Below are 117583 nucleotides of genomic sequence, written 5' to 3'. Positions count from 1 at the left end.
AAAAAGCATTTCCTGGAGCAGATGGGCAATGCCCCAGGGAGCCAGCTCTGCCAAGAGTGAGCATGCAGTGGGCACCTAGCCATGGAGAAGCAGGCTCAGCCCAAGGTGGAGAGGCCATTAAGGAGGCTGGGGAGCCCCTCCATCTCTGGGCATGATCCTGCCAAGGCACAGGGTGGAGGCTAATCAGGGATTATGCTTGTCTGCCATGAGGCTGGGGTCTGAGAATTGGTGCTAGAATCACCAGCTGGGTTTTGGGGTGACAGATCCAAGGTCTCTCATTGTTTGGAAACATGGTATTGCACCATTTAAAGTTGCCATCATCAATAATTGCAATAAGTTCTTTCAAAAATACTGAAGAAACACAAAATTGACTAATTCCCAGGAGTGCTGAAGCATCTTTGTACCTAAATTGGCAACAAGACTTTGCCTTTTCATCATTATAAAAGAATTAAGAAACATCATAACCCGTGTCTCTTTTTCTGAGTCCAAATTTAAAAAAAGGATGACTGGGAGGTCAGAGGGCCCTGGACCCTCTTAAGTATGTTACAGTGTTGGCAAGAACACAGAGAACCTGGGGGCACTACCAAGAGGCTCAGCTTAAAGAGTGCCCTGAAGGCAGGATGGGTAGGCAACAGGGCAGACGGTTTTCCTGCTGTGCCTGTTGGAACAGCTCAGCCCCAGGGCAGGGATGTGTGCATCTGGACACAGGCAGAGCAGCTCCCCAAGGCCATTTGCAGAGGAGGCTGATGTAGGGGATGAGTCTGCCCCAAAAAACAATGAAGTTTAACTGATCTATTAACGGCATTCATTCATTCATTCATTCATTCATTCATTCATGCCAGAACTGGTAGATGCCATGAGAGACAGAGAAGAGGGGTCTGTCCTTTCCCTCAGGAGCTCACAGGACTATGGGGGAGGGACAGGCGCAGGAATGCACTTCTATGACAGAGCCTCCCTAAGAAGAGGCTAAGCAGCATAAAGCAAGTGAGTGTGAGGGCCCAGAGGAGGAATGACCAGCATCAATCATGAGGGCTCCAGAAGAACTCCAGGAAGATTTGGCCTGGGTACCTGATGGAAGGGTGGGATTTCTACAGGTAGAGCATTCTGTAAAGTAGACAACCAAACAAGTAAAGGCTTGGGAGCATGAACCCAGTGACCAAATACCTGAGCACCAGGGACAACAAAAGTTCCCTCTGGCTTTCTGGCCAGGAATTCTTTTTTTCTTCTCTTTTCTTCTTTTTTTTTTTTTTGTTTTGTTTTACAGACAGGGTCTCCCTCTGTCACCTAGGCTGGTATGCAGTGGTGGTGCAATCACAGCTCACTGCAGCCTTGACCTCCTGGGCTCAAGCAATCCTCCCACCTTGGCCTCCCGAAGTGCTGGAATTACAGGCATAAACCATTGCACCCAGCCATGGCTTGGAACTCTTGTTGGAAGAAGGATTAACAAAATCCTCCTCCTCTATCCTGAGCTCCACATCAGGTGTTCATCTGCCTCTGGAAAGGTACTCTTGCAGGTCCTGAAGGCGCCTAAATTTAATGCATTGAAAATGCAACTCACCTAGTCCCTCCAACCCTGAACCTTCTCTCATATTTCCTACCACTTTCCACCAAACCCACCAAAGAGCCACAGAGGCACCCTCAAATCCTTTGGCCAGTTAGCTCTGTGCATGTTATAGGCACTTGATGATCAATATCGGTTGAAGGAATGAATAAATGAGGAGGAGGAACAGGCTAAGAAAGGGACAAAGGATCCTGTTTGTAATGTGTTGGGTCTAAAGGATAGTGAGGGTCAGGGCTGGCTAAGCCAGGCCATGCCAAAGCCTGTGTACATGGACTCATTAACTTATCCATTCATTCAACACTGGTCTATGGGACATCTCCAAAGTGCCAGGAGTTGGGTCAGATCTCAAAGAGCCTGCAGGGAAGCAGAATGCAGGTTTCTAAATGCTGAGACAGTAACATGAGTTTAAGGAGCACAAAGAAGGTAGCTGCTGTGGAAACTGCCATGCAGTGGCAAGGGCTAGTGTTCAACAGGCAGGTGTGGGAGGCTGACTCCCTTCCCCCTAACCCTGCTCTATTCCCACCCTCAAAACTCCTCCAGGGAGCCTTTTCAGAACTGCAGGCCCAAGCCCCATCAGCAGGCAACAGTCTCTGGTCAACCTAAGTCCTCCCTGCAAGCCAGTAAATCTCACACCCTGCCCTCTATGAGCCTCTAGCTTCAAACCCCAAGAAGAGTGTTGGGAAGGAAGTGTGAGATCTGGGTAGAACTGGCTTCAGGTGGGATAAGGCAGAAAAGGCCTTCCTGAGACATCAATTCATGCTTGGACAATAGCTTGGCAGATGGGAGACCTTGGGCCCTGTTTCTTTTCCCTGCCAGTGGTGAGAGATTGCTGACTTGAGAGCCACTTGTTAAATATTTAGGGATTTGGGGGTGGGTTAACTGATGGCAGCTTGATATCAGACATAGTCAATGTATTTATGCCATGGAATTAGCAAATGCTCTAAATCAGGGTTTCCTCCCTCCACACCCCCAGAGGACCAGTTGACCAGCACACAGCTGCCTACGTTCATCACCGTTTGGTGGCATGCAGTGTCCACGTTAGTGTGGGTGTGTTTGTGTGTGGGTGGCTGTGCCATCCCTAGCAGAGAAATAGGATAATAATCTTTAATATTTGGATGACATTTTAAAATCCAAGTAGTGCTGTCAGTGACTTTGTCTCACATGGCTTTAACAACAACTCTGTGAGTTAAGACAGTCACTCTTTCCATTCTAAAAACAGGTACTCTGAGTGTCGCCTGAGGTCATACAGTGAGTGAGATACAACTGCTATCCCTGAGTCTCCCGTTAGGCCCACAGCCAGGGGCTTTCTCCTCCATGAGCCAAGAACCCTCTGAGAGCTCAGGGTGCAGGGACTGAGGCCCAGGGATCTCAGCACAAAGGGAACCTGGCAAGAATTGAACCTTCCGTGACGCAGGCCCTGCCTGGCCCCTTCCACACATCAGCTGGCTTCTGATGCTCTGGAAATACCATAAGGTGCTTGTTATACCTGTTTCCAGCTGAGTGGACTGGGGCAATGCACCCTGTTCATGGTCTCACAGCCAGTGGACAGTAGAGCTAGAAATCCACCCAGGACCCCATCAAGTGACTTCTTAGGGCCTTGATGCCTTAGTATTGATCATGTATTTGCTGATCACTCTGAAGAGAGGGACAGAGAATGGGCGAGAAGGAGAAAGAGAGGGATGGAGAGCTGCCTGTGTCTCTACCCACCCAAGTCCCCACAAGATCCCAACACAGACAATGACCTTGAGAGAAAGGCCCTCACGTTTGGCCCCACATTGGCCCTTTTGAAGACAGCCAAAGGCCCTGAGAGTCTGGGAACCTTTCTGGGCTCCTGGGAACTTCCATCAGGAGGGAAGATCTGCTGAAGGGCAGCAGGCAGGAAAACAGTGGCTTCATTAGCCAACATGTATTGTTGCCAAATGTTGCCCAATTTACAAAGGCCCCACAGAGACAAGGAGCTTCTGTCTGCTTGGATTAGCCCTCTTCTTCCTCCTCATCTTCCTTCCCCTCACCTAACCCTCCTCCTCTGCAGGACCCTCTGCCCTCTGGCCCTCTCCTCACAGGGACAGCCCTCCTGGGGCTGGCTTCTCCAAAGACCTGCTGAGCTTGCTCCCCAGTGGGCAAGGGGCAGTGGAAAGAGCTCATGCTTCCAGTCCCACCCCACTTCTGAGTTTTCAATTCTCCTGGCCAAGATAGCACCCAAAGTTCCTGGCAGAATCTGAACTGAGCACCTAATCACCACATCCATTGAGAATGTACAGCAGGTCAGGCCCTGGGGGAGAGCCTTCTGGGAAGGTGCTGGCCTGAAGGGAGCATGTGTGTGGCCCAAGGCCAGCCATGCAAATTTCTTCCCAGAAGGAATGAGGCCCTGGCCCAGGGAAAGTTCCAGGCAGAAAGTACCTGAGTTGCTGACCCATGGTGCTGCCCTCCTACAAGGCTGCATTCTGGAAGGGACTGCTCCACAGGCTTCACTGTGCTGGAGGCCTCTGTGTCTGCTGTCTGTGTCCTGCAAGGACAAGATCAGCTGGATCCTTCATGCAGTAGGAGCCTGAGATGGGTGAGCGGAGGAGTGAGGAGGCATGATTTTCCTCCATTTCTCTGGGTGAGGCTGCTCATCCCCAGCTCTTCCAGGCTAGAGATGCCCAGCTCCTCTGACCAGTCCTCAAGCCTCACTACTGCTCTGGTAGCGGACTTCTTCATCCCACCATTCCTTTATTCACCTGACAGCTGGGCAGACGGGAAGGCATGGGGAGAGATGTGGTTAGAAGCTCAGAGATGGGATTGGCTGGCTAAGTTTGAACCAGTTCCACCCTAAACAGCTCCCTGGACCTAGGTCAGTCTCTCAACCTATCTAAGCCTCAGTTTCTCCATATGTAAAAAAGAGACACAAATAATATCCACCATATGAGGTGGGTAGAATTAAAACCCAATGTTGAGATGCTTGTGCAGTGCTCAGTACAGGAAAGCTGTCATTGATATTTGCAGACACTCATGAGCCCCTACTGTGTGCAAAAACCTCAGCTGGGCACAGAGGTTCAAGGTTGAGCAGGAAGGAGCCCAGCCCCCAGCGGTTCCTGGTCAGTGAGAGGGGCTGCATGGACCCAGAGAGTCGCCATCCTACTTGCAGACAGTGTTGACAGAGGCTGCGGGGAGCTTTGAGAGTGGAGGAGAGAGTGGCAGAGTCTGTTCTCCTACATGGCCCTCCTAGGAGAGCACACACTGCCCCCGGCTGCCTGCCTTTTCTAGAGTGTTCACAGTCTGGCTGGCCTACTCTCCATCTGTGTCTCTGTCCTAATCCCTGCCTCCTCTCTTTCTCTGTCTGTTTCTCTGTCTCTCCTTGGCTTACCTTCTCCCTCTCTATCTCCCTGTCTCTATTTCCCTCTCTGTCTTAAACGCCTATGTCTACATGGGTTATGGATGCCTGCCATAGGGAGGGGCTCTGACCCTGACTGAGCTTCCTCTAGCATAGTACTTGTAACTACCGACACCTGTCCCTGCACCCATGCCCTCATTCTGAGTTCCAGGAGGGAAAGGACTATGGTTGACTAGCTCTGCATCACCAGGGCCCACCTCCAGGCTTTGCCCAGTGGAGAGCCTCCCTCAGGGCTGTTGACCAGGTGAGTGTGGGGAGCAGAGGGGGACAAGCCCTGCATAAAGCTACACGGAGAAAGGAGCAGGGAGGGGGCCACCCGATGGCTCCTGCCTCGCCCTGTGTAGCACCCACCTGTGTGTGTCTTGAGGATGGAGAGGCTGAAGAGGAGATTTCTCCATCACCCCCAGCACCCAGCACCTGCCTGCAGAGAAGCTGGGACCTACTTCTCCTACTGAAAGGCCTCCACTCCTACAACCCTATCAGCTTCCAAGGGTAAGCAGCAAGGGCACCAGGAGAGTATCAGGGCAGTGCCAATGATGAGCAAAAAGAAATATAGGGGCCGGGGGCCATGGGGACAATTTCCCCAAATTTTAACACGCACCACTTTAAGGCCGAGATGCTGTCATGTTAGCCAATTTTGTTTGCAGTCAGAGGCTTGTTGGAGCCTCCAGAGGGTCCTTGGCAGCCCAAGGCCTTCCTGTGTCGCTCTTTCTGGGCATGAGTCTTTTCCAGCGACACTCCTCCCTTCTCACCCTTCCCTCCCTTCTCCCTCCCAGCTCTAGATTCTGCCCTCCCCATTTCTTCCTCTACTCTTATTCAGCTGAAACCAGAAGTAAAGCTAGCACAAACTCATATGACTTTAGGAGGTGCCTGCCATGAGCTGTGGTATTTATAGTGTGTGTTTTTACTGAAATTACACCCTCCCAAGGCCATGTGGCAGGCAAGCTACAGAGAGTTCTCATCCAGGGTCCTCTCCGGGGCATCCTGTCCACTCATCCTTAGCCTCCTGTGTACTCCTGTTGAAAGACAGAGAAGGAGCAGAGACAGAGAGCAAGACGCCTCTTTTTCATGATCAACCTAGCAAAACTTCATCCTAAGCAAAATCTTCCTCCTGAGGGTATTAATTTCCAGAAAATCAATTTTGGAAAAGACTCTTGTGTGTGTGTGTGTTTGTGTGTGTGTGTGTGAGACAGAGAGAGAGAGAGAGAGAGAAAAGTTCTTGCTCTGTTGCCTAGGCTGGAGTGCAGTGGCACAGTATAGCTCACTTCAGCCTCGAACTCCCAGGCTCAAGAGATCCTCTTGAAGTTCAGCCACATGGTCAGCCCTTTTGAGTAAAGCTGACCTCTCCAGAACATGTGTCGTTGGAGGAATTAGGGGGAAGCTGTAGGTATGGGGCTGGGGTCCAGGGCAGCAATGCCTCTGAACCAATAATGTTGTTACCAAATGTTGCCCCATTTGTAAAGGAAACTCAGCAATCAAAGAATTTGTCTCTGCTTGAACCAATCCTTCCTGCTTCTTCCCCTTGTCTTCTTCATCCCTCTCTGGAACCCCTCCAGGTGGCCTTCTCCTCACTTCATCTGGCAAGGCGGGGGCCAGACTCTCCATGTCTCTAGGTCAATACATGTGCGTCCTTACTGATTCCCCTTTCTCTTTCAGTCACTACATGTCATCTGGGCCCAGGTGCACTCAATTCTTCCTCCATCCTGCCTCTTGCGCCTGCCTGTTCCTTTCCATTCCATGGTCTGGAGATGACCTTGGACTCCTGCCTCAGCTTCTGACCGCTCTCCTGACCCTCATCTCCCCAAGTGCACCCATCCCTGAGGGAAGCTTTCAGAACCACAGAGCTAACCATGGTTCCAAGGAATATTTTCTTGCCCTTCCTCTCCTCTCCCATAAACTGCTCCTGAAGAACCTCATTCTCCTTCCTCCTTTGGATTAATACTTTCTCTGTGCTGAAAACTACTTTATTCTACTCTACTCTGGCGATATGTACTCAACTGTGAACAGAACAGCTAAGCCTAGAAGTTCCACTAGCACCTCAAAACAGCGTGTCCAACTTCCAGTTCTGGATCAAGATGGAGTGGGCATATCTCTCTCTATTCCTCCCACTAAGTGCAGATTAAAATGCTAAAGATTATAGATGTAGTGGCTTAAAACAGCACAAATGTATTATCTTACAATGCTGAAGATCAGAGTTTCAAAATCAGCAGTGAACTAAAGAATGCAGGCCTGTTTTCCCTCTGAAGGCTCCAGGGGGAATCCATTTCCTTAATTTTTTTTCAGCTTCTAGAGGCTGACTCCATTCCTTGGATCTGGGCTGTACATCGTTCTCACCTCTGTGGCTCTTGTTACATCTCCATCTCACACTCTGACCTTCCTGCCTTCCTCCTGTAAGAACTGTCATGATTACACTGTGGCCATCCAGAGAATGTCCCCATCTCAAGATCTTAATAACATCTGCAAAGTCCCTTTTGCCATTTAAGCTAACATATTTACAGATTCCAGGAATTATGACACGGACATCTTTGGGGTCCATTATTCAGCATACCACTCCAGTAGCCTGTGATAAATCATTTGTGTACTAAGTAATACCTACGGTAACCACTAGGTAACCTACACAAAGATACATACTCAAAGTTACTATAGGTACATCAAAATGGAATTCTAAAAAATGTTTAAGTAACCCACAGGACAGTGAGAAAAAGAAAACAGTAAAATCTAAAAACAGAGAGAAAAAAATAAAATAAAATGGTGGGCTTAACACTAACATATCAATAATTACATAAGTAAATAGTCTAAATACTCCAATTAAAAGAATGGGATTGGAAGAGTGGATTAAAAAACATAACCCAGCTCTAAGCTTCCCACAAGGAACTCATTAGAAAAAATAACGATGTAGGTAGCGTGAAAGTAAAATGATAGAAAAACATAAACCATGCAAACATTAATAAAAAAAGCAGGAAGAGCTACATTAATATTAGATAAAGTTGAATTCAGGGCAAAGAAAATTATTAGGGGCAGAAAGAAACATTATGTAATAATAAAAGAGTCAATGCACCTAAAAGTCATAACAATCCTAAATGTACCCATCAAAAAGCAGAGCTGCAAAATACATGAAGAAAAATCTGATAGAACTAGAAAGAGAAATAGACTCCACAATTATAGTTGAAGACTTCAAAACCCTCTACCAACAACTGACAGAACAGAGAGCAAATTAGCAAGAGTGTAGAAGAATTCAACAACACCATCAACCAGCAGAATTGAATCAACATTTATAGAGCCCTTTACCCAACAATAACAGAATATGCATTCTTTTCAAGTTCCCACAGAATACTTACCAAGATAGACCATTTCCTGGGACATAAAACAAACCTCAACAATTTTTAAAAAATTGAAATCATAAAAACTTATTCTTTGATCACTATAAAATCAAACTAGGAATCACTAGCAAAAAGCAGAGAAATCTCCAAACAGTTAGAAACTAAATATCACACTTCTAAATCATCAGTGGGTCAAAGAGGAAACCTCAAGTAAAAATTTTTTTAAATACACTGAACTTAATGAGAATGAAAATACAGCATATCAAAATGTGTGGGATGCTGCTAAAGCAGTACTTAGAGGGAAATTTGTAGCACCAAATGATTACATTAGAGGAGGAAAAGCCTCATATCAGTAATCTAAACTGCCACCTCAAGGAACCAGAAAAGGGAGAGTAAAATAAACCTAAAAGCAAGCAAAAGAAAGAAAACAGAAGCTATCATGACAGATCCTAAAGACAATGGAAGGATAACTCAAGGACTACTAAAAGGTCTCTACACACATACATTTGACAACTGATATGAAATTGACCAATTTCTCCAAAAAAAACAAACTATTGCAACTCACAATGTGAAACAGATCATCTGAATTAAGAAACAGAGTTCATGATTTTAAAACTCTCAAAAAAGAAATCTTCAGACTCAAATGGTTTCACTGTCGAATTCTACTAAAAGTTTAAATAATTATCACCAATTCCACACAACCTCTTCCAAAACTGAGAAGAGGAAATACTCTCCAATAGATTCCATGAGGCCCGTTTGTTACCAAGAGAGAAAAAGGAGAGGGTCATCTCTGTTATTCTTGGGGGAAACTCCCTATGAGATGTCAGTCACTTTCATCTGCCCTCTCCCTACATACACACACACAAACACACACTCTCTCTTCATCTACTCTCCAACTCTATGGCCCTGCAAGGTATTATCATGGGAACCACGTGGCTCCTTTGATCCAGCTGCAGCCAATTGACCATTAGAGACCACCTAACTCAAGCTGGCCAAGTAATCTTTTTTAACTTAAAAAAACTCTCATATAGAGAAATATAAAACATAAATGTACAATTGAGCAAATTATCCCAAAGAACACTCATGTAACCACCAGCCAGGTCAAAGAAAGCTGCCAACATTCAAAAACCACTTATGCCTCTACTCAACCCCACACCCTCTCCCAACCCCTAAAGCTAGCTAGTATTCTAATTTCTACACTACACCTTAGATCTGCCTACTTCTGAACTTTATATAAATGGAATCATATAATATGTATTCTTTTGTATTTTATTTCCTTCATTCAACATTCTGCTTGTGAGATCATCCTTTAATTCATTTTCTAATTTTTATTTCATTTGGTAATAATTGCTAGTATTAGAAATACAATCTATTTTTGTATTTATCCTTCTGTTTGACAAGCTTGTTAAATTCACTTGTAAAATCTAATTACTTGGGAGTTTCCACTAACATAACAATGAGAGCTTTATCCTTTCTTTCCAGTGATTTTGCACTAGATGGGACTTTCTGTACAACGTTGAACAGATATGGAGATAACAGCATCCGGGTCTTGTTCCTGATCTCAGAAGGCAAGCTTTCAACATTGTCCCCATTAATATGATTCTATTTGCTGTTGGCTTCTTTATAGATATGTAGATTCTATAGAAACTTTTGTAGATTAAGGAAGTCCCTTTAGATAGTTAGTTATAAACATGAATGGATGTTGAATTTCAGCATCAACTGAGATAATCATTTGATTTTTCTCTTTGGTGATGAATCGTACCAATTTATTTTCAAATACCAAGCCAAACTTATATTTCTCATGCAGCCTGTAAATGGCAATATTTGTCTTTTAAAAATACACTTTTTATTAAAGTGTAGCATACATATGCATATATAACAGCAGATGCAAAAATCATATGTAGAGTTTGATGAGTTTTTAAAATTTGAACACCTCGCTATAAAACAGCTCTCAAATAAAGTAAGAGAAGATCACCAGCCCACAAAAACTCTATACATGCCTCTTTCCAATCACTACCCCAGAGGTAATCACTATCCTGACATCTAACACAATGTATTCATTATGACTGTGTGTGAAGTTTTTATAAATGGAATTGTATAGAAGGTACCTGAGGTTTTTTGTTTAAAATTTTGTTTATTAGATTCTCCAATGTTGTTCCATAAAGAAATAGCTCTTACATGCTCACTTCTGTATAATCTTTGTGTATGTGAGTGTACCAAAGTTACCTGTCTATTCTATTGGTGATAGATATTTTGGTCGTTTCTAACTTGGGGTTATTACAATGGTGCTAAAGCGAACATATGTATTCTTTTCTGTTGGTCATGTACTTGGGAATGGAGTTTTACAGCATATGCCTACGTTCTGCTTTAGAAAATTCTGCCAGTTTTCCAAAGTTAATTGTAGCAATTCATATTCCCACCAATGTATATGAGAGTTCTAGCTGCTTCACATCCTTGTCAACACTTGGCATTGTCTGTCTTTTTCATTTCAGCCACTCTGTTTGGGAATGTCTTTTGTCCATTGTTTGATAGTTTGGTAAGGCTTTTTCTTATTGGCGGATAGTTCTTTCAGTATTCTTCAGAGTCACCATTTCCCTCCACTTGCCTCTGTGAGGGAGCCCAGTACTCCTCCTCCCTCAGCTCTTCTAAGCCCAGACGAAGCCTGGCCCTTCTGAGCACATCCCAAGGCCACACCTGCATTCTAGATGACTCCCTTGTCCCTTTGATTCACTGGGTAGTCTGGTGCCTGAAAGGCAGGATCAGTGATGAGAGCGGTTAAACATCGCAGGAAACGGAGTTTGAAACCAGCTCTACCTCTTCCCCACTCCCCAGATCTAGCCACGTCATTCAGCCTGTCTCAGCTTCAGTGTCCCCATGTGAAAATAGGAATACTAAAAGCATCTCCCTCATAAAATTGTTAGAACTTAATGAGGTAACTTATAAAGATGCTTAGAACAGTGCCCAGCACATGGGGGCTGCTCAATCAATATTTTTTGAATGAAGGAATGGGTGTGTGAATTAATAAATGAATGGATGTAAGATTTTCAGTACAAGGCCAAACCATACAGTGAAAACTTAGTCAATATTAACTGTTATTGTTATTGTTTCCAGGCATTTCTGGGCCCCGCTGTGAGCCAGACTCTATGCAGAGTCCTGGAGATCTGCAAAGAGGTCCCTTTCCCCAGGCTCCAGATGAGTCACAATCCAACAGAAGGTGTTAGCAAAGGCAAGTTCACCCTACAGGGAGGACAGAGGGCTGAGGGGGAGCCACTTTCCCCAGTCTTCCTCCTAAAGCTGAACCCAGCAGCGTGCCCCAGCCGTTTTCCAGACATCTGTCTTTGTGATTCCTTGGGCTCCTCTCCACACCCAAACTCCTTATGCCCACATTGTGTCCTGTTATCTGTAACCCTTTGTAGCTCTTTCACTCCTCTCTCTTTTATGACGTCCACCTCTCTCTCCAGTTCTCTGTCTCTCTCACCATCACGCCCTCTTCCCGCCCCACTGCCCTGAGACTTTTCCTAATGGCACCTCTCAGCAGCCTGGGCGGCCTCCTTGAATTTCTGCTCACCAGTCACCCAGCTGCATCCCGACTGTCAGTCCTGGCTTTGCTCCACACATCTTCTCTCTCCCCACCAAGGGTCTCTGGGCTACAAGGGAAGCTTTCCCAGAACCCATGTGGCCACTCAGTCACTTCCCCAGAAGTTGAAGGTCGCTATGTTGGTGACAAAGGGTAGGTGACACACTTTGCACTCCACAGTGCTATCAGTAGGCATGGGCAGGGGCCCTAGAGAGTGCCAGGGACCAAGGGGTGAGGCCAGGTCCACCCCGCTCTTAACCATCACTCCCCATCTTCCTGGACAGTGCAGCTGGATGAGGAAGCAGCCACAGGATGCAACGTGGATGCTGGAGGGCCAAGGAGAGGACGTAGGGCAGAAGATGACTGGCAGAATGAGGAACTAGTGCATGGGCCTGGGGACCTGGTAGATGAAGCAGAACCTGATGGCTATTTGGAAATGGAGGAAAGAGCCATTTCCAGGCTATTTGGAAATATTCTGGCTTGAGGTTACTACCATGAAATAATTTGACCAAGAAAATCAGACACTCTCAGAAAATAATATTTTTTATGTCATTTTACAAATGAGGTCTCTAAGCCCAGAGAGGGCATGTGGCCTGCTCAGACCTGACATGGTGTGGCCAGGTAGAATCCAGCCTCGTGATTCCTTGCACTTAGAGGGGTTCCCTCAACTAAAGCCATCCTCACAGAGCATTTACCCTGGACCAGGTCCTTGTTAGGTACTGGGTCACCAAACTGAGTCAGACTCAGTTCTGCCCTCAAGGGCAACAGACAAGGGAATAGGCAGTTACCACCATAGGAGATGAGAATGTCCATGGACCACGGTAACAGAAGAAGCATGGAGAACCACGCCTGTGCCCAAGGCCCTGTGCGTGGTAGGGAATCTGCCTCCCACCTGTGGCAGCTCTGAAGGAGGGGCAGCCTGACATGTGACAGGCAGGAAAAACCCCATAGCCCCCTCTCTCCCGCCCTGGCATCTTCCAGCAACCTCCACAAAGTGGGTTTGGCCGGAACCAAGTGATTGAGGGGGAAATTACAGGGCCCGGGAATTGTGGGGCCCTATGGGTACCTAGAAGACCATCTGCTTTTACTCTGAGGATGTAGGGGCCAAGGCAGAAGGCTGAGAATGGACTGAGAGGGGGAACAAGAGGGGAGCAGGGAAATGATTGGGGAGGCTCCAGCAGTGACCTGGGGGAGAGATGAAGTGGATTTTCTGTTTGTTTGTTTGTTTGTTTGTATGACAGAGTCTCACTCTGTTACCCAGTCTGAAGTGCAGTGGCACGATCTCAACTCACTCCAACCTCTGCCTCCAGGGTTCAAGCGATTCTCCTGCCTCAGCCTCCCAAGTAGCGGGGATTACAGGCACGTGCCACCACCCCTGGCTAATTTCTGTATTTTTAGTAGAGACGGGGTTTCACCATGGCTGGTTTCTAGGCTGGTCTCGAACTCCTGACTTCAAGTGATCCACCCGCCTCAGCCTCCCAAAATGCTGGGTTTATAGGTGTGAGCCACTGCGCCCAGTTAGAAGTAGCTTTGGTTAGGATGTGGCAGTGGAGAAATAGTGAGATGGCTGGATTCTTGACATATTTTAAAAAGGAGGTCATGGGATTTGCTTACATTACAAGTGGATGTGGGGTGTGAAGGAGAGAGGTGGATGATGGCACCAAGGTGTTTGGCCTGAGAAACTAAAAGAAGGGAGTTTGCATTAACTGAGATGGGGAAGACTGGGAATAAAGCAGATTGAGGAGGAGGTGGCTCAGAAGCTCCATTCTAATCATGGTAAGACTGGCAGACCCCGGACACCCAGGCAGATCGTGGAAGAGCCAGCTCCCTGACTCGCTGCCATTCAGAATGGCATTGTTGCTATAGAAGCCAAAGGTAGAGGCCTTGAACTTTATTTATAACTAATTTTTGGACCATGGGCTCATTTTCTTCCAAGGACAATGCCTATTCACACAAATTGCTGTGTCCAGCTCCTCGGGTTTGTAGAACGCTCTGTATCATGTCCCTGGATTGTTCTCACATTTCCGGAGTTTGGACTCCGCAACCTTCCTAACTACCCTTGAAATCCCACTCTGATGTTTCCGCACCATGCCCATTGTGCCTGTGGCGATGGATTGTCATGCCTTTGGCTGCAGGGACCTGCCACTCTCCTGCCTTACTTCATGCATGTTGGTTCCTTCCTTGCTCGTGTACCCAGAGAGGCACTAAAGCTTTTCTCTGCATGGTCCCTGTCTGGTGCTGGGCCTGGCTCTGGGAATTTCAAATTAAAATCTGTTTGTGGCCGATTGTTGACAGCATCATGGCCTTTCCATGAGAGTAAGAGCAGGAAATGTGTGTCCCAGCTACAAAGAGGACAATGGCACATTCACGGGCCTCAAAAGGGTTTGTGTGCAGCTTTGGACAATGTTGATTTGTTATTTTACGGGTCACTCTGCATTGTCCACCATTGTCAGTACACAAAAGAACGTATTGAGACTAGATCTGAGCAGTGAAATACAAGACGTGAGAATTAAACCTAGGAGAGAAGTCTTGAGAAGGAAGCAAAGCTTCCTCAAACTAGGCATCTGCCCCAGGGACAGCCATGCAGCTTCCCCTCCAGGTGGGCCATGGGGGCCGACACATAAAAGACAGCAGCCCTGGACAGCAGGGACACAACTGCCAGCGGAAGTGCCCCAGCCTCCACCCTCCTCCACTGCTGATAGGCATCACGGCCCAGCCACACTCCTTGCCCACAGCACTCACAGGCTGTCCCTGCCCTGGTGCATGACATCTCTCCTTGGCCACTCTAACTCTCAGGGCCATTTGAGTGCAGCCCCCTTCCAGGAAGCTCAGTACCTGCACCTTTGTGACCTCTTTCTTCCTGCAACTCACCACCCTGCCTGGATCACCCCTGAGCAAGTGGTCCTGTAGAAGTTAGCAATTGTTTATGGAATCCTTTCCTAGGATAATTATCAACTAGGCTGTGCCAGCTTGTTCCCTTAGCTATAGCTTTAATGTCCAGGAACTGCTGGTCCTAAGATAGGAGGATAAAGTACAAATGAACTTTGCTTTAAAACCCACCAACAGGGCCAGGTGTGGTGGTTCACGCTTGTAATCCCAGCACTTTGGGTACCTAGATGTTCCCCAAAGTCTGCCAAACAACTTTGTTCTTTCTTTTCTGCCTAGTTTTTACCCTTTACTCTCCAGAGCCTAGGCCCCAGCTCAAACACCTATGCCACTAAGACTTGGGTAATTGTGACTATTGTCATGATTAGCCAACATGGTGAAACCCCGTCTCTACTAAAGATACAAAAATTAGCTGGGCATGGTGGCAGGCGCCTGTAATCATAGCTTCTCGGGAGGCTGAGGCAGGAGAATCACTTGAACCTGGAAGGCGGAGCTTGCAGTGAGCTGAGATTGCGCCACTGCACTCCAGCCTGGGAGACAGAGCAAGACTCTATCACAACAAAACAAAACAAAAAAACCACCAACAGATGTAGAAATTGGTGCAATCACTTTGGAAAACGATTTCGCAGCATCAGTTAAAGTAGGATGTGCCTAATGACTAATGTGGGCTGGCAAGTGCTTAATAACCACCTCTGAAAATAGAGTTCCAACAAAAATATTGGAAAAATATTGAATTATTAAAAAAATAAAAACTATTGAGGTGTTTGTGTTAAAAAGTAGGAAGAAAGAGAACAACACTGCACATGTCTCAGAATGTCACCCATTCATCGATGACATAAGCATTTTTTTCGTGGATCAGATAATAGTTTTTTGATACTGGAGAAATATTTTCTCAATTTTTATGCGACTCACAATGTCACAGCTATAGAGATGACACACACCTAAGTTTAGTCTGCATTATTAACATTTTCTCAAGCTGGGCACAGTGACTCATAACTGTAATCCCAACACTTTGGGAGGCCGAGGCAGGTGGATCGCCTGAGCCCAGGAGTTGCAGACCAGCCTGGACAACATGGAGAAACCCCGTCTCTACCAAAAATAAATAAATGAATAAATAAAAATTAGCCTGGCTTGGTGGTGAGCACCTGTAGTTCCAGCTTCCTGGGAGGCTGAGGTGGGAGGATCACCTGAGTCTGGGAGGCCGAGGCTGTAGTGAGCTGTGATCACACCATTGCACTCCAGCCTGGACATTAAAGTGAGACCCTGTCAAAAAAGAAAGAAGAAGGAAGGGAAGGGAAGGGAAGGGAAAGAAAGGGAGAGAGAGAGAGAGCAAGAAAGAAAGAAAGAAAGGAAGAAAGAAAGAAAGAAAGAAAGAAAGAAAGAAAGAAAGAAAGAAAGAAAAAGAAAGAAAAGAAAGAGGAGGGAGGAAGGGAGGGAGGGACAAGAGAGAGACAGAAAGAGAGAGAGAAAGAAAACAAAGAAGAAAGAAAAAGAAAGAAAGAGAGAAAAACATTTTCTCTATCACTTTCTTAAGTCTAACTTTGGACAATCAACAAAACAATAAACCTATGAAGCCCTGATTTGTAGCATTTGCCAGTTTCTGTGGTGTAAAAACTCCTCCAATGACTGAGTTCAAGCTCCTGACATGGATGTGTGCCACTGAATTTGGAGTTGGGAGGAGATGAGTGATATTCCACTGTTGTATAACATTCCCACCATACAGATACAATAGGCTGAAATAACCTCAAAAGCCACAGGAATGCAAGGGAAAGGGAGATCAGAATGGGGGAAATTTTTGCAAATCCCTGACAACGTAACAGCCAGGTCCCATGAGCCAGAATGAGCCAACTCCAGCACAGCACTGCCTGGAACCCAGCCTCTCCTCTCCTAGGTGTACGCCCAGCAGAAATGCATACATGTGTGCACCAAAAACACAAACAAGAATGTTGATAAAAGCATCGTCCATACATGTCCCAAATGTCTGTGAGTGGTAGATGGATAAATCAATTGTAATACTGTCAACTAAGCAGTGAGAATGAGCTAACTGCTGCTGCCCACAATACGGTTGAATCTCACACACATAGTATTGAGCATAAGAGGTTGGACACAAAAGAGCACCTACCACCTGCCTGCATTTATGTGAAGCTCACAAACAGTACAAACCAGTGCCCATGAGGCCACAAGATAGGGGAGTGTTAACCTCGGGGAAGAGGGGCAGGAGAGTCATTAATAGGAGCAAGAGTGGGGCCTGGGGGTGGAAATGTTTCTATTCCTTGATTTGGGTGGTAATTACACAAAAGTGTTCATTTTGTGATAACTCATATAGCTGCACAAATATGAATTGTGCATGTTTCTATATGTATGTTAGGTGTCAATATAAAGTTTATTTTATTTAATTTAGTTTAAAAAAAAAATGGAGACAGGGATCTCACTATGTTGTCCTGGGTAGCCTCAAACTCCTGGCCTTAAGCAATCCTCCTGCCTGTGCCTCCCAAAGTGCTGGGATTATAGATGTGAGCTGCTGCACCCTGGCCAAAAGTTTATTTTTAAAAGCCCCCAGCAGGAAGACATACAAACGACTTTGGCCTCATGAATAACCTTGGCATTCCCCAAAGGTGCTGTCCTTGTTGGGATGTATCAGAGATGCCCTTGGAAGGTGGAAGGCCCCCTGGAGGCTGCAGAGCAAAGCTTTCTTGAAATATGGCCTCCTCCCTCAAATGTCAACCCTTGTCAGTGGCTGAAGAGGGAAGGGAGGGGTCGGAGAAGACAAGAGCATGGAAACTTGTAAATGGACAATAGTCATGACTACCCAAGTCATAGTGGCATAGGTGTTTGAGCTGGGGCCTGGGCTCTGGAGAGTAAAGGGTAAAAACTAGGGAGAAAAGAAAACAAAGTTGTTTGGCAGACTTTGGGGAACATCTTCTGAACACTTACCCCCATAGGGTGCTGCTCTGAACACTGCTTGATCCTCCACCATCTCCGTGAGGTAGGTCCTGTGACCATCATCCCCATCTCACAGATCAGGAGACTGAGGCTTGGGGCAAGATGAAACTGAGGTTCCTTCCAGGCAGCCTCAGGCCTTAGGGGCTGTGTTCTCCTCACGATACCTCTACCCTTGCTCCCCTAAAAAACTGCATGTCCCTGCTGGGAAGGCAGTGCCAAGAAGGGCCTGGAATGTTCTGCCAATATCCACCCTCCTCCCATGCTGGAACTGAGCCCTTATGATCTGGGGGCCCCAGCGTATTGTTGTCAATCAAAATTAGCTAAACTTGATGAAGCAAGAACATTAAAAGTGCCCAGAGGAGGAATAAGGAAACAGATGAAAAATGAAGTCAAACATTCCCAGCAGGTGCTGACACCTGAAGGTGTACAGTCTGTCTCACCCCATGCCCCTACCCACCACCTCGGGGCAGAGAGGTCAATTCTTTCAATCCTTGGGGGCTGCTGGGGAAGAAAGGAGGCTGTACGGGCCTGGCCCTGGGATGATGCCTCCTCCCTGGCCAGCCCCACTGCTTCCAGACCCTCTCTGGGACCCAGCTGCTCTCAGAGCACAGCCATCTCCTCTGGCTCTGGGAGCTCCTGCCAGGGCCAGGGGAATGAGCCTTCTTCCGTTCCTTCTGCTCATTAAATTTTGGATCAAGTCAGACCACAGCCCAGGGCCCAGCTGGAGTTCCAGGGATCCGGGAAGCCAATAGCAGAAAGCCCAGGGTGCAGCCTGCCCAGCCTGAGGCAGGTGGCTGGCAGGTGATGATAAGGGCTGTTGGAGGGCCCCCACACTTTGTTCCCCTCAGTGCCTGCTGTGCTCACTCAGGCCAGCTGTGAAGGCCACGTCACTGTCCACTGGGATGTGAGGCGGAGCTCCCTGCCGGAGAGCCAGAATGGGTGGGAATGCAGGTACTGCCGGCACTCCCAGAGGGAGGGAAGGTGGGGAGCTCTGCTGAGGGGAAGTTTTCCAGAACTTCCTGGCCCCTCAGAAGAGCTCCCACCTTCCCTCCCTCTGGGAGTGCTGGCAGCTCCTGCATGGGAAAGAGGAAGCCCTGTATGGCAGGTGTCCACCCACAGTTTGGTGACAGCTGCTGGTGGAATTGAGGACCATCTGCTTGCTTAGTGCAGTCACAGGAATGCTGAACTCACAGGCTAAGGCTGGGGGCAGGGGCAGAGGCCCCAACACGGCTCCTAGGGAGAATTGCAGGCTCTCCTCTGAGGAAGAGACTTCAGGAGGTGCCCCAGCCCCAGGAGGCCCTCAACCCTAACCCTTGCCTGTGCCCAGTCACTTGCTCTTAAAGCACCCATTCACATTGATTAGCTTTATTGCTTCCAGCAAATGTTGACATTCACACCTGTAAAGTCATCTTCAAAGCCTTGGGGTCAGGGTTCACCGCCATATGCAGCAGTTTGTGGCGCATTCATTGTTGCTGCCATTTTCTGGTTTTGGAGACCAAGGCCCAGACAGGTCTGAAGGAAATAATGTATACAGTGGTCCATTTCCAAGACAAAGTGCCTTGAATCGGCTTAGGTCAGCAAACTGCAGAAGAAACAGGATGTGCTAGGCTCCTGCTTGGATAGCCAAGGCCTGCTTGTCGGCCTCCCCTTTCCTCCCGCTTCCCCCACCCTTAGTTGCCCTCACCTGAACCAAAGAAGTTTAGTCTAAGGTGAAAGTTTACTAGTCTGCAAAATAGCTTGCTTTGTCTGTTCTTATCAGCCTGCCCAGCTACTTAGGTCATAAGTCAAATACTTAAAGAGCCCCTAAGCTAACCAGGATTGCAATGCATTGCGGGCTGCAATAAAATGCATCAAGACAACCCTAAAAACAAACAGACAAACAAACAAAACACCTGAAGCCCCTGACTAACAATCAATAGGCAACATCCAGGAAGATTGGGAACCGGGGGAGGCACCTGCGTACTAGGGTATAAATTGCTTGTTGAAACTTTGCTGGGTGTGCCTGCATGCCACACACCCGATCTTGCAAGACCATTATTAAAAGTCTCACTTTCGCTATTCTCAGGGTCTCTGAATCCATTCTTTGGGTTTGAATGGGGGAGTTTGTTTCTCAGAAGCCTGTATTCCATCCATGAAGATGAGGTGGGCTCCAGGCTGCATTAGGGAACTCATATATTCCCAGAAGAGGGAACAAAAGTAGTAGAATGAATTGCAGCTGGGAAGACTTTGGTATGATAGATACTAGAACTGCCACTCTCCAGACAGAGGGGTAAAGAAAGCTGTGGGGCCAAAAGAAGTCCAGCTCAGCCACATAGGTGGACCAAGATACCTTGTAAAGGTGCAAGTTTGGCCTCCTCACTATCCAGCCCCTGTACCTCAACATGCACGGTGCATCTGTTGACCACAAAGACATTTCTTCATCATGGCCTGGCAGGACCCAGAGAAGACTCTTTACCTCATTTTACAAGTAAGAAAACTGGGTCTCACAAAGGAGAACTTACCTGCCCAATACATCCATGTTTTAAAATAAACTTTTTATTTTGGTATAGTTTTACAGTAAAGTTACAAAGACCGTTCAGAGATTTCCCATCCACCTCTCATCCAGTTTCCCCCATTGTTACCATCTTACGTTACTATGGTATATTTGTCAAAACTAAGAAGCTGACATAGATAAGTTACTATTAACTAAACGCCAGACCTTATTTGGATTCCATCAACTTTTCTATTAATGTCCTCTTTTTTGTTCCAGAATCCCATCCAGGACACCACATTGCATTTACTTGTCATTTGTCCCAGCCTCCTCTGATCTGCTGTGACAGTTTTTGAGTTTTTCCTTAATTTTAATGACCTTAACGGTTTTGAGGAGTACTGGTCAGGCATCCTGTAGAATGTCCCCCAGTCTAAGTCTGTCTCATGTTTTTCTCGTGATTAGACTGGGGTTACAAGTTTGGGGGAAGCACACTACAGAGGAGGAGCACCCTTCTTATCACAACCTATTAGAGGGTACATTACATCCACACTGGTGATGCTCACCTTCATCACTGGGTTAAAGGTAGTATCTATCAGGTTTCTCTACTAGTTACTCTTTTTCCCTTTCCATACTCTGTTATTTGGAAGTGAGTCTAGCCTACCCAGAAAGAGGATGGTAGCGGCTGAACTAAGCCTCATCCCCTGGAGGGAGGACTGTCTAACATGCTATTTGAAATTCTCTTAAAAAAAAAAAAAAAAGATTTGTCTTTGTACTCTATTTATTCAATCATTTATATCAGAATAGCCTCACTTACATTTAATACTTTGGGTTATAATACAATACAATACTATGTTAGTTATTTTGTTGTTCACATCGTTCCAGCGTTGGCCATTGGGAGCTCCTTCAGGTTGGTTCCTGTGTCCCTCTGATGTGTTCCCATCCTTTTTGTTTTTGAGTACTTCCTTTCTTTCTGGTGCTACAAGATGCTCCAGGCTCTTGTATTTTATCAGTCATTTCTCCAAGGAACCTTTGCTTCTTTTATTGGAGAAAGGTATTTAGAAACCAAGATGTGAGCACTGGAGTATCATTGCCTCTAGGCCCTCTCAGCAGACTGAGCCAGGTAATATATGCATACATACTAAATTATTAGATATACACATATCCACATTGTTTCTGTATCTATCCATCTGTGTATAGACTGAGCTTCGTACTGATGTCTTCAACTGTAATCCCATCTCCAGGATTCATTCCAGCCTTCCTTTCTTGTTAATCTGTAACTTTCCTCTCCCACAGTGTGAACAACCTGGCCCACCTTCTATCATGCATTTACTTATTTGCTCATCCCCAGTACACCCATGAAGCTGTTTCAGAATCCTTAACCTGGGTACCCTTATGTAAAATAAATTTATTGGCCGGGCACAGTGATTCACGCCTGTAATCCCAGCACTTTGGGAGGCTGAGGCGGGTGGATCATGAGGTCAGGAGATCAAGACCATCCTGGCCAACATGGTGAAACCCCATCTCTACTAAAAGTACAAAAATTAGCTGGTCATGGTGGCATTGCCTGTAATCCAAGCTACTTGGGAGGCTGAGGCAGGAGAATCGGTTAAACCAGGGAGTCGGAGGTTGCGGTGAGCCGAGATCGCGCCATTGCACTCCAGCCTGGGAGACAGAGCAAGACTCTGTCTCAAAAATAAATAAATAAATAAATAACAATTAGAGTACATTGTTCATAGTACCTTTCATCTTTAGCCTAATAATTTCCAGGCAAAACATTATCTTCCAATGTTATTCAGGCCAGTCCCTTCTCTTCCCCAGCCCCCACTGGTGCGGTTATATAATGAATTTGTAATAAAGTTTATATGCTTTGTATGCATTGTCTCCCAGCTCCAAATGCATCCTTCAATATAGTATATGCGCTGACGTGGACTTCTCCAAGCATCTCTCTCCTTCTGTGAGCTCGGCAAGCTTGCTCGGTAGAGGGCGCTGGAGGGACGTTGCAGGAGGAAGGGGCGCTCCTGCCATTTCCAGTGAGGACCGCTGGAGGGCGGTCCGGGTGTGAGGATTGCGGTCTGCTGCACCTGCAGCCTGGGTGTGGCGATGACCTTTTCTGCAGCCCTCTCAACACAGACCTCGGAGTCTCCGAGCAGCCTGTGTGCTCTGCAGGCCTGCTGTCCGTGCTGGCGCCCAGACTTGCTCTCCAAGCTCCCGTCTGCCCTGTGGCCCCGAAGGTTCCATGCTGAGCTGCAGCACTTCCTGCAAGCCTCCAGTGGCTCAGGCGCACAGAAGGCCTCCTGTCCCCACTGTGTGCCCACGTCACTGGTTCCCGATTCCCTGCTCCTTTGTCAGCTTACAGACAGTGGCCTGTTGCCTGCCCAGCAAATTCCTGGCCAGCGCCAGCCTGACCAAACCGGTGAGAGTCCTCTGCTAGCAGGTGTGCTGACTGCACCTCCAAGAAGTCTGAACCCTTCCAAGCTTGTCCTTCCCTGGGTGCACTCCCTCAGCACGGAGATACAATGCAGAGTTTCTTCATTAACTCCTCTCCTGTCCTAGGATCACTCCCTCTGGGAAAGAAGACCAGCCTTGGCCCCAGAGGAATGTGTCCTAATTTTAAAAGAAGCTCAATTACTTCAGCACCTTGGGGACAAAGGCCAGTGGGATGAGAAATGCAGGTTCTGGTTGGTGCCCTGTGCCCCTGGGCTGGTGGCAGGAGCAGCGGGGCTGGTTAGCATCCCACTGTCAAACCCCAGCCTTGAACTTTCACCTGGAGCTTGGCCTGGGAGCCACTGACCATGGGTTACCTGGTCCAGGGACGTGAGACATACTCTCCACTGCCCCACAGGCAGAGCTACTCAGGCAGGGACCTGAGACAGGCTGGTCTCAGGAACAGGTTGGCCACAGCTTCAACAGTAAGAGAGCGGGGATCACAAGAAAACCAGGCTTAAAGGAACCCAAAGTTACAAATTCACTTTCTCTCCTTTGAGTCCAGTGTGTTCTCTGTTCCCTGTGCTGATCATGGCATCCTTTTCTCAGTGATACTCTTTGCAGCATTTAGAAAGGTAGGTAGCACTCACTCTCTCAAGCCTGAACTGGAAATATGCCATAGCCGGGGTAGCTCACAACCCCAGCACAGCCACAGGACCTCTCATCCACCCTCCTTTATGTTTATAAATTTCCTTATGTTCTTAACTACAAGTGCATGATTTCCTAAGTGATGGCATTGCGGTTTTGTTCCTCATATAAGAGATATTTTGTTGTGTAGAAGCTCCAGCAGCTTGAATTCTTTACTCAATGCCATGATTGTGAGATAAGCCCATGTTGATATATGTAGCTCTAGTTTAGGGAATGGCAAACCTCTTTCTGTAAAGAGCCAGATAATGAATATTTTAGGCTTTGTGGACCAAGAGGCAAATCAAAGATATTATGTAGGCCCTTATCTAGGTATAAGAAGGAAGACAAATTTCCACAAAACTTTGTTGATGAAATTCAAAATGTAATATTATAATAAAATAATAATAATCAAATCAAATTTTTTATAATACAGATCTAGAATAATGAAATTCTTTTGGGGAAAATAACATCAAAGTGACTATTTCTTATCTACTGCAAATATCCATCTTTATGAGTCATTCTTAGTTCTCGAGCCACACAGAAACTGGTGATGGGCCAGATTTGGTTGTGGGCCAAAATTCACCAAACCCTACTCTAGTTCATTCATTTTCACTGCCGCATAGAATTCCACTGGATGACTCTAACAAAAGTTTTTATCTGTTCACTGGGAGGAGAGAGGAGTGTTCCAGTTGTTTCTTTTTTAAAATTGTATTTCTATAAGTATTCTAATACATATCAGTATATTATATGTGCAAATGTTTATCTGGATGGTATACATACAAGTAGAATTGCTGAACAGGGCGTGTGTATCTTTAATCCCAAACTGTTTCCCAAAGTGGCTGTACTAATTTCTAAGAGCAGCAGCTATATTTGTCCCTGTTGTTCCACATGCTTATAAACATTTGGTATTTGGTCAGCAGGCTCTTCCAACACCCCTTTGAAGGCGCTTCATGTTTCCTGCCACAGGGTTGGGAGGAGGCTGTGTAGACCAAAACCGCGTAATAAAAATAATAATCATTTATATGTATGCCTTTTTTATGCCATTGACAACAGAATTATGAAAAAAAAACAAATTTGAAACACACAAGTGACAAAAAAGTTCCAGAAGACAGAAGGACCAGGAGCAGCGAGGGCCACTGCCCACTTTGGAGGTTTTCCATTTTCGTGGCAAGAGCAGGCCCCAGGAGCTCTGCGAGTCAGGAAACTCTGCAGCCTGGGAGCACACGTGGGTATCTGGTCTAGGTTCAGTAGGTGCCGCTGCCTGAGCTGCCCCGACTGCTGGGCAAGGAGGGATTTCCTGTGGCCATCCACAGACTTCCAAAGTCACATGGTCTCATATTGATTCTGGATTGTTCATTTACATAAGCCCTGGCGCAGGCTGTGAATTTTATCTCAGGGGAGTGGTGTATTTCAGCCAATGAACAGGTCAGCAGAAATGAGAACTTTTAGAATATGGAGGGCAAGTCATCTCATTGGGTTGCAGTTAAAAATTCTCAGTTGAATCATAAAACCAGTTGTTCAAAGGAAACTTTTAAAAGTCCCAGCCCTGGAAAATTCTGTTCTTAGGAATCACATCTCAGCTTCAAGGAGGAACTGAACTGGCTTATAAAACTTTTGATCTTGCATTCAGCACAGGGACAGTGTAAAAGGAAAGAAAAATAGTGGAAAGCATTTTCATTAAACTTGACCGAGAGAGAAATTTCCTTGGAGAATAAGATCACAGAGGGTAGGCTGGCCACATTTGAAAGGGAAAAGAGGCTTACCTTGACCCAAAGGCTCTTACAGTTGGGAAACTAAAAGAGGGAATTATTTAAGTGTCATTAGGTCTGAGATAATGACACACCAGCAAGCCCCAACAGAAAAAGAGGTAAGTTATCAGAGAGGAAATGGAGGATTCCCCAGAGAATGCATAGATCCAGAAAACTGTGGACAGTTGCCCTCATAAAAACTGTAATAAGAGCAATTGCAAGACCATCCCCGTCCTCCCTTCTCCCACCCCTGGAACTCCAGATTGGGATAGTTCCATACAGTTAACAGAATTTGGGACAGAATTCATTCAACATTCATTCAAATAATTACTGAATATCCAGGCACTGTTCAGATGAACAAAAATTCCCTCCTTTTCTATCTCAAGACTGGCAGTTTCCTAGAAACCAAGGCTATGTCAGGAGGTGATTAAAAAATAAACAAATGTGGAAAAACAGATGTGAGAAGGAAGGAGAGTGTGGAAGGAGAGGGAGAGAGCTGCCACTTTATTGAGGGAATTTAAGGAAGGCCTCTCTAATAATTCGAGAGGAGGCCCAGAGGAACTGACAGAATGAGCCATGCTCCAGCTTATTCTGTGCAAGGAAGAGCAAGGCCAGCTTAGCCGAGGGTGGCATTTGAATTTTTAAAAGAGCTCTTTGGCAGCTCTGTAAAGGATGATTTTTGAAAGACAATACTCGGGGACATAAACCAAAATTGTCCAGTCAAATAGTGAGGACCTGAACCCAAGGAAGTGGTGGCAGGTAGGAAAAGGAAGGTCCACACTAGCACAAGTATGGCTGAAGTTGCTTCCTGTTCTTGTACCTGTTGTAGAGAGCCGGCAGGTGGGTCCAACCTTCAGGACAGCTGGGAAGTCAAGGAGGCTTTAAATGCCAGTGTATCATTTCTTAAGGCTTCCATGCAAAATACCACAAGCTGGACACCTTAAAAACAATACAAATGAATTCTCTCATAATTCTGGAGGCTGGAAGCCCAAAATCAAAGTGTGAGCAGGGCCATGCCTCCTATAAAGGCTGGTCTAGAGAGAATCCTTTCTTGCCTCTTCCAGCTTCTGTGGGCTTCAGGTGTTCTTTGACTTGTACCAGCTTAACTCTAGTCTCTGCTCTATCTCCACGTGGCCTTCTCCTAGGTCTCTGTGTCTCAAATCTCAGTTTGCCTCTCCCTTATAGAGATACCTATCACTGGGTTTAGGGCCTACCCCAAATCCAGGACCGTCTTGTAATATAGCTTAGTTTTGTTTTTTAATGATGTTTGAGGCCCTGGCTAAAGAGGAGTCAGTCCACACTCCAACCACTTTTGTTACCTGGCTGTCACACTCCTGATCACTGTGCACCTGCCCTAATAATCTCAAGGCCAGGAACTGTTCCCCAGTGTAACGTCTCCGTGACATAGCTGAATTTCTGCCCCATTCTACCTCTGCTTATCTTTAAGAAACAGGACACCTGTGATACAAATTTCCCTTTGTAACCAGACCAGCTAAGACTGGTTAGAACCAAGATAGACAATCAAATGACTTCAGAAAGATCTCAGGCTTTATTATAAACTCATTTCCATGCTAAATGACCCTCCTACAAGCACCATGACAGTTGACAATCACCATGACCGTGACCAAAAGAGGCCATAAAAGGACAAAAAGGAAAGCAGCACTCCTGTTCCAAGACGTTCACTACCCATCTCCAGAAAAGACCTGAATATTCCTCCCCTCATTTCTAATGTTCAACCCCTTCATTAGAGAAATCCTTCTTCCCTCACTAGTTGAGAAGTTGATTTGCGAGCCAAGCTCCCGCTTCTCACTTCCACGGCCATTGAATAAAACTTGTGCTGCTTAAGATTCACTTTTGGTTTTGCATATTGGCTTTGCAGCACTAAACAGGAAAAGACCCCATTTGGGGGAAACCAGCTTTGTCCATAATAGTACTAGACAACTAGGGGCAGTCCCTATGCCCTGGAGCACTCAGAATTATTTAAATGAGACAATCCACAGGGAGCTCATGAAACCTAGCTAGCCCCACGCAACTCCCCAACTTCCTACCCATAAACTGTCCCTCACAGCTCCAGATGGCTGTTACCCTGCCCCCAGGCACCCTGTGTGGGCCTGCCTGGCAGCCTTCCCTTGTTTGGAGGTATAACTAACAAACAGTTCTGCCTTTTATCTATCTTCATGTCATCGTGTTGTGTCCTGCCATCAAAAGAAGCTTTAAATTTCATGAAACTGAGCTCATCTCTAGATCCTTCACTTAATTACATCTGCAGAAACCCTTTTTCCAAATATGGTCACATTCAAAGGTGGACATCTCTTTCGGGGTGTAGCAATGACTTAAGCCTTGTATACAGATGAAGTCAGCAAAAGGAATGCTAAAGTCAAGGGAGTCTGCTCTCTGTCATGTGATGCTATACCAGAGTCAGGTTGGAAAGTAGCCCCGTTATACCAGGTTAATGAAACTTCCTTTAGGCCGGGCGCGGTGGCTCACGCCTGTAATCCCAGCACTTTGGGAGGCCGAGGCGGGCAGATCACAAGGTCAGGAGATCGAGACCATCCTGGCTAACACAGTGAAACCCCATCTCTACTGAAAATACAAAAATTAGCTGGGCGCGGTGGCGGGTGCCTGTAGTCTCAGCTACTCGGGAGGCTGAGGCAGGAGAATGGCGTGAACCCAGGAGGCAGAGCTTGCAGTGAGCAGAGATCCGGCCACTGCACTGCAGCCTGGGCAACAGAGCGAGACTCCGTCTCAAAAAAATAAATAAATACATAAATAAATAAAATAAAACTCCCTTTAATGAGATATTATGGTTTGTAGGGCATAACTTTTACCATGCGTGGCCTTAGGTCTTGTTTATAAATTGGTTATCTTATTGCAACAAACAGCCTATTTTGTCAGGCTTATGATCTCTGTTTTAACCTCAATGCTGGTCAGTTGTCCCTAAACTCAAAGGGAGGGAGTATGATAAGGTGTTTCCAACCTCCCCTCCTGTCATAGCTGGGAATTTAGTTTTTCAGGTTTCTCAGGGGTCCCCTTGGCCACAAGCGGGTCCATTCAGTTGGTTTGGGGGCTTAGGAACTTATTTTGAGTTAGCAGTTTAAAATCAACACAGTGTAACAACTATTTACATAGCATTTACATTGTATTAGGTATTATAAGTAATCTAGAGATCAATTAAAGTATATGGAAGGATGTGCATAGATTATATGCAAATACTATGTCATTTTATATAAGGGACCTGAGCATCTGAGGATTTTGGTATCTGCAGGTCCCTTCCACCTGGAACTGAGGGACAGCTCTAATGCTGAGAAACAAAACTGGCTTGGAAAGAGGGGAGACCCAGGACTTAAGCCTGCTGAGGAGCTAAACCCAAGGGCAAGAGCTGCAGGCAGCTGGGCTGGAGAGGACGAAGGAGGTGGATTTGTTTCCAACTGCTCTGGAAGACCTCCTGATCCCCCTGCATCTCCAGCCTCTTTTCCTTTTTCCTCCCTGTTCTGCTCCCTTCCTTCCTCTCCTCCTCTTGGGAGGTGGCCAGGGACATAGGTCAGTGCATGGCTCCGAGGAAGACACAAGCAGTTTGTGGATGGGTCTTGGGATGCGGACACCCAGAGTCTTGTGCACCTTCCTGGAGTGTTGCCCACTCCAGTACCCACTCCCTAATCTCCCCTCTTCCTCCTCCTCAATCCTCTCTTGCAGGAAGCAGAGGATGGAGAACCCCCTCAGGAAGGAGGACAGTGACTCTGGGTTTGCCTAGGGCTACTGGCCTCTCACCGACCTGTGCCCTTGTACCTGTCACCTGGGCAAACAGTGATTGCATCAGCTTTGGTTTCTCATGGGTGGGCAGCCTTGGCTGTCTGCCGGAACGTAAAGAGCATGGAGCAAGGACATGGGAATCTGAATCCCGTTGAGGTGCCAGGACCACTGCATCCTTCTTCCCTGTGCCTCTCCTCCCCAGCATGAGCACAGCAGCCTGATGGGAAAGGATTTTCCAATGTTAGAACTGGAAAGAACACCTGCAGCCTGTCTCCACCATTTACAGTGGTGCTGGAAGTGAAAAGATGTGTTCCAGGTCACAGGCAGGTAGACAGCGGAGCCAGTCTGAAATTCACTCCTCCTGATTTGGAGTTTAGAGCTCTTTGGCAACATTTGATGAATAAAATCACAAGTTCTGTGTCTTTTGAAATTCCTTGTGGAGCCTAGTGCCATCCTCTGAACTTGGAGCCAATTGACCTTTGTCCCTGGGGCAGAGACATGGTCCATGGGCCCAATCCAGGTCCTCAAAGGGAGGGCAGGTCTGAGTCCTCACCCTCTGAAGTGAGAAACCTCATCTCCCACTACAGACCTGCCAGGGCCCAGGAGAGCTTGACCCACCCAGGCACACCATAGCAGCAGAGATGGCTGGGGACACAGAAGTGTGGAAGCAAATGTTTCAGAAGTTAATGCGGGAGGTGAAGCCATGGCACAGGTGGACCCTGAGACCAGACAAGGGCCTTCTTCCCAACGTCCTGAAGTCAGGCTGGATGCAATACCAGCAGTGGACCTTTGCCAGGTGAGGGGGAATGTGATGGTACGCATTCCAGAAAATTCTTGCGCATTTCTTACTAGGTATACCTGTTACTTTTCTTGTTCTATTCTGTGCTTTCAAATTGAAGACTATGGGTAGTAAGATGCCCATCATCCAAGAAGTTGTAACTTCATTAAAGATTGTTTTTTCACATTACAATGAACCCGAAAACAAGAGCAGGCCTGAGCACCCTTGTGAGCTAATGCCTGGATACAGACAAATCAGTCTGTGGGGGTGGGGACAGGGAGCAGCCAGGAAAAGGGAGGGGAGGAAGGGCAGCTGTTGCACCCACAGGCGGTGCATGTGCCCCCTGCCTAGGGAGACTGCTGGACCCATCTTGGAGCCCCTAGGAGGAGAGACTCACCGCACTGAGGAGACACCCTTGGGGGAGGCCGGAGGAGCAGGGGGCCTGGGCAACAGGCAGCAATCCTGCCCCTCTCTACTCTGAGCCGATAGAACCTTTTTAAAATAGGAGACTTAGAAATCATCCTAAGTCTCATCCTCTCTTTCCCAGGTGGAAATGCAGAGCCCCAAGGCTTGGGAGGGTGATGGGGGTGATTGCCCACAGTGCACAGAGGGTGGAGGCCGGGGACTCTGTCCCACCCGCTGTCCCCTCCCAGGGAGAGTCTACATAGAGGGGGCAGAGCTCTCCCACTGGCCTATGGCTATCCCAGGCCAGGAGCTGCCATGGGGAGCATTGCACCGAAGTCTCAGTCCATTTATCCGTGGGAAGTTTGAACTCTGAACAAGCACAGGAACAGAGCACTGAGACCCAGGGGACGGCAGTGCTCAGTGTTCTGACTTCTGCTCAGAACAGGACCCAGGCCCCTCTGCACTGCTGACTCTGGGTGACTCCCAGCAAGGTCCTCTCACAGTGATCACAGCTTCTTGGCCTCTCCCTCTCATTTCAACCTTGCATTCACCCTGTGGGTTGTGGCTAGAGTCAAGATACAGGAGCACACCTGGACTAACTCACTCTTCCCAGCCCCCTCCAATTCACCACCCGCAGCCTAATTTCTCTGTATCCAGGCATCAAGCCAAGGCGAGGCTCAGCCACAGTGACAAATAAACCTGGAAATATCACTGATTTAACCTTACATGTGGCTCCCAAGGTCACTGAAGCAGAGGAGGAGAGAGCTGAATGTCTTACCAGGGCTTCTGTGACCATATCTAGAAGGAACATATATCACTGCTGGCCTCATCTCATTGCCCAGCTGGTCCCATGGCCCCAACCTCATGGCAAAGGGGCTGGGAAGTGGGAGGGAGTGCATGGATAATTTGGTGAGCATTAAATGTCTCCACCACAGTGCATCTCTCTGCCTCTCCCATAATTCCTTTCCCAGGTGCAGCCACGTGCTTCCTGCCTTCTTCTCTCTCTACCTCCTGACATGTATTTGCCCAGATACCTTAGCTCAGAAAATTGCCCTCCTCCCTGCTGAGACAAGGTGTATTCTCTTGTACCCTGTCTGAAGCCAGTGGCATTCAGAATATGAAGTTTTCCAGGCTACCTTGAGCAAAGGAACTGGGTTGGAGGGGAAACAAATGAAGAGAGAGCTGGACACTGTGATCTCCCTGCAATACTGCAGACCAGGGACCCTCGGCAGCCAAGAGAAAGGCAAAGGCTTTCCTCTAGGGGAACCCCGGACACTTCAGGCTCCCACCGCCAACCCATGAGTCTATAACTTAATCAACACCCACCTGTATGCATTTGTGGATTTCAGGGTCCTGAACTGAACTGGCTGCTGTTGCAGTTGTGGCCTCTGACCCATTTGAATCTACATTTGAAAAAGCTTTGCTTTGGAATAGGGAGACCAGAGTCCCAGTCATGCCTTTTTACACCTACTGGGTCTCTGGACATGAGGAGTTTCCAGAGTGTGCCTCATCTCTAAAATGAACGTGTTGGACTTAGAAGATGCCCAAGGTCCCTCCCAGATCTAACAGCTTGCAATTCACTGTTTTCATAGCAGACACTGTGCGGCATGCAGTGTGTCGGTGGCACAATGGAGATGGGAACGAGGTCTTAGCAATTTCTTCCACCATTGAGCCACAGCCCCAGTCAAGTCATGTCTCTGTGCAGTCGGTAGCTCCTTTCTCTCTCTGGCAGTTCCCCATGATTTGGTCACATGGAGCCAGGCTGAGACTCTCTTCTGTCTCCACAGGTTCCAGTGCTCCTCCTGCTCTCGTAATTGGGCCTCTGCCCAAGTTCTGGTCCTTTTCCACATGCACTGGAGTGAGGAGAAGTCCAGGGGCCAGGTGAAGATGCGGGTGTTTACCCAGAGATGTAAGAAGTGCCCCCAACCTCTGTTTGAGGACCCTGAGTTCACGCAAGAGAACATCTCAAGGATCCTGAAAAACCTGGTGTTCCGAATTCTGAAGAAATGCTATAGAGGAAGATTTCAGTTGATAGAGGAGGTTCCTATGATCAAGGACATCTCTCTTGAAGGGCCACACAATAGTGACAACTGTGAGGCCTGTCTGCAGGGCTTCTGTGCTGGGCCCATACAGGTTACAAGCCTCCCCCCATCTCAGACCCCAAGAGTACACTCCATTTACAAGGTGGAGGAGGGAGTTAAGCCCTGGGCCTCAGGAGAGAATGTCTATTCCTACACATGCCAGAACCACATCTGTAGGAACTTAAGCATTTTCTGCTGTTGTGTCATTCTCATTGTTATCGTGGTGATTGTTGTAAAAACTGCTCTATGAGCCTTGGAGACATGATGCTAAGTCAGAAAAAAAATCAGATACAAAAAGTCATATGTTGTATGATTTCATTTATGTGAAAGGTCCAGAATAGGCAAATCTATTAGATGAATTGCTAGCAGGGCCTAGAGATAGTGGGAGATGGGAAGCAACTACTTAATCCTGATGGGGTGTCTTTTGTGGGGGAGAGAGATGTGATGCAAATGTTTTGGACTGAGATAGAGGTGTGGTTGCACAACAGTGTCAATGCACTAAATGTCATTGAACTGTCCACTTTCAATGGTTAGATTTGTTATGTGACTTTCACTTCAGTATTTTTTAAAAAGGCCTTCACAATTGTGTTCACTCTCAAGAGAACTGAGTCTGAAGTGTCTATGATTCATAAACCATTTGGAAATCTTGTGAAGCCTGTGGGCTCCCTCACCAGGGAATTTTGCACAGACCCTCTGAGGACAGACTGTGAAGGCAAAAGCATCGGGATGAAAACCTGGGTTCTCAAAACAGTTGTCTCCATGGAGGGAGTTGTGTATGCTGCTGAGGGGGGGAAGGCAGGATGTGCCACCGGGTCTTTGTTTTTAAAGATAATGTAATTAGTATAAATTGTTGATCAACAGGGAACTCACAGCCAATAGCATCATAACCCAGGCCTGAAGGAAGCTTCTCTAACACACATATTCTCATATTCTCTCCATAAGGCACATCATAGCCTTCTCACTCTTAGGAACACCAGACAGCACTCTGCACTATGCTCAAGGGCCATTTGAAACAGCAAAATCACCAACAGAAGCATAAAAATATGAAACGCATGGCAAAATAGATCAGGAGAAGGACGCTTGTTTATAGTACAAAAGCTGGAACAAACAGGCAGGGAACACATAGGCCCTGCTCTGGCTCAGTTGGGAACACAGGTGCTGGTGACTCCAATTTCCCCTGCTCTGCACATGTCTGTGAATGACCACAAACACACCATGAGTACTGATTTGGGGGTTACTGATAGATTTCAGCAGGTAGGCAAAATCACAAATAGCCTCCACGAATAATGGGGCTAACCTGTGCATTCTCAAATGGCTTTGAACTGTGAATGATTCTGTTTTACTAACACATGCGGTCCACATGTGGAGTTCTCACCCACAAGGCTCATGTGAGGGCTGTCAGCTTGGAGCTCTGGGATTCCTACCAGCTAACCAGAATTTTTCATGCTCAGAGGACAGGGTCTCAGAAACTATTTGCTCCTTAGACCATGTCCTCCCAGTGACTGAACTGAAGCTGAGATTTTTCTTAGTAAAATCGAACAAAGGATTGACTTTATGAAACTTCCTTTGAAAGATGGATGTAAGGGGGCACGGTACCTGGCTAGATAGAAAGTTCTGATTTTAAATATTCCAGATAACAATAAAAATCTATTACTTCTAAGGGGATGCCTAATTTCTAAAGAAGTAATTGAAGTCTGGTGGCTCACGCCTGTAATTCCAGCACTTCGGGAGGCCAAGTTGGGCAGATCACCTGAGCTCAGGAGCTCAAGACCAGCCTGGCCAACATGGTGAAACCCCATCTCTAGTAAAAATACAAACATGTGGTGACATGCACCTATAATTCCAGCTACTGGGAAGCTGAGGCACGAGAATCACTTGAACCCAGGAGGCAGAGGTTGCAGTGAGCCGAGATTTCACCACTGCACTCCAGCCTGGGTGACAGAGTGAGACTCTGTCTCAAAAAAAAAAAAAAAAAGTAGCCTCTGACATACATACACCTGCTCACAAATATATTGTCTAATCAGTGACAGCTGCTGCCTAGTGTCTGCAGGGAAGAGGAAGGGGGTGTCCAAGTGGTGGGCTTGGGGCATGACCTGAACTGGATGAATACTGGTATTGCTCCTGTGCAAATAAAAATTTGACCTAACGCCTCCAGCAGGTCAGCAGGAAAGTGAAAGGAGACCCACACCCCTCCCTGAGCTCCCACTATCTCCCAGTATACAAAGGCCAGAGATGGCCTCCTCCCAGCAACACACGAGGGCCCAGTCCAGTATTCAGAAAGAGTTGACTGTGAGTGTCTAGGCTGGGAATTGACCCTGTTCCAAGGAGAGTGGCCTCTGGGTTGGAAGACTGAGGTGAGTGTATGGAGGGTCATGACAAAGCCACCCCCTAGGGGAAGGGAAGAGAGTACCAAGCCTGTTCTGCCTTTGCCAGATAAGAGATGGTAATGCAAGCTGGTATTTACGTTGATAAATATCTGTTTCCAGAGTGGGTAGGCCTGGGTGACAGTAGAGGGTGTTCCAAATAGATCCTGCAATTACGTTTGTCAAGCTCAAGCAGATGAGAGACCAGCATTGGCTTATGGGCCCTTCTCTGCACAGGCATACTGTCTAAGTCTGTTCCCGTTGCTATAAAGGAATAGCCGAGTCTGGGTAATTTACAAAGAAAAGAGGCTTGTTTCATTCACAGTTCTGCAGAGTGCACAAGTAACATGGCACTAGCATCTGCTTTGGGTGAGGGCCTCAGGCTGTGTCTGCTCATGATAGAAGGTGAAGGAGAGCCAGCACAAGTAGGGATCACATGGGGAAAGAGGAAGCAAGAGAGGTGCGGGGAGGGGCCGGGTTCTAACAACTGACTCTGGCAGGAGCTAAGAGCGAGAACTCACCCATTACAGCAAGGATAGCACCAAGCCATTCATGAGGGATTCGCCCCCCATGATCCGAACATTTCCCATTAGGCCGCACCTCTAACACTGGGGGTCCAATTTCATCATGAAGTTTAAAGGGTCAAATATTCGAACTATAGTAGCTGCCTAGCACCCTTCCACATAAACAGCTGCTCTTCATCCTCGGAATACCCGCAGTGACTGGGGCATTGTCCACAGCTGCTCAGAGCCCAAGGCCAAAAGCTTCCAGGACTTCTAGTCCAGATTCTCTCCCCTGCACCCTCTCCCTTTCCCTGAAGTTGAGAGTCAGTGGGAGAAGCACAGAGAGAGAGGCTGAAAGAAAAGAAATAGTCCAAAGAGAGAATTTAAGAGGGCCCTTAAATCTAGGTAACTTTTGAGCTGAGCAAAGTAATACTGAAAAACAAAACTGGTGGAGAGGAGTGGAGACTGCCACAGTGTGAGTCTGCTGAGGAAGGAGCCAGTTAGGCTGAAAACATGGGGTGGACTCCCTGGGGCCACCTGTGCCTGAGGGATGAGGCAGGATGCACCACTGAGGAGGGAGATAAATCCTGTTTAGTTTTTCTTTAAAGTTTATTATTTCTTATGGTATGTTTTTATAATGTATGCAAATATATTAGAATAATGGTATGCATAAGTATGCAGAGGACACATGAATCACAAATATACACACATTTGGAGTGCATGCTCAATTTTTTTAACCTCGTTATGCAATCAAAAACACTGGGACTGAGGCCAGGCTTGGTGGCTCACGCCTGTAATCCCAGCACTTTGAGAGGCCGAGGTGGGAGGATCACGAGGTCGGGAGATCGAGACCATCCTGGCTAACACAGTGAAACCCCGTCTCTACTAAAAATACAAAAAAAAAAATTAGCTGGGCGTGGTGGCAGGCCCCTGTAGTCCCAGCTACGCGGGAGGCTGAGGCAGGAGAACAGCGTGAACCTGGGAGGCGGAGCTTTTGATGAGCTGAGATGGCGCCAGCCTGGGCGACAGAGAGAGACTCCGTCTCAAAACAAAACAAAACAAACAAACAAAAAAAAAACAAACAAAAACAACAACAACAAAAATTGAGACTGACATTTTGGGCTGGATGATCACAAAAATAATAAAAAAGAAATACTAAGGACTCCCATTCTAAAGGAGCAAATGTGGAAGTCTGTGGACAGATTCTTACCAGGTGTATTAGTCCATTCTCACGCTGCTATGAAGAAATACCCAAGACTGGGTAATTTATAAAGAAAAGAGTTTTAATTGACTCACAGTTCCACATGGCTGGAGAGGCCTCAAGAACACAATCATGGCAGAAGGCACCTCTTCACCGAGTGGCAAAAGAGAGAATGAGTGCCAAGCAAAGGAGGGGAAATTCCCTTATAAAACCATCAGATCTTGTGAGAACCCACTAACTACCACAAGAACAGCATGAGGGTAACCGCCCCCATGATTCAATTACCTCCCACTGGGCCCCTCCCATGACACGTGGAGATTATGAGAACTACAATTCAAGATGAAATTTGGGTGGGGACACATTCAAACCATATCACCAGGACTCTGAAACCAAAGCAGTCTTTTGAACATGCTCTGTCTTGATTAATGACATTAATTTTAAGACTCCTTCTCACACCTTTTTTTTAAAAAACTAGAAATGTGAATCCTCCCATTTATGCAATGGAAATTAGTGTAATAGTCACTTACAGCCAATAACTTCTTTTCCCTCACCCCATCCCCATCCTCTCCCCATCTGCCCCCCTCCATCGACTGGAGTTGTGCCTTGCCTGCATCCTGGTGCTCCCTCTAGGGCACATTGCATCCTCACGTTGTCCTTCTGGAGTGTCATTCTGGCAGTTCACATCTCCCACCTGTCCCCTCAAACCACACCTGCAACCATTCCTTGGCTAATTTATCTTTCCCACTCCTAGGCTTTTGCTCACAAATTCCCTCTGCCTCTTCTTAGCTACTCATGAGACCATGTCCATCTTTTAATTCCCTACTGGAGTGCCAGTATCCCTGCAATGCCTCCTTTCATCCCCCTGATGAGGGTTTCATTCCACTAGTGCTGGTTGTCCATCTACGTAGCCCCTGTTCTATTCCACCCAGTTCTAGTGCTGACTGGCTTCCTAGTGAACCAGGAGTGTCTGAGGCAGGGCCTGGTTCTCCTCACCTTTCCCTGCTTCCTAACCCAGGAAGGAGCCTCTGCACAGCTGTGTGAGCTGAAAGAAGGGCTGCATGGTGAATGAGCCTGCCACATCTGGACTGAGCACTGCTGGACTCTCTGCATGGCATTTGGCCATGAACAGCTTAGAAATGAAAATGGTGTTTTCCACTTTACCCATTTGCCGTTTCTCTCCTCATGTGTATTCATGGGTGATCCTAGCTCACTCTTTGGCAAAGGACACACTGTTTCTGAAACTGAAAAAGATGTGTGTTTAATTCATGTGGAAGAATGAGTGACCGAAACTTGATAAACAAGTCAGGAAAAAATGACCACAGGTGGGCCTTGCCTTAGAAGACATCACCACTGTGGTAATTAGCATATAGAGTGCTGGCTCAGGGACAGGCAGCACTGCAGAGTAAGCCGGGCAAGGGCCAGGGCGAACTGGAGGAGGGTCCCTGTGCTTGGAGAGGGGTGAGAGCAGCAGGCTGGACAATTTGGCTTGGTTTTAGACATCGTTGGGACCTACCTGAAGCTGGGGCATACTTCACCTTTGCGCTTACTCATAGGCTGTGTAGCCCATGCTGGGGAGACCGTCAATCCTAGGCTGAGGTTTTCTGTGGTCTCGCCTGGAAGCCACGGGTGTTTACCAACACCACCCCCACCCCCATACACACTCCCTACTAGGCATTCACTCCCATTTCTGACTTCCCAGCGCTGCATGGCTGCCAAAATTCCCATGAAAGCCTTTAGCCTCCCAGAGCCTGGCTTTGTTTTCCCTTAGAATAGCACGTCTTGGTAATCAGCCAATGGAAAAAAAAAAAAATGGAATGCAGCATTTTGAGACTCTTCTCTTCAATTCCCTTCTTTCTGGGATTTTGCCTTTAAATTTCAGGTGCCTAGGCAGCCTCAAATTCTGACTTCTGTCTCCTCAGTCAACTGAAATAATCACCTTTTGCTTTGCTTTATTTCCTGGGCTGCAATTCAGAAACTGTCTTCGAGTAAACCCAGGGCACCTGGGGCTTGCCCTATGAGCATCCCTCCTCCAGAGGACCAGCTCCTCGCAGCCTATCCATGCTTGTTGCTCTCCAGTGCATCTCATCCTTTGTTTTCTTGTTTTTGCCTAGCTTTTATGCTATTTTTGGTGATAGGAAGGGTCCAAACCTAGCTACTCTGCAGTGGCCAGAATCAGAAAGAATTTTGCAGTTGTTATTACAAAATCTCAATAGAATTGTCAGATTTCTCACATACAGTCAAGGCTACTGTCTTCTAATATGGGAGTAGAGGTGAATGCAAAGCCAGCCAACTTAGAGAATTTCCTTCCTCTTCTATAAACATCACCTTCATTTAGGCAGTGCTATCTAGTAGAGTTAGAGCATGTCAGCCACATAGGTAACTTAAATGTTTTCAGTAGCCACATTAATTTTTTTTTTTTTTTTTTTTTTTGGTAGAGACAAGGTTTCATTCTGTCACCCAGGCTGGTCTTGAACTCCTGGCTGTTTATGTAGGAACACATATTCATTGTAACTTTCCTCCAAAACAACCCTCATTGTTGCAGAAATCATAGACTGAGATGCCCATAGCTGAGGTGGAAAAATCGCCTCAGCCCGAGAGGTGGAGGTTACAGTGAGCCGAGATTATACCACCGCACTCCAGCCTGGGTAACAGAGCGAGACTCTGTCTCAAAAAAAAAAAAAAACATAAATTTACCTGTTTCTTTGGGTCTTCATTTTTGAAGCCTCCCATATTGCATAAAACTTATATTAAATATATTTGTATGCTATTTTCACTTCTTAATCCATCTTTTGTTATAGGAGTCTCAGCCATGAACGTAGCAACAGATGAGGAAAAAAAAGTCTTTTCCCCCCTACACTTCCAACATATAAAAAATAGGTTTAATAAAAAGCTTTTAGAACCAGGACATTTTTCTTCTAAGAATATTTTATTCTTTCATTCAATTACTTTAATATTCATACATGTATTCTGCCATGTAAATAACCTTTCCAACTTATGTATCAGTCTATTTGCATCATGTCAAATTTTCAAATCTCTATATTTTCACAAGATATATATTTTCCTTTGGAATCTTTCTGTGCGTTTATATGAATAAATAGCATCTCTACAAACATATTCGAGTAATATATTTGTTTTGGGTTATTACATAACATGAAATAATTATATATCAATGCAGTATTTTTTTCATATGTGAAACAAGGTTTTTAAACAAAAAACTGGTTTTATTAAAATAAAATTTACATAAATTATGAAGTCTATTTGGGTGAAAGCCCCTCTTCAGATATATTTTCCACTTGGCCATATGTAACACATACCTTAGTGAAGGGGGTGGGTCGCCCCTCCACACCTGTGGGTGTTTCTCGTTAGGTGGAACGAGAGACTTGGAAAAGAAAAAGACACAGAGACAAAGTATAGAGAAAGAAATAAGGGGACCTAGGGGACCAGCGTTCAGCATATGGAGGATCCCCCTGGCTTCTGAGTTCCCTTAGTATTTATTGATTATTTGTCAGTGTTTCTCAGAGAGGGGGATCTGTCATGGTCACAAGACAATAGTGGGGAGAGGGTCAGCAGACAAACACGTGAACAAAGGTCTTTGCATCATAGACAAGGTAAAGAATCAAGTGCTGTGCTTTAGATATGCATACACATAAACATCTCAATGCTTTGCTAAGCAGTATTGCTGCCCGCATGTCTCACCTCCAGCCCTAAGGTGGTTTTTCCTTAATCGGGTTTTATACCGAGACATTCCATTGCCCAGGGACGGGCAGGAGACAGATGCCTTCCTCTTGTCTCAACTGCAAGAGGCGTGCCTTCCTCTTATACTAATCCTCCTCAGCACAGACCCTTTATGGGTGTCGGGCTGGGGGACGGTCAGGTCTTTCCCTTCCCACGAGGCCATATTTCAGACTATCACATGGGGAGAAACCTTGGACAATACCTGGCTTTCCTAGGCAGAGGTCCCTGCGGCCTTCCGCAGTTTTTGTGTCCCTGGGTACTTGAGATTAGGGAGTGGTGATGACTCTTAAGGAGCATGCTGCCTTCAAGCATTTGTTTAACAAAGCACATCTTGCACAAACCTTAATCCATTTAACCCTGAGTTTGACACAGCACATGTTTCAGAGAGCACGGGGTTGGGGGTAAGGTCACAGATTAACAGCATCTCGAGGCAGAAGAATTTTTCTTAGTACAGAACAAAATGGAGTCTCTTATGTCTACTTCTTTCTACACAGACATAATAACAATCTGATCTCTCTTGCTTTTCCCCACACCTTAGCATGACATAAAATTCCAAAACCATCCAAATAGTACAGCTAATAAATTTGAATTGTATTTTTAGTGTTAAAAAGAAAAAAATGTATATTTAAGATTCAGCAAAGGTGATTTCTCATTTTCCTACTCTTTTCATCTCTCTCTTTTTTTTGAGATGGAGTCTCACTCTGTTGCCCAGGCTGGAGTGCAATGGTGGGATCTCAGCTTACTGCAACCTCTGCCTCCTGGGTTCAAGTGATTCTCCTGCCTCAGCCTCCCGAGTAGCTGGGATTACGGGTGCCCGCCACCATGCCTGGCTAATTTTTTGTATTTTTAATAGAGACAGGGTTTCACCATGTTGTTTAGGCTGGTCTCCAACTCCTGACCTCGTGATTCGCCCATCTCAGCCTCCCAAAGTGCTGGGATTACAGGCGTGAGTCACCGCACCCGGCCCTCTTGTCTTCTCTTAGCCTTCTTCTCAGAGTTTGTTTCTAAGTGGAAGCAGTCTTCCACCAAAGCACTACCATGCGGTTTTAGAACGCTCTGCCTGTTTTACACCTGTTGAGAATAAAATGTTTGGACTTATGAGTAAGCCCATCAAGACAAAATATTGGGATGTCAATAATAACCTTTTTAAAAATGGCTGGTTCTTCAGACAGAGAAAATAAAAATCACCATACATTTCTACCCCAGATTAACTTCCAAAAAACAAAAAACTGGCTAGACCTGTTCAGGAGTATGGTAGCCACATGTGTGTGGGGTCCCCTAGTTTTCCTCATTTTTGTCTCTGTCCTGACCAAGAAACACATGGTGCCTTGACCCAGCCAGCTGATGTTTTCCTCTGCAGGTCTGAACCCCAGCCTGGGCCTTGAACATTCCTAGGCACTGATAAAGGTGTTTAGGTTGTTGCTGGAAACACTGAAAGATCAACCGTGTTGCTAAACATGTAGAAGCCAGCCCAGCCCCCACCCAAATTCCTTACATCCTCATGTGAACTCCATTGCCCGACCCCCTCGCTGGGGACATGCCCAGATAGAACATCCCTTGTCTCACTGCCCATCACAAGGACGCTGCAGCCCACGCTGTATGTAAGCTCCCCTCATAAATGCTTTGAACTGATCACCCTGCCATTTAGTGCTTCTTCCTTTAGAATCACAACTGGCCCCACCTTGGAACGGTTTGGAGCACTCTCTCATGGGAATTTTCCATCAGGTCAAACCCAAGGTTGGAGTTAAATGTGGCTATTTAAATTTAATTGAATTGAAAGATGGGTTCTTCAATCACATCAGTCATTGTTCAGGTGCTCAAGAATCACATGTGTCTTGTTTACCACGTTGGACAACGCAAATACAGAACATTTCCGTCACTGCAGGAAGTTCCACTGGATGGTACTGGGCAGAACCACAGAGGAGACGATTCATATAAAAATATGCCACTATATGCATATTTTCCTTCTTAGTCACAAAAGCTGCTTGGTTTTTTTCGTTATAACAATAATAATATTGTTATTGCTGTTTGTTTTCCTTTTGAGACAGGGTCTCACTCTGTCACCCAGGCTGGAGGGCAGTGTCACAATCACAGCACACTGCAGCCTCGACCTCCCGGGCTCAAGTGATTTTCCCACCTCAGCTTCCTGACTAGCTAGGACCACAGGCACGTGCCACCACACCTGGCTAATTTTTTGAATTTTTTGTGGAGATGGGGTTTCCCCATGATGCCCAAGCTGTTCTCAAAATCCTGTTCTCAAACTCCTGGGCTCAAACAACCTGCTTGCCTCGGCCTCCCATAGTGCTGGGATTATAGGTGTGAGCCACTGTGCCCGGCCAGAGTTATTTGTTTAAGCTTATTTATCTTCAGCACCATCAGCCACAACCTGTTTATTTTAGCCCAAGACAGTGGTATAAAAATAAGAGATTGTGTCTAATTTCTCCAAATCATGTGATGTGACATAAGAGCCCAAAGTCCTGTAATGAATCCCACCTCTCCCAAATTCAAACAGCCCATGGGCTCCCTCTGGACTGAAGCATCTTTGCTATGGGCAGAGTTGTCCTGTGGTACCCACAAGGAAGCCTTGCTAGGAACTCCTTATCAGTGTGGACTGGTCATCTCCATTACCCTACATGGCCATCTTGGAGGAAGGGACCCTGAGGGCATTGCCTTTGCTCTTCACTGAGGTGTGTCCCAGGAACCCAAGGTGACCACTCAGGACAGGATGGCCATCCATGAAGGCCACTGAAGACTTCCCATGAACAGCCAGGCCCACACTTCCTCAACTAGAGCTACCCACGCACCATCTGAGCATCTCGTGCCCAAAGCATGGGCAGATATTCCAGCCTTTCTTTCTTCAAGGCCTAGGTTGTACCTACAAGTCTCTCCTGGAAGTCTACACTTGCCAAAATATAACTTAAAACATATGGAAATAGCAGTTTATATAAACTCAAGGAAGATTATTCTCAGTAAAAGAAATAAACTTTTTCAAAATAACAAAATACTCTCATCTGATTAGTCCAATATAAATGCTCTTTTCACAATCCCTTTATCTTTTTTTTTTTTTTTTTTGAGACAGAGTCTGGCTCTGTCACCCAGGCTGGAGTGCAGTGGCATGATCTCAGCTCACTGCAACCTCCGCCTCCCAGGTTCAAGTGATTCTCCTGCCTCAGCCTCCTGAGTAGCTAGGATTACAGGCACCTGCCACCATGCCCAGCTAATTTTTTGTATTTTTAGTGGAGATGCGATTTCGCCATGTTGGCCAAACTAGCCTTGAACTCCTGACCTCAGGTGATCCACCCACTTTGGCCTCCCAAAGTGCTGGGATTACAGGCGTGAGCCACCACACCCGGCCCCTTTATCTTTTGATTCCTGAAAACAATGCACTTAATTTCAGTATTTGGTCTTTTAGTTATAATTCTTAAAAATAAGACATTTTAAAACATATTAAATGTGCATTATTTGGAAACAAGTATATGCAAATGAACCTGGAAATATCAATATATAAACCAATTTTTCAATTCTGCAGTCCATGGAGGGAGATATTCATGTATTTGACATTTGAAAACCATTTTTCTTAGCAACTATGATAGTGGTTTCTAGACTTTGTCCTCAAGCACAAGCCATTCTTCCTATATGACATGATCATAACAAAGATTTATATATAGCTCCAGAAAATAGTGAGATTTGCAGTCTTCTGATGGATATCAAAGTTGAAGGCTAAAAGATACTTTGGTGGTATAGCTGGGAACAGATTCTGTAATAGAAAGAAAAAAATATGCTCAATCATTCACCATTTTATTATGAAATCTAACTACATGCTATGGCCTATGTCAATACACCCATTATTGTCACTTCATGTTTTAAGTATAGAGATACTGTATAGGTGATAAATAACGCATTTGTCACCATTAAGTAAGCCATCACAAATGTGCAGCCAAACTTTAGAAATGTTTAGATCTAAGAATCGTTAACTTTCATTCTTTTGCCATCTTTCCAGCCAACTCACAGCTACATCAAGATCTTGGAAGCTGTATGACCCTATAGTATTAATAGTTGACAAAATGGAAATAGATGGTCACGGACTTGGGACTGTGGCTAGTAGGTGGCAGAGGGTACCGTTTATAAGAGAAGTTTGGGCTGTTCCTAAACCATACACGATCTTTGAAAGTAAACCTTCTCTCAGCCTTGCTCTTCCCACTAGTTGCTGACCCCTCTTCTCTCTCCCTTCACAGCCAAAATTTTGTCAAAGGATGGTCTATACCAATGGCTCTCAAAGTGTACTTCTCAGACACAAGGCATCAACATCACCAGGGAGCTGGTCAGAAGTGTACTTTCTCAGGCCCTGCCCCAGGCCTGATGAGTAAAAACTCTAATTCCTATGTTCACTAAAGCTTAAGGACCAGTGAGGGCTTCACATCCTCATCCTTCTTGAATCACACAAGGTTGTAGGCCCTTGTAGGCAGATTAAATCTACTATTTTTTCACTCAGACATTGGTCTGATGGGGAAAGAAGGAAAACAGGGAAGACACCATGATAAAGAAAAGAAAACGAGCAAATTTTTTAAAATTCAGAGCACATGCCTGACCATATCTAGGTTGAAACATTAAAAAGTGTCATTTCTGTAGGACAAAACCAGCTGAATATTAGCAATATCATGTGTTGAATCTAATATATATGAATATACACAGAATAAAATTATTATTTAGAAATAAGTAAACAAGTTAAAAATCTATCATCCCTAAAGTTAAGTTTTTAAAAGCAAATTATTTTAAAATAAATTAATTTATTTAAGTAAATAATAACTAATAATATATTATCAATAAAATTAATAATAAATAATATATTTATTAAATGATATTTTATAATAGATAAATATATTTATTTTATTTAAATTGATTAATTTCCAAAGCAAATTATTATTGCTGGCCACATAGATCCAAAACTTAACACCTATTTTCTTTCTTTCTTGTAGTTTTACATAATAGCACTACAATATAATTATGAATAAATAAATGAATAAAATGGAACACTAAATGTTCTCACAAGAGGAAAACCATACAACCCAAAGGTAAATTTTGACAAATAAATGGTTCTGTAATTCCAGTTTCACACTTATGATAAATTTCTAATTTATTTCATATTAGTTCAGCATTCAAAATTAGGGATATCCAAACAGATTAAAAGTAACCATATAGAAATTTTAGTTTAGCTGAAACAATTTTTAATTTGCCCAATAAATGACACTTTTCATCATTTCTGACTATCTGAATGTGACTAATCGTCTTCAGACATCTACTGATGAGGGAGGGGCATGCTCACGCATGCCTTTTTCTGAGGGTGGCTGAGGGAGCCTGCCCACAGATGCTCATCATCAGAGGCCCAGGGCCAGTGCTGCTTCCTCCCTAAATCCACTTGCGGGACATCTCTCTTCCTGCCAGGTCTGCACCTAGCTCATCGAAGAACTGAAAAATTAAGGAATGACTCTCAGGCATCCACACCCAGAAAGGAGGCAGTGATTAGAAGACCAAAGACTGATGTATGCCTTTTTCCTGGGGAAGCTGTCTTGTGATGGAAGGAAGGGCTTAAGGCTTCCAGAACACCATTAGGATCTCTCCACTCCTTTGGAAACAGCCGCCGGAATCTGGCGCTGGGAAAAAGCCTTCCCACCCTTTCCTGAGGTACTTGACCCGCCTTGTCCCTCTGTATTCTCACCACCCTATGGGAACCAAAACTAAATGCATCTATGCACAAATTGGCCATCCTGTGCTTTCCCTTTTGTGATTTTTATATAAGTGTTCTTGATTTACATGAAATAACTTTTTCAAAAGTTGAATGTAAATGGATTTTGAAACAACATCTTATTTTTCTAGTAACTTAGGATACTATTTTGTCAATATCGTTTAGTTAAAAACTCACGTGTGGTTAGTAATGCAACCCTGACATTTTAAGTGCACGTTTCCCAGCCTCTCTGTCAAACAGTGGATGATTCATCAAGCATTCAAATGGACTAGCACAATTTGATATTTTAAGGAAACGTATCATTTGGAGTGTGTTGGAGGGTAAATGGAAAAATAATTTACAAAGTAACGTGGCCCTCAACCAATGAACTTTTTGTCAATTTGACTTCTATTAACAAATGTATTACATAAGTGGAAGTCTGTACACTAATTTTAAATAATTTTAAATATGAGTAACCCACCTCTTTCTTTAAGGTCTTCAATATAGGCTTTTATAACTTCTTTATCAAAATGTTGGCGATCCCGTTCACTTTCCATTATTTCATTGCCATCTTCACATTGGGCATTATCAATAGGATTGTCCATAAGGCTTACAAATCTATTCAAGAAAGCGTGGAAAGTATCACATTATCACCTGTGCATTTTAAACTGCAAAATTCCTCACATAAAATAACCTCTGTTATCCCAAGTTCTGGCTTACCTTTAAAAGTCACAATTGACCACATGATACCAGCATCACCAGTGGAATTCCAGTGCGGAATAATCCAACAGTAATATAGAGCCAGTTTTAAAGTATAGACTTTTCAGAGGCCTGACGGGGAAATGAGAGCTCCCTAGCCACAGGCAGAGAGGACAGGAGGCCATGGAGTGGACACTAACACCTCCTCTCAGGCAGATCCTCACAGCTGCATGTCATCATGCAATGTTTGATGTTACTCCCAGTAAGGGACATCCAGCTTTAAAATGATGTGTCCAAATTACAAAGGACTCAAGGAAAATCCCCACAAAATGGGTATTTAAAAGATAGGACATGGCTGGGCGCAGTGGCTCACTCCTGTAATCCCAGCACTTTGGGAGGCTGAGGCGGGTGGATCACCTGAGGTCAGGAGTTCGAGACCAGCCTAAACAACATGGTGAAACCTCGTCTCCATTAAAAATACAAAAATTAGCTGGGTGTGGTGGCATGCACCTATAATCCCAGCTACTCAGGAGGCTGAGGCAGGAGAATTGCTTGAACCCGGGAGGCAGAGGTTGCAGTGAGCTGAAATCACGCCATGGCACTCTAGCCTGGGCAACAGAGCGAGACTCAATCTCAAAAATAAATAAATAAATAAATAAATAAATAAATAAAAGATAGGACAGGAACAGAGGCTCATGCCTATAATCCCAGCATTTTAGGAGGCCAAGGCAGGAGGATATGCTTGAGGCCAGGAGTTGGAGACCAGCCTGGGCAACATAGACTCCACCTCTACAAGAAATATAAAAGATTAGCTGAGTGTGGTGGCACATGCCTGTAATCCCAGCTACTCAGCAGGCTGAGGCAAGAGGATCGCTTAGTCCCAGGAAGTCAAGGCTCCAGTGAGCTATGACGACACTACTGCACTCTAGCTTGGGCAACAGAATGAGAGAGACCTCATCTCTGAAAAAATAAGAATAAAATTAAATAAAAGATGAACTACTGCTAAAACACACACACACACGCTAAAGGGGTGAAACCCAAATGGCATTTGATCTTCTGTGTTCACAATTTTCAAAGATGTATTGATGTGAAAAATGTTATAATTATTTCAATTCGAAACAGTAAATCTCTTAAATAGTTTTTGGTTGCAACTGCAGGCCCTGCTGTCTTGAGATGTTAGCGTGTTCTCATTGGATTATAGACGAGGGCTGTATATATGGAAGATATGAGCCACAAGTGTTGTATTTTAGTATATATATTTATATTTCCCACTTCATTTTCCTTTTAATTTTATTTAATGTCTGAACATGGAGAGAGTTTAAAAGTCGTAATGTTTAATGTAGATAGAACCATTCAACTTTTCCTTTATAATTTTTTCATTGAGTTAATGTTTATCGTCTTTCCCTATTCAAAAATAAGAAATATACCTACATTTTATCATTCTTAAAATTTTTAATCAAAGTAATCACTGTACATATTTTTAAACCTGCAGAATGTAATTGTGCTTCTTTGTGAAGCAATAGTCTCTCACCCTCCCTTTAATTACTCTTCAGATCCCAGAAGCAATCTTTTTTCATTGGTCTATCACTGTTTTTCCTTAATCTATTTAAAATACCTTTTACCTTAGGACAAATACTTTCATGTCATTCAATCAAGTGGTGGTATTTCTCCCCTTCTTTCCAGTTTCCCAACCTTCGCACTTCCAAATTTTTACCTACTATTTTACTTTTTAAACATTTTATTATGAAAATTATTAAATATTCACAAAAGTAGAAAAAAGTTCATAGTGAACACCCATGTACAATCCCCTAGATTCCATGTTTAACATTTTGCTATACTTGCTTTAACACATATCCACTCATCTGTCCACACACCTATCTGCCCAACTATCCACCCATCTATCCACCCATCCATCCACCCATCCATCTACCCATCTATCCACCCATCTATCCACCCATCCATCCACCCATTTATCCAACCATCCATCCACCCATCTGTCCACCCATCTATCCACCCATCCATGCACCCATCTACCCACCCATCTGTTCACACATCTATCCACCCATCAGACATCTCATTTTTTTTGATGCACCTCAAAGCACAATCACAGACATTGTGTACTTTTACTTTGTTAAGGTCAATACTATACACATTCTGATATGTAATCACATCTCACTTTACTTTTGCCTGCAGCTTGATTCTAAAATTGAAAATCAATAAATAATATTTACATTTTTGTGTAATCACATCTCACTTTTCTTTTGCCTGCAGTTTGATTCTAAAATTGAAAATCAATAAATAATATTTACATTTTTGTGACAACTATCTGGTAAGGCTTGGTAATGCCTTCATATCTGAGAATGAGACAGCAGAATTTGGCTGGGCCCCTGAGTATGTAGGCAGTGCTGGCCAAGGTACCGGCCTCACTGTGGGTGATCACTCAAGCACGGAGCTAGCAGGTCCCCAGGGCAGTCACCAAACACAGAACTCTGGGGTCTTTTCTCCAGGGCTACCTTAGAGAAAATCTCAGGCTTTTGGTCTGGGGCCTGGACTGCTGGTACAGAGTGGTCTGCCCATTGTAATCAAGGAGGAGGTTGAGGGGGTGCCTGTTGATATAAAAATTCTTCCGTTTTTCCTCTTGTTTTAAGCACCGTATTTCTGTCTACACCTCCCTGTACCGAAATTTCTGGCCACGAAGCATCTTCAGGACAGAGTGGCCTGCTCCTCGGCTTGTTCTCTAAGATTTCGTTTGTTTCACCCTACTTTCATCAATGACTGCTATTCTGCTACTTGATGTATCTTATAAAAATGTTGAGATTTCTCATATTTTAAATTTTTTCCTTTCATTTTAATAGGCTCTTATAAAGGATAAGTGTATAAGTGTTAAAAGGGATCAAGCCATCATCATTAACATGGCATTCCTTATTCTTTTAATAACTTTGTTTTTATATTTAACTTGTCTCTTGGTCTAGTTTTCTTTCTATATGCTATTTATACCACGTATTTGTGATATTAACTATATATGGTGTATATAGCTATGTACTCCAAGATTTCTTATGCTATAAAGTGAAGAACAGGCTTTATCACTAGCCAGTTTCTTCATACCATGTGAAGTCATTCATACTTTCCCCAGTTGCTTACGAAAATTCCTATATCACGTATTAGCGTTGATTTCAGGACTACCTATTCTCTTCCAATAACTCACCTATAAATCATTGCCCAGCATTGCATCATTTTGAGGTCACCCCTTCTAACTGTACTGTAATTCTTTTTTTTTTTTTTTTTTTTTTTTTTCAGATAGAGTCTTGCTCTGTCGTCCAGGCTGCAGTGCAGTGGTGCACAATCATAGCTCACTGCAGCCTCGACCGCCAAAGCTCAAGCGACCCTTGCACCTCAGCCTCCCAGGTAGCTGGGACTACAGGCATATGCCACCATGCCAGGCTTTTTTTTTTTTTTTTTTTTTTGACAGGGTCTTGCTGTGTTGCTCAGGTTGGAGTGCAGCAGTGCGATCATGGCTCACTGCAACATCGAACTCCTGGGCTTAAGCAATCCTCCTGCCTCAGCCTCCCAAGTAGCTAGGACTACAGGGGCATATCACCATGCCTGGCTGATTTCTTAATTTTTTGTAGAGACAGTATCTCGCTATGTTACCCACACTGGTCTCGAACTCCTGAGCTAAAGCAATCCTCCTGCCTCACCCTCACAAAGGGTTAGGTTACAGGCATGAGCCACTGTGCGCAGCCACACTATAATCCTTGATAAGCCAAGTTCTGTCACATTACTCTTGTTTTCTAAAATTATTATTACTGTCCTTAGCTTTTGTCCTTCCACATATACTGTCAAATTCATTTTTCAAGCTCCAAAAAAGAAATTCCATTAATGATTGGAATTATATTATACTTAAGTATAATTTTTGGAAGAAATCACATCTTTACCGCCTTTTCACCCAGAAAAGATACATTAAACCTTTTTCAAATATTCAAGACTTCTTTATTATTCTTTGGGAAGACTGTTTAATACTCTTCATGTAAGAGAACTATTTTCACTAGAGGTTTTCCTAGATATTTTAGATTTTTGGTTATTATTATTAATGTCATCATTTCTTCCATTATTTTTCTACAGGTTATTTCCTTTTTTTCTTTTTTTGATGGAGTCTCACTCTGTTGCCAGGCTGTAGTGCAGTGTTGCGACCTCAGCTCATTGCAACCTCCGACTCCCGGTTTCAAGCGATTCTCCTGCCTCAGCCTCCTGAGTAGCTGGAATTACAGGTGCCCATCACTGTGCCCAGCTAATTTTTTGTATTTTTAGTAGAGACGGGGTTTCACCATGTTGGCCAGGCTGGTCTTGAACTTCTACAGGTTATTTCTAAGAATCAGTAAGCTATTAAATTTTTACGCAAACCTGTATCTATTCTTTTTATTGAAATTTCAATAATTCAAAGAGCCTCCAACTGAGTCTCTTAGATTTCTGAGTCCTACAATTATATCATTTGAAATTACTTTAGTTAGGTGACAGGTTTACCCTGACTGCTATGAGACATGAAGCTGCCAAGCCTGCTTCCAGGAGCTGGATGTGGAAGGGGCTCTAGGGAGGAGTCCTGCTACCCCTCTCACCAGTGGTCCTCTTCTTATTCAAACAATATTCCACACACAGCCAAGCACAGTGGAAGACCTATTCTAGTGGAAGGAGCGGAGTAGGGCATGCGTGAGATGTCTTACACCCTGTTTATCTTGTGCTTATACAGATATGAAGTTGGTCTCTTTCTCTCCAGCAGTCAAACCTCTTTATTTGTTTGCCATGCATTTATTGCAAGGACAGGAAGATAAGATTGAACTCTGCTGATAGTAAGCACTTACCACTGAAGAACTAGGAGTCCTGGGGAAATATTCTCACTAGTGGTTGTATTAACAGCCACCTGGTGTTCAAGGCCAATGGGTCTCTGGACAGAGAGAAGGTGCCTCTAACTAGAGCAGCCTCGTGTGAAGAATGTGGGGAGGGCCCAAACCGCTAGGGATGGACAAAAATGGTCTCAGGTAGAATTAATGGGGCAACCCCAAAGCTCCAGATTCTGGGAGGATGTGCTGCCAGGGAGCCATCAGCTGCCTTGGAGTCATTTCAGGGGAGGGCGGAGCTAGGACTTTTCAATTCCACTTCCACATCCCCAGATCGGAGGCTGTTTGGAGTACATTTGCATGGATGGTTTTTCTTAGTTGTGGGTGATTTATAGGTTCACTTAAGGAAATCTAAAGAAGGGTGAAGCAACCAGGGAGGGTCCTTTCAACGTCTGCTCCAGGCCAGCAGCGACATGAACACTGAGCGAGAGATCACGGGCCCTGGACATATGTCCCGCAACACCATCAACCAGCATGCAGCATTTGTGCAGAAATCCTCTGAACCCTATGCCTCTTCTTCGTGTCATATGCCACAAACTCCAAAATCCTGTAAAAAGTCACCAGAACTTCTGTGAGTTGGGATCAGGTTCTCAGAGTACGAGAGCCGTCTAATCCGGGTCCTGAGATAGCTGCCCAGGCTCCAGTGCTTCTCACTCCTTACCTGTGTCTGAGTGTGTCTATTGGGATTTCTGGGCTACTCACTTTAAAGGTGTGGACGAGTCACAAAGGGCAGTTGGGAGCTCCACCAAATGGTCCCCACTGACGACTAACAGAGTGAGCTTCTTCATGTTCAGCATGCAGTAGGGAAGGTAGGTCAACTTGTTTTTATACAAGAGAAAGCTCTGCAGCTCCTCTAGCCTAAGAAGAGGTAAAAACAATCATAGCACTGGACTTAGCATCATAGCTAAGAAAACCAACATGAATTACAAACAAATTCTAATAGGAAGTCCCTAATTTATTTTATACATGTGACCTTTATGAGAACCAACTTATTCTAAGTTTTGTTCTTGTTTTTTTTTTTTTTGAGACAGGGTCTTACTATGTTGCCCAGGTTGGAGTGCAGTGGCACAATCTCGGCTCACTGCAGCCTCAACTTCCTGGGCTCAAATGATCCTCCCACCTCAGACTCCTGAGTAACTAGGACTACAGGCACACGCCACCGTGCCTGGCTAATTATTTTTTGTATTTTTTATAGAGACACAGGGTCTTGCCATAGTGCCCAGGCTGGTCTTGAACTCCTGGGCTCAAGCAATCTGCCTGCCTCGGCCTCCCAAAATGTTGAGATTACAGGCATGAGCCACTGTGCTCTGCCTAAGTTTTAAATAACTGAAGTCATGCCAGGTGGCATGATTTTTTTGTAAGTTTTTACTGACTTAATCACCAGTTGAAGACACAGCTATAGCAGCGGGATCAGCATACTGCACAATACACACTAGGCCATGATGCAGCCTCAAACATCAGTTTGTCCCTTCTGAGAGTCTACTGCATTTACAAGGGCTAACAGGGCATGGGAAGGCAATCATACTAGAATTGAAATGAGAATAAACAGATTTTAGCAATGTACTTCCTTTGGTACACCTTCTTTTTTTTTTTAATGAGAGAGATGGGGTCTCACTATGTTGCCTAGGCTAGTCTTGAACTCCTGGCTTTAAGCAATCCTCCTTCCTTGGCCTCCCAAAGTGCTAGGATTACAGGCAAGAGCCACTGTGCCCAGCCTCCTCTTGTGTATCTTTAAAGCCTAGTTATTATCCTTCTCTCATCACATCTTCCAACTTTAAAACAGGAAGGCAACTGCAGAGTTAAAAGTAAATGAGCAAAATATGTTCCAAATATGTCTTATTCTGTTTCCATTTTATTCTAACTCAGTGGCCTCCCCCTGGGAATTTTTCTTTCATTTATTTCCAAAACTTTGGCTTATCGCACAAATATTTCATAAAGTTCCCATGTTGCAAACTAAAAGATTTCCTCTTAGTCTCAAAAGCCTAGAAAGCATCAATACACATCACATGTACCAGGAATAAAGAAAAGTCATACAAGATGGCATTCAGGCCTAAGCCATTGCTGGCCTCTGTGTCATCATAGCTTGCTTGTGTTTCTTTATAAAAAACGATTGTAGGCCAGGCACGGTGGCTCATGCCTGTAATCCCAGCACTTTGGGAGGCTGAGGCAGGAGGATCACTTGAGTCCAGGAATTCAAGACCAGCCTGGGTAATACAGCAAGACCTTGTCTCTATAAATAATTATTTTAAAAAATTAGCCAGGCGTGATGGCACACATCTGTGGCCCCAGCTACTTGGGAGGCTGAGGTGAGGGAATTGCTTGAGCTCAAGCAGTCGAGGCTGCAGTGAGCCATGACTGCACTACTGCACTCCAGCCTGGGCAGCTAGCAGGACTTTGTCTCAAAAAAAAAAAAAAATTGTAGATTCCAGGATACCAGAGATTGTGTTTCATTTACCACTTTAAACCCATCCCATTCTCTAGGCTTGCCATACAGGAGTCTAATAATATTATAAGTGAATGGCTGACTCTTACATGATAATTCTTATTTTTAAAAACATGAAATAGCTGCAAGAATATAATTTGGGCCAGGCACAGTGGCTCATGCCTGTAATCCCAGAACTTTGAGAGGCCAAGGCAGAAGAATTGCTTGCACCCAGGAGTTTGAGATCAGCCTGGGAAACAAAGCAAGACCCTGTCTCAACAAAAAATAAAAATTTAAAAATATGTATATTTTTAATTTGAAAGAATATAATTTGAAAACCTGGCTAAGCATATCAATTTTGTTTGAAAGTTTATGTATAATGAATCAATAAATGAAACTAATAAAATTTGTCCTCACTGATATTCTAAACATACAGTGATATGTTTCTACTCTATACTTAATAAATTAACTTTTCCACTTCTGTAGAGTGAAGGAAAGTTAATGATGCCATTCTATGGAAGACTAAAGCAAATTAAAGTTCATCAAGACAATGAAGAGGTGTTGAGGTGTTCAAATGCACATAAACACATACATATATGATGCAGACTGGAAATTGTCTTATTCTATAATTTCCTTGGAAACTGATTTCCTTGAAACAATAAACTCTGGAAAATTAGTTGATTCCAAAGAACATGCATGTACTATACATGTTTTGAATGTTAACAGTGTTTGAAGCATTAGTAACTAATACATACACCTCACCTTAGAATGCAAGTAGCTACCTGTCTATATCTTGCGGCAGGTCTGTCAGGTTATTGTTGCTGATATCCAACCACTGCAAATTCGACATCCGCAGAACACAGATCGGGACACTGGAAAACTTGTTTGCTGAGATATCCACAAATGTAACTTGCTTCAAATTACTTAACTAGAAATGAATAACAAAATGTTCTAATTACTTTTATAAGAGTGGGAATTAAGTTCAACTAATAATTTTAAGACTGATATTTCTTCCACAAAGGCATTTCTATGAATATATGCAAAGCAGATCAATACAGTATGTATTTTGGAGCAACCTCAGATGTGTCATTCACTGTGTACATGTAGGGAAGTTAAGATAAATAATATACTGCGGCTGTCTTCCAGGATTTTATATTGCTATAAATTATCAGTGCAAGCTGGGCGTGGCTGCTCATGCCTGTATTTCTAGCAGTTTGGGAGGCTGAGGTGGACAGATTGCTTGAGCCTAGAAGTTCAAGACCAGCCTGGACACCATGGCAAAACCCCATCTCTACTAAAAATACAAAAATTAGCCGGATGTGCTGGCACACACCTGTAATCTCAACTACTTGGGAGGCTGAGGCAGGAGAATCACTTGAACCCGGATAGTGGAGGTTGCAGTGAGCTGAGATTATGCCACTGCACACAAAAAAAGGGAAAAATATATATATATATAAAATATTAAGCAATAGTTACAACACTGTATTTTTTATTTTTGATATAGAGATGTAATATATGTGATAATAAAAATACAAAGGATGAATGTAATGGAGCTATGTTGGGGCAAAAGTTTTTATATTTTACCAGGATTAAGTTATTACTAAGCTGAAGTAGATTGTGTTAAATTAAGAAGAATATTGTACTCTCTAGAATAAGCACATACAAAAATAAAAACAAAAAAATGGTTTTTAAAAATCAACAGAAGAAAAAATATGGTATACTAACTGAGTCAAAAGACACAGATTGTTAGTCGGGTTTTACCCAAAACTCCAACTATATGGTGGCTACAGGAAACACAACTTAGAGTCAAAGATACAAATAAGTTAAAAGTAAAAAAGATGGAGATATATATATATATATAAAATGTGTATTAGTTCATTCTCACACTGCTAATAAAGACATAACTGATACCGGGTAATTTATAAAGAAAAGAGGTTTAATGGATTCATAGTTCCACATGGCTGGGGAGGCCTCACAATCATGGTGGAAGGCAAAGGAGAAGCGAAGGCACATCTTACATGGCAGCAGGCAAAAAGAGAGCTTATGCAGAGGATCTCCCATTTATAAAACCACCAGATCTCATGAGACTTAGTCTCACGAGAACAGCACAAGAAAGACCTGCTCCCATGATTCAATTACCTCCCACCAGGTCCCTCCCACAACGTGTGGGAATTATGGGAGCTGCAATTCAAGATGAGATTTGGGTGGGGACACAGCCAAACCATATCACCATATCATCATATAAAACATAACCATAAGAGAGTTAGAGTGACTATATTAATATCAGACAAATTATATTTAAGAAACAATATTGTTAAGAATAAAGAAGGCCATTTCATAACAATAAAAGGGTCAGTAGCAGGAGCTCCCCTGACGTATGTCAGGAAGATACAAGAATCATAAATGTATATGCAACTAACAATTTAAAATATATGAAGTAAAAACTGATGGAATTAAAAGACAAAGAGACAATTCAACAATTATAGTTAGATTTTTTTATTTTTGAGAAGGAGTTTCACTGTGTCACCCAGGCTGGAGTGCAGTGGAGAGATCTCAGCCTCCACCTCCCATGTTGCCTAGTCCTGGGAGTGGGAATGGGGATTTACATCAAAGGAGCAAGAGAGAATTGGTGGTAGTGGGTGGGGGAGAAGTGATGGAAATGGCCTAAATTTGAATCTGTACACTTGTAATGGGTGAGTCGTATGGTACGTAGATTACACTTCAGTAAAGGAGGAAAGGGTAGAAGAAGGGGCAGAGAAGCAAACAGGGAGGCTGTTACCCCAGTCCAGATGACAGACAACACTGTCTTGACCAGGGTGGCAGTGGGAAGGTGATGAGAATGGTTAGACAGAATATATTCTGGAGGGCATGCTCAACAGGATTTATTTATGGATTGGATATGGCACATGGGAGAAGAGAGGTTAAGGATGACTTAATTTACTTCCAGCCTTAACATCTGTGTGAAGATTGAGCCATTGCCTGAACTGGAAAAGACTGGGAGATGAGTGGATCTGTGCAGGGAACCATGACCCCCGGCTGTGCACCCTCACCAGGACCCCTGCTGTGCATCTCCTAGGGTAGAATGGTGCTAACAGCTTAGAAGCAGCCACTTCCTCCTACCCTGCAGCATTCAGGAAAGGAAAATAATCCCCCTTCTAGGATGGCAATCGGTGTCCAGTGCCTTGTCACCAGCAATCACCATTTTTAGCCCATTCATTACCAGTAGGATTGTGAGATCCTTCTCTCGCTCCAGCACGAGATGCTTATTAGGTTTAATTTGGCATTAAAAATTGTTCGCTTTTATGTGCTCCACTTGATCAGAAAATGATTTAAAATCATTTTTCTGTGAATACAGACCAAAAGAAACTAATGAATATTTTTATATTAGTGGATTTCTTAAATCCTATCTGTAGGACTACTTTAGTCATCTACAAGTTTTGCTATGAGTATATAAAAAAATTTTACCCCTTTTATTTTCAATTTTACCATTGTGGATAAATAAATCAGGATCTGCACTAGAGACAATAGGCATCATATATTACAAGCATCAACAAGCATTAGATAAAAATTTCTTGTGTGAAATTTTGCCTGGTTTTCCTTTGATAGCATTTCTGAACTTAAATTCAGGTTCTGACATAGTATAAAATGTTTTTAAAGAAGGGCAGGTGCAGTGGCTCATGCCTGTAATCCCAGCACTCTGGGAGGCCAAGGCAGGTGGATCACCTGAGGTCAGGAGTTAGAGACCAGCCTGGCCAACATAGCGAAACCCCATCTCTACTAAAAATACAAAAATTAGCCAGACGTGGTGGTGTGCACCTGCAGTCCCAGCTACTAGGGAGGCTGAGGCAGGAGAATTGCTTGAACCCAGGAGGTAAAACCTGCAGTGAGCTGAGATCACACCACTGCACTCGAGCCTGGGTGACAGAGCAAGACTCCATCTCAAAAAAAAAAAAAAGTTTCTAAAGACCAGTATACGGTGATTGAAATGTCAGGAAAAGGTGATATAATAAAGATAGATTTCATATGTTAAAACTTCTTGCCATATTATAGACCATTCTATGTCATAAACAAAATAAAAGTAAATCGTAGTACAGAAATGTTTATCTCTTACTTCAAAGGGCAGCTCCATTAATTCTAGATTTCCAGAACAATCCAGTCTCTCTAGATTTTCACAATCTCCCAATTCTGGAGGAATGCTCTTCAGATGGTTGAAACTCACATTGAGTTCTTTCAGGTTCTTCAAACAACCTGTCATCAGAAAAAGTTAACATCCATTGAATAGGTCATTTAAGGTCTTTTAAGAACAAAAAACAAATCTAAGAAGTAAACAGCTCTGTAAATAATGATGGGGAAGGAACTGAACATAATTTGGTATTTGGGTTTTGGGGGGTGTATCTGATGAACATTATCTTGTAGCATCATGACCCCAAGGTTCTGGAAATCACAGAGTTTTTCAGTGTGATAAGGGTCCAACATTACAGAATCTAAAACAAAACTTTTAAGGCTCATGCCTTCAGTGTGTCATATTTTTAAATAACTGATTTGTCTATTCTTTCTTGAAATGCCCAGGGATCTTTTCCAACTGAAGTGAATCTGCCTACCTACTCCCTGTTCTCCCAAAGCCCTCAGACCTAATTTCCAGTAAGGGGAAGATATTGCAACTGGAGCACAGTGAATTCTATAGAGGCTCCCTGTTTCTAGAGCCCAAGGAACGGCTTAAGGAATTACCATATCCTACAATATTTGAGTAAAAATGTTTAAATACAGATTCTCCCTAACTTACGAAGGAGTTACACCTCAATAAGCCCATCATAAGTTGAAAATATCGTAAGTCAAAAATGCATTTAATACACCTAACCTATCAAACATTGTAGCTTCACCTAGCCTACCTTAAATGTGCCCAGAACACTTACATTAGCCTATAGTTAGGCAAAATCATCCAACATAAAGGCTGTTTTATAATACAGTGTTGAATGTCTCCTGTAATAAATTGAATACTGCACTGAAAATGAAAAGCAGAATGTTTCTATGGGTACTCATAGTTTCCTTCCTTCCTTCTTTCCTTCCTTCCTTCCTTCCTCCTTCCCTTCCTTCCTTCCTTCCTCCTTCCCTTCCTTCCTTCTTGCCTTCCTTCCTTCCTCTTCCTTCCTCCCTCCCTCTCTCTCTTTTCTTTCTTTCTTTTTTCTCTTTCTTTCTCTTCCTTTCTTCCTTCCTTTCTTTTCTTATTTTTTTTATTTTTTTTGTTTTACTTTAAGTTCTGGGATACATGTGCAGAACATGCAGGTTTCTTACATAGGTATACATGTGCCATGGTGGTTTGCTGCACCTATCAACCCATCATCTAGATTTTAAGCCCCACATGCATTAGGCATTTTCCTAATGTTCTCCCTCCCCTTTCCCCCCAGCCCCCAACAGGACCGGTGTGTGATATTCACTCCCTGTGTCCATGTGTTCTCATTGTTCAACTTCCACTATAAGTGAGAACATGCGGTGTTTGGTTTTCTGTTCCTTGTGTTAGTTTGCTGAGAATGATGGTTTCCAGCTTCATCCATGTCCCTGCAAAGGACAGGAACTCCTCCTTTTTTATGGCTACATAGTATTCCATGGTGTATATGTGCCACATTTTCTTTATCCAGTCTATCATTGATGGGCATTTGGGTTGGTTCCAACTCTTTATTATTGTAAATAGTGCTGCTCTTTTCTTTTCTTTTTTGTGTTATTTCTTTTCTTTTCTTTTCTTTTCTTTTCCTTTCTTTCTTTCTAGCAGCCTCACCCTTCTAGGAACAAAGTACAGTTTCTACTGAATGCACATCGCTTTCACACCATCAAAAAGCTGAAAAACCTTACATCTAACCATTGTAAATTAGGAATCATCTGTAATTCCAATAATTAGCTATTTCAAATCCATATAATGATAATTTCTTGGGAGTTTCACAAAGAAGTTAAGAGCACCACTCTGTCATTCTTAATTCCTTGATGTCAAATGTCAAAAATAATTGCTCTAATAATGAGAAAAAGAATACCCTGTCTAGTAATCACAACTCCCTGACTCCTCCCCTCCATCAGCCCTCAATAGATCTATAAGACAACATGACAAGAGATCAAACCCCACCTCCTTTACAAAATTCAGCTGCTCAACATAAAAGAGCTAAAAATCCTTTGTTCATTCCCACATTCCTCACTATGCTTGAGCATCAGATCCCGCAGCTGAGTGTTTCTTCATTTATCCCTAGTTTGTAAGGAGATATATCTGCTCCTCTAGGAGAGAAACATGCCCTGAATTAATATGTTTTCATTTCTTTTCATTTTGCCCCACATGTGAAAATTGATTTATTCTAGATGCCCTCAATACTTAGTTTGGTAAAAAAGAGAATTTACTCAAAATACTCCATGTTAATAACTCAGAGTATCAAGAAGCAAGTACTAGAAGAAAATTACCTAAATCATTCTAAGAACATCTCCCTCTTTATTATTGTGTTCTTTTCTCAAGAATTTCCTATATAATGATGAAAAATTGTGATACTCACATGTCACAAGAATTTCCAAACTGGAGATATGATATATGTCTCGGCCATGTGAGAAGGGAATGGTCTGTCTTTGCCTAAGTTATGGATGTATTTGGGTAAATTATATTCCATTGATTTGAAATAGACTGAAAATTATAAGTTGGATAAAATACATATATGACTTAAATCTGGTATAGAAAGAGTATTAAAGCCTCTGAGATTTATTGTCCCCCTCCCTCCCATAGGTTAACTCACAAAAAAATTCAACTAGAGAATTTTTAAAGTGGCAGATATTTTAAAGATCATTCTGACCCCTCATCCTACAAATGAGAATACTAAGATTTAAAAAATTAAAATAAGTGCTCAAGTTACTCGAAGTTAGATAACATCTGCGTCTTCAGAATCTTAGGTCAGTCTTCAATTCACTAAGTTTAATTTTAAAATATTTTGGGAACAAGTTAAATAAATCATACCATAATCATCACTCAGCTACTAGGGAGAATGGGGAAGGTTTAGATGTTCTGATACTGAAAAATAACATTAACATAAAGATGATTCTAATAATAGTAATAATGATAATAATGGCTAGTGAAGGCCAGGGATTCACCTACTCTAAATGCTTTCTATGTATTATCTATTTAATCCTCACAACAATCCTGTGAACTAGGTACTATTGTTATCCCCATTTTACAGATGAGGAAGCTGAAAACCAGTAAATGACTTGCTCAAGGTGACCTTCCAGTAAGTCAAAGACCCAGGCAGCCTGATCCTAGAGTCCACCTTCGCCTTCATGGGGTGATCGGGGGAAACATGTGAGGCACAGACTGAAGAACACAGTGTAAGCCCATGTGTGTAAGTATATTTAATATGCATGGTTACATGTCTGTTTATAAATAGACAGCTACAACGTAGGTCTCTAGAAGAGCATGAGTGTATGTACAATGTGAATACCCAGGAAACTTAGCACTTACTGAGAGGCTTGATTTTACATTTTACACCTTTCTAGAATGTTTGAATAGTTTTCCCTGCACATGAATGAGGTCTGTGGGGATGACATCATGTCTCCAACAGGACTTGAGTGCCTTGGAATAATCACTTGAATAATCACTTGGAATAACAACTATGTACCCAATATGTTGGTGTTTATTGCCTTATCTAATCCTCGCAACAACTAAATGACAGCAACAACTATTATCCCCACTTTACAGATGAAGAAACTGAAAAGCAGAGAGATTAAGTATAGTGCCCCAATCCCACATTGGTCCCCCATGGATACCCCTCACCCACCAATCTCTTCTCCTCCCCCGAGTGTGCAAGGATAACATCCTCACTCTTCCACCAGTGGTCTCAACCATGGCTGTACATGGGAATCATGTAGGGATTTTGTTAAATGCTGATTCCTGGCCCTGTACCCAAAGATTCCTATAGAATTGGTCTGCAGTGGGTCTTGGGCATTTAGATTTTTAAGGCTCTTTGGGGGATTCTAAGGTGTAGCCAGGGTGAAAACCACTGCTCAAATCAAACTGGCTCACAAGGAAAGAATAAATATTACATTGGTGTAGTGTGGAAAGTTAAAAAAGAACAGGTGTTAATCTGGCTGGCAATAATTTCAAGGAAGACATTTCAAGAGATGAACTAAGATACATATTAAGTGGAGCACCTCTGATGACATTTCAGACAACTGTGAGCATGACTCATCCCATGGTGATGCTCTGACGCCCCCCTTTTGACGGATCCATGCTTAATACCCCATCTATCTTGCTGCCAACCACTGGATTCCCAAGCCCAGGTGGCAGGATGGCAAGGATCCCTGAGTCTAGGTCAACCACTGTGGCTTCTCAAATGTATAAGGACAAAACCTTCCTACTTGAAAAGGGTTGTTTGTTTGTTTGTTTGTTTTGAGACAGGGTCTCACCCTGTCACCCAGGCTGGAGTGAGTGGTGCCATCACTGCTCACTGCAGCTTCAACTTCCTGGGCTCAAGCGATCCTCCCACAGGCACGTGCCGTCATGTCTGGCTAATTTTTTACTTTTTGTAGAGATGGGGTTTCACCATGTTGCCCGGGCTGGTCTCAAACTCCTAGGCTCAAGTGATCTGCCCGCCTCAGCCTCCCAAAGTGCTGGGATTCCAGGCATGAGCCACCGCCTCCAGCCTAAAAAGCGTTTTTAAAAGTAACTCAGTCCTCAGAAACTCTATCCGGTTATTTAAATATACCATGAGCTTGCCCAAAAATGACCTGCAAATAGTGAAATCTGGATTCTAGCCTAGGCTCTGAAGAAGTTCCTTAGTGCAATATGTAAAAGATAAATGATTCAGTCAGCTAACGTCAGTGGGTCTCTCCAATTTGCAAAATAAAGGGGCAGGAGGTAAATGACCCCTTACATGTCAACAATGGTACTTTTCAGTCATAAAAATTCTAAGGTCCTTTCTACCTTTCCAGAAACTAGGCAAGGAAACAGAAGTACTTATCCTTGTTGGGTCTAGAATTTGATTTTACCCTGCTTAGAAGCTAATAAGTTTTGCCTATTCCTGTTTCATGGATACCGGCAGAAGACACAAGGCTCCTGGTCCAAGACAGCATACTGATGTGAGTTGCACTTACACCTAAGTCTACCAAGCGTGACGCAGATGGCCTGGATAGATGCTGTGCACATATACATCACAGCTGAGAACCCTGAGCTTGGGGAACCCACCACTTTTACAGCAAGTGGTTAGCAAGGCTGCTCTTTGCCTGGGAGCAGGTGTCACCTCATCCCTCAAGGTTAGTACGTACATAAACATCCCCAAGATCGGCCTGGGTAAGAGGGTGGTCAGAGCCTTGTAGTCTTGACACAGCCAGCAAGATGTGTACGAACACCAGAGGCCCCACAAGCCACCTCTCCCACAGGGTCTTGGCTTCTGGTAAATTTTCACATAACTATGCGAAACCACTGGTCCCAGGGCACATGTGTAAGAATGGAGCTCCGTGCAGCCTCAGACCTTCACTCCTTGCACCCCAGGAAAAAGAGAAGCAATAATGATCACTGTCATTTTCATTTTAAGACAACACAACTGAATAATGACTGAGAATTATAAAATTTTGATCCATCAAAAAGACATCAGGCTGGTTACCGTGGCTCACGCCTGTAATCCCAGCACTTTGGGAGGCCGATGCGGGCAGAGCACCTGAGGTCAGGAGTTTGAGAGCAGCCTGGTCAACATGGTGAAACCCCTTCTCTACTTAAAAAAAATACAAAATCAGCTGGTGGCACGTGACTGTAATCCTAGCTACTTGGGAGGCTGAGGCAGAAGAATCGCTTGAACCAGGGAGGCAGAGGTTGCAGTGAGCCGAGATTGTGCCATTGCACTCCAGCCTGGGCAACAAGAGCGAAACTCTGTCTCAAGGAAAAAAAAAAAAAAAAGACATCATAAGCTAAACTAGATTTATCAATGGACTAATGTATAGGAGCAATACATTATATTTATAATTAGCATATTGCAAGTTTATAGGTTTAAAACTAAAAGAAAATAAACACAGAGTTCCTAAACAAAGTATTGCTCACTCATGAAACTTCTGGTTTCTGAGCAATTGGCAAGTGTCCTATGTGCTGAGTTATACAGGCGAGATGCCGACCTCACCACCCAAAGGGATGCTGCAAACAAGCAGCTCTGGGGAGCCTCGAAACGGCCCTGCCCAGCCACTTCCTGGGGCAGCTGGAGAGGAAATACGGTGTCTGCACAGTGTCTGTCACCTGCCTGACAGCTGCCTGCTTAACACACCAGAGGCCCGAAGACCCCTGCTAAGTCGACATACCGATTTCTGCTGGAAGATGTGAGATTTGGTTTTTTGGCAGATCCAGAATTCTCATCGCTTGAAATAACTCAATATATGTAGGAATGATTTGAATCAGGGTATTGCTTATGTGCCATTCTCTCAGGTGTGTCTGCTCCTTCAATGAATCTGGGAGCTCCTAAAATAGAAAGAATGACATCAATCAGAACTAGCTCCTCCGTGTGCACAAAGCCACGTAAAACCAAGCATTTATTTTAAAACAGGAAGTGAGAAAGCAGACATGAGAGCATAAAACTTAACCACCAGCACTCCAGCCATTTCAAAAAGAAACCAAAGATACCGCAGTTGTCGTCAACTTCACAACCGTATATTAGCCCTATTTCAAAACTGCCATGAATTAATGATGTCAATAAAATTAAATCCTAGTGAACACAAAAAACCAGACTCACACTTAGAGCCACAATATGTAGTATTTATTTGCAACATACCAACTTAACATCCCCTAAGGTCTGTCTATACATTCGATTTCAAAATTTGTGCTTCGTTTCCCTTTGTCTGTAGTTGCTTTTAGAAATACTTGATAAACTTCTAATATTTGCTGCACCACATTTCCAAATATTCTTAAGAGTCTATGAAAGGGAAAAAGCATGAGAAAGACAGTCAGCTGGGACACCTGAGTTCTGGCCCAGGCCCTGCCATTTTCCAGTCACGCCACCTCCCTGGGTCTCCACTGTTGAAATGACATTGATGAACTCAGTGTCCAAGACCTCCCCTAGCTCAAGTGCTCTGGGATAAAACTGTAAAGGTGTCAAGCAAGAAGCGTTTAAAGATGTTAGGGAGGCTATTTGTCCAGCTGAAGAAATCTAATTCACCGAGAGTTACCGAGCCCTCATTGCAGGTGAGGGGTGCTCAGCACTGAGGGGTGGGGCAAAGACGAGACACACAGGTCCCCTGACCTCAGAAGCTGACCACAACGCACCATAAGCAAAGCGGCTGGAGCACAGGGTGGAGGTGGGATGAGGTGTGGAAAACTCCATGGCAGTTGAAGGCGAGGTGGAGGGAGCAATGGAGTCCATAGTGATCCTTCTTTTTTGTACTTGGTACTTACAATGTGCTTTACAACCATTGCCATCCTGTGTGTGGGTTAACCTGTTAACTTGCAAAAGTGCTTTCACTCTAGTACTACCTCATGCAACAGTACCATAAGGTAGGCAAAGTGGGCCGGGCACGGTGGCTCACGCCTGTAATCCCAGCACTTTGGGAGGCCAAGGTGGGTGAATCTCCTGAGGTCAGGAGTTCGAGACCAGCCTGGCCAACATGGTGAAACCCCATCTCTACTAAAAATACAAAAATTAGCTGGGTGTGGTGGTGTGCACTTGTAATCCCAGCTACTTGGGAGGCTGAGGAAGGAGAATCGCTTGAACCCGGGAGGTGAAGGTTGCAGTAAGCCAAAATAGCACCACTGCACTCCAGCCTGGGCGACAGAGTGAGACTCCATCTCAAAAAAAAAAAAAAAAAAAAAAAAAATTGTTAGGCAAAGTGAGCCCCTTTGGAAGAGGAAAGCTGAAACCCCAAAGACATTTAAGTGAATCACTTACAGTAAGGATCCACTAATGAGTTTGCAGAGCCTAGTGCAAAATGAAAATGCGGGCACCTTGTTAAAAATTAAGAAGTTCAAGATGGTGAGCACAGAGCATTAAACCAAGCATAGGGCCCTGTGCCGCTGCTTCTGAAGCCGACTACCTAGTTACCATCTGCCCACTTCGCGTGGCCCTGGCAAACTGTCCCGACACCTCTTGATCTGAATGGAACCCACACCACACCAGAGGGTTGCCTCCTGGAACTGAGACAAAATGAGTTGGGTCATCAGGGAGCTGACCACAGGCTCATAATCACAATCTCTTCATTGAAACTTCAACTTCCTGACTCCCTCATAAATAACCTATCTCATTCCACTCTTTCAATAATGGCACACATGAAAGATTATTAAATTTCTAAAATTATGTTCATGACTATTTTTAACAAGAAAAATATTAGGATAGGCCGGGCATGGTGGCTCACGCCTGTAATCCCAGCACTCTGGGAGGCCAAGGCAGATGGATCATGAGGTCAGAAGATCGAGACCATCCTGGCTAACACAGTGAAACTCCGTCTCTACTAAAAATACAAAACATTAGCTGGGCGTGGTGGCAGGCACCTGTAGTCCCAGCTACTCGGGAGGCTGAGGCAGGAGAATGGCATGAACCCGGGAGGCGGACCTTGAAGTGAGCCGAGAATATGCCACTGCACTCCAGCCTGGGTGACAGAGCGAGACTCTGTCTCAAACAAAAAAAAAAAAAAGAAAGAAAGAAAGAAAAATATTAGGATATCATACGAAATAGAAATGAAAAGAATCGAGTAAAAATGACAGATTGAATGTATGCATGTGCTTTTGCTCTTCTCCAAAATTCCATTAAAGACAACAGTACAGGAACTTTTTAGGTGCCATAAACCTTGTAGAAGGGCAAAGAGAAAGGGAAAGGAGACATCAGTCGCAAAATGTGGATAACCAGACAGCCGGAAGATGGTAACCTGGCTTCCCAGAGCCGCTCAATCTTAGACCAGCAGCAGAAACAACTGAGATACAACCTGGGCTTCTCACCAGAAGCCACCAGAGACTCAGCAGTAGAAGAGCCTGGTACCCCTGGAAGTGAGAACTGAAGTCAGGGCCCAAAGAAAGAGATCAGGTTGAAAGTCTGAGGACCGGAACCTTGACCCCCATCCATGCCACACAGCAATTACCTCTGCTCCCCACCAGTAGGAAGCTGAGGCTTATTCACTGGAGGAGGTTCAACAAAGTCCCTGATCTGGGGTACCTCAGGCACAGCTGAGGCAGGGGAGGTGGCAATCAGATGATGAGTGACAAATGCTGAGATTCTCTCTGTCCCAGGAACTGAGAAGATCCTTCTCTGTATGCTCCCATAGCTCCAGACAAATCATGAATGTGCATTTATGAACATTCATGAGTAATCATGAATAGGAGAGGGGAGGCACCAGTGAGATGGGGACTTTACAGCAACGTCCTCAAAAGCTAAGTGTGCCCGACACACACTCAGAGCCTCTGGTCAGCTTGTTAGTGCTCTGGACAACCCAGTGTCTCCAGACCTCCAAGAAAAGTCCCAACATGCAAGATAAAGACACATACCCTAAAAGAAAAAGGAAACTCTGAAACGAGAAAACATCCCCCCCCCGCCCCCATAAAAAAACTATCCAGCACTTTGGAAGGCTAAGGCAAGACAATCACTTGAGCCCAGGAGTTCAAGACCAGCCCGGACCACAAAGTGAGACTCCATCTTTAAAAACAAAAAATTAAATTAGCCGAGTGTGGTGACATGCACCTGTTGGTTCCAGCTACAGAGAAGGCTAAGGTGGAAGGATCACTTGAGTCCAGGAGATAGAGGCTACAGTGAGCCATGTTCATGCCACTGCACTCCAGACAGAGTGACTAAGCAAGGCTCTGTCTCAAAAAACAAACAAAAGAAAAAAGAAGAAGAAAAGAAAAAAAAAAAAAAAAAAAACAGATTGATCCCAAGATAGCTAAGAAAAGCCATTACCCTGCAAAATAAAAACAGAACAAAATTTTAAAAGCTAAGATTAAGAGATATCTGTAAAAGTGGAAAAATTAAACATGTGGTAGTAAAAATGAAAAATTCTATTGCAGGGTTGGAAAATAAAATTGAGGATCTCCCCTACAAGAGCAGGGTCCGGGGTCTGAGAGCTTCTGGCTCAAAACAGGAGCCCCAACCCCCAGCCCAAGCTGGCCACACAGCCCCAGCCAGCCCTAAGGGCCATAGCAGATCTCTCTCTACCTAGTCCCTAAGGCCCCAGAAGCTCCACAGCCCATTCCTTCCCTCCTGATCTCTTTCAGGGGCCAGGCAGGCTGCCAGGTGTGACTTTGGAGGCCACAACTCCCTCACTGCCACAGAGCACTCTAAGAGGTTGAAAAATCCCTTAACACACATAGCCTTTCACTCCTTAGTCAGAGGTGAGGCGGAAGCACAAGCTCTCTGGGGGAGGAAAACGGTAACTGAAATTCACTCTAATGAATATGTGGGGCCCAGAGCCTTCCTGGACTCTCCTGTACTCAGTCACAACAGAGTACAGCTTAGGGGATGGAGTATGGGGACAAAGAGATTGCAAGTTTTGAGGACGCCATCCACCTGGTTCACAATGGAGGTCTCTCCAAGCCTGCTGAATCCTAACCATCTTCCCATTCCCCTTACCATACCGGGCACATTAAACACGCTTTACAGGCCGGGTGCGGTGGCTCACGCCTGTAATCCCAGCACTTTGCGAGGCCGAGGTGGGCGGATCACGAGGTCATGAGATCGAGACCATCCTGGTTAACACGGTGAAACCCCATCTCTACTAAAAATACAAAAATTTAGCCGGATGTGGTGGCGGGTGCCTGTGGTCCCAGCTACTCAGGAGGCTGAGGCAGGAGAATGGCGTGAACCCGGGAGGCGGAGCTTGCAGTGAGCTGAGATCGCGCCACTGCACTCCAGCCTGGGCGACAGAGCGAGACTCCATCTCAAATAATAATAATAATAATAATAATAATAATAAATAAATACGCTTTATAATGATTTTCAAAAGATAAATTGTGAAACATGAGGGCTCAGGACAGGTTCTCCAGGTGAACTGGACACCCTTACAGGGTAAGTGCCACACCCAGGATCATGTTTACGGGCCAATGGTATTTAATTAACAATCCAGACATGCCTCCCTTCGTGCCCCAGAATAGGCAGCCCGTTACCTACTGATCTCAATGATGGAGATGCAAGGGAAAGAACAGTAAAGAGGTTTACAGTAATAACCTCTCGCATTTTGGGAGAACTGTATACTTCACAGAATATTCATGCACTTCATCCTCTCAATAGCCCTCAGATAGGGTCAGGGCAAGCATTAGCAGCATTTTACTGATAAGAATGATAAAAACCCATAAAAGTGATAGGCATTTTTATCAAATGATAAAAACCTCGGATCACATGGCTAATAAAAGACAGCCCCAGGTCACGCCAAATATTTAGTCTCTCCACCGAGTCCTTTTAGTCACAAAATGGCAGGGTAATAGGCTCAAGCTCAGGAATTCGAGACCAGCCTGGGCAACCTGGCAAAACCCCGCCTCTAGGAAAAAAATACAAAGCCGGGGCACGGTGGCTCTTGCCTGTAATCCCAGCACTTTGGGAGGCTGAGGCGGGTGGATCACCTGAGGTCAGGAGTTCGAGACCAACCTGGCCAACATGGTGAAACCCCGTCTCTACTAAAAATACAAAAATTAGCCGGGCGTGGTGGCGCACACCTGTAGTCCCAGCTCCTCGGGAAACTGAGATCTCGCCACTGCACTCCAGCCTAGGTGACAGAGCAAGACTCTTGAACAAAACAAAACAAAACAAAACAAAAAAAAGACACAAAATGGTAGGATACAAAGAGATGGAGGGAGGGTCCCAGGGAACCCTGTCCCGATGAAACCGGCAATAGTCCAAGTTATTATGGGACCTGAGGAAAGAAAGATGGAATTGTCTTTGCCCTGGCCTCAGAATCTCAGGACAGGAAAACCAGATAAAGGATCTGCAGAAATTCCTTTGCTGCCCTTCGGCACTTCGGCAAGTAAGTAATTGCCCACTGCCAGGGTGTTAGATGAATGAAAGGCGCCGTCACTTAAATTAATGTTTTTTAAAGGCAAAGAATTATGTTAAGGGTCTAGGGCAGGGAACAGGAGAGGAACGCATCCTGAAAGACGGTGCTGTCCAGGAGAGGGCGCGTGCATCCCAGCTGCTCAGCCACAGAGGTATCCAAGTGGGTCCCATCACTGCTTCCAGGACTGCACTGCGTTTCACCGAGGAAGGGACAGGAGAACCACCTCTAAAGGCAAAAGCATTCATTCATTCATCCTTGGGCTCAGGCGAGCAGCAGTCATCGACCACAGCACTGCATTGGGCGAGAACTGCCTCGACTCACCGTCCAGTGCTCCCCAGAAAGTTCAAACACAAACGCACTGCTCCGTTTGCCTCTGTCCTTGGGAAGTGAACTCTGCCTTGTGAAAGTATTCCTTTCAGTCTTGTCCAGAAGCCGCACGCTGGTGTCTATGAAGCCATTCTTGCAGTATACAGCCTGGGGGATGCCCTTCCTCCTGCATTCGGCCACAAAGTTCCACTCCTCCTTTATCCTAAAACAGGCAGCAGGGGTCACAGTTACTCTCCTGGGGACTGGCCATTACCTGCCTAGAGAAGTGAATCAGCCACCTGAGCATGGGTGCTCTCCTTGTCATTCCCAGGCCTACGTAAGCACTCCCTTCCTCTTTCCTCCCTGCTGTGGGGGTGCAGGGGAAACCCTAAACCCTTTTGTGACTTATTAGTAACTTTAACTTAAAAAGTAGAGAAGATGGGTTAGATGGAATTTCTGGCTATGCGTTTAATTATAATTTCCTTTGAAATTATATCATGCCAACCTAAGTTTTAAAAAAGTGCGGGGCCACAGGGATTCTCTGATCTTTCAAGGGTATTTGAATAGAAATACAGAGGAGCTCCAGTGTATAAAACACCTGACTTTGGAATGTCACCATCAGCCACCTTGGGGAATTTCACTCCTGTAGATGCACCTGAGGTCCACTCAGACACTGGAGCTGGCTGAGGACTCAGCATCCCCACCAAACCTCACCACCCACGTGTCGCTAATTTTCTGACCTATCTTTTAGAGCTTTCCACATCCATAGCTTATCCCTCAGCTTGATGCTAAGCTCCTTGATGACAGCTGGCGTGTCTCACAGCCCTTCAGATGCCCACACAGCTGTCAGAACAGGGCTCTGCACCTGGTGGGTCTTTCTTCATTTAGGAATTTGTTTTCTGTTTGAGGCCTTTAACATATTCTATGTGATGCAAAACAAGATGTTTTGTGGTTTTCCTTCAAAACCATCAAACACAGATGTTGTCTGACTCAAAATAAGGTAGCCCACGTTTGACAGGGGCTTAGATACATTCCACACTCAAAAAAGCATTCCACATCCTACTCAGCCCAACTGGGAACCTGGTGGCAGTCAGGATTCAGGTCTTCTGGGGGCTACTTTAGAAACAAGCTGCAGGTGCAGACTTGGTCTTCACATGGCCCAAGGCAGTATATACACTAAATAAGTGTGAGATAAGCCCTATGGTCAAGGAACAATCCTAGTATGGAAACTCTCTGCTGTTATCTGAAGGAAGGGTGGTTCAGAGTCTCGGTCAGGCTGTAGAGTGGCACTGTGGGGCACAGACAAGCCTGCCATTGGAGTGGTTAGGAGGGGTCTGAAGGTTAACTGCACCTGGGACAAGACCAGCTTCCAGGACTGGGCATGCGGGAAGTCCCAGTCTGGACCACCAGGCACTGTCAAGTGTAAGGAGAAATTTCAGATTTTGAAAGAAGCAAAACACAGCTGGATAGCCTTTTCCTGGAATGCCAGAGCCTCCAGGGGATTCTATAGGAATGTACCTTTGACTTTGACTAAGCTATTTTATAACTCTGTAGAGAGTAAAGTTAACTTGTAGAAAACAGAAAGCCATACAAATAATTCTTATCCACAAACACACATAAATTCTACCCGGTGGAGGGACAACCGTCTCCCACCCCCAGAAACACCAATTTGCTCCTTTTATTTATTTATTTATTTATTTATTTTTTGAGACAAAGTTTTGCTCTGTCATCCAGGCTGGAGTGCAATGGCACGGTCTCAGCTCACTGCAACCTCTGCCTCCTGGGTTCAAGCGATTCTCCTGCCTCAGCCTCCCCAGTAGCTGGGATTACAGGTGCCTGCCACAGTTTAGTTTATATCCCATTATCTCCCTGCTGTACATCTGCCCCCACACAGTAAATGAGATGAAAGAAAACTCATAACCTTGCACACTGGTCTGGCTTTGAAAGGAAAATGTATTCATGGTTCCCATTGTAATCACCTCCTGGCATCCATCCTTAACTCCCTTGCCCCTCTCAGTGGCATTTGCATTTGCTGTTATGCATGCCTGGAACGCTTGTTCTTAGATTTCTGCAGGGCTGGCTTCCCAGGTCTACATGCAAATGTCACCTTCTTAATCAGATGTTTTGCTTTTAAGAAACCATTTCAGAGATTGCTGGAGTTTCATGCTTGCCATTCAGCTGAGGGAAGCTGGAACATTTGAAAAAAAATATTTTGCTGACAGCACTGGCTGGCACAGCTCTACAGGTCTCAGTCCCAGTGAGCTGTGCTGGGGAAAAGCACCCAGCAATCAATGAGTCGGGGCTTCAGGATCTACATATGAAGTCTATAAGTAATATAACAAAAGTGATAAATTGAAAAATATTGCCAGGTACAGTGGCTCAGGCGGGAGGAACACTTGAGGCCAAGAGTTTGAGACCAGCCTGGGAAACAAAGTGAGACCCCTGTCTCTACAAAAAATACAAGAAAAAAAAAGCGGGGCTGGTGGCACACGCCTGTAGTCCCAGCTACTCAGGAGGCTGAGCTAGGAAGACTGCTTAAGCCCTGGAGCTCGAGGCTGCAGTGAGCTATGATCACACCACTGCACTCCAGCCTGGGCAACAGAAAGAGACTTGTCTCAAAAAAATTAAAAGAAAAAAATATATATATATATAAAAAATATGTGTGTGTGTGTGTGTGTCAGCACATGAAGGGATATGAATTTAAAAGCAGAAGAAAGTGCTGAAAGAGAAGTGGGCTCCTCTGGGAAATGTTGTAGTGGCTTGGAATTGTTGCTTTTCCTTATTAGCTTTTCTGTGTGATTTAGTTTTATAACCATATGATAAAAATGAATTTTAAATATCTACCTGTAGATTTAGATCTTACTGCAGCAGTCAGGACAAGGGGCAGACTCTAGGTCAAAGACATGCTGCCGGTACTTCTGTTAGAAGCAATACCTCCAAAATTTTTAAAACCAACAGCACAGCCACTGCAAGTTCTTGTATTCACTGGGCACTTTTCAGATTAATGTCTCTAACTTTTCTACTTTTCTTTCCTCATTTCTTAGACTGAACCTAAAGGCAGATCCTAGCAATACAATGAGATGATACCGGTTCATCCTTATGTAATATATCATTCCTATAGCACATATTACAAATTGTTATAAATATTTCACATATTTTGGTGCAGCCAATATAAAATTAAAATGGAGAAAAAAGAAAATCAGATGTACCCCATTAAAAATAATTATATACCAAATCTATTTTGTATTCTTTCTTAAATATTTTTTGTCTTATTTTCTTTATGTCTTATTTTCTTTCTTAAATATTTTGTGGCTTATTCCCTCTGAAACCCAATGAAAGGAAAGTGAAGAAGGAAATATAAACTATTTTTTTAATTCCATTATCTTCTTTGAGAGTACTTAAAATAAATAAAATTCATTGTCTTTTCACTCTATCACCCATATAATTGAATATGAAATCTTCCTCTCAACTCAGTTTTAGTTGAATGCCAAATATGCAATAAACATACAAAAAAAGTCATTACAGTTCTTCTAATTAAATCAATAAATGTGCAAATAAAATACCTTTTCCTTAGGAAAGGAACCCACAATCCCAGCCCAGATGGCAAACAGCCTCAATGGAGAAGAAATTCTTCACTTAGAGCCTAACAATAGCTCTTTTATTTCTCCCTCTAAATCAGTGGTCCTCAACCTTTTTGGCACCAGGGACCAGTTTCATGGAAGACAATTTTTCCATGGATGAGGGGTTGGGGGATGGTTTCAGGATAAAACTCTTCCACCTCAGATCATCAGGCATTAGATTCTCATAAGCAGTGGGCAACCTAGATCCCTCTTATGCACAGTTCACAAAAGGGTTCGTGCTCCTATGAGAATCTAATGCTGCAGCTGATCTGACAGGAGGCGGAGCTCAGGCAGTAATGCTCGCTCTCCCGTCTGCTGCAGACCTCCTGCTGTGCGGCCCAGTTCCTAACAGGCCAGCCCAGGGCTTGGGAACCTCCGCTCCAAATGATCAAGTTTCATTCGGAGAGAGTGATATTTCGTATTTTATCTCTACTTATAATGTTTAAGTATCGGTATATACTTCATGGAACAACTACAGCATTACAGGATGAGATACCCTAAAGTGAGGTAACAGAACAAGCTGGGAGGTTTTATTTGTTTCAGTAAATTTAAATTAACCAAATAGTTGCCTTTTATAATCAGGCAGGCATTAATTTTTCAACATATTAATTCCTCCTTTGCACAGTAAACAGATCCTGAGAAACTAAAAGTTAACCCTCAAATAGTACTAATGATCACAGTATGAATTATATTATGGACGCTCAAAAACACCTGTAAAGAAGGCAAATTTACTACCCCCATTTCTGAGGAGGCTGAGAAACTAAGTTCCTTTCTTAAACATGCACATTCCTCCCCAGCCCTGCCTCACATTCCTCCTTATCTGCCCAGCCAACTTGGTGGCTGTTTTCCTTATCTTGGGCTAGAAAAGCCAAACAAATATCCAAGAAGTTTTCTGTCTTAGGTTAAGATAAGACAGTGCACAAGCTCAATGACACTGAGCCCAAGTCAAGCTCAATCCTATGTACATGAGATGCGTGAAGCTGTTTAACACCACAAAGAAAGACAGGGTTGAAGGGGCAAATCCCACTCCAAAGCAGATGAGAGAACACAGTTTGCAGACCCTAAGTGTTGCAGATGGCTCCTCTTCCAAGAACCTCAGGAAGTTGCATCAGCTACAGGTGCTTCCCTAACTCCCCTCCCCACTGCCAAGGGCATGGGCCTCTATGCAGCAAGCTTGTTCTGCTCTAGAGTAACCCCAGATGCTAGGTGTGTGGAGGAAATCGAAGCAGGGCTGAGAGCTACTTTGGGCTCTGGGACCTTGTATGATTTATGTGAGTGTAGGTCTCTTGGATGTGTTGCCATGTGGGCTTTCTGGTTTAAGGGTTCTAATTCTTTTTTTGTTGTTTTTCTGTAAAGACAGAGTCTCACTATTTTGCCCAGGCTAGTCTCAAACTCCTCAAGCAATCCTTTACTTCATATTGGACAATCTCAGGTTAGTGGCAAGAGAAAAGATGTTCTAACTACCGTGATTACAGCATTATATAGAGGCAAGGGCTTGGCCACATCTTCCGCTTACCATCTGTGTGAACTTGAGCAACTTACCTAAGTCCCAACTTCCTCATCTGCAAATTAGGGATGGTGGTAACCACCTGAAACCACTGTGATTAATACTGTAGCAGCTTAATTATCAAGCATGATCAGAATAGGTATTTGTTTAATCCAAAAAGCTAATAAAGGTGGATAGCCAAGAATGTAGATACATTCACACCTTACACATCCTTTTTTTTTTTTTTTTTTGAGACAGAGTCTTGCTCTGTCGCCCAGGCTGGAATGCAGTGGCTTGATCTCAGCTCACTGCAAGCTCTGCCTCCCAGGTTCACGCTATTCTCCTGCCCTCCTGCCTCAGCCTCCCAAGTAGCTGGGACTACAGGTGCCCGCCACCATGCCCGGCTAATTTTTTGTATTTTTAGTAGAGACGGGGTTTCATGTTAGCCAGGATGGTCTCGATCTCCTGACCTCGTGATCTGCCCGCCTCGGCCTCCCAAAGTGCTGGGATTACAGGCAGGAGACACTGCGCTCAGCCCCTACACATCTTGTTTTTAACTTAAAGTGTGCAAATATACCATCATTGGCCAATTTGATGTAGGGTTGGGACTTTCTTTGAGAATGGGTCTGCCAGTGAGAATCCCATTGTGTCAATCTTATATAAACAGCACCCCTAATGCATCATCCATGAGTTCCAGTTCTGGTTTCTCCACAGGGAATAAAAATTGCAGACATATGCAAAGCCATCTGCAACCTTTCTACCTTGTAGATTTTCCAAAGCACTCAACTTGGTGTTCATCTACATAACTTTCTTTTACTCATATTTCATGGCCATATATGATAGGCAAATGACACCATTTCATCCAAGTAAAAATGACACCAACACAATGAATCTTACCTAGAATTCATCTCAATGGGGGAGGGCTGAAGTGCACAGCAGAGTAGCCCCAAGCTGCCCCAGATGGCAGTCAGATGGTCTCCAGAGCGCCAGATAGCCTAGTGAGTTAGCTCAGTGAACTCTAGCGAGGCAGCCTGCTACAGCATTTGCTGTAGGGGGATTTATCGTGTCATCTCGGTCTTCCTCGTGCCTACCACCAGGGTGGTAGGTAGGTCCTTATAACCATGGGTGTTGCTATCATAGGAACTGCATATTTGTACTGAGCAACAGTGTAAGGCTCTGAAGTTTAATGAGGACAATGTTACCAACAGTGAGAAATCCCAGAAGAAAAGCATCCTCCTCCACAACGCAACTGTTGCCTGTCCAAATCCTTATTCACCAAACAAGCTACAAGACTAGGTTGAGAAAACACGTACTTCTCCAAGGCACTCTTCTCAAGCCTTTCCGCCTCCTTCTTCTGCCAAGCTTTGTGCTTCTTGACACGAGTTTCCCACAAGGCTCTGATGACAGAAATGTCGAAGACAACCACTTTGTGTCCCATTTTGGGAGCATGAAATTACCTATTTAAAAAATATATAGCTATGTCAGCTTGATACACAAACAGAAAACAGTTTTAACATAAACTTTAAAATGAAATATGAATGAATCACTGGCTTAAGGAATGATGATATGCCTTACTACTTCAAGGATGACAGTTTCCTTTTTTTTTTTTTTTTGGCTTGTTTGGCTGGTTGGGTTTTGTTTCGTCTTGTTTTTCTTGAGACAGAGTCTCACTCTATTTACCAGGCTGGAATGCAGTGGCACGATCACAGCTCCAACTGCAGCCTCAACCTCCTGGGCTCAAGCAATTTTCCTGCCTCAGCCTCCCAAGCAGCTCAGACTACAGGCTGACACCATCACACCCAACTAATTTTTAAATTTTTTGTAGAGACAGGGTCTCACTCTATTGCCCAGGCTGGGAGGATGACAGTTTCCTAATGTTCTTTAGGTTTGGTATTATTTTGTGTAAGTAAGTCATAGTTCAACACTCACCCTAGGGTCACCTTCTCTAGATGGTCACACTTGTCTCCTTAACCCTCAGATAGACTCTGGGCTCCCAAAGCCCCCTGGGGATTCCTCAAACTTCACGGTTCCACATTGTAATGAATTCACTAGTATATGTACCTAATATTCCCAGTAGGTTGTTACATAATCAAGGATAAGTTAGATGAATTAATCACAGGGCACGGGCGTGCACACACACACGCAGGCACGCATGCACACACATCCTCTCTCCAGGCACGCATGCACACACATCCTCTCTCCAGGCACGCATGCACAAACATCCTCTCTCCTCTCTCAAGTAGAATGGAATATAACTTCTTAGTTGTATTTAAATCTAAAAAAAAAGCTCACATAGGCGGTGTTATAATTGCTTTTCTAAAAGTCCCCTTTTGTTGGTAGAAATTTATTCTAAAGACATTTGAGTGTTCTTTCCTTCCTTTAAGTATAGGACATGAGGCACGTAACAGTGACTTTCTTCCATAATCCGTCACCTCAATTCTTCCCCTCTGGGATTGCCTTTTCCATCCTCCTCCTGCCTTCTTTCCTCAGTCCGGCTGACCTAACTCATTTCTGTTCTCCAGGGTAGTCTCTGCCACCATCAGTCTCTGCCTCTCCTCCCCAATATCCCCAGCCCTCATCATATGAGGCCACAGGCCAGCCACCATTAAGTTAAAAAAAAATGGCACTGAGTCCCACTGAGCACTCTGCCACCTAAGACTGACCACACAGCCTGGAGACATGTCCTCTGAGGTTTCCCTGCAGACTGAACCTTCACAAATCATTGATCTCTGTTTACCTGGTTTTCCAAGAGCAAGGAAAGTCAAACTTGGGTATATTTTAGCCATCACATCTCAGTGGGAATTTAGAGATGATTTAGTCTCTACTTTCAGTGTCACCAAATGAAATGTGAGAGGCCCCCCAAAATTTTATGTCTATATCCCTGGCACCTAGTATAGTGCCTTGAACATGGTAGGCCCTCCATAAATATTTGTGGAATGCATGAGTGAGTGAATGAATGAATGAGTAAATAAAAGATATTGCTTCACTCTCAGGACAGTAAATGAGCTCTCTTTTATTTTCCTACTTTATATTTACTTTTTGTTTTAAGTAATTATTTGATCATTGCCAAAAAAAAAATTATCAGGACAGAAAAGTACCTTTCAGTGTCCATTCCACTAAGTTATACTTATGTCCCTTATCTAAGTAAAGTAACTTTCTAGATATTGTTTTGAAATTCCCTAACTGCAGCAGCAAAGTCTTGCTAAATCCATGTCCTGATTTGCACAAACACAGATTGTCAGTTGCTAAATAGTAGGGCTGGTGAATACTTTCTCCTCCAATTTCAGACACTTCTAAATAGCAGTCATGGATATGAAGCCAAATATTTAATCTTCTTTTTCTTTTTCTTTCAGACAGGGTATTACCTGTTCCCCAGGCTGGAGGGCAGTGATCCAGGTGCAATCACTGCTCATTGCACCTGGATCTGGGCATAGTGGCGCATGTCTGTAGTCCCTCAACCTCCTGGGCTCAGTAGATCCTCCCATCTCAGCCTCCTATGTAGCTGGGACCACAGTCGTGCGTCACCACACTTGGCGAATTTTTTAATTTTTTGTAGAAGCGGGGCCTCGCTATGTTACCCAGGCTGGTCTTGAACTCCGGGGCCCAAGTGATCCTCCTGCCTCAGTCTCCCATAGTGCTGGGATCACAGGCACAAGCCATCATGCCTGGCCAAAATATTTAATCTTCTGACTCAAGAGTGTGCTCTCTATAAATGGCTTGCCAATAGGAGTGGGAGAACTGGCTTATGTTTGTGCAGCTGAAAATATGAACATGTATAATTTTACTCTAAAGAGCTGACAATGCTGACCTAATTTATTCCCTTCTTTCCTTTGACTTCTGATGTCTGAGACTGCCTTGGTTTGTTGTTGTTGTTTGGTTGGTTTTTTGTTTTGTTTTGTTTTTTGTTTTTTTTCCTGAGACAAGGTCTTACTCTGTTGCCCAGGCTAGAATGCAGTGACACCATCATGGTTCACTGCAGCCTCAACCTCCCAGACTCAAGCATTCCTCCTACCTCCACCTCCCAAATAGCTGGGACTACAGACATGCGTCACTATGCCCAGATAATTTTTGTATTTTTTGTAGAGATGGTGGTCCCACTATGTTGCCCAGACTGGTATCAAAATCCTGGGCTCAAGCAATCCACCCACCTAGGCCTCCCAAAGTGCTGGGATTATGGGCATGAGACACTCTGCCCAGCCTGAGACTGCCTTTGTCTCCTTTAGAATTGTTTTACCTAAAGGAGGCCAGGTGCAGTGGCTCATGCCTATAACCCAGTACTTTGGGAGGCAGAGGTGGGCGGATCATGAGGTCAGGAATTCGAGACCACCCTGGCCAATATGGTGAAACCCCTTCTGTACTAAAAATTACAAAAATTAGCCGGGCATGGTGGTACGCACCTGTAGTCCCAGCTACTTGGGAGGCTGAGGCAGAAGAATTGCTTGAACCTGGGAGGCAGAGGTTGCAGTGAGCCAAGACCGTGCCAGTGCACTCCAGCCTGGGAGACAGAGCAAGACTCTGTCTAAAAAAAAAAAGAAGAATTGCTTTACCTAAAGGAGATTTTTGACAAAAGTTAAAATGAAGCACAAGTTTTTGTGTGTACATTTGTTGTCTTATCCTTGGTAAATATAAAGGAGAATTGTTAGGTTATAATGATAACTCTATAGTTAACCTTTTTGTGAACTGTCAGACTGTTTTCCAAAGCAGCTACACCATTTTACATTCCCACCAGCAGTGTATGAAGATTCCTGTCTCTCCACATCCTCACCAACACTTGTTATTATCTGTCTTTTTTATTATAGCCATCCTAGTAGGTGTAAAGAGGTACCTTGTTGTTTTGATTTGCATTTTCCTGATGACTAATGATGTTGAGCATATTTTCATATGCTTATTAGGCATTTATAGATCTTCTTGGGAGAAATGTCTATTCAGATCCTTTCCCTTTTTTAATTGGGTTAACTGGTCTTTTTATTTATTGTTAAGTTGCGGTAGTACTTTATATATTCTAGATACAGGTCCCTTACCAGGTATATAGTTTGCAAAAACATTTCTTCCATTTTGTGAGTTGCTTTTCATTTTCTTGATTCCATCATTTTATATTAACCTAACTATATGCTTATAGTTGATGTGAGATTTTGTAGACAGACTATCGCTGGTTCATTTATTTAACCAATTCTGACTATCTCTGTCTTTTAATTGACATATGTATGCCATTTATATTTAATACACTTACTTGTATGTTTGGATTTAAATCTGTAATTTTATTACTTTTTTTCTATTTGATCCCTCTTTTGTTTTCCTCTTTTACACTTTCCTGCCTTCTTTTCTCTGAAGATTTTTTAGTATTCCATTTTATTTTCTCTATTATATATTTTACTATGTCTCTTTGGGTAGTTTTTTTCTCTTGTTTTATGGTTGCCCTAAGAATTATTACACATACTTACTTTTTCATAGTCCACTTTGAAACAGTATGTCACCACTTCAAGTGAGATGTAAAAATCTTACCACCATATAGGTCCTCCTACATTCCCACCTTTATGTTGCAGTTGTCTTATGTATTATGTCAATCAATGTTATATTTTTGGCTTCCAATCATCAAATTTAAAGAACTCATGAGGAGAAAACTATTCCATTATATTTATCTTGATATTTACATGTTCCTGTTCCTTTCTTCCTGCTGTTCAAGTTTACGTCTGCTATCATTTCCCTTCTATCTAAAAACTTGTCTTAACAATTATTTTAGAGAAAATATGCTGACATATTCTGGTTTCCTTCAACTGAGGATGTCTTTTTCTTACCTCCATTCATAAATATTATTTTTGCTGGATATAGAATTTGAAAGCAATCTTTTCTTTTCTATTAATCAGCACCTTTAGAATGTTGTGCCACTTCCTTTTGGCATCCATAGTTTCTGATTAGAAATCTGAAATAATTTGAATCACACTTTCCCATAGGAGATGCATCATTTTTCTCTTGCTACTTTCTTTTTTTCCCCCCCTTCCAGAGACAAGATCTCACTCTGTCACCCAGGCTGGAGTGCAGTGACGCCATCACAACTCACTGCAGCCTCAACCTCCTAGGCTCAAACAATCCTCCCATCTCAGCCTCTCAGGTAGCTGGAAACACAGGGATGCACCACCATACCCGGCTAATTTTTTTAAAAAAAATATTTTTGCAGCAATGAGGTCTCACTATGTTGCCCAGGCGGTCTCAAACTCCTAGGCACAAGTGATTCTCCCACCTCAACCTCCCAAAATGCTGGGATGACAGGCATGAGCCACTGCACCTGGCAAAATTTTTTCATCTTTGGGTTTCTTCAGGTTAATCATTATATCTGGGCATGGATTTTGGGTGGGATTATCCTGATTTAGATTTGTTTTGCTTTTTTAATCACTTGATTTATATCTTTTGACAAATTTGGGGATTTTTCAGTCATTATTTCTTTTTTTTTTTTTTTTTTTTTTTTTTGAGACAGAGTCTCGCTCTGTCGCCCAAGCTGGAGTGCAGTGGCATGATCTCCACTAACTGCAACCTCAGCCTCCCGGGTTCAAGCAATTCTCCTGCCTCAGCCTCCCAAGTAGCTGGGATTACAGGCACATGCCACCACGCCCGGCTAATTTTTGTATTTTTAGTAGAGAAAGGGTTTCACCACGTTGATCAGGCTGGTCTCGAACTTCTGACCTTGTGATCCACCTGCCTCAGCCTCCCAAAGTGCTGGGATTACAGGCGTGAGCCATCGTGCCCAGCGCCAGCCATTATTTCTTGAAAATTTTTTCTGCATTACACTCTTTCTCCTCTCCTTCTGGAATTCTGATGACACAAATATTAGACTTTTCAGTATTGTTCCGTAGATTCTTGAGGGCTTGTTCATTTTAGATAAATCTTTTCTTCTATTTTTTTTTTCAAATTGGTAATACCCAGTGTCAGGCCTCTGAGCCCAAGCCAAGCCATCGAATCCCCTGTGACTTGCATGTATACGCCAAGATGGCCTGAAGTAACTGAAGAATCACAAAAGAAGTGAAAATGCTCTGCCCCGCCTTAATTGATGACATTCCACCACAAAAGAAGTGTAAATGGCCAGTCCTTGCCTTAACTGATGACATTCCACCACAAAAGAAGTGAAAATGGCCGGTCCTTGCCTTAAGTGATGACATTACCTTGTGAAAGTCCCTTTTCCTGGCTCATCCTGGCTCAAAAATCTCCCCCACTGAGCATCTTGGGACCCCCACTCCTGCCTGCCAGAAAACAAACCTCCTTTGACTGTAATTTTCCTTTACCTACCCAAATCTTATAAAACGGCCTCATCCCCATCTCCCTTCACTGACTCTCTTTTCAGACTCAGCCCGCCTGCACCTAGGTGATTAAAAGCTTTATTGCTCACACAAAGCCTGTTTGGTGGTCTCTTCACACAGACATGCATGAAACCCAGTAATCTACTTCAAGTTTCCTAGCTCTTCCCTATGCCATCTTCATTATGTTTGTGAGCCTATCCAGTATTTTATTTCAATTACTGTCTTTTTATTTCTAAAATTTCCAATTAGTTCTTTATATCTTCTATTTCTTTGTTGATATTTTTCTATCTTTCCATTCATACCCCAGGGCTGAGGGAGCGTATCCAAGGAAGGGCCAACTTGGAAGGGGTTCAGCCCATCAGATAGCAGATAAGTCCTCTGGTTTGGGCAGGCTAGTCTGGAGTTGCTGGGCAACTAATAGAAGAACCCCTCAAGCGCAGGTAGGGACCGCCAATCAGCAACCGGTGGCATGGCCATGTGATGGAAGTCCAGACGGCCTTCAGAGTGTGTGGACCACACAGGCACTTGCAGAAGGCGTGGCAGGTTGGCATGTGACCCTCAGGGGCACAGGCAGCTGTGTGCAGGCAATATGGAGGCTTGCGAAGAAAGTCGAAATACAAGCACAGGCAGGAGGTCTTCAGAGCACGTGGGCTGCACAAGGGCTCTATGTTCTGGCTCAAGAGAGCTGTAGAAAGGTGACTGCAAGGCCAAGGATGCAAAGTCGCAAAGGGACTGTTCTGAGCCCATGCTTGGGGCAGGTTCCGATGGATATTCTCACATGCACACTGCTGATCCCCAGCCCACGCCAAAAAAAGGCAGGAAGCCTCTTCCTACTACCTTGCCTCTCCAGTGCCTTCTACTGAGAAAGCATAGCACTGCGCTCACTTTAAAGGGCCAATATTTAAAGGAATGCCATTGTATAACACAGGGTATATTTATTGAGTGGCGCATTCAAAGCTGAGAGGCAGTAAGTTGATAACTGACACCGTGGGTAACCAATTTGGTTGAGTTCTGACCTCAAATTCCAACCTGCCTTCTGTGGGTTGTGATCCCCATGTCAGGTCAGTTTTCAGTCTTCCTGGTGCTATTCAGCTATGTTCCGTGTGCGCCCCCCAGTGGCCAGTCTACGGCGTGGCTTAAGGTCTATCCCAGTGTTCAGGTCTAACATCTTTGGAGCGCTGGTTAGGGTCAGATCCACACATGCGCAGCTCGGGGAGGAGCCCAGGAATAAACTCACGGAGCTGTTTTCTCCAAATTCCTCCCTCTCTGTGATCTCCCTGGTCCTCTCCTGATCGCTGGGCTCCCTTTTTCGGTCCTCTGGCCAAAAACTTGGTGTTGTAATTACTCTGCTCTGCCGTGCACTTCCTACAACTGTACCCACAGTCGCGGCCAAGCAGCGAAGATTTAAGAGAGTAAGAAAGCGTGACGGTTTGCTCCACTATTTTGGGCTATAGCTCCTCTAATCAGAAAAGGAAGGTTCTCTGCATGTCCCACTTTATGTGAAATCTAAAAAAGTTGAACTCGTAGAAGTAGAGCGTAGAAAGAGGTTGGGGCCGAGGAGGAAGGGAATGGGGAGTTACTGGTCAAAGGGTACAAAGTTTCGGATAGGTAGGAGGAATGTTTTGAAATCTATTGCATAGCGCAGGGCGACTATAGTCAATAATAAAGTATTGCATATTTCAAAATCACTGAAAGGGTAAATTTCAAATATCTACCATAAAAATGGTAGGTAAAAGAAGTGCATTTAATTTTTCTTTTACCACTTTTCTTACTCTGTTATCTTCAGCTCAGGAGTATCTAACCTGCAAAGATCTTAATTAAGGCTTTAGCTTTCGACTTAAAAGTCTCCATAAAGGAACGCTACGCATCATCCTGAAAGTAAAGATCAAAGTCCACAGCCAGTGGTGAAGAAACATTAATAAGAGAATCAGTCAGCCTAGTTTTTTTGAGGAAATCTCTACACAGATCCCAAGTCTACACATAAAAGCCAAAGTAAAGTTAACTGCATTTGAGCAGTGTGGGCAGCCCAGCCAGCCACAGTAACTGAAGCTGGAAGAATTACTCCCTACACACAGGGCTCGTGTTCTCTAGATCAACCAGACACATCACAGACTCTGTTGTTGATGTTCTTTCATTTCCTTAGGCCAGTCAGCCTTTGGCAAGTAGCCAGAGCTGTACATTAACTGCCCCTACATTTTAAAAATCATTGCTTATGAATTGCTATGCATTAACTTAGAGAAATGTAATTCTAATTCCCATCTTAGAGGAATGGTCTCTTCTTAATGCCTTTGTGTTCTAAATATTTGATCATGTCAACAAAAAACAGCTTAATCATCTTTGATAAATTCCTGGAATTATGAAATTTAATTACCAAAGGCCCTGACATATTTTTAAGTAGTTATAAGTCATTACTACTCTCGGTATTTTGGTGGGAAATAATATATTCTGTCTGTCATCTAACCATGTTCACCATTTTCCCTGTGTTTTTAAAAAGCAGGAAAAGAGGTTCTCTTATACAATTAAGGGGGCTTTGAATGTACCTGGATGTAAATCAGCATCTTGCCTATAACATGAAGTTTTGTTTGCAAACATGTATAATGAAAACTGGAGACTCTAAGAACAGTGGGTGATGACCACATTTGCTAGCAATTTACATGTGATGTCCAGAGGTGCTGGGAAGCTATGACATACAAAGTCCTAAGTGCCAGGTCCAGCCCAGCCCCTGGCATTCCATGTAGGACAGAGATAAGTCCAGACCTCTCTAGACAACTGGACAAATTTTACCTTAACTTAGAAGGTAGTTCATGGGTGGGTTCTGAGACTGAGAAAGTAGTTTCAAATAAGAGTCCATGTGTCAGTCCAGGGTAAGTAGGAGACCCTTCATCCAGGGGAGAAACCACATTGGGGAGCCCATAGGACACAGTTGTCAGGGACAGACACAGGTGCCAGTCCCTCAGCAGCTCAGGAGAGAGATCTCCTCACAAATTTACAAAGCTAATCTCTTCTTTGTAAAATAAACTCTAGTCAACACAATCTTTCAGGCAAAGACATAGAATGCAATGTCCTAAGCATTAACTTTCTCTAGCACTATAGAAATGTCATCATCATATGCTACCCCAACACAGAAAAGGGAAAAATTAACCTCTACGGGATCCAGTCAGGAGACCCTCAATACAAACAAAGCAATATCCTCTTATAGGAAACTTTACAACCAAGTAGATTCTACAAAGCAGCCTAAGTGTAAAGCTTCAGCCTGGACCCTCATTGAATTTGACAGCAAAGTGTCATGGTTCCAAGACAGCATCTGATTCCGGTTCCCTGCTGTGGGTCTGGTTTCGTGTGGTTGTAGCAGAATTATGAGAACAAGCCTCCCTCGATTTGGGCTACACTGTCCACAGTCACAGAGCATCTTCCAGAGAAGAAAACACCTGCAATGATGAGACAGAAGGAGAATGGTGGCATCTCTCACTGTAAAGGAAAGAACACTGGGGCCACAAAGTGTCATCAGCCATGTTCCTCTCCAGTCCAAGGACTTCCAGATACTTAGTGTTCCAGCTCCTCAGTGAAAATGTTAACCATCAGCACACTCTCAAAGGTTGGATTAAGGAAAATAATGCCTGGAAAACCTTTTGTTTTAGTGTGGGGCTGAGAAAACTTGATGGTAAATAATAGAGGTTTCGCAGGCCAATAAGCAAAATTGAAGATATATGTAGGTGTTTACATAACAAAGAAGAACCCTCTGGCGAGCCTCTCCCTGCTTGCCTCCAGAGAACCATCCAGAGTAGTGAGCATGTTTCATGTCCAGCTGCTGCTTGCCAAAAACATTCTCAGAACAAGAGGGGCTGAGGGAAAGGCCTAGCAGGTATGGTGAAAAAGGGGCAGGGTGGCTGGGTGCGGTGGCTCACACCTGTAATCACAGCACTTTGGGAGGCTGAGGTGGGTGGATTGCCTAAGCTCAGGAGTTTGAGAGCAGCCTGGGCAACATGGCAAAACCCTGTCTTTACCAAAAATTAAAAATAAAATAAATAAATAAAATAGCTGGGGGGTGGCATGCATCTGTGGTCCCAGCTACTAAGGAGGCTGATGTGAGAGGATCACTTGAGCCTGGGAGGCAGATGTTGCAGTGAGCTGAGATTGCACCAATGCACTCCAGCCTGGGTCTCAAAAAAACAAAGAGAGGGGAGAGGGTGGCAGGGGAAGGGGCCGGGGAGTGAGCCTGCTGCTGTCCGTTTCTTTCTTTGCCCCAGTATCACCCAGACAGGTGCCTGTGTGTCCTTCTCTCCTCCAGTCATCACAAGTTGGACAGCTGGCTGGAGGCAAGGTGACCTACTCAGTCACCAGCTCCTGAACTGAGATTCCATTGCTTGGTTGCTAACAATAGAGTCTCCAATGTGTAGATGGCAACCAGTGTGGGCCCTGGGCTGCAGCCAGGTACAGCTGGCCAGGTGGACAGGAGCTGAGAGCAGTGGGGGAATAGAAACAGAAGAAAATACTCCAGCTTGGTCCACAGATGCTCCAGCAGTGCCCACATTCCATATGCAAACAGGTGCCAGGCCTGCAGGTTATAGTTTACTGATCCTAGCTTTAGTGGACAATAAAATATAAAATATTTTGCTTTGGTGGATATGATGGTTTTAAACTGTATCCACAAAGTCTTTCACATTCTTCCCTTTAAAAAGGTAGAACTTAATTCCTCCCCCCTTGAGCATGGGCTAGACTTAGTGACTTAAGTCTAATGACTAGAATGTGGTGAAAGTAATGGTGTGTGACTTCTGAGACTAGGTCTTCACTCTCTCTCAGATCACTCACTCTAGGAAGTCAGCTGCCATGTCATGATGATGCTCAAGCAGCCTTGTGGAAAAGCTTCACAAGGAGAGGAACTGAGGCCTCCTGTCAACAGCCATGAGAGGGGGCTGTCTTAAAAGCAGATCCTCTAGCCCCGGTCAAGCCTTCAGATGACGGCAGCCCCTGTGGACATCTTGACCACAACTTCATGAGACCCTAAGCCAGAAACACTCAGCTAAACTGCCCTGAATTTCTGACTCTCAGAAACTGTGAGATAATAAATGTCTGTTATTCTAAACTGTTATGCCTGGGGGTAACTTGTTATGCAGCAATAAATAACCAAGACAGTGGATTTTTATAAAAGACACTTTTAAAAATCAGTCTTAACTTCTGGTGCCATCTGGTGTGCATGTTCAGCTGCCTCCTTGAATATGCACTTGGATGTCTCACACATATCTCAAAGAAACATGATGTTCTCCAAACTTGCTCCTTTAGAGTCTGTCCATCCTAGGCCTCCCTTAATTCCACACCTCAGGAATGACTCCATCATAATCTAGAAGATCTAGAAGTTACTTCTTTTTTTTTTTTTTTGAGATGAAGTCTCACTCTGTCACCCAGGCTGGAGTGCAGTGGCACAATCTCAGCTCATTGCAAACTTCACTTCCTGGGTTCAAGCAATTCTCCTTCCTCAGCCTCCTGAGTAGCTGGGATTTCAGGCAAAAGCCACCATATCCGGCTAATTTTTATATTTTTAGTAGAGATAGGGTTTCACCATGTTGACCAGGCTGGTCTCGAACTCCTGACCTCAGGTGATCTGCCTGCCTCGGCATCCCAAATTGCTGGGATTACAGGTATAAGCCACTGCACCCTGCCAGAAGTCACTTCTTTTGCTTCGTTTCCTCACTCTGCCCACCCACTATGCAGACAGCATGCACACACACGTGCATGCACACACACACACATTCATCCACACATCCAGTTATCACCTACGTCTTAGAGGGCATGCATTTCTCACCACCAACTAGTGTCATGCCTTGCCTCAGTTGGGGAAAGGCCTCCTAACTGGTCTCCTGGCTTCCCACTCAATCCCATCCAAACCATCTTCTACTCAATAGTGAGAGTCACTTTCCAATGAGAACTAGATCATGCCACCACCTGGCACAAATCCCCCCGAGGCCTGCCTTTGAAATGAGAATGAGATCCCAGCTTTCCACAGAGGCAGTGAGCCCCTGGCATGGTCTGCCCTTGGCCAGCCCATCCCACCTCACCCCTCATGCTCTCCTCCTCAGTGCTTATCCACCCCATGCTTCTTCCCCCTCAGAGCTCAGCACACACTGCTCCCTCAGCCTAGAACATTCCTCCCCAAGTCACGTGGCTTCCTCCCCACACCCCTAGAACCCATCTTAAATGTTTTCTCCTGTCTGGCCTTCCCGGCCTCCTCATCTAAGGTAAACCCGCCTGTTATTTTATTTCTCAGTCTACTGTTCATTTGCATCACAATACTTAGTGCAAGTTAAAGTATTTGATTCATTATATTTTATCTATCCATGGACGAAGCCATAGACGAACCACAGTTTACTGACAGGAGCAGCCACTTGGGAGACCCCAGACTTGGGTTCACAGCCTGGCCCCCATGAGTTCAGCTGAGCAGATCATACTGTAGCATACAATGGGAACTGGAGGGGCCTCTCCATCACCTTGTCCAAGCCCCTGCAGAGAGAGGTGTGCTATGGCCATCAAATGAGGGGGTTTTGAGTAGTCCAAGGGCTACAGATGCCAGTCTCCTGCTTCTGAACCTCAACACAGAAACCGTGTGTACTGAGCCAGTGTACTTAGTGTGTATTTCTGTTTTTCAATGCCTAGGAACCCTAAGTGACATTTATGGACACTCATTAAATGCAGAAAGACAGAAGCCTTGTCCATGCCTCCAAGTTCCCAATCTAGACGGGAGAGCATCAAAGGATATATTTGAGCGCAGCACGTTCATTAGACAACAGAGGCTGAACCAACCCCTGTAGGAGCCAAAAGAGAAAGGGTGGGGGGAGGGGTTGGGAGAGTCCTGCAGGGACCTTGAGGAAGGGGAAAGGGCTAACAGTGCAGGTTTGGCTGAATAACTTTCCACACCCCCCTCCCCAACCCAGTTATATCAGAACCACTTTACAGAGCCATCCACTTTACAGAGCCATCCGCTTTCCAGAGCCAGAGGGCATGACTGGAAAAACATGTCCCCTGGCACCAGGGCATTAGTCTCCACTCAGAAGTCATATGCCAGGGGGAGGGGGGGCTTTCCGGTCACCTAGTCCTCTCCCTTCTTGTCAAATGACACTGGGTTGCTGGGTAGGAGGTGTGGAGTGGGTGCAGGGTTAACCTCTCAGAGCATCCTAAGAAGGATATGGGGGAGTCTGGGAGGAGACTCAACAAAGTCTGGGAGGAGACTCACCTCATCATGCAGGTGCCAAGCCATTCTTGGCACTCCCACTGTGAGGCTGGGAGGCGGACAGGAACAAGGGATGGAGCAGGAGAGGAGGACGGAGCTGATGCCAGAGGTCACCTGAACTAGCCATGCAAAGAGAGGCTCTCTCCTCCACACCTGCCCCTCAGAACTCCCAGGACCCCTCCACCCCAGGCTGCCCAGCTCCAAGCCCTCCACAGCACCCTTCCAGGTGTGTCATCAATGTAAGGAAAACCTCTATCATCAGCCTTGCTGTATCCAAGAGAACAACTGTAACCCATGGGAATTTCTGGGGGCACCAAGATACAATGGGCAAAATATGACAACCAAGGAGCTTTGGTGACTCACAAATTCCGTTCTATCCTCACATAAGGCCACTGCCTGGACACCAGGGTTGGAATGAACACAGTGAGTTTTCTGATAGAAACGAGGGTAAATAGGAGCTAAATAGTCAAGTAAGGTCAGTATAGTCAGCCAAATCCTGAATTAAATGACATTTATGCCACATGACCAGAGTTTCCCTGGGGACATCTGATTAATTTTATTGTAATTTGTTAAGCTAGAAAATCCAGCCAGGGGAGGCAGAGGGTCCAGACGGGATTAAGAGGGCAGTTCCAGGGCCAAGTTGCCTGGGCTGGAGCCCTGCCTACCCACTCTCTGGCCACATGTCCCTGAGAACAGGGCCTAACTTCTCTGAGCCTGGTGTTCTCATGTGGACGTGATGGAGCAAACAGCACTGAGCTCACAGGTTGGCGAGAACATCGCGTAGGATCATTGTGTCAAGAGCTTAAGACAGTACCTGGCACCTAGTAAGGTCAAAAAAAAGTTCAATCATTTAAAGAAAAAAGAAAGGAAACTAAGAATCCCTGTCAACAATTAAACGTAAGACAAAAACAAGAGGTATGTGAGCATCCGAGGGTTTTTCTCTACCTGGCATCATTAGCAGAGGTTCTTTGGGTGAATAATGGGTGAACCCCCCAGTCCCTGAGTTCTGGGAGAGGGTTTGGTCCAGCAGAAGAGCTAGCAACAGGGCAGAGCCGCTAACAAGCCAGACAATTCCTCCTCCTCTGGGTCTCCAGTCACTTTCTGCCCTTGCCTCACGCCTGTCCCCACCCCAAGCCAGGGGGCGTGAGACGCTGGAAGAAAAGACTTCCCCGCCAGGGCCATGTGTCAATCATACCATTCAGGACACAAACAAAGTTGATTTATCTCCCCTGGACAGCGCTTTGGACCAGAAGCTTTGGGCCTCAGCCTTGGGAGCCGGAGCAGTAAGCACAGGGGAACTGCTAAGCCGGAGCAAAATTCACTCGCGGGGACCCCTGCCTCCCCACGCTCTCTCCTTTCTCGCCATCCCACCATAGTCCTGGACCTCAGATACCGGTCGATGCCTAAGCCCCAGACGCTGTCCGGTTAGGGACGTTTACCCCTGTCTCTCCGGCAGATTGCCGGTCACCAAGGCACGGAGGAAGGAGTAAACAACTGAGCGCCCGGGGCACCGGCCATCCGCCCGCGTCCTCCTACCGGGAGCGCAAGGTCCCTGCTCCCGCCCCGCCGGCCACCTCGGACGCCCAGCGCTTACCTGCCCCGAGGGGCGGGCACTGACAGTCCTGGCCTGCCCGCCGCGGCTGTTTACACCGCAGAGGCTGTTTACACCGCAGAGGCTGTTTACACCCGCTGAGCAGCACGACCGAGCCGGAAGAAGCCTCCCGTGCCTGTGCGCTAACAGGCTATATTTGTAGGCGGATAATATGATCTGGAGGACATGTGCTAAATCAACTATCTATCTATTCTATGTGACTCAGCCCAGCCTGAGACAAAACAGACTTCGTAGGGGAGGGCTTGGCACCCTGCGCGCTGCAGCCGGCCAGCGCGAGCCCCGGCCCAGGGACTATCTGCAGCCTCCTACCCAGCCGGGGCCAGACATTTTCACATCGGAGATCCCAGAGGGTGTGGAATGGAAAGGAGCGGGTTCCGAGTGCTCAGCACGCTAAGCTGGGAACCTAGCCAGACGCAGGCTTTGAAAGCCATATGACCAAGGGAATGTAAAAGTGTTTTCGATGTTGGAAGCAGCAGAATTCGAAGGTCTCAATTTCACCGTTACATTTTATCTTTTTAATATCCTAAAATGTATGTGAGTTTAGGTTCTCTTCAGATACTTTACTAATTGGCCAAATATGTTTTGCTGATAGCCGACATCGTGAAAGTATGACAAGTTAATAATCAGTAATCAACTCCCTGGCTGCTCGCAGGAGTCCATGTGACCACTTCCTGATCCTTAATGGCAATGGCTCCTCATATCACTTAGTCTAAACTCAAAAATACCTTTTGTGTGATATATGTGTCATACTTCTAAAATTCATTTCCTTAAAAAGCATTATTTTCTTTTCTGTTTTTTTTTTTTTTTTTGAGAGGAGTCTCACTCTGTCGCCCAGGCTGGAGTGCAGTGGTGTGATCTCGGCTCACTGCAACCTGCGCCTCCCGGGTTCAAGCGATTCTTCTGCCTCGCCTCCCCAGTAGCTGGGATTACAGGCGACTGCCACCACGCGCGGCTGATTTTTGTATTTTTGTAGAGATGGGGTTTCACCATGTTGGCCAGGCTGCTCTAGAATTCCTGACCTCAGGTGACCCGCCCACCTCGGCCTCCCAAAGTGCTGGGATTACAGGCGTGAGCCACCGTGCTTTTTTGAAAATAATGCTTTTTAGCGGGGCACAGTGGCTCACGCCTGTAATCCCAACACTTTGGGAGGCCGAGGCAGGTGGATCACCCGAGGTCGGGAGTTTGAGACCAGCCTGGCCAACATGGAGAAACCCCGCCTCTACTAAAAATACAAAATTATCTGGGCGTAGTGGCAGGCGCCTGCAATCCCAGCTACTGGGGAGGCTGAGGCAGGAGAATCGCTTGAACCCGGGCGGCAGAGGTTGCAGTGAGCCGAGATCGCACCATTGCACTCCAGCCTGAGCAACAAGAGCCAAACTGTCTCAAAAAAAAAAAAAAGGACTACTTTTATCTGAGAAATGCAAGTTTTTTTCATTATCAGGCCCAAGGAGACATTAAAATGAAACTGCACTCATGCCCTACTCCCCTCTTTGAGCTGTCTTCATCTCTTGAAATTACTTGCTATTGTCACAAGTAGCTGTAAATTAACCTAATAGCAACACGCCAGACACTATAACCACACCCTATAGCTAAAGGATGTATAGCCAATCACTTATCAATGTTATTTCTGTAAACCAATGAAAATTCATAACAAATAACTTTATATCAATCCCTGTCTCCTTCTTTTACTTTTAAAAATCCACTCATTGAGCAACTGTATGCCAATAAATTGGAAAGTCTAGAAGAAATGAACAAACTTCTAGGTACATACAACCTACAAATATTGAATCAGGAAGAAATTCAAAACCTGAACAGACCAATAACAAATAACAAGATCAAGGCTGTAATAAAAAGTCTCCCAGTAAAAAAATGCCCAGAACCTGATGGCTTCACTGCTGAATTCTACCAAACATTTAAAGAAGAGCTAATACCAATCCTACCCAAGCTATTCCAGAAAATAGAGGAGGAAGGAATATTTGCAAACTCATTTTATAGGCCAGTATTACCCTGATACCAAAACCAGAGAAAGACACATCAAAAAAAAGAAAACTACAGGTCAAAATTCATCTCTGATGAATATTGATGCAAAAATCTTCAACAAAAATACTGGCAAGCCGAATTCAGCACTACATTAGAAAGATCATTCACCATGACCAAGTGGAATTTATGCCTGGGATACAAGGATAGTTCAACATACACAAATCAATTGACACGATACATCAGATTAACAGAATAAAGGATAAAAATCATATGATCATTTTAATTGATACTGAAAAAGCATTGGATAAAATTCAACATTCCTTTATGATAAAAACCCTCCAAAAAACTGGGTTTTGAAGGAACATACCTCAACATAATAAAAGCCATATATGACAGATCCACAGCTAGTATCCTTACTGAATGGGGAAAAACTGAAAGCCTTTCTTCTAATATCTGGAACACAGCAAGGATGCCCACTGTCACCACTGTTATTCAACATAGAACTGGAAGTCCTAGCTAGAGCAATCAGACAAGAGAAAGATATAAAGGGCATCCAAATTGGAAAGAAAGAAGTTAAATCATCTGTTGGCTAACGATATGGTCTTATATTTGGAAAAACCTAATGATTCCACAAGAAAACTATTAGAACTGATAAACTAAACAAATTCAGTAAAGTTGCAAGAGACAAAATCAACATACAAAAACCAGTAGCAGGCTGGGCACAGTGGCTCACACCTGTAATCCCAGCACTTTGGGAGGCCGGGGCAGGTGGATTGCTTGAGCCTAGGAATTTGAGACCAGCCTGAGCAACATGGCAAAACCCCATCTCTACAAAAAAAAATACAAAAATTAACCAGGCATGGTGGTATATAGCTGTAGTCCCAGCTACTTGGGAGGCTGAGGTAGGAGGATAATCTGAGCCCAGGAGTCAGAAGTTGCAGTGAACCGAGATTGTGCCATTGCACTCCAGCCTGGGAAACAGAGACCCTGTCTAAAAGAAAAAAAAAAAAAAAAAAAAAAGTCAGTAGCATTTCTATAGGCCAACAGTGAACAATATGAAAAGAAATTTAACAAGTAATCCCATGTACAATAACCACACATAAAATTAAATACCTAGGAATTAACTTAACCAAAGAAGTGAAAGATCTCTATAATAAAAACTATAAAACGCTGATGAAGGAAATTGAAGAAAATACCAAAAAATGGAAAAACATTCCATGTTCATGTGTTGGAATAATCAATGTTGCTAAAATGTCCACACTACCCTAAGCAATCTACAGATTCAATGCAGTCCGTATCAAAATACTGGACATTTTTCACAGAAATAGAAAAAACAATTCTAAAATTTATATGAAACCACAAAAGACCCAGAATAGCCAAACCTACCCTAAGCAAAAGAACAAAACTGGAGGAATCACATTACCTGACTTCGAATTATACCACAGAGCTATAGTAACCAAACAGCATGGTACTGGCATAAAAACAGACACATAGACCAATGGAACAGAATAGAGAACCCAGAAACAAATCCACACACCTACAGTGAACTCATTTTTGACAAAGGAACCAAGAACATACACTAGGGAAAAGAACAGTCTCTTCAGTAAAAGGTGCTGGGAAAACAGGATATCCATATGCAAAAGAATGAAACTAGATCCCTATCTCTCACCACATACAAAAATCAAATCAAAATGGATTAAAGACTTAAATCTAAGACTTCAAACTATGAAACTACTATAATAAAACATTTGGCAAAATCCCCAAGACCTTGGTCTGGTCAATGCCATAACCACAGGCCACAACCACACAAATACCCCACAAACACAGGCAACCAAAGTAAAAATGGACAAATGAGATTACATCAAATTAAAAAGCTTCTGCATAGCAAAGGATAAAATCAACAAAGTGAAGAGACAACCCACAGAAAGGGAGAAAATATTTGCAAACTACCCATCTGATAAGAGATTAATAATGAGAATATATAAGGAGCTCAACGCCATAGGAAAAAAATCTAACAATCTGATCAAAAAAACTGGGCAAAAGATTTGAATAGATTCCTCAAAAGAAGATATACAAATGGCACACAGGCATATGAAAGAATGTTCAACATCATTGATCATCAGAGAAATGCAGATCAAAACTACAATAAGATATCATCTCAACTCAGTTAAAATGGCTTATATCCGAAAGACAGGCAATACAAAATGCTGGTGAGGATGTGGAGAAAGGGAACCCTTGTACACTGTTAGTGGGAATGTAAATTAGTACAACCACTATGGAGAACAGTTTGGAGATTCCTCAAAAAACTAAAAATTGAGCTACCATATGAACCAGAATTCCACTGCTGGGTATACACACAAAAGAAAGGAAATCAGTATATCAAAGAGATATCTGCATTCCTGTTTGTTGCAGCACTGTTTACAGTAACTAAGATTTGGAAGCAACCTAAGTGTCCATCAGCAGATGAATGGATAAAGAAAATGTGGTACATATACACAATGGAATACTATGCAGCCATAAAAAAGAATGAGATCCAGTCATTTGCAATGACATGAATGGAACTGGAGATGATTATGTTAAGTGAAATAAGCTAGGCACTGAAAGACAAACATCCCATGTTCTCAATTCTTTGTGGGATCTAAAAATCAAAGTAGGGCTGGGCGTGGTGGTTCATACCTGTAATCCCAGCACTTTGGGAGGCCGAGTCAGGTCGATCCCCTGAGGTCCAGAGTTCGAGACCAGCCTGGCCAACATAGTGAAACCCTGTCTCTACTAAAAATAGAAAAAATTAGCCAGGCATGGTGGCAGGCATCTGTAATCCCAGCAACTCAGGAGGCTGAGGCAGGAGAATCATTTGAACCCGGGAGGTGGAGGTTGCAGTGAGCTGAGATTGGGTCATAGCCCTCTAGCCTGGGAGACAAGAGTGAGACTCCGTCTCAAAAAAAAAAAAGAAAAGAAAAAAAATTAGCCAGGCGTGGTGCACGTGCCTGTAGTCCCAGCTACTCGGGAGGCTGAGGCATGAAAATCACTTGAACCCAGCAGCAGGTAGAGGCTGCATAAGCCAAGATGGCACCACTGCACTACAGCCTGGGCAATATAGCAAGACTCCATCTCAAAAAAATAAAATAGCCATTAAGAGCTGTATGTGATCAAATACAAAATCCACCATCCATGTAAGAAGCACTTGTTTTTTATGTTGTTGTTGTTTGCTTTTTTTTTTTTTTTTTTTGAGATGGAGTTTCACTCTTGTTGCCCAGGCTGGAGTGCAATGGCCTGATCTGAGCTCACCACAACCTCTGCCTCCTGGGTTCAAGCAATTCTTCTGCCTCAGCCTCCTGAGTAGCTCGGATTACAGGCACCCACCACCACGCCTGGCTAATTTTGTATTTTCAGCAGAGACAGGGTTTCTGAATGTTGGTTAGGCTGGTCTCAAACTCCTGACCTCAGGTGATCTGCCTGCCTTGGCCTCCCAAAGTGCTGGGATTACAGGCATGAGCAACCCCACCAGCTTAAGAAGCACTTTTAAATGAGATTGTCCAGGTCATGAAAACCAAGTGAGACCCCAGCTTGCCTCCCAAGTCTAACTCCTGGGAGTCTGCCTGTTCATCTAACTGTCTGCTGGGGCCAAATTGCCTTGACTTGGTTGGTAGGAAATTAGGAAGTGACTACCTCCTCACCATCAGCAGCTTACTGATCACACTAAAATGGCACTTCATTTAGATTACTGGGCTTGTCTTATCTCAGGGGAGGGGAGATGGGAGCAGGAGCCCTACCTTGGAAATCTCTGTCTACCCCATTGTGCTAAGCACAGATAGCTGATCAGTAAATATTTGTTGAATTTAATTGAAAAAAATTAAGATTTTGGTGTAAAAGAATTCTAAATTATAGCTACGTCTAAAAGTCTAAATCAGGGCTCGGCGCGGTGGCTCATGCCTGTAATCCCAGCACCTTGAGAGGCCAAGGCAGGCAGATTGCCTGAGGTCAGGAGTTCAAGACCAGCCTGGCCAACATGGTGAAACCCCTTCTCTACTAAAAATACAAAATTAGCCGGGCATGGTGGCACACACCTGTAATCCCAGCTATCTAGGAGGCTGAGGCAGGAGAATTGCTTGAACCTGGGAAGCAGAGGTTGTGGTGAGCCAAGATCGCACCATTGCACTCCAGCCTGAACATCAAGAGTGAAACTCCATCTCAAAAAAAAAAAAAAGTTTAAATCAGATTTTCCATAGTCTAACATGGTTCCCAGTAAGTACATCAAAATTATCTTGTCTTATATGTGTTAAATACTCTTTTTTTTTTTTTTTTTTTTGTGAGACAGAGTCTCACTCTGTCGCCCAGGCTGGAGTGCAGTGGCGGGATCTCGGCTCACTGCAAGCTCTGCCTCCCGGGTTCACGCCATTCTCCTGCCTCAGCCTCCCGAGTAGCTGGGACTACAGGCGTCTGCCACCACACCCGGCTAATTTTTTGTATTTTTAGTAGAGATGGGGTTTCACCGTGTTAGCCAGGATGGTCTCGATCTCCTGACCTCGTGATCCGCCCACCTCGGCCTCCTAAAGTGCTGGGATTACAGGCGTGAGCCACCGCGCCCAGCTATATATGGTAAATACTCTTAACAAGTCGCCTGGAATTCAGCCCAGAATATCAGTGGTGGTTTGGGTTACATGTTTCAAATTTGTCTTTTTTCCCTTCTTTGCTGGGGGAAGAGGGTATTCTTTGTTTTATTTCTAGGATCAGGTTTGAGGAAACAAGTTGTTTTCCTGTGGCACTTCTCAAGGACCTTGCCCTTGCCCCACCCCCATTTTAGAAAATAGGGCTGAGATTTAATACGTGTCTGTCACAGATGTGGCTGGTGGAGAAAGACTAAGCCAAAAGAAAACCAGCACAGGTAAACACTGCACTAGAGGCTGGAGAAGCTGAGGTTTCTGGAAGACCAGATTTCTGGACTTCTTAGTCCAAGGGAATAAAGGATAGGGGGAAGAGTTGGTGAAAGACAAACACACACACACACCCACACACACACACACAAAGCAGTTTACAATACAGTGAGACCGGGCAAGGTGGCTCATGCCTGTAATCCCAGCACTTTGGGAGGCTGAGGCAGACAGATTGCCTGAGGTTGGGAGTTTGAAACCAGCCTGGCCAACATGGTAAAACCCCGTCTCTACTAAAAACACAAAATTAGCCGGGCATGGTGGCGCATGCCTGTAATCCCAGCTACTCAGGGAACTGAGGCAGGAGAATCGCTTGAACCTGGGAGGCGGAGGTTGCGGTGAGCCGAGATCGCGCCATTGCACTCTAGCCTGGGCAACAAGAGTGAAACTCCATCTAAAAAAATATATATATACGTATATAGATACATATGTATCTATATACGTATATACATACATATATATGTCTATATATGTATATAGATACACATATATATGTGTGTATATATGTGTATATATATATACGTATATGTATATATATACGTATATATGTATATATGTGTATATATGTGTGTATATATATATACACGTATATATGTGTATATATATATGTATATATATATATGCAGTGAAGACAAGATAAAATCTGGGGACAGTGGTTGCCAGGACAGGGCTCTCAGAACAGCTGGAAGCTGGAGTAGGGAGGATGGTCTCAGCAAGGACTTCCCAGAGCAAATGAAATTTGGGCTGAGTCTCAAAGAAGCCAGTCCAAGTGCTCTGTAAGAAGGACCAGCCAGGTCATAGAAAATGAAATACAAACACCCAATAACCACAGGACACAATGCAAATCCAGGCAACAATGAAATACTACTTTTCACATACTGTATTAGCAAAACTTAAGATGCTTGCTGCAGCCAGAGCTGGTAAGTACTTGGGAGATGAGCTCTCAATACCAATTCAAGGGGGAGGGAGGAGGGGCAGAGAGAAGATTGGTGCAGGCTTCTTCGAAAATAATTTGGAAGCATCCACCCTTTAACCAAGCAATTCCAGTACTAGAAATTTACAAGAGGAATATGCTCTCAAGCGTTCACCAAGACATATGTACAAGGAAGTTCACCACAAAATGTGGAAACATGTCATGTCTATTCATTGATAAAATAATGTATAGTATGTCTACATAGGAAGAAATATGATATGGCCCCCATGGTGCACAGAAAAAAACGAAGTCCTCTCTTAAGCCCTTCTCCATTCCTCTTACGCCATTTATGTAACAATATGGCTCTAAAATGACTTGCTTGAGCACGTCTTCCCCACTGAAATTTCAGATTTTTGAATGTGGGAATCTGTCCTTTTATGTCCCACACAGAGACCTTTGGCAAATACAGAATAAGTTTCCAGTTGCAATTTGTAAGTTTGCCAGTGAAAACAGAAAGCCATTAACTTGTTAATGAAGTGTGGCCAGGACACACTGGGTAGATAATGCTTCCGCAGGAGTATAGCTCAGGTGTTAACAGAAGCTAAGCTTGATGAAATTAGAGGCCCCGACATTCCTCAGCTGGAGGGTACATACATATACAGAATTCCCCCACCCCCTCTGCTCTCTCTCATCTTCTGGCCTGCCTGGATGTTCAAGGGAACAATGACAGAGGTAAGACCTAAGTGCCCTATGATAAAAGGAGGCTTTTACCTTGAAATACTGTCATTGTAGTGCATACATGGCATTCTTTTGTTAACTCTTTGGTTGGAATTTAGTTCTACGTGTTCTCAACCATTAAAACAAGGTCGAATTGGCTTTTGATAGCTAAAATTGATCCCATTCTCCAAGTTTATTTTCTTCCTTGAATTTTAGGCAGACACAGGAAGTCTGTCCTTTGATTATGATGTATTTCATTCCACCATTCTTGTTTGGATGGTTTTAAGCCAAATGCTTACTTGTGTGACTTTTAAACACAATTCTGCCCCAGTTTTTAATACACAATGCCTCAAGGGCAGTACCAAGAAATGGCCAACACCAAGAGCATTGTTTTTCACTTTCTGCTCTCAGTGCCTTTCGTAAGGGATGAGATGGGATGCCTGTGATTGGGGAACCCCCGTTGCACAGCACTTCCCAATCCTAGGCCTGACCTTTTGACACAAAGCACTCATTGGCCTGGAGGCTGGCCAGCAGCCCAGTTTCAACAGTGACCAAGCAGAGGTGACCAGTGGCCATCCTAGGGTAGTCATTTAATTTCCCCACCTGGAGGCAGCAACAACTTTTTGCAGTTAGTACAATTAGAATCAACAATTACTGTTCTTTCTCTCCAGCCTCACAGTGGGGTCACTTCTCACAACTGTTTCTCCAGAGCCAAACTCCAGTCTACAGGCAGCCCAGTAGTAGACATCAAATACCTGTTAAATAGCCCTTACATCTCCAGACCAACGTCAAATATCTAACCTCTCTTAAACACCACAGCCCTTCCCTTCTCCTTCTCCCCACCCCCCATCCCAAAACCTGGTCCAGGCTCTGACTACCCTGGATCCACTTGGCTTCCTCTGCAGTCAGTATTGCAGAATGGGGATCTCTTCAGGGGGTTCTGGTCCTTAGAGAAGGGATTTTGTGTGGCTGAAAAGCTGGCGTCCTGGGGTTCTGTCCCATCAATGCCAACATTGCCAGACTGGAGACCTCAGTTACTTCCTCTGAAAATGCAGTGATTTCCAGGGGTCCTATTTAAGCTCTAAAAATTCCACAAGAGCTTTAGATAAGGAAATAGCAACGCAGGGGTGTGTTCTGTTGCCAGTTCTGCCACAGGCCTGCCCAGTCTCTGAAGACAAGACATTCAAATCCCCAAATAGAACTAGTTGTCTTGTCCATAAAGTGAGACTAATATTGTGGGCGCTACTTATCTACTTAGCACCTTGGACTGGTGAGGACTGTGATGCACAAGATACCTTACAAATGTACCGCACTGAGTAACATCTTTAAACCTCCTTGCAGCTCCAGGGCTAGCCTTCTCCTTTGCGGAGCCCTCCCCCACCTCCGGCCTCCTAGAGCTTCAGGCCATGTTCCCCTGTCCCCTGTGGATCTCAGCATGCTACCTGAACCGTTTCACCTGAAAAGGCCACACAGGGAGGAGGCGAAACGCAGCAGGAATGAAATAGTCAACTGCTGTGGATTTGGAAATGTTGCTGCATCCCACCATTGACTGGATGGGGCCTCACTCCCCCAATACAAATTATTTTACCTTTGCTTCTCCCAAGATCATGTGTAAGGCCGGGCGCGGTAGCTCATGCCTGTAATCCCAGCGCTTTGGGAGGCCGAGGCGGGTGGATCACGAGGTCAGGAGTTTGAGACCAGCCTGACCAACATGGTGAAACCCCGTCTCTACTAAAAATACAAAAATTAGCCGGGCGTTGTGGGGGGCGCCTGTAATCCCAGCTACTCAGGAGGTTGAGGCAGGAGAATCACTCGAACCCAGGAGGTGGAGGTTGCAGTGAGCCAAGATCGTGCCATTGCACTCCAGCCTGGGTAACAGAGCAAGACTCTGTCTCAAAAAAAAAAAAAAGATCAGTGTAGAAGTAAATAACACCTCTTCCCAGCACCTATGGATCCATGGCATTCACACAGGTAGGCACTGACGCTGAAATGGCCTCGGATGCTACCAATTCTTTCTGCCGAGGCCTAAATCCAATAAAGAGATGGATGGAAACAACTATCTAATAAAAGTTTCGCATTTGTGTGCCTGGCAATATTAAGTAACCGTCAGGCTTTCCTTTAGAAATTGGAATTAAATGCGATTTAGAAACTATTAACGACTTTGGGCGTATTTAATAACACATGAAATACCCCTGAGGATTGAAATGTTAGGTGAGGCGACTCCGGCCCATAGACGCGCCTCTCCATCTGGGGCGTCTGGTGCTTAGTGGAACCATTCAATAAACACGTTTACCCCTGTAAGGGGCACATCAGAGTCCGGGGGTAATTCTCGGTGTCGTGGGGCCAGGACGGCGAGGGGCTGGAAGAGGCCGCCCTGTGGACGCTGGGAGGCTGAGATAAATTCCCGTGATTAGGGGCTGAAATGGCCTCCCATGCCGGACTGCCGTGGTTCTAGAACTTTTTTCTGGAACAGGCCGGCACTCCCACTGGAGAGCCCCAGCGGCTGCACCCCTGGCCGCCCCTCCCGTCTCCCGGGCACCTGGGCCGGCTCCGGCGTCCTTTCAGGAATTCAGGTCCGCCTGGAATTTGCACTTCAAGTCTGGAGCCCCCAAAGAACCCCTCCTGACCCTGAACTTCTATCTCAGTTTCAAGCTTCCTAGTCTTCCACACACACATATACACACACACACACACACACACACACACACACACACACACCCCTAGCTCCTCAGGCGGAGAGCACCCCTTTCTTGGCCACCCGGGTATCCCCCGGGGGATTACGGGGCTCAAAACACCCTTTTGGAAAAACAAAGGTGGAAGCAAATTTCAGGAAGTAAAACTTCCTGAAATAAAATAAAATATCGAATGCCTTGAGACCCATACATTTTCAGGTTTTCCTAATTAAAGCAATTACCTTCCACCACCCCTCCAACCTGGAATCACCAACTTGATTAGAGAAACTGATTTTTCTTTTTTCTTTTTTTTTTTCCCAAAAGAGTACATCTGATCATTTTAGCCTGCAACTAATGATAGAGATATTAGGGCTAGTTAACCAGTTTTACAAGACTCCTCTCCCAGCATGTGGGCCATTGTCCTGTTGGTGGGCGTCCCGCCCACCTGAAAGGTCTCCCCGCCCCGACTGGGGTTTGTTGCTGAAGGAGAATCCCCGGAAAGGCTGAGTCTCCAGCTCAAGGTCAAAACGTTCAAGGCCGAAAGCCCTCCAGTTTCCCCTGGACACCTTGCTCCTGCTTCTGCTACGACCTTCTGGGGAACGCGAATTTCTCATTTTCTTCTTAAATTGCCATTTTCGCTTTAGGAGATGAATGTTTTCCTTTGGCTGTTTTGGCAATGACTCTGAATTAAAGCGATGCTAACGCCTGTTCCCCCTAATTGTTAAAAGCTGTGGACTGCAGAAAGATGGCCCGCTTCTCTTACAGGTATGAGCTAATCTTGAATGTGAACTTTTTTTGATTGCTAGAGATTGCCAGCATAGGAAATAATGTTCTACACCTGTCATTTGATTTTTCTCTTGCTCAAGCCGTAAAAGAGCTGCCAACGGCGCTGCTGTTTTTCCTGAAAGACCTGGAATTTCACATGGTTACTTCTAACTTTGCCATTGGCTTTTAACATTTTCGTGTTAATGTTAATTTTCATTTTATGTTAATGACTCTGCCTATGAAATAGTGTTTCTTTATTCTTGTATAAACAAAGGTCAATACTACAACTAAATTTAAAATCTTCCGAAAAGATTAAAGGTATAAGCAGATTTAATACTTGCAAAACCATTAAGATAATAGCAAAAAAAAAAAACCCCACATTTTTTACCTAAAAACCTTTTAAATGATTGGTTAAAATAGTTTGGCCGAGCGCAGTGGCTCACGCCTGTAATCTTAGCACTTTGGGAGGCTGAGGCGGGTGGATCACCTGAGGTCAGGAGTTTGAGACCAGCCTGGCCAACATGGCAAAACCCCGTCTTACTAAAAATACAAAAACTAGCCGGGCATGGTGGCGGGCACCTGTAATCCCAGCTACTCTGGAGGCTGAGGCAGGAGAATTGCTTGAACCGGGGAGGTGGAGGTTGCAGTGAGCCAAGATTGCACATTGCACTCCAGCCAGGGTGAAAAAGCGAAACTCCGTCTCAAAAATAAATAAATAAATACAGTAGTTTGTAAAATGTGATTCATCAGTAACATGGGATGCAGCTATTTTTTAATCCTTATATGAAAACTGTATGCAGGGGAAAAAATATGTGAAATAGAAGATAAAAGACATATACCTACTTAAAATTAGGTACCTATGTGAGGACAGGGCCTAAGAAATAGTAATATATATTAAAAAGACTTGGATATTGGTGACTTTTTTTCAACATTTTTCTTTGTTACATGAATTAGCCATTAAAAAAAGAAAGATGGTGCTCTACAATTTCTTTTCAGTGGTCTGTGGTCTTGTCCTTGTGATGAGAGGACCCAGGTGTTAACTTGTAAGGTTTTATTTCCTTTGTTTTGCTAACTCATGTCTGACTTCCTCTTCCTAGTGTGATTTGGATCATGGCCATTTCTAAAGCCTTTGAACTGGGATTAGTTGCCGGTGAGAGACCTTTTGTTCTTTTGATCACTCACAATTTTTATGTGGCCTAAAATACAGACTCCATGAATTGATTTTGTCGTTAAGGGCTGGGCCATCAGGAATTTGCTCGTCCATCTCGGGGAGACCTGGCCTTCAGAGATGACAGCATTTGGCCCCAGGAGGAGCCTGCAATTCGGCCTCGGTCTTCCCAGCATGTGCCGCCCATGGGGATACAGCACAGTAAGAACTGCCTGGCTTCGATGCTTCTGCCCTGGCCCTTCATGTGTCTCCTGAGTATCTTTCCAACACTCTTTCACCTAAAAGGGCACCTGGTTCTGGAACTGGGCAGGTGCTGGACTGCTTTTGGTTTTGGAAGTGAGACAGGGATTGTGTATTTTACTTCCCTAGAGCGCAGTTTTCCTCACCTGAGTCCACTTCACGCTGGGGAACCCCAGAACCACCACTGGCCTATGCATGAAAATGACTTCTCTGCTCAAAGGCGCAGAGTCTTACTCTGATACAACACATTGGTGTTGTATTAACCTTCGCTTACAGGAATTGCCCTTGCACTTTTCCATCCCTACACCCTCAGTCATCTGTTCTTACCTTTCAGGTAAGGAGCTAAACAGAACCTGCTGCCTGAATGGGGGAACCTGCATGCTGGGGTCCTTTTGTGCCTGCCCGCCCTCCTTCTACGGACGGAACTGTGAGCACGATGTGCGCAAAGAGTAAGCCATTCAGAGGGGCGGGGAGCCGTGGAGAGGAGAGAGAAAGGGAAGTGGAAATTTCAGACCCAAGGCTATCGCCTTACCTGTTCATTCTCAGGAACTGTGGGTCCGTGCCCCATGACACCTGGCTGCCCAAGAAGTGTTCCCTGTGTAAATGCTGGCACGGTCAGCTCCGCTGCTTTCCTCAGGCATTTCTACCCGGCTGTGGTAAGCGGAGGTTCTCCTCTTTCTTTTGCCCTTTGAAGTTACGTAGTTGCCTTGGGGGGTGCTTAAGTTAGCAGGCTCTCCTTGTACCTCTTGGCTTGCTAGAGGCTGGCAGCCAAAGTGCTGCTTATAAAAGCATCGCAGACTCTTGATGAGATAGTTGCCTTGGCCTCTTTGATATTTATTTCCTCGGGAACCTGGCTAGTCCTGCTGCCTTTCAGATGGAGATGTATTTCAAGTCTATTTGACATTTTATGGTCCGAACTTCTATTGAGGAAAATAAACAAGTCTTGGTCTCTTGTTTAACCAAGAGATGTTCTCTGGTGTTCCTTTCCTTTGGGTAGGGGGACCCAAACCAGGATGGGCAGCTCATTTAGAGCCCACCCCGATGACAAATTCTATCAGAGGCTTGGCCCCTTGCTAGTCCTTTAGAAACTTCCAGGGTCCTAAAAGTCCCTGGTAACCCCCTCCCCATACCTTACCATGACTGGTCACAGAACCCTTTCACCTTCTTGATTTTTACTGATTTGAGGAATACAATGAAAAGAAGGGTGGCACCTGGAGAGAAAAAGAGGTGACAGTCCTCTCTCCACCCTAGCCTGAGCCAGGTTTCTAGGGCCCCCCAAATTCAGAGACCTATTATAGTTCTGGGCCTTGGAGATGTTCGAAATTGAAAATATTCAAGTCCAGGAAGTAAATGAAAGCAAACATTTCACTGAGAGCAGGAAGGAATTCCCGAATCCAGACAGGGATTGTGTCTTTGCCATTTGCATCCTGGGTGTCAGGCTCAGGATAGGTGTTTGATAAGTGTGGGTTGGGTGATTGGATGTGTAGGGAACATGTTCTCTTCCCGGAACATGGGGCCCAATCAGAACCTAACCAGGTTCTGCTCATCCCTGCAAGTGAAGGCATCACCACTGGGCTAGGTTCCAGGTGTGAGTGTCCTGAGAAGAGCAGCTTCACAGTAGGCGTATAGATATGCCACATTTGTGGGCAGCAGGATGAACTGCCAGAGAGGTTTGCTTTAATGACCAAGCATCCCTACCTTCCAGATGGCCTTGTGATGGATGAGCACCTCGTGGCGTCCAGGACTCCAGAACTACCACCGTCTGCACGTACTACCACTTTTATGCTAGCTGGCATCTGCCTTTCTATACAAAGCTACTATTAATTGACATTGACCTATTTCCAGAAATACAATTTTAGACATCATGCAAATTTCATGACCAGTAAAAGCTGTTGCTACAATGTCCTAACTGAAAGATGATCATTTGTTAGTTGCCTTAAAATAATGAATACATTTCCAAAATGGTCTCTAACATTTCCTTACAGAACTAACTACTTCTTACCTCTTTGCCCTGCCCTCTCCCAAAAAACTACTTCTTTTTTCAAAAGAAAGTCAGCCGTATCTCCATTGTGCCCAAGTCCAGTGTCAGTGTTTCTGGTTTTTTTTTTTTTTTTTTTTTGAGATGGAGTCTCACTCTGTCACCCAGGCTGGACTGCAATGACACGATCTCGGTTCACTGCAACCTCCGCATCCGGGGTTCAAGACATTCTCCTGCCTCAGCCTCCCAAGTAGCCGGGATTACAGGCATGTGTCACCATGCCCGGCTAATTTTTTTGTATTTTTAGTAGAGACAGGGTTTCACCATATTGGCCAGCCTGGTCTCGAACTCCTGACCTTGTGATCCACTCGCCTCGGCCTCTCAAAGTGCTGAGATTACACACGTGAGCAACTGTGCAAGGCCTGGTGTTTCTTGATACATGTAATTCTACCAAGGTCTTCTTAATATGTTCTTTTAAATGATTGAATTATATCTTCAGATTATTAAAGACTAATTCTAATGTGGACCTTAGAATACAGTTTTGAGTAGAGTTGATCAAAATCAATTAAAATAGTCTCTTTAAAAGGAAAGAAAACATCTTTAAGGGGAGGAACCAGAGTGCTGAAGGAATGGAAGTCCATCTGTGTGTGTGCAGGGAGACTGGGTAGGAAAGAGGAAGCAAATAGAAGAGAGAGGTTGGAAAACAAAATGGGTTACTTGATTGGTGATTAGGTGGTGGTAGAGAAGCAAGTAAAAAGGCTAAATGGAAGGGCAAGTTTCCATCATCTATAGAAAGCTATATAAGACAAGGACTCCCCTTTTTTTCCAAAGGCATTGTAAAAAGAATGAAGTCTCCTTAGAAAAAAAATTATACCTCAATGTCCCCAACAAGATTGCTTAATAAATTGTTTCCTCCAAGCTATGCAATTGTTTTAACTGTTGTAGAAGAGAAAATGTTCACAATATATTTAGTTGTAAACCAAGTGATCAAACTACATATTGTAAAGCCCATTTTTAAAAGACATTGTATATATGTGTATGCACAGTAAAAATGGAAACTATATTGACCTAAATGTGAACTGGTTATTTCTAGGTGGTGAGGTGCTTTATGGTGGTAGGTTTTTGCTCTCAATGCCCTTTTTGCATTTTCCAAAGTACCATGGTGAGGATGTGTTATATCTGTTTTCCAGGGTCCTAAAAGTCCCTGGCAACTCCCTCCCCATACCCTATCATGACTGGTCACAGAACCCTTTCACCTTATTGATTTTTACTGATTTCATATGGAATATGGCAACTACATCTCGCTCAAAACTGAGGAAACCAGAAAAGCCGAGTCCCAGGTGAGTGCTCAGTTCTGTTTCTAGCTTTGACGTGTGTGTTCTTCTGTAAAGAACAAGATTTCCTTCTATTATTTAAGTACCATAATTTGTGTTTTTCCAAATTAATTCCCTGCAGATGCAAACTGCCAAATAGGTGACATTTTTTACAATGCCCGATGGAAAGAAAGTAAAATAGAATAAGCAGGAAGCAGTGAGGTGTACCAGAAAGCACAAAATCAGGAGGTAGACAGGCTGAGTTTGGAAGGTGGTCTGGCCACTTACTGACAGTGGGACCCAGCTTCCTAATCTGAATCTGGATTAGTGCCTACATCACAGTATTAGAACTAAGTGACATAAAATAGTTAAATAGTTAAAACATTTATACAAAATAGGTTCTCAATAAATGTCACATTTTCTTCTCTTTTTACCTGCGTATTTACCACAGAGAGTTTAAAAACATTTTTGGGGCCAGAAATAGAATTTATTTTTTTCTGAGACAGGGTTTCATGCTGTCCCCCAGGCTGGACTGCAGTGGTGCATTCATAGCAGTCTTGACTGCCTGTGCAGTCTTGACTGCAGCCTTGACTGCCTGAGCTCAAGCGCTCCTGCCACCTCAGTCTCCCACACCACCACGCCCAGCTAATTTTGCTTATTTTTTATAGAGATGGGTCCTTGATTTAAGCCACATCATCTGTGCTTATGCTTTTCTTTATATCAACTTATTTTTATTGTGGTAAAATATACATAACATATTTACCATTTTAATCATTTGTAAGTTCAGTAGCATTTAAGTACATTTGCATTGTTGTGCAACAGTCACCACCATCTATTTCCAAAACTTTTTCATCATCCCAAGCTGCAGCTCTACCTATTAAACATTAACTACCCCTTTGCCCTTCCCCAGGCCCCCAGTAACCACACTTACTTTGTCTCTGAATTTGGCTGTTCTGGATACCTCCAGTAGGGGGAGTTATACGCTATTTGTCTTTTTGTGTCTGGCTTATTTCACTCCACATCGTGTCTTCCAAGGTTCATCCATGTTGTAGCATGTGTCAAACTTTTTTTTTTTTTTTTGAGACAGGGTCTCGCTCTGTCACCCAGGCTGGAGTGCAGTGGCGCAATCTTGGCTCACTGCAAGCTCCGCCTCCCGGGTTCAGGCCATTCTCCTGCCTCAGCCTCCCGAGTAGCTGGGACTACAGGCGCCCGCCACCATGCCCGGCTAACTTTTTGGGTTTTTGTTGTTGTTTTAGTAGAGACGGGGTTTCACCGTGTTGGCCAGGATGGTCTCGATCTCCTGACCTTGTGATCCGCCCACCTCGGCCTCCCAAAGTGCTGGGATTACAGGCGTGAGCCACCATGCCCAGCCAATGGGTGCTGTTTTAAAGCCCTGACATCAGAGAATGGTTTACTTATCAGAGCTCAGCCTCCACTATGGAATATTACATCACCTTTAAAAAATCATCTTTAGAAAGGATTTTTAATGCTCTGGAGAAATACTTAAGATACTATGTCAGGTGTTAAAGGGAGAAGACAGTATGGTCTCAGCTAGAATTCTTAAAAGGTAAGAAACATAAAAATATTAAAGCAGTCAGTTCTGAATAGGATAATTATGGGTAATTTAAAACTTTTTTTAAAACTACAATAGCATGTTAAATAAAAGAAAATTAGAGGCCAGGCATGGTGGCTCACGCCTGTAATCCCAGCACTTTGGGAAAAGGCCGAGGTGGATGGATCACTTGAGGTCAGGAGTTTTGAGACCAGCCTGGCCAACATGATGAAACCCCATCTCCACTAAAAAAAACACAAAAATTAGCTGAGTGTGGTGGTGTGCACCTATAATCCCAGCTACTGGGGAGGCTGAGGCAGGAGAATCGCTTGAACCTGGGAGGCAGTGGTTGCAGTGAGCCAAGATCCCACCCCTGTACTCCAGCCTGGGTGACAGTGAGACTTCATCTCAAAAAAAAAAAAGAAAATTAGAGGAAACACAACACTGGCAGAAGCAGTTGCTTTAGAACGTGTCTGAGATGAGGTTCCCGAAGAGACTCATATCCCAGAGGGGTTTCTTGAGGAGTGCCCTGGGTGCAGCCCTTGCCACCAGGGAGAGGCAACACTGATGCTGCAGTCAGCAGACACCTCACCTGCATTGCTGCATGTGATGGGGAGCTCTGGAGCCATGGGGAGTTCTGGAACTGGGGTGGCCCTTCAGAGTTGTCCCCAGTTGAAGCAAGAAGCCAGGTCTTTCTACCCGCCCCTCCCCGCATCAGTGGTCATGGAGCACAACCTGCCCCCGGGAGGGCGCGTGGCCTTGGGTAAGTGGACTCCTTTGAGTTAAGGACAGTTCACACTTAACACCCCCAGCCTCTGGGGGAAGGTGGGTCTCATCACAGTCCACCGCTCGTGCTGCTGGTTCCATTTCCTCCAGGATTCTGAATGATCAGTTTTCCTGGGTGAACTTTAACAGAGGAGGATTGGTGGGGCAGACTATAGTCCCCTCTCCTGCAGCTGATCTCAGAGCACAACAGAGAACTGAGGTTCATCTCCCTCCTGTACCCATTCTGCCTCCCCTTGCCCTGAGCTAGCACCTCTGCTGTTGTATGCGGCTTACCTGGTGGGGGTGACCAAACCTTCATCCCTAGGGGGTCTAAATCCCTGATTCCCATGCCCTTCTCAAGCTCAAATTGGACAGGGAGTACCAAAATATACCCCTGTGGATCACCTGAGCTGAACCTTTGTACACCCACAGCATTAGAGTCTTCCCTGGGAGGAAGCACCTCCTTGGCCTCAGCAGTTCCTGTCAGTCAAGGGTGAGTCCCAGAGAGAGACACTAAGCCAGGAGCAGCCAACATGCTCTAATCCACCCCCAATGAGTGCCCCCATGACCTTCTCACGTGTATACTGCCTGGCCCGTGCTGCTTCAATAACTGAATATTTGGCTTCTCTGATCACAACTTCTATGCTCCACAATTATCCTTCTACCTCACAGCTAACTCCTGAGCAACACAGGGGTTAGGGGAACTGACCCCTCGCTTAGTTGAAAATCCATGTATAACTATGGATTCCCCCAAAACTTAACTACTAATAGCCTACTGTTAACCAGAAGCCTTACCGATAACAGTCAATTAACACGTATTTTGTATGTCATGTGTATTATATGTTGTATTCTTGAAATAAAGCGTTGTATTCTTGAAACTAAAGAAAAGAAAAGATTATTAAGAAAATCATAAGGAAGAGAAAATATATTTACTATTCATACAGTGGAAGTGGGTCATCATAAAGGTCTTCATCCTCATCGTCTCCATGTTAAGTAGGCCAAGGAGGAGAAGGAAGAGGAGGGGTTGGCCTTGCTGTCTCAGGGGTGGTGGAGATGAAAGAAAATTCATGTATAAGTGGATTCATGCCATTCAAACCTATGTTGCTCAAGGGTCAACTGTGTATTATTTTATGAAACTATGTGCCATTTCACAGGTCACCTTAGGACTTAGCTGTTGCAATAATCATGCAACAGTTAATGTTTAACTGCTTCTTTCTTCGCTTAGACATTAATCAGGAGCCATGCACTACTCCCATTTGTCAACATTCTCTGATAGGGCTCCTCTCTGGCCTCAGCAAAGTCTTAAAACAACCAAAAAAAACAGAACAAGAAAAAAAGGTTGCGTGGGGAGAACCCAGGGAGTCTGACTATTCACACTTTTCTGCAAGAACATCTCCCATCTGTAGTGACCCCAGAGCATGGGTGACAGTCCATGTCTGTCCCCTCTATAAATGGAGGACCAGGGACACGGTCACTCCAAATTCTACCAGCCAGTGGGGAGTTTCCAGGTGCCTTGTATGAGCAAACAGGAAGAATGCAGTTACCTGTGAGCTCACTGTTTTGTCTTGGAGCTATCATTTTGTAAAAGCTTCACTTTTAAACATTTCTACAGCTGACAAAACCAGTTGGCTATACATTGATTCTACCAACATTGGAGAGTAGTCAACTGTACAGATTTTGTCAGCTATGCACATGCACTCCTTAATTAAAAAGAATAAAAAGAGACTACCAAATTTCATTAAAGGAGCCAACAGGAGGAATAGAGGGGAGGCCCTGGGGAAGGCAGCACTAGAGCCAAGGGCAGGGCTTGGCAGCTCAGGGATGAGCCCTCTATGACTCTTTGCTAAGGAAAGGAAAGAGCTGAGGGTCAGCCCTGATGAGCACCTGAGGACCAGATAGAGGAAGGAGGAACAACCCGTGAGAAGACTTGAAGGTGAAGGAAGCTTTACTGACCTGGTGAGTGTGGCTGAGAAGTCAGGAGCTAAAGGATTTGAACCCCCATTTAATCAGAGGCAGCCCACAACACACAATGGGAAAGCATCCTGGGTTGCCCCTGGCACCCCAGGGCTGACCACCTCACAGGCTGTTCAAGGAGCACGGCAAAGACAGCCCACATTTTAAAAGCTGGCATGGATGTCAATAGGCCTTACGAAGTGGTTATGAGCCTTAAAATGTAGTGCTGAGATTGCAGCTCCAACTCGGATGGACAGAGCAGCAAGCGGAGGCTCACATTGTGAGTTTTAGCTCCAGAATGAGTGCAAAAACAAACCGGCAATCCCGAGAGGACCCACAGACCCTCTCAAGGAAGTGGACTGCTCCTGCAGGACCTGGGAGACACCCCAAATACTGTGCTGGTATCCATGGCTGAGAGACCCATAGATGGTTCACATTACAAGACTCTGCAGACAACCCCCAGTATCAGCCGGAGCCTGGTAGTCTTGCTGGGTGGCTAGATCCAGAAGAGAGATAACAATCACTGCAGCTTGGCTCTCAGAAAGCCACATCCATAGGAAAAGGGGGAGAGTACTACATCAAGGGAACACCCCGTGGGACAAAAGGATCTGAACAACAGCCTTCAGCCCTAGACCTTCCCTCTGACAGAGGCTATCCAAATGAGAAGGAACCAGTAAACCAACTCTGGTAATATGACAAAACAGGCTCTTTAACAACCCTAAAAAATCACACTGGCTTACCAGCAATGGATCCAAACAAAAAGAAATCCCTTATTTACCTGAAAAAGAATTCAGGATATTTGTTATCAAACTAATCAGGGAGGCATCAGAAAAAGGTGAAGCCCAATGCAAGAAAATCCAAAAAGGATACAAGAAGTAAAGGGAGAAATATTCAAGAAAAGAGATAGCATAAAGAAAAAACAATCAAAACTTCAGGAAACATTAGATATAGAAATGCAAAATGCTCTAGGAAGTCTCAGCAATAGAATTGAACAAGTAGAAGAAAGAAATTCAGAGTTCAAAGACAAGGTCTTCAAATTAACCCAATCCAACACAGACAAAAAAAAAATAAGAAAATATGAACAAAGCCTCCAAGAAGTCTGAGATTATGTTAAATGACCAAACCTAAGAATAATCGGTGTTCCTGAGGAAGAAGAGAAATCTAAAAGTTTGGAAAACATATTTGGGGGGAATAATCGAGGAAACTTCCCGGCCTCGCTAGAGACTTGGACATCCAAATACAAGAAGCACAAGGAACACCTGGGAAATTCATCACAAAAAGCTCCTCGCCTAGACACATTATCATTAGGTTATCCAAAGTTAAGACTAAGGAAAGAATCTGAAGAGCTGTCAGACAGAAGCACCAGGTAACCTATAAAGGAAAACCTATCAGATTAACAGCAGATTTCTCAGAAGAAACCCTGCAAGCTAGAAAAGATTGGGGCCCTTTCTTCAGCCTTTTCAAACAAAACAATTATCAGCCAAGCATTTTGATCCAGCAAAACTAAGCATCATATATGAAGGAAGGATATAGTCTTTTTCAGACAAACAAACGCTGTGAGAATTTGCCACTACCAAGTCACCACTACAAGAACTGCCGAAAAAGAGCTCTAAATCTTGAAACAAATCCTAGAAACACATCAAAACAAAACCTCTATAAAGCATAAATCACACAAGACCTATAAAACAAATATACAATTTATAAAGCAAAAACAAAAACAAAAAAAACCAAGGCACACAGGCAACAAATAGCACAATGAACGAAATGGTACCTCACATCTCAATACTAACATTGAATGTAATTGGCCTAAATGCTCCTCTTAAAAGATACAGAACTGGAGAATGGATTAAAAAAATCACCCACCAACTATCTGCTGCCTTCAGGAGACTCACCTAGCACATAAGGACTCACATAAAGGGATGGAAAAAGGCATTTCGTGCAAATGGACACCAAAAGCGAGCAGGGGTAGCTATTCTTCTATCAGACAAAACAAACTTTAAAGCAACAGCAGTTAAAACAAAGAGAGTCTACATAATGGTAAAAGGCCTTGTCCAACAGGAAAATATCACAATCCTAAACATATATGCACCTAACACTGGAGGTCCCCAATTTATAAAACAATTACTAAAAGACCTAGGAAATGAGATAGACAGCAACACACTAATAGCAGGGGACTTCAGTACTCCAGTGACAGCACTAGACAGGTCATCAAGACAGAAACTCAACAAAGAAACAATGGATTTAAACTATACTTTGGAACAAATGGACTTAGCAGGTATACACAGAACGTTTCATCCAACAACTGCAGAATACACATTCAACAGCGCATGGAACTTTCTCCAAGACAGACCATATGATACGCCACAAAATGAGTCTCAATACATTTAAGAAAATTGAAATTAAATCAAGTACTCCCTCAGACCACAGTGGAATAAAATGGGAAATAACTCCAAAAGGAAACTTCAAAACCATGGAAATACATGGAAATTAAATAACCTGCTCCTGAATGATCATTGGGTCAAAAACGAAAGCAAGATGGAAATTTAAAAATTCTTTGAACTGGGCTGGGCACGGTGGCTCACGCCTGTAATCCCAACACTTTGGGAAGCCGAGGCAGGCAGATCACAAGGTCAGGAGATCGAGACCATCCTGGCTAACACAGTGAAACCCCATCTCTACTAAAAATACAAAAACTTAGCCGGGCTTGGTGGCGGGTGCCTGTAGTCCCAGCTAGTCGGGAGGCTGAGGCAGGAGAATGGGGTGCACCCTGGAGGTGGGGCTTGCAGTGAGCCGAGATTGCACCACTGCACTCCAGCCTGGGCAACAGAGCGAAACTCCGTCTCAAAAAAAAGAAAAAAAAAATTCTTTGAACTGAACAACAATAATGATACAACCTATCAAAACCTCTGGGATATAGCAAAGGCCATGCTAAGAGGAAAGTTCACAGCCCTAAATGCCAGTATCAAAAAGACTGAAAGACCACAAACTGACATCTAAAGTCACACCTCAAGGAACTAGAGAAATAAGAACAAACCAAACCCAAACCCAGCAGAAGAAACGAAATAACCAAGATCAGAGCAGAACTAAATGAAATTGAAACAACAACAACAACAAAATACAAAAGATAAATGAAACAAAAAGCTGTTTTTTGAAAAGATAAATAAAATTGATAAATTGTTAGCAAAATTAACCAAAAAAAGAAGAGAGAAAATTCAAATAACCTCATTAAGAAATGAAAAGGGAGATATTACAACTGACACCACTGAAATGCAAAAGATCATTCAAGGCTACTATGAACACCTTTACACACATAAATTAGAAAACCTCGGAGAGATGGATAAATTCCTGGAAAAATACAACCCTCCTGGCTTAAATCATGAAGAATTTGATACCCTGAACAGCCCAATAACATGCAGCAAGATTGAAATGGTAATTTTAAAATTACCAACAATAAAAAGTCCAGGACCAGATGGATTCACAGCAGAATTCTACCAGACATTTAAAGAAGAATTGGTACTAATCCTTTTGATACTATTCCACAAGATAGAGAAAGAAGGAGCCCTCCCTAATTTATTCTATGAAGCCATCATCACCCTAATCCCAAAACCAGGAAAGGACATAATCAAAAAAGAAAACTACAGACCGATATCCCTGATGAACATAGATGCTAACATCCTTAACAAAATACTAGCTAACCGAATCCAACAACATGTCAAAAAGATAATCTACCATGATCAAGTGGGTTTCATACCAGGGATGCAGGGGTGGTTTAACATATGCAAGTCAATAAATGTGATACACGACATAAACAGAATTTTTAAAAATCAATGATCACCTCAATATATGCAGAAAAAGCATTAGACAAAACCCAGCATCTCTTTATGATTAAAACTCTCGGCCAGGCGCGGTGGCTCACGCCAATAATCCAGCACTTTGGGAGGCTGAGGCGGGCGGATCACCTGACATCAGGAGTTCGAGACCAGCCTCAACGTGGAAAAACCCCGTCTCTATTAAAAATACAAAATTAGCCAGGCATGGTGGTGGCATGCCTGTAATCCCAGCTACTCGGGAGGCTGAGGCAGGAGAATTGCTTGAACCTGGGAGGCGGAGGTTGCGGTGAGCCAAGATCACACCACTGCACTCCAGCCTGGGCAATAAGAGCGAAACTCTGTCTCAAAAAATAAAAAAAACTCTCAGCAAAATTGGCCTACAAGGGACATACCTCAATGTAATAGAAGACATCTATGACAAACCCACAGCCAACATAATACTGAATGGGGAAAAGTTGAAAGCATTCCTTCTGAGAACTGGAACAAGACAAGGATGCCCACTCTCACTACTCCTTTTCAACATAGTACTGGAAGCCTAGCCAGAGCAATATGACAAGGGAAAGAAATAAACGGCATCCAAATCAGCAAAGAAGAAATCAAACTGTCACTGTTTGCTGACAATATGATCATTTACCTCAAAAACCCTAAAGAGTCCTCCGGAAAGCTCCTAGAACTGATAAAAGAATTCAGCAAAGTTTCTGGATACAAGATTAATGTATATAAATCAGTAGCTCTTCTATACAACAACAGCGACCAAGCAGAGAAACAAATCAAGAACTCAACCCCTTTTACAATAGCTGCAAAAAATATATAAAATACCTAGGAATGTACCTAACAAAGGAGTCAAAAGATCTCTACAAGGGAAACTACAAAACACTGCTGAAAGAAATCATAGACAACACAAACAAATGGAAACACATCCCATGCTCATGGATGGGTAGAATCAATATTGTAAAAATGACCACACTGCCAAAAGCAATCTACAAATTCAATGCAATCCCCATCAAAATACTACCATCATTCTTCACAGAATTAGAAAAAGCAATTCTAAAATTCATATGGAACCAAAAAAGAGCCCTCATAGCCAAAGCAAGACTAAGCAAAAAGAACAAATCTGGAGGCATCACACTACCTGATTTCAAACTATACTACAAGGCCATACTCACCAAAACAGCGTGATACTGGTATAAAAATAGGCATATAGACCAATGGACTAGAATAGAGAACCCAGAAATAAACCCAAATACTGACAGCCAACTGATCTTCGACAAAGCAAACAAAAACATGAAATGAGGAAAGGACACCCTATTCAACACATGGCACTGGGATAATTGGCAAGCCACATGTAGGAGAATGAAACTGGATCCTCGTCTCTCACCTTATACAAAAATCAACTAAAGATGGATCAAAGATTTAAATCTAAGACCTGAAACTGTAAAAATTCTAGAAGATAACATTGTAAAAACCCTTCTAGACATTGGCTTAGGCAAGAATTTCATGACCAAGAACCCAAAAGCAAATGCAATAAAAACAAAGATAAATAGCTGGGACTTAATTAAACTAAAGAGCTTTTGCATGACAAAAGGAACAGTCAGCAGAGTAAACAGACAACCCACAGAGTGGGAGAAAATCTTCACAATCTGTACATCTGACAAAGGACTAATATCCAGAATCTACAAAGGATTAAAACAAATCAGTAAGAAAAAAACAAACAATCCCATCAAAAAGTGGGCTAAGGACATGAATAGACAATTCTCAAAAGAAGATATACAAA

The 117583-nt window shown here is 44.3% G+C and overlaps 3 protein-coding genes across 5 annotated transcripts; 2 read left to right on the top strand and 1 right to left on the bottom strand.

Moving 5' to 3' along the window:
- The first annotated feature begins 29285 nt into the window (after window positions 1–29285).
- RTP3 (receptor transporter protein 3) lies at window positions 29286–32333 on the top strand. Its single transcript, XM_054482950.1, has 2 exons — window positions 29286–29535; window positions 31710–32333. The coding sequence occupies exons 1-2, from the start codon at window positions 29381–29383 to the stop codon at window positions 32251–32253; spliced, it is 699 nt and encodes a 232-aa protein (XP_054338925.1). The 5' UTR covers window positions 29286–29380; the 3' UTR covers window positions 32254–32333.
- Window positions 32334–39007: 6674 nt separating this feature from the next.
- LRRC2 (leucine rich repeat containing 2) lies at window positions 39008–91314 on the bottom strand. 3 transcript variants are annotated; one of them, XM_054481953.2, is made up of 9 exons: window positions 91015–91314; window positions 76223–76366; window positions 69819–70026; window positions 63840–63996; window positions 57652–57788; window positions 54323–54468; window positions 51821–51976; window positions 46009–46145; window positions 39008–43562 (listed from the first exon to the last, which is right to left on the bottom strand). In XM_054481953.2, the coding sequence occupies exons 2-9, from the start codon at window positions 76345–76347 to the stop codon at window positions 43513–43515; spliced, it is 1116 nt and encodes a 371-aa protein (XP_054337928.1). In that variant the 5' UTR covers window positions 76348–76366; window positions 91015–91314; the 3' UTR covers window positions 39008–43512. The 3 variants fall into 3 exon arrangements, with proteins under 3 accessions (XP_054337928.1, XP_063517315.1, XP_054337929.1); XM_063661245.1 differs by lacking the exons at window positions 76223–76366; window positions 91015–91314 and adding an exon at window positions 75807–75848; XM_054481954.1 differs by lacking the exons at window positions 76223–76366; window positions 91015–91314 and adding an exon at window positions 70544–70632.
- Window positions 91315–102726: 11412 nt separating this feature from the next.
- CRIPTO (cripto, EGF-CFC family member) lies at window positions 102727–107837 on the top strand. Its single transcript, XM_054481957.2, has 6 exons — window positions 102727–103010; window positions 104108–104160; window positions 104245–104379; window positions 104753–104867; window positions 104965–105074; window positions 106124–107837. Exons 1-6 carry the CDS (start codon window positions 102991–102993, stop codon window positions 106240–106242), a joined length of 552 nt encoding a protein of 183 aa, XP_054337932.1. The 5' UTR covers window positions 102727–102990; the 3' UTR covers window positions 106243–107837.
- Window positions 107838–117583: the final 9746 nt, after the last annotated feature.

Source organism: Pongo pygmaeus, chromosome 2 (assembly GCF_028885625.2).
Source record: "Pongo pygmaeus isolate AG05252 chromosome 2, NHGRI_mPonPyg2-v2.0_pri, whole genome shotgun sequence".
Classification (NCBI taxonomy): domain Eukaryota; kingdom Metazoa; phylum Chordata; class Mammalia; order Primates; family Hominidae; genus Pongo; species Pongo pygmaeus.
Note: the sequence above shows the minus strand (reverse complement) of the source record. Positions and strands in the feature narration are given on the sequence as shown.

What these genes read in the sequence shown, in the direction of transcription:
- RTP3 (XM_054482950.1), top strand. Translation starts at nt 29,381, where the DNA reads ATGGCTGGGGACACAGAAGTGTGGAAGCAAATGTTTCAGAAGTTAATG. An exon ending in CAGCAGTGGACCTTTGCCAG is followed by an intron (nt 29,536 to 31,709) that starts GTGAGGGGGAAT and finishes CTGTCTCCACAG; the next exon opens with GTTCCAGTGCTCCTCCTGCT.
- CRIPTO (XM_054481957.2), top strand. Translation starts at nt 102,991, where the DNA reads ATGGCCCGCTTCTCTTACAG. An exon ending in GAGCACGATGTGCGCAAAGA is followed by an intron (nt 104,868 to 104,964) that starts GTAAGCCATTCA and finishes GTTCATTCTCAG; the next exon opens with GAACTGTGGGTCCGTGCCCC. An exon ending in GGCATTTCTACCCGGCTGTG is followed by an intron (nt 105,075 to 106,123) that starts GTAAGCGGAGGT and finishes CCTACCTTCCAG; the next exon opens with ATGGCCTTGTGATGGATGAG.
- LRRC2 (XM_054481953.2), bottom strand. Translation starts at nt 76,347, where the DNA reads ATGGGACACAAAGTGGTTGTCTTCGACATTTCTGTCATCAGAGCCTTG. An exon ending in GACTCGTCCACACCTTTAAA is followed by an intron (nt 46,146 to 51,820) that starts GTGAGTAGCCCA and finishes TTTCTTGAATAG; the next exon opens with ATTTGTAAGCCTTATGGACA. An exon ending in TGAAGACCTTAAAGAAAGAG is followed by an intron (nt 43,563 to 46,008) that starts GTGGGTTACTCA and finishes TTTCTATTACAG; the next exon opens with AATCTGTTCCCAGCTATACC.